Source organism: Xiphophorus maculatus, chromosome 22 (assembly GCF_002775205.1).
Source record: "Xiphophorus maculatus strain JP 163 A chromosome 22, X_maculatus-5.0-male, whole genome shotgun sequence".
NCBI lineage: Eukaryota > Metazoa > Chordata > Actinopteri > Cyprinodontiformes > Poeciliidae > Xiphophorus > Xiphophorus maculatus.
The window spans coordinates 18202150-18325412 of record NC_036464.1 but is presented as its reverse complement, the minus strand read 5'-3'; the positions used below and the strand labels follow the sequence as shown (position 1 = coordinate 18325412).

Below are 123263 nucleotides of genomic sequence, written 5' to 3'. Positions count from 1 at the left end.
TATTTTGATGCCATTATTATATATGTGTGTGTGTGTATGTAAATATATATATATATATATATATATATATATATATATATATATATATATATATAGTCCTTCCAACAACTTATTTTTTGTAGCTTTTTTGCTTGTTTGTTTTCTTCCATGGTAAACGTTCCAAAGACAAAAGTTGTATTTTTTTCTTCTCTCTCTTCAACTGAGTGAAACCGATGGTAATAAAGTCAAATGACACTTTTACAGATGTGTTGTCCCGGCTGAAATCATTGCGATACGATCGCTTTCCCCGTACCTCTCAACTTAACCTGCTACCATGTGGAAATATCGCGGACGCGAGCCACGCACGGTGGGTGCTTTCTCCATGAGGTTCGGATTAAAGCTGGGGCGTGCTGTGCAGCCAGAAAGCGAGGTGCCCGAGGGGTATTAAAACGGGTCTTGTCGAGGCTTGAATAAAACAAACCACACGCACAACCTCTTAAAACACGAAGTTTTTATTTGAGTGTGGAAGCACTGATCCGGATGGGGGCTATAGTTATATATCAGAACAAATAAAGATAAAGGATACATATATGGGGGAGAGGCTGAGCCCCCTCATCCAGGGCCTGTAAGTAACCTGCTGTACCCTTGCTGATGAACAAACAATAGTTCTTTGATATCCCAGCAAGAGACAATGGACAAGAAAATAAATCTGACCAGCACCACTTGGGGACCTGACTGGGGGGAATCCCACTGCATTGAACTGGACGCTCAAACGCGCTCTCGGCACCATATGTTCCTGGTTTAAGTCCTAAATGTGACCCGGGGTCTCTGTTGTAATCTACCTCAGATGTCTGCGAGGAGGGAGGAAGATGGAGAGGGAGAGAGGGGGGCGGGGGGGGGGGGGGGGAGAAGTGAAACGCGGAACAATCCAAACAAAAGAATCTCTGGAGGGACCCAATCAAAACCACTTCCGTCCTCCTACATCTTCTCTCCATCTCCTCCTCCGCTCTTCTTCTTCTTCTTATTTGATTTCATTTTTCTCCCCTGCTTTGCCTTGTCTTTCTATGCACCGGGCCCCTCCCCACACCCCTCCTCTCTCCATGCCCCTCCCCAGTACTTTCCCGGTGGAAAGTATTGCCTGAAAAGTCCAGCGGCGCAACTCCGTATAGGTCAGAGAGGAAGCTGTTCTCATAACCTGCTCAAATCCTCATCCTCATCTTCATTCATAACAAACAAAACAAAAGAAGAACTCGCAGGTATTTGTATGAGGCTTTGATGTTTAAAAAAAGAAAAAGAAAAAGAAGAAGCAGAAAGACTGTCTCATACACGCGCACGCACACGCGCTTCGGTGGTGACGAGTGAGTGAGTGGGAGCTACCGGTTCATGTTTTTGGATCAGCTAAATTAATGTCGCACATCTGGAAGAAGGCTTCTGCCTGCTCCACCCTCTGCTGTGCTGCGTTGGTGTGATTCCCAGTGCCTGCCCCCCCTCCTCCCCATCCCCTTCTTCTTTTTTTTTTTTTTTTTTTTTTTTTTGTGAGTGTGTTTGTGAGTGTGCATGCTGGTATAAAGTTTCCAGCGCACCTCTCTTGAAGCAGACCACCCACTCGGAGGACCAACAGAGTGACCGCGGGGAGGGAGCGGATAGACACCGGCGCGCACTCACATCATGCGCGGCTCCGTCCAAGATCAACTCTTCCCAATTTTCTCGGAATAGAACATGTTGTTGTCAGGAGATGGGAGAGATACCGCAGCAGCTGACATGCTAGCTCACAGCGAAAGATAACATCAAAGATGAAGGGTTCACTGCAAGACATTTTTATTAAAAAAATAATAATAATAAAAAATAAAATAAAATGGTGTCTAAGGTGACACTGATGGTTTCTTGAAAACGTTTGAGTATCAAGCATCATCAAAGCTGGAGTCTTTAGTTATTCTAATATTAAATATGAATGCTTGACAATCATCCTACACATTGGGCTTCACTGCTACTGTTGAATGAATTTGTTACTTTTAATTTATGGCGTTTTTACCATTTGGCTTCTTCAAAATGTCTTCGTAATGCTGCTACTTTAGATTACCTTAGGTGGTTCTTTATTTGCTTATTTATTTACGTCCATTCCAGGACCAGATCATTTTTTAAAGTAACATTTTTTTGTTGGTAAATTGACTGAACTTGTACAGCGTGTTTTCAATAATTTTTTTTTTACCACTCAAAGCGCTTTACACTAGAGTCACATTCACCCATTCGCACTCACAAACACACCGATGGGTAAAATTAAGTGCCTTGCCCAGGGGAACATCGACATGTGGCCGGAGGAAGCTGGAATCGAACCTACAACCTTCTGACAGCAAATCGACTACTTGACCCACAGAGTCTATGGCTTTCTGTAGCTGAAGCCACGAAAAATGTGCTATTAATTACTGACGGAGCATTATTACAGTGATTCTCAAAGAGCTGTTGGCTGAAAGTTTGGCACACACCTGCCAATTAGTTAAATTATGATGTGATTCTTAAGATCCTTGATAACTCTGTTTAGGCCTCACCCATTCAAATTATTTCTATACCTACGTAGGCACACATTGCACAACATGCTATTCTGGTCAGATTCCAGACAAAATGAGTGAAATGGTGGTCAAAGTCCAAAAGAAAAAGCTTTAATAACTTAAGAAAGACAGTAGAAGTCGAGTTTGAGACTTCCCAAACAGGTAAGGCGCATCGGAGGCAAAGTAGAAACAAACCAGGAGGGGTTTAAAACTTTTGCACAGTGCTGCATGTTTATTAGACTTTACATATTTTTCACAGTTTTTTTTTGTTGTTGTTGTTGTTTGAAGTCTACACAGAAGCATACTATCAGTTGCTAGGGAGGTACGGTCACACACTCAGTGACTAATGTTGAAATGATGAGTACAAAGCACCATAAAGCAGCATGTGAATCAGCAAATTTCCTGGTAAAGGACCGTTAAAAGTGAACATTCTGGTAATAATTCATTTATTTAGACACAAATCCCAAGTCCTAACAGTAAGTCACCGTAGGTCATAGATACTCCCCACCACATGTAAAATAGATCCAAAGAAGAACCACTGGACTTTCTTTGACATCAGTCAGACATCTTCAAACCTGTGTGACCTTTGATGCCTGTTACACAGGTACGAAAGCTAAAAACCTTTAGCTTTTGTACTCTTCCTTGCAGGTTCTGATCTTGATTCATTGGAAAGGAAAAAAACAAAAAACCAAATGAAACATATCTCCAGTTTCTACAGCCTCTCTAATCACAGCAGTTTGTTCACTGTAACCAGCTGGACTGTAGTGAACAACTCCCTGACCAAACACTGAAGGTCTGCGTCTTGTTTTCTCACATTCTTCATGGTTTCAGAGGACAGAGGTGATGGAGCATGTAGTCATTGTTTAGTTAGTCATACTTTTACATAACTGGAAGCTTGCTTGTTCCATAGCTGTAGTCAGCTACAGCTATGGAATGTCATAAATGCATTGTTTGCAGTCAGAGGCGGCCCAAAGCGTGTTTGGGGTCCTGAAGAGAATGTGATTTTGGAGCTATAAGACCACAACCTGTGGCCACCAATGGGAGGCCTAATGCAACTTTTAAGTTGTAAAAGCTCAACTGAACAATTACTTTAACTACACCTTGGAATGGGATTTTTCTTTACTGCACAATCCAATGCAATTTGATGCTTTCAAGGAATCAAAAACATTTTTGAAAGTCTAAAAGAAATGTCAATTCTTTGGAAAGTTTGGAAGTTGGAGATTTTTTAATTGGAACAATAAATGTACTTGTAAATTTGAAGCTGGGAGGTTCAAATTTCAAGTCTTCAAAAAGGCTTTTTAGAGCCTTTCGAAGGCTCTATAAAGCTGCTTAGATTGCACATCCCCTGGGCCGGCTTGCCTTACATTACAATTTTGTTGGAATTTACTGAAGTTCATAAAACATGCTTTCCCGTTTTTCTTTCCACTGGATCTCGCTGGAGAAAAGTATGCTTCAGAAATGTATGATTCAGCATTACTAAGTGTCTATTACGTGCAGGAGGTTTAAAAAAAAAAAAAATCACCAGAGTCATGAGCTTTATGTAGATTTATTGCTAGTTTACCAATCATGTCTCTGTTTGAAAGGGCAACTGTAAGCCTGGTTACCGCCCTTTCAGTTCTGTTTATTTTTCAGTTTTTGTACCTTTAAAATAAATGTAAACATATTCTTGTAGTTATTTCACCTTTACAGTTGATGTGCACTGTTTTTCCTATCCTAATCTTCACTGGTGCATCCGACGACGCATTATTAAGGAGTTATGAAACAAGTCATGATTGCAGATTTTCTGCGTCCCTCCTAATGTGACCCCCCCCCCAATGCTTTTTCACAGTCTATCGTAGAAAAAGCCAGACGGGCAGCTGCTTCAGACACGGCTCAGTGGTTATCAATGGAAATTTAATTTCTGTGACAGACAGCTCAGACGTTCTGAAGGACGCTGCTGAAGATCAGCCTCCGTGTGAACGGAGTGCAAGGGGGGAAAAAGTAAAATTCCTCACTAGTTGTTCAGCATGAAAACAGAAAATTGGGCATGTAAAATGAATTAAGATTAAGATAATAATAAAATAAATTAATAAAATAATAAAAATAATCACTTTAGTTAGCCTCTCAACAGTCATGAGGTTATTTCCTCTCTTTTTTTTTTTACTGTTTTCTTCTATTTTCCTAACTTCCTTTATTTTTGTCTTTTGTTTGTAGATCTCTGTATTCACAAAATAATAGTGCAACGAAGCTTAGCTCAACCGTAGCTAAGGCTAAGATATTCCTTTTTGTTATCAAATTGTTAGAAAAATGCAACCTGAAATGAAAATGACAAAATTATTTAGTCAATGAAACCTTGAAAAATATAGAAGAAAAGTAGAGCCTTACAAACAACACCGAAGAGAAACTCTAGAGCCATAGATCAGACTTTACAGCTCCCGGTTAGTGTGTAAGATGTTAAAGTTTATCACAGGACTTTTGGAAAATAACTGAACAGTCATGTCTCATTTGGAGAGGTTCCAAAGTGGAAAAGAACAACCAGCAGCAAGCAGATAGCTTCAGGCCTGAAGCAGTACAGTAGAAACATTTCACAAAACACGAATGGAAGCCAAAGAAGAGATGCTAGGTCATAAAGCATGGCAACACGTTTAGAGAAGACCCAGCGCAGCATGTAAGCTCATTATGCCGAGCATTAATACATGGTGGTGATGAAATGACATAGAGACATTGCAGTAACTGAGTTCCGAGTATTCTGCACCACAATTTCATCCACATAAGGAAGAATATCAGCTCCAAAGTTTGCGTCTACTTCGAGTCAAATAGCATCTAGCAACTCAAATCAACCTCATTTTTCAATTTTGCACTTAAATCAGTTTAAGCGTTCCCTTACGTAAGGAAAATTTGTCATTTTTACGACTAACCCGGGTGTTGCATCTAAGTTTACACAAATAGCACAATTAAGAAAATTTTGAACACACATGTTTTCTGCTGGATCTACAGCAGCATTTCCCAGGCCTGGTCGTCAAGGCCTGCATGACCTGACCTGCATGTTTCAGATGTTTCCCTGCCTCAACACACCCCATTCAGATGATCGCAATTCAGCAAAAGCCTGCTAATCAGCCATCAATTGAAATCATGTGTGCTGAAGCAGGGGGGAACTGCCTAAAACATGCATGGCAGCGTGCCTTGAGGAACCAGAGTTGAAAAACACTCATCTACAGTGTATGGATTTGTGCTGGTGGTGCGTATGATTCTAGAAATACTCCAGTGATGTTCAGAGACTAGAATTGGGTGTACGAGCTTGAGTTTCTTGTGGACTTTCTCCCCTTTGTACAAGGTCAATTTTATATGTTCTGGCCCAAATATACACATACCCCTGCACTTTTGGTTCATTGTCCCTTAGTAAGATGGTGCAGCAGCAAAACCATGTGCCGTTGAAAACTCTGGTATATTTCGAACTGGATATCGGACCACCCATCTTAGAAAGAAAGGTATAGCTCAATCAAAGTGCCTGAACCCCAGTAAAGACCCCGTTTTTAAGGAAAAGCTTAAGGGTTTTGAGGTGAGGGCCATTCCAGAAGCTCAGTGTTTGCCTAACAAATCTAATAGAAGTTTTAGGTTGTGAGTTTGGACAACCTATAGCCGTGCCTGAGTTTCAATCAGCTAGCGGCTGATTTTAGGTGAACTTTTCTTCATCATTTTATCTTGTTTGCACAATACAGCAGTACAACTGACAGTTGTACAGACCCTGAGCATGATACTACCACCACCATGCTGTGGAGTAAGTTCCGTATTCTTAGACTTGAAAGTGCCACCCGTGTTCCTCCAGACTGTGATCCAGTCATTGTCTCTAAATCACTCTGTCTTTGTTTCGTTTGACTTTTACCCAAAAAGAATTTAGTTTGCCCCAAAAGGGGAGCGACACATTTCAGTCATCCCTGATGGTGTTGATATAACAGCAGGAACTTTTTACTTGGTTGGCACCGTGTGTCTAACATCTAAATCAAATTACACAAGAAGCTTGTTGAAAGATGCAAAAATAGTTTAGTTTGGGTGTAATTTGTGAGAGGACATTCATCTAAATAAATTATTATTTATTCATGGCTGGTGATGAGTGTGAGTACTTTAGTTTCATTTTAATAGTATGTAGACTTGTGCACACTTTCCTGTGTCTTGCATTTTCATTGTTCTAGGTGTGTAAACCTGACACCTACAGTACATACTACTCTCTGGATCTTTTCCTTGCATATGAATTTAACACAAGTTTCCGTTTATCTGTACGCTTTACATCCTCATACCAATCTGTCTAAACACCTGAGGGGAAAAAATGTCCTTCCATATAGATCGTCTTATTTTCAGGGTAATTAAACAAAGACTTCAGATCTGGTTTCTGACTTGGTTTTCCTTCTTTTCTATTTAATTAGAAAAAAGAAAATGTAAAATAGAATGTGAATATTTTTATATCTTACATACCACTTGTAGTTTTATTTTTGATGCAGTTGAACAGCCCAGAAAAGAGATCAATTGTCGAATGAAAGTGCTTACAGTTTTGCCACTGTGAATGTGAGCACAATGGCAAAGACAAAAATAACAAAACCAAAACAAAACAAAAAACGTTTCACTCCAATAAGTTAGATTAGATTAGATCAGGAGCAGAAGAAACACATTAACCGAGGCTGAAAAGCAACTTGCTGTCAAACAGGTTGGGTTTCCAGGTATGCACTGTCTCAGGAAAGGGCTGCAAGACCAGTACGTTTTCTACCTCCACGTAGTTAGTTCCTCTAGAAGGGTTGGAGCCTGTTAAGTATTTGATGAACTAATTATTTGCTAAGTGATAAATGTGATCCTTGATTCAAAATGATGTTGATGAGTGCAGATGGTAGATGAGCTACAGTCAAGACAGCCGCAGTGTTTGCATCGAAGGAGTGAGGAGTTCTTCTACCGCAAAATTATCGTTTATTTTAATTGAAATTAAGTTTGTATGAGGTCAACCCGGAGAACATTTCTGTGCGTCGGCGTTCATTCATTTGGAGGAGATTGTGATGCAGGAGTAGCCATGAGAGGCGTAGAAACTTCACCCAAGACTCAGGGGAAGTTAAACAAGGATCTTTGTGTTGACTGTAGGAAAGACGCTTCTGTTTATCTGTTCACTTTACATCCTCATACCAGTCTATTTAAACTCACAAAGGGACAAATATGACCCTACTGACAGCTCAAATTATCTTCACTGATGACAATTATGATAACATAAACCAATCTGTAAATTCAAAAGTCTAGGTTGCCTTTTTGTTTTCCTTTTTATTCAGTAAAAAATTTATTAAAGTGGCATGTGAGTATTTTTAGATTTTACATACCCCTTGTCATTTTGTTTTTGATGCAGTTCAGAAAAGAGCGAATTCTAGAATGAAAGTACTTTCAGTTTTGCCCTGTGAATGTGAACACAAGAGCAGATGGTGAAAAACCCCAAAACAAAACAAAACTTCACTTAAAAAAACGAATTCAAAATATTAGATGAAGGAGAAAAGAAACACATTAAGCAAAGCTGGAAACTATCTGCTGTCGACCGAGTCGAGTTTCCAGGTATCCATCATTACCAGATTGGATTGAAAGACAAGTAACTTTTCCACCCTCTGAAGTTCCACGAGGAAGTAAAGTCAGCCAAGATCTTCGTACTGACAGTGAGAAAGTCATTGTATTTATCTATAAATCAACCTTCTCCATTTCATTTCCAATGAAATAAAGCTTGTGTAAAAATGGCCCACTTATTGTTGTGGAAAAGTGTTTAAAACATGCAGTGTTGCATTTGAGACCACGGTGTTGAAACTCCCACCTGTCTCAAAAATACACCAGCTGCTTGTACACACTCGTGTGTATTAATACACAAAAATGGATTTTATTTCATAGGACTTCCTGGTAAAACAGAGGCTGAATAAATAATAGGTAATAGGAGGGATTTCAGTCTGTTCTGTTTTCTAAAATTTCACAAAGAAACAGCAAAAGGTATGACGTTTTAGAATTGCTACGTGAGGAATTTTTCAGTTTTGTCACTAAAGTCACTTTCTAACTTTGACTAGTCCATGACTTGTTTGGTTAATAACTTTAGCTTTTGTATCGTTTTAGCTAAGAACCAGCTAAAGCTAACCTCCTACCTGCCATTTGGATTTCTTACCAAGTTGATTTCTCCATGATGATCTCCATGATCTATCAATGTTTTTGTTCTCAAGTAGCTCATTCAGCATTTCTCACTGATTTCATACCAGAAAATGAAATCAACCACAGGTTGTGTTTAAACAACTGATACTTATCTGAACAAATGTGGCCTTTGTGAAAACTTTGGGCACATTGTGCAATACATCAGTCAGGGTAACCTGCTCGTCAAGTCAGACAAAAGTCTTGTATTTGGACCTCTGTGCTGCTGCATTACATAGATTTACAGAGTAATAAATCCACTGTATTAAAATGTTTTTTTTTACTCATAAATTTCCAGTCCAAAAACGTACTATTTTAAAAGTCTTGCATTCAGCAGACCAGCTACTTGTCTGAGACTACAAAATGTCCAGGAGGACAATGTACTCTCACTAAAAGTTACAAATATTTAGCTCAGTGTCTTTTTGAAGACACTTTAACATGCAAAAATCAAACTGATTGACGTGGGAAGTAGGGCACCATGCTCGCACAGCTAAATTAAAAGACGGTAATTCTTTTTGGCTGTTGCCTAATTAAAAGCTTGTCCTGACCTGTCTGACCAGATACTACCCACTTTAACTAATCACAATAAGTTTGTTTAACAACTAAACATGTCTAGCAGGTTGTGGAGTTCTCAGAGACGGACAGCCAGTGTTTCTCATTAACTCTCTTCCCCTCCTTCCTTCAGATTATCCTATTATATGATGAGAGCCTCTCTGATGCCTGAATCCCCCTGATGCTGCCAAAATATCCCCTAACACCTACACAAAGTCGCTGAATGCAACTGCTCAAGCACACAAACGCACAGAAAAGCGGAGGATCACACATTTGATGAGCTTCTTTCTTCCCCTCACTCTTTTCCTCTCGTTTTTTTTTTTTTTTTTTTGCAGCTGTGCATCATTTGAAGTAAATTGTATGAAACCTGGTATTCATAACTGCTGGCCATGATTCCACCCTGGAGTCCTACTAACATCATAATGGTTTAATCTGTGCGGTCCTGACCCGGGTCTGTTGTTCACATCTGACCTGAGTGGGAGAGAAGACGATCATTCAGCACACACAGCATCTGTGAGCTATTGTTTCTTTCCTCCTATCTATCTATCTATTTATCTATCTATCTATCTATCTATCTATCTATCTATCTATCTATCTATCTATCTATCTATCTATCTATCTATCTATCTATCTATCTATCTATCTATCTATCTATCTATCTATCTATCTATCTATCTATCTATCTATCTATCTATCTATCTATCTATCTATCTATCTATCTATCTATCTATCTATCTATCTATCTATCTATCTATCTATCTATCTATCTATCTATCTATCTATCTATCTATCTATCTATCTATCTATCTATCTATCTATCTATCTATCTATCTATCTATCTATCTATCTATCTATCTATCTATCTATCTATCTGTCTGTCTGTCTGTCTGTCTGTCTGTCTGTCTGTCTGTCTGTCTGTCTGTCTGTCTGTCTGTCTGTCTGTCTGTCTGTCTGTCTGTCTGTCTGTCTGTCTATCTAGCAATCTAGCAATCTAGCAATATAGCTAGCTAACTAGCTGACTAATGACAAATTACTTTCAACAGGACAACTATTGTTTGGCAAAACACAAATCTGTTATTTCGGGAACATGTGGCAAGAGGAAAGTCAGTATTGGACATTTCAGTAGAACATGGCGGTGGTGGTAGCATAATGTTCGGCTGCTTTTCTTAATCAGGGAAGATGTTCGGAGTAGGTGAGAGGACGGATAGAGCTAAATTCAGGTCAGTCATAAAACCTGTACGAATCTACAACAACAACAACAACAACAATAATAATAATAATAATAATAATAATAATAATAATAATAATAATAATAATAGGGCCTAGGATGAAAGTTCACCTTCTGGCAGGATGACGGCCCTGAATTTTAAGCCAGACCTCACACATGTTGTAGTGGCCCAGCAAACCTCAGACCTAAATCTAATTGGGAATTTGTGGCTAAAACCCAAAAATTGTTGTTCACAGACGCTCTCCATCCAGTCTGACCGAGCTTAAGATGCGTTTGTGTTGGGAACAAGAATGGACAAAAATCTACACGTGCAATAACCGGTTGAGAATAACTCCCAAAAGCCTCTATCTCTTTTAGACGTGCGAGTCACGGCGTAGCATCTAGGAAAGATGTCAGCTCAGTGTCAGATCCCCTCTCCAACACTCACTCATGCCACGGGACTGGAAAAAGACTGCATGACGCCCGCTGAGAGTTTCTCCACACCTTTGTGCAAAGAACAACTTGTAAGAAGGACCTAATTAGTCGGTGTCAAAAGTCCACCCTTATCTGGACACCTCTCTCCTGGCCAAGCGAAACCATATTTCACGTCAAAATGAGTGGCTGACATTTTCCGAACAATTCTCCCCCAGGTTCAGGCAGAGCCTTGTCGCTGCGGGGATGTGAAAGAATAAAAAAGAAAACACGACAACTTTGGTTAATCATTCCACATCGTCTAGGATCCAGCCCTTTCTTTGACAGATAAATATATAACCAACGGAACAAACAAAAAAAAGAGTCACAGTGATGGAAAGTGGGTTTTTTTTCTCATGTTTTTCTCGTGTTGCTTTGCCTCCCTCTTAAAACCGGATTCTTCAGAGCCGAGTCTCTTCACAGGCAATAACAAGACGCAAACCTCCAGATATATCAAAGCTACAAGCCTCCATATCAAAAGAAAACTATAAATATAATCATTAGACTGATGATTATATGTTAACACGTACGGTGAAGGTGTATGTTTGTGCACACACGCGCGTGAGTGAGTGTGAAGGTTAAGTGCTTGATTAAAAGAGTGTGTCAAACGTTGCACATAAGAAGGGTGGAGACTCCAGACATTGTGGAGACAGAGGTTATAAACTTGGCAACGCATTCTCTCACGAAACTCCATTGTTAGGCCACTTTTATATTTCAGATGACTAATGTTTCATGATCTGTCAGGACTCACAGTAGGCGTTAGATTTATTGCGCGTCCCGGTGGCTTGAGCTGAATTTGTTGAATTGGTACGTTTGGGTCGCCAAACAGGGAGTTTGCTGTTTGGAGCTGATTGGGATTTTTTTTTATGCATTTAGATAAGGGTGAAAAAGCATTTCTAGGATCTTCCCGATGTCCAAATTTACTCAAACACTTGGTATTTTTTCAAGTTTTTTTTCTTATTAAAATCACAAACTTCCATGTATTTTATTGAGATTTTACACGGTAGACGGCCAAAGAGTAGTGAATCGTGATCTGGAAAAGGCAAATTGCAAATACAGATTTTAAGAGTATGGGAAGATGTTTATACAGGGACCCTATAGGTTAACCTTTAGGACAAATCTTTTACATCTTCAAGGATTTTGGGAATGCCAAAAAGCTCAAACTCATTTGGCATTGGATGGTGAAAACCTACAAACATAGATGTTCAAGTCTTTCCCCTGGCTTTTAAATAGCCTGGGATGTAAACTTTAACAGCTCCATTCTCACATATGAATGAATTGGGTTTTTTTCTCCTCCATAAACTGGATTTGAGTGACCGTAGCACTTTCTTCCAGATATTTGTTATGCTTTCTGATCGCAATTAGGTGAACCAGTGTTTTACTTAGGGATGTCAAAGTGAAAGGAGAGCCTGATATTTGGCACGGCACCTTTTCGGATGTTGAGTTACAAAAACTGATTTAAAAACCAATCTGTCATTTCTCTGTGATCCATCCGCAGTTGAAACCAGAAGTTTAGATACACCCAAGAAAAAGACACATGAACATTGTTTTCTCACCAGCTTAAGTTAAATCAGGGTAAACTTCTCTCGTTTTAGATCACATAGAATGACCTAAATTACTTCTATTTGCCAAATTCACAAAAGATTAAGTAAGATTAGAATATGTCACAGATTTAGTTATTTATTCAGATGTTTGCATACTTAACAACATGGGAAATCCCAGATGATCATGTCACATCTTTGGAAATGTCTCATAGTAATAATGATTCAACACTTTTGTTGGCATCCACCAATTTAACATGAAAACTGTGTGATATCCAATTAAATTCTTGTTCTTGAAAACAACAACAACAATATTAACAATAATAACATTTATTTTAAAAAGTAAAAAAATAAAGAATAAAAAGTTTTCTCCTGTCTTTACACCAAAATGACAAATAATTGGCTACTGTCACAACTTAACTCATGTCAATTTTGCATTCCTGAAAAGCTTAAATTGAATTGAATGTTCGGGTTTCAATCCTGAAAAAAAGAAAAAAAAAGAAAGGCTGACAGACTGAACTAAATAGTCTGTTCTTAGGATATTCCAAGAACAAGAACATAAAATCTGAGAAGGAGTGAAGAAAAACAAGTGGTTTAAAAACTCCTAAAGTGAACAGGTTACTGGAAACAAAGAACAGGTGAGAGGTGTGGCCAGCTCAGAAAACAGACTGGAGTAGCTGAAAATAACAGGTTACCGAAAAGATTTAAAAATAATAATAATAACAATAATCCTGCTATTCTGATGAGATTGCAGAGAGCACCAATGAAACCTCTCTTTTTTAAAATCATTCCTCATCACAACGGTTCAAGCGTTCAGTGTCTGAGGGTTTTCCTATAAAACAGTCTCTTCACTTCGTTACGTTTAACGACGCAGAAAATAAATGTTTGACCCTCGTTTAATGTCTTCTGATACCACTCAGGGCTCTTTGATTGTGTCATAGTGAAAACTTTTATGAAGTTAAAGAAAGACAGCAGAGAGAGTTAATCACAAATGGGATTTGGTTGCAAAAAAATATTGACATCTGCTTTTTTAAGATGATGAGTCATCAGGGTTCAGACAACACATTGGTTAAAAGTCGAACGCTTTTAAAAAGGACTCGTGATTCATGCTGCTGAAAGCTCTGCTTTTGGGCTCTGAGACAAGTGATCGGGTTGCAGAAGTTTGGACTTTTAAAATGCTAGACTGAATATTTTTATTTATGTGTTAAGTCATTAGAAAACATGTTCATCTTTCTTGGCTTTTATGTGGATTAATTCATTTTTACACAACCTTGTTTTCTAGAAGAACATACTGTGAGCTGGGGTTATGAACTATGTCATATTTTTTAATGCTTTGTTCAGTGCAAAACTGCAGTGCATTAGCACATAGAGATGCTCTCCTTGGTTTTGATTGTCTTTTCTTGTCTTTCTGAACTAAGAATCCTTTAAATAAAACAGGAATTTTCTGAACTTTAACTCATTTTACATCCTTTTCTGCCCTCTTGTCTTCATTTTGGTGAACATGATGTTCAACCCTCGCTTTTCTGAATCAGGATTTCTTTTTTTTTCCTCATATTTGGGATGCTGAGATTAAGAAAAAATACACCAATTTTAAAGGAATTAGCTTTTGACAGTTTTACAAATTAAGTGTACATGTGGTAGATGTTCTTAAAGCAGGATTTTTAATGTTTGCGTCTATTTGTAGAAAGTCAAAGTTTCAGTATCTTAACATGTTTGCTTCTTACTTCTGTACAGACTTGGTTTCTGACAGCGACCCGGTCTCTCAGTCTCCCGTTTGCCTGTTTTACTGTGAAAACCAACAGCAACCAAAGCGTCCCCAAAGCAGGACGAGGCGATTGAAGCCAGAGCTGCAGATCAATAAGGCTTGTTGTTACAGGTCTGTATGCTGCTGCAGTCGCTTCACCTGGAGGTGACCTCCTCTGATCCGACTTCTCCTGTTTGTCGGTTCTTCTCAGGAGCTGTTTGTGGTTGTTTGAGCCCCAGAGACGAGCTGCCAGTCGGCTCCTCTGATCTTTTCATTGTGTAACTTCACCACAGGCCGCCCGGTTCTGTACAAATCATTGTGATTCTTGCTTTCAGGCATGGGAGAGTCTGCTTCAGTCCTCACCACCTCTCTCTTTCTCTCTCTCTCTCACACACACTTTCTCTACCACTCTCTGTTGGGGGCATGGAATAATGTTTTCTTTGAAAGCTTCTTCAGCTTTGAAGATGGAAAAACAAGACATTATTATTATTATTTTTAATTTTTTTGCCAAACTGCCTTTCTTTTCTGGAGGTTAAGTTATCTCCAGTTTCTAGGAGCTTTGCTGGACAGTCTGTTATTGAGCATGTCATCAATAAGGCAGGAATATAATCCAGTTACAGTCTCACTGTAATGCTCAGGCCAGTTATAATCAGTTTAACCTCAGTCGGGATCAATAGACTGACTGGGAGAAAAGAAGAGGAAATTAGGATTTGCTGCCCTCTGCCGGTCTACTTTCACATTACATACAACGATTTGCTTCAGCTCTACTGTACAGCGTTGTGAGCAAACCAGTTGCTTCCAAAGCTGCAATTTAACCCTGGAAACCTTTAAATAAATAGATCAAAATGACCTGGTTAGGTTGTTTTCATGCAATATCTTAAAGACAAAGTTGCTATTATTTCGTATTTCAGCTGTTTATCTGAAAATGTGTTGTTGGCATTGCATCATTTCAATATTTTAGCTAACCTCTCATGGATTTTTCAAAAGTTAGTATTTGGTGTTTTTACTCCAAGCTTCCATAAGTAGGTCAAATGTGACCCACGTTCACTTCCAGTGGAAATTCACTGGAATATTTAGAATATAGAATATTTGTGACTACAAATAAAATTACACTGTATGACTACTTATAGCATACTGACAATATTCTGGGTTTATGATGCTTGTCTCTTCTATGCCACAGGTGAGAAAACTTCCTCTAGATTTAATGGCAGCCTCACCGACTAGTTCTTCATTAATATTAAGCCTATTTTTTAAACTTAGCTGCCTTTTAGTATATATAAAACATTTTAAAAGATCATCACAATGAACATATTATCAGACTATTCATATTTAGACAAACACCGTGAGGATAAGATACAGTGGCATAGGTTTCATCATCTAAAAGTCTGTTGATTTAGAAAGGCATTCTTTGTCTTTGTTGTCCTCAAAATACCAAATGTTTTCTCGGTTTGTAAAAAGCTTCAGTTTTTAGTCATTTCCATTGCCTTCTATTTACCTAAGAGACAAGGTCAACAGAAGAGGAGGTGCTGCTGAAATATCCAACAAATGGCTGTTAAATAGAATGAGCAGCATACGAAGACTGAAAGGGATTTTCTACAATACTGTATATAACACAGTGCACTCTTTATGTAGTAAACATAAAGAGTGCATGTTTTTTATGTACACTGGCTGTAATACAAAGAAGCCCCATTATGAAGCAAAACGTAAAAAGCCGCATCTCTTCTGGAACATGGTGAATAGGAAGGCCACTTGATGCTGCTCCGCTCTCTTTTTGCAGCTGGGGGTGATAACAATATTTTATTTAAAAGAAAAAAACTTCAAAAACTGCCCTTTTTCCACCCTTTGAATATGTTGCCAAGCAACCATGGTTTACAAAGCCTCCTGTTAATAATATATGCTTTGAGAGGAGTAATAAAAGCAGGATAAGAAAAATAACAAAAATCCCAAGCTAAGTTCAGTAACATCCACATTGACTGCAGATTAGGCACACTGCTTGGACTGAAGGGGGGAAAAAAACACTTTATGTCATCTTAAAGGCTTTCTGGCATTCACTCCAGTCTGTTGGTAAAAATAAACAAAGCATCCATGATTTTTATTTTGCATGTTGAAAAGGTATAGTATAATAATCAGTCGGTTCACATTGTGATTTTGTCTTGAAGTGTTTTTCTGTATTTGTATTTGGGAGCCCAGTACATGGACGGCAAAGAAACGGACAGTTCAAAAGTGAAAAATGCTTTGGTGTTTAGTTGCTTAGGCTAGCCCTTTTTCCCCCCTTTTTACTGTTTTAACAAACTGTGCGGTTTCGGGCAGTGTTTTCCGAAGACAGGATGTGTAGCTGGTTAAGCCCTAATTAGGGGTTTTAAGGTATCCATGTGTCAAATTTGAAAAGATTTGTAATAGAAAAGATTTTTGGGAAGAGGTGAAAATGTTGAGGACAGCAGCCATATATACAGGGCCTTGAAAAAGTTTCCCCTAAACTTAGTCTTTTTTTATTACAACCACAAACTTCAATACGTATTGTGAGATGAAACCAATATGAATTACTTCATAATTGTAAGTTTTTTTTTGTTTTTTTTTTACATATTAAACAGAACATTGGTGAACAAACAGCCTCAGGAAGAGCAAGGAACACAGCAGACATGCCAGGGATAAAGGTGTGGAGACGTTTAATGCAGGGTTAGTTTATAAAACATCATCTGGACATGGGAGAGGATTGCACAATTGGTGCTAAAAAAACCCCAACAACAAACAAACAAAAAACTTGACTATCCACCTAAATCCAGTACTTCAGTGTCCAGTACTTCAGTGCTCTGTCCAGCATCCTGGCTTAGATGCTTCTCTGGTTAAACTTACCTGAATCAAATGACCTCTGGAGAACTTTATGACATGCTGAGACGGTATTTCAGACATTTGCTTTGTTGGAACACGGACACATCTAGTTTTACCTTCCAACAGACCAGTGTGTCAGAAGTGTCCACTCAAAGTCTAGAACTAAATCTGATAAAGAATCTGCATAATATAAGTCTTCACAGAGGCTTCTCCATCCAATATGACAGTGGCAGCATCTTTTTTTTTTTTTCAGAGGTGTTGACTCAATGGGGCCGAATTAAAATGCAAGCCACACTTTCCAGACATTTTTGAAAACCATTTATAGTCTTCCTTCCGTTTCCCAGTTATGCACCACTCTGAGTTGGTCCGTCACATGATACCGTTGTAAAACACACTAAGGTTTGTGGCTGCAATGTGTCAAGTTGTGCAAATACTTTGGCAAACTTTTCTTTGATCCTTTCAATCGAATGACTGAGGGGGTACCGAACATTTTAGCTTCATGTCATAATCCCTTTTTTTTTTGCAATTGAGTGAAAACATTTGCCTATGACGTAATTATCAAACATTGTATTAAAATCATGAGGTGACATGAGAGATGCGCTCCCTTGGATGAACAGTGTTAGTTGGTGGCAGTCCGAAACATTCATTTACAAGGTTCAGCGGTTCACGCGCACAAGATTAACACCAGCTATGATCTGGATTAGTGAAAGGATAAAAAGGAATCACAATCTTCAGTCTGAGAGACGGAATGATTATTAACATGAGACCAAAAGGACGTCCCTTCTGTTGTAGATCTACTTTCATTTTCACCCTATAATCATTTATGTATTTTCACATATATATTATTCATTTTTCTACCTAAATTTAGAGATCTCACCCACATCACCAATGCATATTTGGCTTTTTTTTTTTTTTTTGCCCAAAATTAAAAACATCTTACGAGCCTCAGAGCTTTCAAAGTGCAAGACTCTGATGGGGGAGATGAAGTGGGTGGGTGAATGAGTGAATCACTCAACGAATGCCGTCGTATCACTGTAACATCATGTATTCACACACCGAACCATGCTGACACAACACTTTTCACACATATAAAGCTCTTCATAATGTTTTCCCAGCATAACAACAGGAACGAAGCCCCACCACGTCCAGCCAAGCTAAGTGAGTCATTCTTCAGACGGCAATATGGTGCAGTTTGAGCTCAGACGAGGAAAAGGTGGCTTCTCTACAAAGACTAATGCCACGGGATGCTCACACTGAGAAATATTACTTAAAAAAAATCCTCTTCTATCTCATGAAATCCCTTTGTAACATAAGCTGCCGTCTTACTTGTATAATTTTGTTGCGTCACATCAAAGTCAAACCACGGACGATCATCATCTTAACCTGATTGCCTCTAGACCTGTTTTTGCCCCCTGTTTCCACAGTAAATCTGGCCAAACGTTACTATCTGAACAGAGCCCTGAACAGCGGCCAAGTCTGTACTCACTGCCTGCCAACGCTGGAGCGCTCGGACGTTTTCTGCCCTCTAAAACTCAGTTATACTTCACTGTGAAGCAGGAGGAGGGAAAGGACTCCTGCCAAAAACAATGGGAATGCTTAGTTGGACGTAAACAGTGTAATGAAGTTATGAGTTAAAGTAAAGTAATTAAGAAGAAATTAATGTATATATATATATATATATAATCTAACAGATTGATCATTTTAATTAATCAGTTAATCTCCTAAAACAAACCACACAGAGACTTCCAAAAGTATTCACACCACTTGAACTGTTTCACATTATGTCACATTACAATCCCAAAACTATAAACTGGGATTAAACAAACCAACACAAAGTAGTGTGTAAGGAAAGGAAGGAAAGTGATGCATAGTTTTCAGTTTTTTTTGTAAAGAACAAAACCTAAATAGTATTGTTTTGAATGAAGCCAGACTTTTGCAATCTTTGCAGTGACAGACAATCTTAGCCACTTCCTCTCTGCCAAACAGCTCGAGCTCGGTCGGGTTGGACGGAGAGGATATAGGTACGGATGTTGACAGGAAGATGTTCTGAGCTAAAATCGTTCCATCGCGTCTCCGGTTTGCCGGAAGGTCGACCCCTGCCACAGTCTTAAGGCTTTTGCAGCCTCTTAACAGGTTTCCTTCCAGGTCTGCTCCGTATTTATCTCCATCCACCTGGAAAACTTTCTTTGTCTCTACTGAAGAAATGCACCCACGTAGCATGTCGCTGTCTAAGAAAAAGTTCAAGCAGTATGAATACTTTTGCAAAACCATGTATGGATGTAATTTATGGTTTTTTTTTTGCTATTACAGTTAGAGAATAAAAAAAAAAAATTAAGATACAGTTCCAGAGGGAACTTTATGGCTTTCTTGTCAGGATTTTTCTGATGCAGGCAGTTGTGATGGGCAGATGAACACGGCGCCGTATGAGGCGTCCCTTTTTACTGACGATGCACAAATAGCGAACATGGTGTGCAACGGAACGACACATTTGGGTCACAGGTGTCACACGCTTCAATCCTCAGGCTTGACATCAGACACACAAATGGCAGTTCTACTTACTGAACACATACACACACACACACACACACACACACAGTTATTTCACAGCTCGCCTGGAGCTAAAATCTTTTCCACACTTAACAACACAAACGTCACAATCTACATTCTCAATGCATGCAGTGTCGTGTTTACTCGGACTTTGTTACAAGGTGCCAGGTGTGTTTTTAGTTGTTTATTATTATTATTATTATTATTTTATTTTTTTAAAGATATTTTCAGTTTAATTCAGGCTTACTAAATTGTTAAATAGTTGAACTCTTTGATAAGACTAAAAACTTTAAGGTGACATCATTTCTGAGTGAAATCCGACTCATTTTGTTGTTTCTTGTTTCATCTCTGCTTCTGCTGACTGATATCTGCTGACGCCAGAAGTGTGTGGCTAACAGTAGCAGCTGAAGCAGCTACCCCAGGTGGATCTTAATAATGTATACAGTGCAGTGGTGTGTTAGTGAATATTTACAGGGGCAGAAATGAACAACCACAGGAAGAGAGAGACGGGAGCTTGGCACACTGACACAGACCCAGGAGGTCTGTACAACCAAGTGGAAATTAACATGTGGGAGATTGTATTTCTGTCTTCATCCTCCGCCTCCTCCTCCTCTTTCTTTTCTCACTGTGTGGGGGAGCAGTCATCCAGATCCAGCAGCTCCCTGACCAGTCTCTCTCCGAACTGCGCTCGGCTGTAGCGCTTGACGGCGTAGGCGTCGGACATCTTGTAAAGGATGTACGCGTTATTGATGGCGATGCTGATGCTCAACCAGAATACCTGCTGCCAAGTCTTGTTGGGCTTATGGAAGATAAAATATCTATAAGGCAGAGAGAAAGAAACAACAACAACAAAAAAATGACATGTGAGACCTGTGGTGCTCATGCAGCAGCACTTGTTGACCCCCTTTCAGGCCGGCTTATAGGGAAATAAAATGTGCTAAAGTGTTTATTGTTTGTAAGGCGATGTTGGAGTGTTATTTTCCTATTACATTATGTCTTCTACACCACTAAAATGAAGGACAGATACAAAATAATGTGTTAGGGGTAGAACAGATGAATAAACCATTTATATATATTAAAACAACCTGCTTATTATTGTAAAAAACTAAAAACAGTGCACCAACTTTTTTTATTGAACTCGCTCTATTTTTCACTGTGTTCTTACTGGTCACCATAACCTGGGATTTTATGTTTAAATTTAGATCGTAAAATGATTTTCTGTTCAATAAGAAGTTTGTTTATGATAGAAATGAGACGGGTCTCTCAAAGTAAAACATATTGTAAATTGAGAATAATTTCTGAAAATTTAATTAACATCTTTGTCAATAATCAATGGTAAACATTTTTATTAAAGCAAAAAAATATATATATAATTAACCCTTATATAATAGCTGGCCAGCTTTGAGCATGCTTCTACTGATATTCTGACTATTCAACCTTAGCAATGAGCTCAAAGTCTTTGCTCAAAGCAATCTTCTGCTCCCTCCTCTGATTCTCAATGACTTTCAAGTAAGGATTATTTCAGAAAATTCCAGTCAGTAGAAAGATTCTGGTAAAGTTACAATATTACTTTAAATTTCGACCTGCCAAGTGTAGGAATAGCTTGCTAGCTAGTTTCATCTAACCAGTCCTGAGTACCTGGAGAGAACCTGCACATACTCAGGGAGAACAAGCGAGCCCCATGCAGAGGAACCGTTAGGTTTGCACATACTTGCTGTACTTGTCGTCGTATTTGCAGATGTAGCTGAGATGTGCCGCAAAGGCTTCGACGGCAAGGGGGCACGGGATTTCTCCACTTTTCCTCTTAATAATCACTCCTGCCAACAAAAAAAGCCCACACAACAAATAGCTGAGAGTTAGCATAGAGAACAGGAGGAAGAAAGAAATCCATGTAAACATACCTGTCACCATTTTTGCATTGTTTTGTTACACATTTTCATTTTACTCAGTCACGGAAATGAAAACGTGATACTATTACCACGGATATCAATCGACTGTGGTGATGATGCTTCAAAAGAAATGGAAGGATTAAAGGCTATTTTGCTATTAATGCCAAATTACAAAACATTCCCACACAGACTCCCACACACAAACATACAGGCCAAAGAAAATCAATACTAGATAGTAACCGTTTAACTGATCTGCTTCCTCACTTCCTCAAGCACAGAGCATGAACACAGCTGGATTTAAAACTATTAGACAGTATGAGGGTGTTTATGCAATATGATCCTCTCGGCTCCTAAAAAAGGATTATTGTGGATTAAAAGCTCTAATTGTTTCTCAACGTCGGGAATGCTTTATAGTGGGGAGAAAAAAAATCTAATGATGACAAACTCACATCACAGAATAATGTTGATTTTTATTTCACTTAATCAGAAGACAGTTTTCCTTTCATGCAAATTGCGTGTTAGAAACATATATTTCAACCTAAAGCTGTTTAATAGGACACATTGAAGAGGATCTTATTTACTTATTCACCTTCTTTTGTTGGCGAGTAGGCATTGGTAATGAACCTGAAGTGTCCCTTATTGTACCAGCTGATCAGAGACATGCTGCCCTTCATCATCACGCGTGACTGGCCGCGCTGCGCCGGCGTGGAGCTGCAGACCAGCATGCTTTGGGGCAAACCTGTGCAGTCGCTCTTCCTGGTGCTCAGCAAGCCACAGCAGTAGATATCTGAGCAGAGAAGAGAGAAACATATATAAGTAGGGTTGTTTTTTTTTTTTTTTTTTACGTTTATGTTTCAAAAGAGAACATTAAATGACTCATGGAGGACGGCACCCTCTCTGGATTTTATATTTAAAAACCAAGTGCCACTTCCCCTTCGGTTTACAACAATGTGCTACTTGTGATGGTTTATAATATTCAGTCTTAAGAAAATGCACAGATTGTTTTGGTAGCAGAGTGACAGAGAGTAGGCGTGTTCAAGAGTGTGTGTGAGCACTTTTTCAAGGCTGGCTTCTCAGTTTGGATTTGGCAGAAATATAAATTTGATGAACGGCTAAATTACTAATTTACGAACCACGAAGAAAGCTTTTGTTCTGTCTTCCTGTTTAGTTTGGGAACCAGAAACCGGCAGGACCGTTTCAGCTGTTCGATCTCTTTCATCAGTGCGTACAATTGACTCTCTTTCTCATCTGAGGAAGGGGCAAAAGAAGCGTGTGAGCGGCCACCGCTGATGTGTTAACGATTCACAAAACGGCTTCCGTCTCCACGCACGACTGCTGCAGAATAACGCGGAGCAATTAAGTCTGCTAATTAAACACGCGAGATAAAACCGAGAGACAAAATTGTTGGACAATGTGTTCAGCCAGCTATTTATCGTGGGGGGATGTTTACAGCTGTTACTAATTGTGATAACACAATGTCAATCATATCTGCGGTCTTTTAGTCGTCCTGGTGGAGGGACACTCATGCTGAGTTTTGCCTAGCACAAAGAGTGAATGTACTGTCACTTCACTTTCTCTGGTTTTTGTTTAGAATAAAGAAGTGCCGCCAGGCTCCTTATTCTAACGTTTTGGTTCAGTCCCATTTTTAGAAATTCTAATTAACCTCGGCCAAGCAGTACGTCTTTTGCTTTGTGCTAAAAAGATGCCACTGGTAAGAAAGCAAGAACTTAAAGAACTAACTAGGAGCAGAGCTATTTTATTTATTAGTAAAACTGAAATCTATACACTGATTGGTTTCTCTGGGATTAAGTGGAAAGTCCTAATTAAACCCATTTTCATTAGCGGGACAACATCTGACTGTAGAGAGGTGCCAGTTACTCTTGCTCAATTAATTAGGCCCTGATTAATCAGACCAATTTTCCCTTGATCGGCTCCTATCTGTGCTGAAGCACACACTCTCGGCGCATTTATTTTACGGAGCAACGATTTGTTCTGTGACGTAAATCTTCAGAGATGGAAGTGAAGGTGAGCAGTCTTTAGTTTTAATGTATAAATAGAGAAAATCCTGGACTTCCTTAATTTTCGGTTGAACTCCAAACCGCCTAGACCAAGAAAACCACAGAACATTGTGTTCACTTTCATGTTTTAAAGTCCTCCAATAAAAAGAGGACTTTTTATTGGAGATCCGGTCAACAAGGCATCCCTGTTTACGAGTGGATCAGTGAGAGAGTTAGTCGTGATGAGACGCTTGCTTTGAACTGCTGTTTCTCTCTCAGTAAGAACATTTTGCGGTCTTCAAAGTGAAGATCTGGAATCAGGGCAGGGGTGAGGGAAGAAACTACAGGTTTAGTTTGCTAAAATCAAAACAAACAGGAAAACACAATTTTGGGTTTAAAAGGTCACTGCAGTCAAAAAAATGTTCATGTTCAATGGGTAAAGGCTGAAATATAATGAGAATCCAAGCTATGATCTTTTATGTTGAGTGGTTTTATTCTACACTAGTCTTGCCTATACTGTTTAGCCTGAAGGCTACGGCATCAACCCCGCTTTAAAACGAAATAAACAAAACAAATTTGTACAGAGGCAAAAGTGGATAAGACAATGAGTGAGGTTACAATCTGTCCTCCAAAGCCAAAGAAGAGGAAGCTGTTTGCTTGGTTACCCTGCTTGCTGAATTCAGAGAAGAGGCCAAGGCTCGTGATGGACGGCCCCGTGAAGATGATGGCGTTCTTGCCGGAGATGTTCTGGCAGAGCTGCTTGGCCACGAGGCTGTGGAGCTGGGGCTTGTTCTTCAAGGTGGCCAGTCCATCTGTGCCCTGTCCCTCCTTCAGATGGACGGAGATCTGCACAGTGGGCGGAAACCAGACGGAACGTCAGGTACAGAACGGCCAAATGCTGAGCTGATTTTAGCGAAATTCCCATATTGTTGCTTGTTTGTAGCAAGCCTTTTGCAAACAGGGCATTAAATCTGCACATCTTAAAAGTAATATAAACTCAGAATTGTAATCACTTATTTAAAACAAGAAACAGTTTAGTTTTTCCATTCTGCACTCAGTCAAATGGCTTTAGTCTGATTATCCCAGATCTACATTAGCTATGGAGCCATTAAGCTGAGTGGAGAGAGTCCCTAATTCTGTGAGGTACTTGGATGTTATTTTGTTGTGCCATAGACTAATGATCCACATTTTTGTTCTCCTGTCCCTGATTTAGATGAAGAATACATCAGTGGAGAATCAAGTTGGTGTGCAGCAAACTGGTAAAGAAGGAGGTGCTGCTAAATGGCTGCAGTCGGTGTGAACGCTAATGTTTCTTCTCTGAAATGGACGAGTTAATGGAACTTTTATTTAGTTTGGTAATAATTCTTCCCAGTAGTAATGCATGTCTACATGTTGCCCTAAGAAAGCCAAAACCTCACTTTCATTTCCTCACACAGTCACTGTTTGAAGTTTAACGTTTTGGTTCACCCGAGAGCGCTGTAGTTGGTAATTAATAAAAATAGTCCTTAAAAAAAAAAGAAGAGATATTTCTAAAAAAAAAAAAAAAAAAAAATTGTGCACACAGCACAGCTTTTGAGAGGGTTGGACAGATCCGACAGTTCTGGTCCTCGGATGATCCGCGGTGTTACATAACAGACGAGCGTAGGAGCGGAGGGTTGCGTCGAGGGCAACGTTGTCAGTCAGCACAACAGCTCTATCTGTGATTGTAATCTGAAGCCAGAAAATACTCCACTCCGTGGCATCGAAAAGGAAACTAACAACCAGCGTTTCAGCCCTGGAGCCATCTCTCACGCTCACATCCAATACTCAAAGTGAATTTTGCAGCTTGTGAACATCATTCCCACAAAGCTGTTTTCCTCTGTCCAGCACACACAAGTAACAAGTTGAGACAGAGATCTGATACCGGATCAAAGCCGCTCGTGTCTTCATAAAAAGCCTTTCAGATTTTGGCCTGAGTGGAAACTTCACTCCCTTATTTATGAAGTCATTTTTGCCATCATGCCTCAAAGCAGAAAATTAAAACAGACCCACATCCTTCCTTTGCTTCCTTCGAAATGCCCTGCAGGTTTTATTTATTTTACTCTCAGACGGCGCCTCTACCTGACAGATGAATCCGGTGGAGGTGCACTGCCGGACCCAGAGACTGAACTTCCTCTTCTTCCTCTTCCTCAGATCTCTTTCTGTGCAGGTGGTGATGAACACAGGGTCCTCGTCTATCAGTGGCTCATGAAGAACCTGGAAGTGCACAGAGGATTCAGTAAATGTTAGCTTGTGTCAAAACCTTTCCATGAAACTAAAACCAATGTCATTACAGACTTGAAGTTTGATATTGATATTCTAGTTTCTAGCATATATTTACTCACAATAAGTAATATTTTCTTAATCTTAAGCTTTATGTCTTACTGAGATAATTAAGTACAAAAACATTTAAAATAAGAAAAATATTCTAGCATAAACCCCTCTTGGTCAGAAAAATCATCTTGTCGGAAAGAAAACAAGCACAAATCTCCTTAATTTAAGATATTCAATCTTACTAAGATTTCAGTTTTTGCAGTGCAGGCTTGAAGCAATCTGGAGAAAGAAAAATAATGATTTATTTTTAACTTACTCTTAACTCTTTGGTGTTATAATATACAATATATACCTGATAACCAAGATGCAAAAAAAAACAAAAAAAACCCTGCAAAAACCTTCAGGATAATAATATTTTACAAATCAGGAGTCAAACTGAGTACTGCGTTGTTATATATTAATGTTATGAAACACTGCGTCAAATCTAGAAAGTCTTAAAAAGTATGAAATTTTTATCATCAAGACGTGTTAAAGACGCCGTAGCGCAGAAGGTGCTACTGGAGTAACAGGCTGGCTGTCAGTGTGGAAAACTAGACAGAAAGCACAGCCTTTTGAAGAGTAGTTTGTGTTTGAGTGGGATAATGATAAAAAAAATGTTTTCAGCAGAAAATAAATCACCTTCTGGTACGTAACTTTTGCTTTTTAATCACCATAGAGACTTTTCCCCCTGCTGTTTATATGTATTAGATAATGTAGAAACTGGCAACATTGCTAAACCTCATGACACTGAATATAGCAGCTAATAAGCATTGACTTTATTGTTGGTCGAATAGCTAAAGTTAAACTTTGCATCTGATTTTTCACGATACATTTTATAAAAACAAAGCTGGTTTGCTGTCGAATGACAACAATCTTTCCTGATTAACTTAAATAATTTCATATAGAACTAATTCACAGCAATGCAATCTCATGTAATCGCTTCACAAGACAAACATATCCCATGTTCACCTATACGCAATAATGTAATGTTAATTCAATCATTTATATTGTGATGGATTCAATTAGATCTAATCTAATTCTGTCGCCATGTTTTTGTTTTGGTAAGAGGAAGCCGGAGTACCCTGACAGAAACCATGTACACACAAAGAGAATATGCTAAACAGCAAAAGTTTAGGTTTAATGTTAGTTAAAAAAGGTGCCTTTTTATAAGGTGTGTGTAAATTAATGTTTCCTGCTGTTTCTCTGTTGTCTTTTCTGCATGCTGAATCTAACTAAAGCTGAAGGGAGGTGTGATTGGAAGCTCCGTTCTGCTCTGCCATCAGTGCAAACAGGACATTTCCCAGTCAAATATGAGTTTATCTTTTCATGAAAAAATAATGAAGCTTTCTAGCCTCTCGCTGAATGACTTCATCCAAACCACAGATCTCCCCATGGGCTTAGAGAGTCCAACCCGTAATGACCTAAGGCTTTGTTTCAAACAAACAAGTCCTTAGTTAAATCTTTACTGCTTAGCCTCTGAAGAAACTACAAAAAAAATAAAAAATTATTTACTGTCGGTGAGAATAAATATAAGGAAACAATGTTGTGTTTCTCTTTTTCTAAAACCCCCCAAAACACTTACCTATCAGACAATGGGTCCACGAGGAGACTATGAGAGAGGTTAAAACTAACGACAAAATGAAAACTGGACAATACAGTTAAGAAAAGTCTGTTTCTTCATTAAATGAGTAAACTATTGTTTGACAAAGCAACAGTTTCATTCTGTGCTTCTCTCTGTGTTTGCACCCAGTCTGTTCCTGGCACTGTCAACTATCAGATAAAATAAACTGTCCTGGACACACACACAAATGCACACACTCCGTGGCAGCCATCCTGCCCTCATTATTTTGATTTTGTACATTTTAGATGCAAGCAGATTGAGATGATTCCGCGTAAAAAGATGACAACTCAGATCTATTTGACAATCCAATAACTCCGCAATATTTAAACTGTTTCCTTTAAATTTTCAGAGCTGAATTAGATTTGGGTGTAACACGACAGAGGTTACGATTTTCCCAAATGTATTTTGGGCGTAGTAGGGATCATCTTTCATCAGTTACGCTGATCCGAGAGGCACTTAAGCTGCTCAAACTAAAAGCAAATGAATCAGCTAGTTTCCACTACTTCCATTACTTTTTTTGATGCAGGCATGAAAATTGATGCTCTTGAAATATGATTATTTATCCCAAGAGGCCCTTCATGAGCAAATACTGAATATGAAGTACAGTGTGTTGGTTATTAGCATTGGAGAAAGTGGAGCTAAATGAATGCTTTTATAAAAGCATTTATAAAAGAAACTGCTTGTGATCATCCCTCCATGCAACCACTTGGAACGTACATAAGATATTTTTCTTCTTTAATTTCTTTACATCAACTGCACTTATATGCTGAATTGCAGTCAGTTGTCTTTTCAATGTTCGATGTATAAGCACATTATGTATTTCTATATATTTACAAATGTATATATACAAAGTGCAGTATTTGCTAACTAATACACTTCTGGAAGCTGTTGTTGGTTGTACTCAATTTTACTTTATTAATTATATTTTATTTCTCGAGATTTGAGATATTTGTGCCACACCTTCTGCTTCATTTGTTAAAAGATCGAAAAAATCATGTACAAGTCTCCTTTCAGTTTACTCTGCTAATAGCAACAGAAACAAGGCTTAGCAATATTACTATTCATGCATTTGTACTCAGACTTGTTAAACTATCCACTAAGTCTATGAGGTTCATATAGTAGTATGTGCTTTTTTCTTAAGACGGTCCTGCCATACACTCATGTTTTCAAACTTAAACTATAAAACAAGACTTTATAGTAAAGAACTGTTTAACCTTATCTGGATTTTGAAAAATGAAAACACTGATCCAGAGCCTTTTATTCGATGATTTGTCTCAGATGTCATCAGTGCTGCAAACTGTGCACAGGGTGTGATAGGACGACCTCAGTCTGAGGTTTCATGACCACATCTGCAACTGGTGCAAAATAAATCTCCACTGCAGCAAAAAGGCAGCACACAGCTGAAGCTAGTAAGGTCTTTTTTTTTTTTTTTATAAAGTTGATCTATTTGTTTTTGGGTCAGAGTTCTGCATTTATCAGGTAAAAATCTGAAACGCTTATTCTTTATTGTGATGCTGCATGAAAAATAAGAGGACTTCTTCGACACAGTTCTCATTGCGACAGTAGCCGACTGAATAAAAAGAAAACCGTTTCTGTACATGTATGAAATGACAATTCATATTCATATTCAAATTCAAAAATACTATATTGATCCCAAAGGGAAATTCAATGCTGATGTAATTTATATTAATGTGAAATTCCAATAAATAAAACTACATGTGCGGATGTTAGCTGAAATCCATGAGTTGCTTTTGAAGGCCATTCTCTGTGCCAGAAAGTGCAACCTCTGCTGTTCCATACCAAAAAAAAAAAAGACTGTCAAATATTACCAGGAAAATATCGACAGCATCAAAAAGGTTTGACATTTCCTCTTGAAGCAAAAGGGGTGTTTTCATGTCACACATCACAAAAACAGGCCACATTTGCAAAAACCTGATCTGAATTTGATGGTGGATTTCTGATCTTTGGTTCTCTGAAGATTTGACCGGCCAACAGCTTTAAGAATTGTACCTAACAGCAATTATTGATTATTTACATTAGAAGTAGACTGTGTGAGTGTGAGGGAGTGATCACTGTAAAGCAGGGTTTTACTATTATCTACTATATAAGACAAACGAGACAACGCTGACATTTTAAATTGTCTTTAGTGTCTTATATAAGCGACTAGCATGATGAGCGTTAAGTGACTGTAAACATCCATCCGTTCTTTAAAGAATGTAGATCCAGACAGTTTCATGGTAGAAAGAGGTTGAAAGCTTCGATGAATACACCAACTTTATTTTTATAGAGCCAGATTTTTTTGTTATGCAAAAAAAAAAACAACAACAACAAAAAAGAAGAAATAAATCATATAAATAAAAAAGCATAAATAAAACATAGACTGACTGCTACTTCTTCTACAACAGTGCTGCTCATCAGTAGCTGAAAGTTTTGGACATATTTCCGGGTGACCCAAAATAGAAAGTAAAAATAGTTCTCTTCTGACCCAGTTGGAAAAGTGAGTCCAAATTGAAGCCAAAAAAAAAAGAAATTTTGGAGGAAAAGCCAGATAAAAAGAAGAAGCTAGATTTCCTGCATAATTAATATGTGGATGGTTTTCAGATTGAGGTTCACATTGCTTCAAGCAAAGCCCTTCCCTTGTCTCATTTTAAATGGAAGTGGGGCATTCCTTGCCTTAATGTAAAAGTTCACATATTTGCTCATAAAAGGTTAAATAGTACCTAAACTGCTGAGTCGGTAACAATCTGATTTAAACGCTTCTACAACTACTGTTTTATATGTAAATCTAACCTTATCTCCAATTTGACTTTGACTGCAGTTCAGAAAATTGGAACGTGTGTATAAACACAACTTGCAACTTGGAGAACTAATTAGCATTATGCTCAACGTTAAGTTTTTCACTGACTCACAAAAGCAAAATGATTCTGTTAAACGACACTTCATTTAGCAGAATCATTTCTAAACATTTGCACACATTATAGCAGAATGGAGAGCGTGTCTGAATAGAAACATCAGCAGATGATCTGACGACTTGCACGTACCTGTGTCTGTGACGGCCTGAAGGTGCAGCTGAACGACTGCTGCAGCGAGTCCAGGAACGGCTGGATCTTGTAAAGGCCCTGATTGCTCCCCTGGGACGGGCGGAAAGCCACGATGTGAAAGTACTTGAGGATCTTCTCGAAGCGCGACTGGCTCATCTTCAAGGCGATGCTCCGGTTGCTGAAGAAGCCCGAGCTCCAGATGCTGAGCACCGACTCGCAGCGGTGCACGCTGGTGGAGATGACGAAGCCCAGAAAGGCCTTCATCTCCTGAGCCGTGACGGGACACCAGCCTTCTTCGGAGCCGAAGCGCTCCTGAAACTTCTTGGCGTACATGTTTGTCTGGGTGACCATGTTTTGGATGCAGTTATCTGGGACGAAGAGCTGGAAAAAGTCCAAGGCAGTGGCAGTGGCCGGCATCTTCTGAGCGGGTCCTGGAAGGAGACCGAGAGGAAATGAGCAAAACGTTGCAGCAAACTAAACAGAACGACAGGAAGTCTGACATAAGCTTACTATCGGGCACAGCTGTCAATCCCAACTCTTGAAGTTCAGTAACAGTCTTTACAGTTCTTCTGCTCTTTGAAACGTTTCTCTTTTTGACACTTTGACAGGATAAAGTGAGCTGTCATTCTTTAAGCACAGGAGAACAAAAGCAAAGTGCTTCTTGCTGACATAAAGCACAATGTCGCCTCAAAAGTAGAGAAAAAAACTGCATCAAAACAGTTTTTTTTTTCATGAATGAACCGTGTCAGCTTTTGGTATGGATGTCAGAGGCCATGGGCCGTGGCTGGACAGTTAAGAAGACTTGACAGCCACCGCACTGTGGCGAGCGTCAGAGTTTGTCGTTTCTCTGCTCGCGGAGGGACTCAGTGTCTAGTTGCTTTATTGTTATGGCAGGAAATGAGTCAGAACTGCGTCCCCAAGTAGCTGAATCAGGCTTCTGACATCTGCCAATAAAGCTTGGGCTGATAAAAGATAGTGGTGGAACAGGCGTATTTATAATTTAGTCAAGCAAACACACACAGCAAACAAACATGTCCACTGATTAGGTGATTTATAAAGAGAAGTGTACTTGGAAGGCTACAGCTGCGGTTAAATATAACCCTTATCTCAGAGAAAACGCAGATAAAATGTCCATTTAGACATAATGAGTAAAATAGCTTAGTTTAAATAACATAAATGGTGGCTAATTGTAGATTGGAAGATAAATGAATATAGTTCACAGTTCAAAAACTTACTTAGAATAGTTTTTACACTATTTGCCACAGTTCAAAGCAAAAACAGTAGAGACATTATGTAAGATATATTAAAATAAGTAAATGATTTCAGATTTGAATTGATAAATAATTGCAGCCTTACTCAGCTCACATTTGCTCTGGTTGTTGTATATTTTATTTCAGCTTAAGGCTTTTAACACTATAAACCACAGTCCCTCAGGGCTCAGTGTTGGGGACCAAATTGTTAGTTTTATATATTAAAGTATGCAAAGTATCCAAGATTCTTAAACCAGTTATATTTGCACACAGAAGAGCCATCCATCGTCTATTCATTCCACAAACAAAAACCTATCATAGACCACAACATCCACAACAAAAATCCAATACGGATTGTGATTTACCATGTTGGTTCCAGAAATAACGCAAATTCACTGATTTTAGAATCAAAAATGATGAGGATTTTATAGAATTCCCCCCAAAAATTATTATATTTAAAGCCGAACACAATCTACTACCAGAAAACATCTAAAAGAAATGGGGAATTTCAACTGCAAAGTATTTTGTTTACGTACTAACAATATAAAAACAGTGTTACATCATTTTTTATAGTATGATGTGCTATGTAAGGGTGAAGCTTCAATGTTAGGAGAGATAAATGTATCAGCTGATACACTAACATCCCATTCCACTCTGTCTGGTTTTTATCGTCTCTTCTCAGTAAAAGATTTTCTCTGACCTTGTTGACTGCTTTGGGAAAAAATAAAAATAAAAAATTGGAAATTGAGTGGAACAACGTCAAGCTCAATTGAACACCAATGTCTCATTATCTCTAAACAGCAGACAGCAACATTTCTCCTTGGATCGCTTGTCTGGCTTTCTGAATGGTTTGCATCAGCTGTGTTAGCCTCTTAAGGTACAATTAAAGATAACACCATCGGTACAAGCCGTTAGATCGCTGCAGGCCTGGAGGAGGACAGGATGTGGACAAGAGAGAATCGGGAACAATCATGAGAAGATGTCTGCCGCTTGCAGAGGAAATCGCTAAAATAGGGACAGGCTGGCTCAAAACCAAACTCATTTACATCCTACTAAACTTTAAAGCTTAATGTAAATCTAAGCGGGATGTAGAGGCACGTTTTCTGTAAGGAACAAAACAAAAACATAGAGAAATGGCCTTGATAATATTCAACCCCTTGTACTCTTTTCACATTTTTACATGCTACAGCCGCAAACCTGTGCAATTTACTTGGACTTTAATTCGCAGACCAGCATAAAGTAGGGAAAATATCAGAAAGCAGATGTTTACACCTTTTCTTCAGAGATCTGGTCTCCTATGAAGCACTGCCAGCTTGTTTTTAGTCTAACCGGCAAATATGCTGTTTGTTACCATTGTCTGATATTCGTCAACCGGGGATTGAAAATATACATTTTCTAAATTATTTATCAATCAAATCAATCAATCAAATTTTATTTGTATAGCACATTTCAGCAGCAAGGCATTTCAAAGTGCTTTACATCATAACAAACACAGAATCACAATGCAATATAGAATCAATCATTAAGTCAAGTTACATCAATAAATTTGTAATTGATTACATTTCAAATACAATTCTAAACAGGTGGGTTTTCAGTTGAGATTTAAAAGAAGTCAGTGTTTCAGCTGTTTTACAGTTTTCTGGAAGTTTGTTCCAAATTCGTGGTGCATAGATGCTGAAAGCTGCTTCTCCTCGTTTGGTTCTGGTTCTGGGAATGCAGAGCAGACCAGAACTGGAAGACCTGAGAGGTCTGGAAGGTTGATACAATAAAAGCAGATCTTTAATGTATTGTGGTGCTAAACCGTTCAGTGATTTATAAACTAACAACAGTATTTTAAAGTCTATTCTTTGAGCTACAGGGAGCCAGTGGAGGGACTTTAAAACTGGTGTTATGTGCTCTATCTTCCTGGTTTTAGTGAGAACACGAGCAGCAGCATTCTGGATCAGCTGCAGCTGTTTGATTAATTTGTTGGACAGACCTGTGAAGACGCTGTTGCAATAATCAATACGACTGAAGATGAACGCATGGACGAGTTTCTCTAGATCTGGCTGAGACATTAGTCCTTTAATCCTGGAAATGTTCTTCAGGTGATAGAAGGCCGACTTTGTAACTGTCTTTATGTGGCTCTGGAGGTTCAGGTCAGAGTCCATCACTACTCCCAGGTTTCGGGCCTGATCGCTAGTTTTCAGTTGTAATAACTGAAGCTGTGCATTGACTCTAGATCGTTCCTCTTTAGGTCCAAAAATAATAACTTCAGTTTTGTTTCTGTTCAGCTGGAGAAAGTTTTGGCACATCCACACATTTATCTGTTCTAAGCATCTGTTCAGTGATTGGATGGGCTCTGTCTTTAATAATTACTACCAAATCCACTCAAATCCCAGAACGGAGAAAATCCTACCTGCTGATCAGCTGATATTTTTATTCCAGTAGCTGGAGGACAAACATCTGCCTGCTAGAGAGCTTTTATATCCAGGGATTACACAGTCGGAGATTACACTATATTTACGGCGCATAAACCCTTCACCAAACTGAACATGGTTCAGGCTCAGCTGAGGAGCAAAGGCAAGAACTGAAAATTTTTTTTTGCCCGGTTTTCTAAAATAAACTAAGATGGTCTGACTTTAATATTCAGAAAGCTATAAACAGAAAACGAGACAAATATTTAATTTGTGTTAATGTGGTAAAATAAGCAAAGACAGAGAAAAATCTGAAAGGGGTTAAATACTTTTTACCTTTTTTTTTTTACAGAATATCTTACTCTTATTATAAAAATGCTTTATTTCAATGTAATACATAATATTTAGAAAACTTCTGTTAAAAAGGAGTGCAACATCCAATATAAACATCTAATATACTAAAAAAAGTGGAAGACTCCAAAGTCTACTTAAGAATGCATCTCTGATTTGTTCAGATTTCTTCAGACCTAACTATAGATTTTCTCTTCATAATAGCCCATTGAAGTTGAAAAACCTTGAAAGACATATTATGTATGTCTCTGCATCAACATGTAGACAGAATGACATTTAGAAAAAACAGGTCAAAACATTTAACTTGGCATATGGTGAGGAGCAGCAGTCTAACAGAATGCCAGCAAAGTGAGTGAACTCCTAATTCCTCACCATAAGTTGTTTGTATAATCTAAAGATTTAGATATGGGTTTCATAATGCCTTTCTGTGCAAAGAAAACAAATCCTCACCCGAGTATGAACCGTGAAAATCAACTAAAACCTGACCTGAGTGCTCCCCTAGTTCTGCACCTGTCTTCTGCTGCAAACCAGAACAAGCCATTAAGGGTTTGCATGAGGTTTTGCAAGCGAATGCATTCTGACAGGAGCCGATAATTTATGAACCCATGACACGGCGTCCAAAGAGTGGAGCTGTCACATCCGCAGTGTGTTTGTGTGACGGGCAGCACACCTTGACAGAGAAATGGGCAGGCAAGTGACAAATATGCAGCCAGACAGGCGCACAGACAGGCAAAGCAGTCCAGACGTATAAGTATCTCCCTTTACTGCAGCGTTGGCCGACTTAAGAAGCTTCTGATGCCGTCAGTGTCAGTAGAGATGCATATTCGTGCACCGATGTTCAGACTGTGGAGCTCAAGATTATTAAGTCTGAAATCAGTTTGACACTTTATGTGTTTTTATCTACACAGAGCAGCGGCCGAAACCCATGTTTGCCGTGTTTGTGCAAACAGACACAGAATGTTTTTCTTTTACAAATCCACCTCAGACTAAAACAGACAGACACACCTGGCGCTACCTTACAATAACTAAAGAGCAACACCACACCCACTTCAGGATGTGGGAAGCACAAAGCATCCTGTAGCTTTTCTTATCTCCAGGAGGACTCTGGTTATTGGCTCAAAAACACCACATGCACTCTTACATTTCTAATCATAAAAAAGGTGGATTTATTTTTTTTTGTTTTGTTTTTTGCAAGCAAGTTATTTCTGATTCTGCAGTGCTTTCCTTGCACTTTACCCAGCGCCGGGTTCTTATTTGTAAAAAGTCAAAAAACAGGCTATGAGCACAGCCGGGCTTGCTTCATATCTTCCAGAGCCACATGCCGCAGCTGCATCCAAAGCTGAAGCGATGCTCTATCACTGTGGATGCAGACTTGCATTCCCTGCTGCCCTGGATAAACAGACAGAAACTGAAAGGGATGGACAGAGCAGTTGGACGGGTTCTCAGTCACACACGTTGAAGTCTCCTTTTCTCTTCGCAGGAGATTGCAAAGAAAAATGAGCCAGGCTTGTAGCAAGTGCTAAAAAGCACCTATATGTACATACATATAGGTGCATACTATATATATATATATATATATATATATATATATATATATATATATATATATATATATATATATATATATATATATAAAAAAAAAATTCCCTTCTCACCCACCGCGGGTGGTTCTTATCCTCTGAGCTCGGGTCCTCTACCAGAGGCCTGGGAGCTTGAGGGTTCTGCGCAGTATCTTGGCTGTGCCAAGGACTGCACATTTCTGGACTGAGATGTCTGGTGTTGTTCCTGGGATCTGTTGTAGCCATTGGTCCAGTTTGGGGGTGACTGCCCCGAGGGCCCCGATGACCACAGGCACCACTGTGGTCTTCACCTTCCAGGCCCTCTCCAGTTCCTCCCTGAGGCCCTGGTATTTCTCTAGTTTCTCGTGCTCCTTTTTCCTGATGTTGCAGTCGCTTGGTATTGCTACATCTATCACAACGGCTTTCCTCTGTTGTTTATCCACTACGACAATGTCTGGTTGGTTCGCCATTACCATTTTGTCTGTCTGGATCTGGAAGTCCCACAGGATCTTAGCTCTGGCGTTCTCCGCCACCTTTGGGGGTGTTTCCCACTTTGATCCCGGGGTTTCCAGTCCATATTCTGCACAGATGTTTCTGTACACTATGCCTGCAACTTGGTTATGTCGTTCCATGTACGCTTTCCCTGCCAGTATCTTGCACCCTGCTGTTATGTGCTGGACTGTCTCAGGGGCCTCCTTGCACAACCTACACCTTGGGTCTTGTCTGGTGTGGTATATCTGGGCCTCTATTGCTCTGGTGTTTAGGGCCTGTTCCTGGGCGGCCAGGATGAGGGCCTCTGTGCTGTCCTTGAGTCCAGCTTTTTCCAGCCATTGGTAGGATTTACTGATATCAGCCACTTGGGTTATTTGCTGGTGGTACATCCCATGTAGGGGCTTGTCCTGCCATGATGGTATCTCTGGCACCTCAACCTCCGTTCCCTGTTGTCTGAGATATTCACTGAGCACATTGTCTGTTGAGGCTTTGTCCCTGATGTATTTATGGATCTTAGTTGTTTCGTCCTGGACTGTGGTTCTCACACTCACTAGTCCTCTGCCTCCTTCCTTGCGGCTCGTGTACAATCTCAGGGTGCTGGATTTGGGATGGAATCCTCCATGCATTGTTAGTAGTTTTCTAGTCTTAATATCAGTGGCTTTTATCTCCTCCTTTGGCCAGCTAATTATTCCAGCAGGGTATCTGATTACTGGCAGGGCATAGCTGTTTATTGCGCGGATTTTGTTCTTGCCATTGAGCTGGCTTCTCAGGACTTGCCTTATTCGTTGGAGGTATTTAGCTGTGGCTCCTTTCCTTGTGACCTCATCGAGGTTGCCATTTGCTTGTGGTATACCTAGGTACTTGTAACTGTCCTCTATGTCTGCTATTGTTCCTTCTGGGAGTGAGACCCCTTCTGTGCGGATGACCTTCCCCCTCTTTGTGATCAGCCGACCACACTTCTCTAGTCCGAATGACATCCCAATGTCCGTGCTGTAGATCCTGGTGGTGTGGATCAGTGAGTCGATGTCTCGCTCACTCTTGGCATACAGCTTGATGTCATCCATATAGAGAAGGTGGCTGATGTTGGCCCCATTTTTGAGTCGGTATCCGTAGCCAGTCTTGTTGATAATTTGGCTGAGGGGGTTCAGGCCTATGCAGAACAGTAGCGGGGACAGAGCATCTCCTTGGTATATGCCACATTTGATGGACACTTGTGCAAGTGGTTTGCAGTTGGCTTCAAGGGTGGTTTTCCACAGCTTCATCGAGTTTGCAATGAAGGCTCTCAGAGTCCTGTTGATGTTATACATCTCTAAGCATTCAATGATCCAAGTATGCGGCATTGAGTCATAGGCTTTCTTGTAATCAATCCAAGCCATGCACAGGTTGGTGTGTCGGGTTTTGCAGTCTTGGGCAACTGTGCGGTCTACGAGGAGTTGGTGTTTGGCTCCTCTGCTATTTACACCGATACCTTTCTGTGCCGTGCTCATGTGTTTATCCATGTGTTTGCTTATCTTGGCCGCTATGATGCCTGACATGAGCTTCCATGTTGTGGAGAGGCAGGTTATTGGTCGGTAGTTGGGTGGGACTGGACCCTTTGATGGATCCTTCTGGATTAGGATTGTCCGCCCTTCAGTTAACCATTCAGGGTGAGTCCCACTTTGTAGCAGCTGGTTCATTTGGTCTGCCAGTCGCTCATGGAGGGCAGTGAGTTTCTTTAGCCAGTAGGCATGGATCATGTCAGGCCCTGGTGCTGTCCAGTTTTTCATACCTGAGACTCTTTCTTGGACATCTGTCACAGTGATGGTTACCAAGGCTTGCTCAGGGAGGTTATTATGGTCCTCTCGTAGAGAGATCAACCACTGTGCATTGCTGTTGTGGGACGCCTCCCTTTCCCATATGCCTTTCCAGTATTGTTCAGTGGTGGGTCTACTCTGTTGTTATTACCCTGCCATTGAGAGTACACCTTAGCTGGTTGAGTGGAGAAGAGCCGGTTAATCCTTCTGGATTCATTCTCCCTTGTGTATCTCTTTAGGCGGCTGGCCAAGGCTTGGAGCCTCTGTTTGGCAGTTTCGAGTGCTTCAGGTATGGGCATCTGCCTGTACTTTCTGGGTACTGGTCTTTTCATTGTACCCTTGTGGAGCTCTGACAGTTGGCTCACTTCCCTCCTTGATACCTTGATTGAACGTAGCATTTGTGTTGTATTTCGTCAATCTCAAGTTGTGATAGCAGTTGCCGTTTGCGGATGTTGGAACACTGAGCTACTAGTTGTTTAGCGCTTAGTGTTGACTGGGGATGTCGAAGTAACCATTCCTTCACCAGTCTTTGCATGTAACCTCTCTGATTAGGGTTACTTGAGTAGTAGCATTCCAACAGATCCACATTTTCATCTCTCGCCCATTTCCGTCTTGTTCCAGTAGCCCATTTGTCATCAAGGTGCTCTGGTTCCCCAACACCTGACGCAGACCTTGTTTGGCCGGGCGACGTCTGAGCCGGCATGTTATGCATTTTTGTGTCTCTCAGGCAGTAGCTTGAAGGGTCTTGCCTAAGGACCCAGACTGGATTCGAACCCTGCCCTCTCGGGTGATATACCGATGCCTTATCTATTGAGCTATCCAGCCAGCTATAATTATATATATATATATATATATATATATATATATATATATATATATATAATTTTTCAATTATAAAAAATTGTTCAAAACAATTATTCAGAAATTAGGAACACGTTAAAATAAAAATAATTTCATAACTTGTCTAATTTGTAATAAATTAACATTATAATTGCATCGTTATATGAATAGAATTTTAAAAATAGTGTATTTAAATAATTATTTCATGGTTTATATCTTGTCACTGCAGCTCCATTAGGCCCTGACACCTCATTGGTCAACATGCACAGCTTGTAAACTTCACACCGATTGCAATAACTTCTATAGCACTAGCCCTGCCCACTGACTGACTGAATGGTAAGGCAAGGCGTGTGTGTGTATGTAGGACTACTTACTGACTTGTGGGGTTATGTAATAGGAAATGATTTGGCATGATTATTGGCATTAAGCTTTACAGTTTATCTGACTTCCCTATAAATAAGTTAGTTTGTATGACAGCGCCCTGCTGCTTCTCTAAATTACACAGCATGTCCCTCCGCACTGCAATCAAACATGAACGTGTGAATCACAGCACTAAGGGGTGAAGTATCAAAGACTAAGCGTGTGTCATTAACCCTACAGTGCGGTGTCACTCTCAGCTCCATCGCACATGGATGGAAAGGAGGCGTGCATTCGGTTGCGTTATCACTGCCCTACATTTTCGTAAGAGTCAGAGAAATGGCCTGTCTGACCTGAAACCTACACTATTTTTCCATTCACCTTAAAGCCAGGGGGCATTTCTTCTCTACTGCACAAATGACCTTATTCGTTCATCGTGAATCATGTCTCTCTCACCGTATGTCTCTTTGTACGGCGGGACCGTGACATCCTGCAGCGTCTCCGTCCAGCCTTCCTCCTCCGCCTGACTCCGGGTGAGGGAGCCCGGGGGCCCGCTGCTCCCGCCGGCAGACCCGCCACCAGACCCCCCGCTGTGGCCACAATCCTTGTCCCCGCGTTTTGGATGGTGGTGGTGCTGATGGTGCTGCTGCTCCTGCTCGCCCGCCTCGGCTATGTAGTTGTCGGAGTCGGAGTCCCCCGAGGTGCTGTAGAAGGGATTGTCGCTACTGTCATCCCCGGACTCGCCGAACACGTCGTCGGATATCTGCAGGCTCTCATACCGGGAGCGGGCCGCTTCCAGGAGAGACAGCGCCTTCCGCCCGCACTCGGCCATCTCCCTCAGCAGTGATGCTCCTTTCCCCCCACCCCGCTTCCCTTCTTCCTCTTTCTCAGTCTGTCACTACGTCTTTCCTGGCGTGCAGGTAGTCACGATCTGCCAAGATCTTGCAGGAACACGGATGCGTGTGCCTTCACCGTGACAGCAGCGCCTTACCGTGCACTTGGTAAGCTGCACATTTAAATCCACCTTCCTCTCCCGGCTCGGATGTAGAGCCTGGCGGCCAGACGAGTGAGCAGCCGGGGAAGGCTGCGCTTCAAAGGTCCGGAAATATTTCCGCCCCTTGCTGTGCCGACAGGGCTGCGCACTGGGCAGTGCTCAGCATCCGGGTTGATAGAGCGGCGATCTTCGCTCTCCACCGAGGAGCAGGAGTAGTAGCCGTCTGCCTCCACATCACCTGACACCGAATCCCCCCAGCGTCGACCAATAAGATCACATTTCCTGATCCAAACCGAGAGGACTTGCACTCATAACCCATGGCAATAAATAATAATAATAATAATAATAATAATAATAATAATAATATGTAATGAAAGTGGCCCAGTTTTTCCAGCGTTTGACTACACAAATAAAAAGATTGCATTAATGCCTGCTCGTTGTATAGGCTATATTAGGGAATATTGTGTATCATTTAAATTCCTAGAAATACACCAAGTACATATAGATGTATCTATGCAGCCATTTACTAAATACCCGTATAAATAATTAAATGATGAAATAATAAATTTAGGATGATACATATGGCACAGATTTTCCATACAGCAAAAACATTGCCAAAAGTGCCACCATCCATTAAAGATTTGTTGAATACTATTAGTAATTACACCCCCTTTACAATTCAAGTAAATAATAATTCAAATTAAAAGCTGTTGATTATTTCTGATATAAATGTTTAAACATCAAAACAATTAAAATGCATACAATAAACGTGACTAAGATTTTTCTGCCTTAGATCAATTACATAAGTAAATACAAAACAATAAAAATACTACTTGATTACTTTCAATAGTAAAACAGTGTTTTAATCCAATAACTTAATGTTTTCAAAATGAACTACCTCTATATATTGCCCTCAATACCTACTGAGGTCAAAAAGTGTCACAATCCAAAAAACAAACAAACATTTTGTTAAAGAAATACTTGTATATGTGATATTTTAAATTATGAAGAAAGAATATAGAATTACTTAAATGTTCAATAACTTTTTAAATACACAAATACGATCATATTCAATACATTTGAATATGTGTTTAGATGTGGCTTGACAGTCAAATTAAAAGGTACCTTTTGACTATTACAACCTTCAAGCAAGTTTTAATGATTTTCAATAACCCCACATCTCTGTATTAAAAACGTGTTTATTGACCGGATGTCATTTTCTAATCTTAAATGTCTTGTCGTCATTGGCTGTAAAAAGACTTCTTTTTGTAACAGAACTAACGGCATGAAAACATTCGCCAGTATGTAATTAATCTATGTAATGCGATTCACTTAGTGAATTAAGTTTCTGAAATAATCTGTATTTACTTAATTGAAAGAGATTTCCAGAAGCCTCACATTTTCACAAAAATTGCACAATACATATTTATTTTTTACCAAAAAGAGGTTTTATATATGATCATGCAACTGACGGGAAAGAAATCTACAAAAACATTTACTCGCAGCTTAAAAATGATAGTTCATGGATTACATTGACTCAGAACATATATTACTATATATCAAGTCTCACAAAACCCTAAATTATGAACTGTCCAAAGAGTCATTCCCAGTCAACAGGCTTTAAGTTTACAATCGTCCCTTTTTATCCAGAATTTCTGCTGGCTGAAATGAGTGATCATCTTTCTGAGGAGGAGTGGTGAACACATTCAAATAAACCTTGTGGAGTGGAACAGCAGGGATAGCACAGCTGGGGCTTCAAGAAGTCTGCAACTTTTGTCCAGTGGTGCGATCCCCCTGACTGCTTGAAGCTTGATGCGTCAATCTGCCAGTGAACCAAAATAAAGAAAACAAAAACGTTATTGTGAACGTAAAATAAAGAATTTTACATGAAGCAGGTACCGAACAAAATTAAAACTCAAACTTTACAATGACAATGAGCTTGTGGCTTATCCATGATGCACTTTGTTTTTATTCAGGCAGAGAGGTTTTCATAAAGCTCAACTTTCTGTTGCTTACTGCATGCGCCATCCTTATCTCTAGTGATACTGACAAATACAAAAAAAAAGAAATTTGTGATTAAGATATGCTTTGAGAAATAAAGTAAAGAGCAGAGTTGACGTGCTCTCACCAGACACTGGTTAACAAACAGAGTCACTTCCTCTCCTATATTTGTTACTGCAAGAACTATGCAGGTTTAATGAACTTGCAAAAACTGAAAGAACTCCTCACAGGTACTTTTAATAAAACTGACAAATACATTAAAAGTACTCTTACTTTTGACAAAGAGTACGCTTTGACAAAAGTACTTTAAGTACTTTTAAGAGTACTTGAATGTACTCTTACTTTTAATGTAACGGTACATTAAATAGCAAGGGGTAGTTAATACAACACCCCTTGTTGTTTGCACTGGGTTTAAAGGGAAAGCGAGGTTTTACCCCAGAAAACTCCCAAAGCCCGGTGGTTTGGTGCAGCCATTCATCCAGCGGCCCGTCGTGTTTTTGAGTTAAAAATGTTTAAAGTTGACAGGAAATTTGAAAATATCACTTGATAATTATGTGTTATTGAAAGATTGGAAGATTAATACCTGAACGCCAACTATAAAGTCTTAAAAAAACGCAAACATTTTAAGAAGACCTAAATAAATAAGCAATGCTTAGCCTGGTGGGGGCAAGAGTAAAGCCTAGGTTGCCCGTCAGGCTCATAATACACGGGGGGAACCCTGGAAAGTCTTCAACATCACAGAGACAGGATGTGATCCCAGTTTTGTTCAGTGTTTTCATAATTCAAGGAATCATTTTTAAAGAGATGACCTTGTGGAGCTAACCCTCTCATTCCTTTCTTTGTAATGATGGTCAAACAATTGATAAAAGTTAATTAAGTTTTTTATGTTTTCTCCTTGGAACTGACTGTCTTTACAGCTGATCACTGGACCTACCAGATTCCTGGAGCAGTTCGATCTCTATTGCCTCTGATAGCATTCCTCTTTCTTCTAATCGTTCCAGGAGTGACTTTAAAACTTGTTTCTGTCTCCTTTCTCGATCCTTTGCATTTCTGAGCTGTCGCTCCAGCTCCTCGATCCGTGCTTGAGCGTCAGATAGCTTTTTTTTTACTTGAGCAGGATCCAGAGCATAGTGATGATCCTACAGAAGGAAAGATTTGTTGACTAAAGAAACACTTTTGCCATAAATTGCTGTGAACTGTTTATGTTTTAAGAAAGAAACTGTTTTAAAACTCTGAATCATTTTGGTTAACACTTCACATTTATGTTCTACTCTGCAAATTTTTTGCAGATATGCAAAAATGTTTGTAGATTTAAAGTAAAAAAAAAAGTCTGAAAGCTTTTGTATGACACTTTACTTACAGAGACTGCAGGCTTTGGAGGTTCTGAACATTTGGGAGCAGGGATGGGATCCTTGATTGGTTCCAACGCACGCCTTGATGTCTTCGTTGACCTGGCTTTAATGGGCCTCTTCAGAATTGAAAACAGAGATATATTGGTGAGAAATAGTATTTATTTAAAATTAGGTGGCATATTTGTAAAAAATATTTATGTACTAACCCTCTTTAGATGATTTGGAAAAGATGCAAAAACAGAAGGGATAACACCTTCCCTCAATCGTACAGTTTGACCGGTTCTGTCAAAATCAGCTTGCATAAAGTGATCACTACAGAGGACGGTTTTATTAGATGGCTTGAAGTCCAGTCTTCTGAATGCTAAGATCCAGGCTTTTCTGAGCCCAGGATCTTTGGGGAACCTTTAAAATCAACAAAGTCACGACAGACTTACTTCTAATTAGACCAATAATTCGGTGAGTGTGCATAAAGTTAACAATTTGAAAGTATGTTTTGCTTGGTAACAAAAATCAAAGCATACCGATAATGTTTTTGATAGTTTAAATTACATTTAAAGCGGCAGATAATATTGAAACACAACAAACGTCAACTCACTGGTGAAAAGTTATCCCTCGATGTTTACTTAGAATGGTTCGTCTGTTTTTACAGCCATAAGCTGAGCAGGACACCGGCATTTCTGGATGTGGTCACGTTTACAATAAAAGCTGCTCTAGTCGTCTGCTGCCAACGTTGACCTACCTAAGATGGCGGACACGAAGACGTACGTCTGAACATTAGCAAATACGGTATCTACCCGTATTTATATACGGCCAGGCAATTTTTGTAGCACAGTAGAAGTACAGTTGTATTGCTGCGATAATTAAAAAGTGAAGAAAATTTACTTATTATAAGTAAATACGGCAAACTCTCCGTAAAGCGACAGGACAACAATCCTCACCGCCTCAATGGCGTCTGAAGACCCCCCGGCCTCTAGAGGGCGCGGTGGTGTCACGGGAAGTGCCATGTTTGCGGAAGCTAAGCTGTAGCAGCTAACCTGACAGTTTGTCATCTTTATCCGTGAATGTTGTGCTGAGCTGTCGTTTAAGATCCAAAAATGAATTTGCCGAAAGGACCAGATTCTCTGTGCTTCGATAAAGATGTTTTTATGAAGGTGAGAGTTTGGTAAAACTCGCGTTATTTCAGAGCGCTATGGTTAGCACCTGCCAAGCAGTTTAACATCAAACAGGACAAATGTCGATATTTGATGTTAACTGTTGATGTTTAAAGATTTATTTTTGATACTGTGTCCAAAAATGTGTACACATGCATTCGCCTGCGGTTTTCATGTCCAGCATCTGGTTTATCACAACCAATATGTCTTAAGTAAAGGACTAAATATTTATATTCTCAGGATCTCTTCTATTTACTTTGCCTTCCAGAAGTAGCTACACCGCTTTAACTTTTAACACCTCGTCACTGAATTTTATTTGATAGTTTTAAACACAGTTGTGGAACATTGTTTACAACTATGCACTATGCTCATTATGAATTTATAAAAGCTAAGCTGAATCTAATGGAGAATCCGAGGCATAATCTGAAAATGTATGTATTTTCCATGCAATTTAGCGAAGACGCTACAGACACACCCCAAAAGACTTGCAGTTGTTATTACAGTAAAGTTTGGCTCCACAATTGACTGAAGGGGACTGAAGACAAATGGATGTCACACAATTTGTAAAAGAAAAGCTTGTATCCATTTCTTTCTGACTCACAAGTATGTTCTACCTACTTATAGTGTATTATATAAAATCCCACTGAAAATTTTAGATTTTTGTATGAACAAAAGAAAACTTAGTTATTTTTATGATTATCTCTGTGTGTTAGAACTGCCACTCACATTTTCTGCTGTTGCCTCCAGGACGATTTTGACGTCGACCAATTTGTGGCCGAGTGTCGAAAGCAGGTCCAGCTGGAGGAGATGAGAGAAGACCTGGAGATGTACTACAAACTGCTGAAAACAGCCATGGTGGAGCTCATCAACAAAGATTATGCAGATTTTGTCAACCTCTCTACTAACCTGGTGAGTTGTTTTCACTACATGTCCAGCGTTCGACTGGCAGATGGAAAGAGATCGGTAGGTCAGGGCAGTTTATATGAATACATGCGTGGCAACCACTGCTAATGATAACACAAAAAGTTACATTTAGGTGACACAGCAACAGATCAAGGATCTTTTCAGTGCATTGATTCGCATTTGTGTTCGCATTTTGTTTCTTGTTGTTTATTTTTCTTGTTATCGTGCTTTTAATCAAATTTTCTTCCTTCAGAAAATTTTACTTGTCTTCTGTATGGCTGCAATGAAACATTTAAATCTAATGTGAGAACACAAACTTGGCTACCATAGAAAATTTCCACATAGATTCTACCTTATATATATGGTGGAATCAATGTGTTTTTTTTAATCCACAAGTTTAAAAAAACTCACTGAATTTAATTTAATATTGCAGTAAAGACTTTAAGTTGATTGATTTTTGTTTTCTTTGCAAAAATACACACAAAAAAATAGAGTTAGAGTAAAAAGCATGACCTCATGTGGAATATATTGCTCATTTTGAACCAATAAAACAATCACAGTAAATAATACAGATTGTTTTCATGCCTAAACGTGGCCATTAGGAAACGTTTAAACTCATTTGCATTTATTTTCAAAGAAGGGGATGAAACTTTATTTGGACCTCTCTTATCAATGTACAAAGGGAATTTAACTTTCACAACCTGCTATATTTCTCAAAGATTTAAACAAAACCTTCTACTAGAGTTTTTTTTACTTCCTATTTTCCTCAGCTCTGCATTTGACAGACCGTATTTGTCATAACTCATAGTTTGTTTACATCAAAAATAATTGTAATACATAATATGTCATTCAGCTATCACTTAATAGCAAGCGCTTATGTAAAGTGAATCCATTCATCTGTCATTGGGTGTCCACATGCCAGAATGATTGAATCAAGATCAATTGTCTTGGATGTCTGCAATGATTTCGGGGATCCAGCAGATGTCGCTATTGAGCAATAAACGGTCAGTTTCCGTGTCGATATCAGAATGTAAGAAACGCTCAGTGAAACATCATCTGCCCATCACTCACATTGTCCAAGCGTGTCCGAATGAACACAGGCCTCATCTGTACCCCTCAACTGTGATAAAAAAATCTATATTTACCAGTAAAATGTTAAATTCACTGTGTTCTCAAAAACTTCCTACAGCATTGAGGCATTATGAATCTTTATCAGACTAACTTATGCTCGTCAGAAGCAATTAAGTTTGGATACGAATTCTACACCTTGAAATTAATGGGTATTTCTGTGTACAAGGCAATAAACTCACCTCACATAGATTTTAGGTAGTATTATATGTGTTTCAAAGTAGATATTTATTATTGTGAGTATTATTTCTCATCTCAGGTGGGAATGGACAAAGCCCTCAATCAGCTTTCGGTGCCACTGGGACAGTTACGAGAGGAGGTTATGGTATAAAACCCTAAAAAATAAAAATCATGATAAGCTTTGATCTTTTCTTTGCTCTGTGTGCTTTAGCCAATTCAAAATATGTTTGTTTTTTTTTTTTTCTGGCAGAGTCTGCGTTCCTGTGTGAGTGAAGTGATACAGGCCATTGATAACCAGCTGTCCAAACAAGAAGACCTGCAGAAAAAAAAGGTTTGGATCTTTTTCCTAATATCTGATCTTTATCTGTAATGTAATACAGTCATCTGCTCTCTGCGGCAAACTGGGCGAATTCACTTAGAAAAAAAATGTAAAGACACTGATATTCTCTGTGGATTCTACTTCTCTACTGTTAGATAATAAAGTGGAATGTCTCCACTTTGTGAAATGATGCGTCTTTGTTATTGCCCCTCAGGTGTGCGTACTGAGGCTGATTCAGGTGGTTCGCTCGGTGGAGAAGATTGAGAAGATTCTCCACTCGCAGAGCTCGAAGGACTCCAGTTCTCTGGAAATCAGCAGGTGAGAAACAGAACAGACTCTCCATTTGAGCTTTTGTAGATTGATGAACAAAGGATGGTTCACACTTTACAAACAGCAGACGCCCTATAAAATTATAAAAAGCTTCTATTACAGTAATTATATTGATTCAGTATTAATTTCCTACTGACTTTGCGGAAGGCAAACAAGTGTTGGAGGTTAATATTTGCTCAGCTTGGTTATATGTTTATGTCCCCATGAGTGATCGCGTGTCTGTGTGTGTGAACAGCCCTTTGTTGGCGGGCCAGATCCTGGAGCGGATTGCAACAGAATTCAACCAGCTTCAGTTTCACGCTGTGCAAAGCAAAGGCATGCCCCTGCTCGACAAAGTCAGACCTGTAAGTGTCGAACGGTTAACCACAGAGACAATTGATAAATCAATAGCTTCTCTCCTACTTGATCAAATGACTTGATTCTCTTTTTGTCTGTCCCGATTACCTGGAAAAGCCTTCATGTGTCTGTGTTGTGCTTTTCACTGAAGTTATATAATAAGAAGAAGCAGTGGCAGCATCTGTTTTTGATGCAGTTTGTTGTGTTCTGGCAGCGCATTGCGGGGATCACCTCCATGCTGCAGCAGTCCCTGGAGGGTCTGTTGATCGAGGGTCTGCAGACATCCAATGTGGACATGGTACGCCACTGCCTGAGGACGTACGCCACCATAGACAAAACCCGAGACGCAGAAGCTTTGGTGGGACAAGTGCTGGTCAAACCATACATGGACCAGGTACAAATCTTTGACAGTTTTTTGCTAGTTTTTTTTGTTTGTTTGTTTTGTTTTGGGGGGGCGGGAGAAGACTTCAGATGTGGTTTAGTAAAATTTTAGCTCCCTCCTTCTTAACTTGGCCGTACGATTAATACATGTGATTTTAGTTGAATGTATCACATAGACAGAACTTTTTAGAAATTCCTGCTGCTCCTTAATGTTGCTGTAGGCCCCTAAGCAGCCTCCCTGACCTGTTTCATTCACATCCCTTATCAGTTTTGCAGAAACACTCATCTTTCTGGTGATACAGCGGTTTCACCATGTTTTATGTATTTGGTGATGACGACGTACTAGAACAACTGAACTTTATACGGGGTTGTGCACACTGATGAAACATATTTGTTCAGACATTCATCTCTGTTTTTTCAGTTGTTTTGTACAGGTTTTACGTCTTGTTAAAGTTGGAAACAGTTCTGAATTTACTTTTCTTTGTTTAATATTTGGGGGAAGCTTAACAGGTGTTAAACTTGCTGTGTTGATTTTTAATCCACTACTAGACTAAACCTGACCTTAGCTCAATCTTACATTGTACATGGGAGCAGGCTGCATGATGCAAATGAAAAAGAAAGGTTTTAGCAAAATCCTGATTATTTTGCCTGTAAGTGCTAAAGATCGTGTGTCTTCTTCTCTTACCAGGTTATAGTAGAAGAAGTTGTGAAGTCCAGTCCAAGCGGTCTTCAGCTGATGTTCTCCAGACTGTTGGACTTTGTTCCTCACCACTGCAGACTGCTTCGAGAGGTGACTGGAGGAGCTATATCCAGGTATTATTAAAATTAGAGAAAATTAGACATGAAGCCATTCTTTTTGTATTTTTTAAATACAAAATTAGGTTAGTTAGTTGGCACTACTTGCTGTGCATCTTCTATTTAATTTTTTTTTTTTAAATGTTAAAAACCCCACATCCTCTTAATAATAACAACAACTTGGTAAACCAGTGAAAACAGCTTTCGTTTGGCCTTTTTCCTCCTCAGTGACAAGGCTGATACGGTGCCAGGTTATGATTTTCTGGTGAACTCTGTGTGGCCGGAGATGATCAGAGGAGTAGAGGAAAGGTTGGCTTACATCTTCAACCCTGGAAACCCTGAGATATTCTACGAGGTACGCAAATATTTCTGGCATGTTGATCAAAACGCTTTATAGCAGATGTTTGCCGTATTCTATGAACTTCAAGATTTGATCTGTACTTCTTCTCCCGTGTTTTAGCGCTACAGCGTTAGCATGGACTTCGTCCGGCGTTTCGAGCAGCAGTGCAGTTCTCAGGCCAGTGTGAAGAGACTGAGAGTTCATCCGTCGTATACCAGTTTCAACAACAAATGGAACCTGCCTGTCTACTTCCAGCTTCGGTAAATATGCCCCTACTTTGTTTAACGCTTTATTAACCCTGGAGATCTGTTACTGAACACACACCACACTCGCACACCTAGAGTTGGGCTGTAAATCCAGGCTTTGTACGGCGCAGAGTGACAATAAACTCACTCACTTTCAAACAAAGCTTTAAAAAAATGTGCGTTTTGCCTAAAATGAGTTATTAACATCCTGAAAGTGAATGTCAGACGGTAAGGAAGCAAACATTTTAGGCTCTCTGTGCAAATGCTGTGCTATAAAAGGAGAAATGTTTTGCTGTAGCACTTTTTCATCTCCTTAAAACACAAATAAATCGTCACCTGAAATGTAATATCTTGAAGATGTGTATAGAAGTAACTTGGTCTTGTATTATTTAACCCATTGAGTGAATCAGATCAGTGAATAAGCTTCAGTCCACCTCCTCCAGTTACATTGAGAACAAACATCTCCAAATTACTTTTCAGGCTCCCAAGTCCTTGATCACAAGAACAATGGAAATTCCTGGTTTCCCCTGATTTTGACAAGAAATTCAGTGAGAGTGTCTATGAGGTTTTAGTTTTCTCCAAATGTGCTGTCATGTAAAAATAGATAAACATTTGCACTCTAATCTCAACGGCATTTCATAATATAGGGATTTCATGTCAGTTGATATCAATATTTTTTGGATTAGCTTTTGTTTTAAATACACCACACTTTTCTAAAAGTTGTAAAACCACGTGTCATTTTCATTTCCCTTCAGAAGTATTGACTATTTTATGTTGATGTGTCACATAAATCCTAATAAAACCACAAAATTTGTCGTTGTAACATGATCAAATGAGGAAAAGTGACATGATGGAATATTTAAACCTCAAAAGTTTGTTCTTTTTACTTTGTTGTATTGATCCCAAAAGCTAGGAATACTTATTAGATTAATTTTTAAAAAAAAGTGAAATTATGGATTTCAGGGATTTCTATTCAATTCTTACTAAACCGATAATAATTTTTGAGGGGATTACATTTTGCAGAGAGGAGTGCATCTGAAAGTCAGAGTTTGGGTTGAAGTAAAAATTCTGCTAAGTGTGTAATTTGTTAAATTGACGTTTCTTTGCCTTTCAGGGCTCAGAGAAACAGATTGCGATTAAAATAACAGCCTGTCAGCGTTCTCTGTCGATAAAGACAACTTGGCAGGCGCTCACGACACGAACAAAACCCGCTTTTACCGGAATCTGGGAAATGACTTACGGCTGATAGTTTCGCAGAGACGAGTGACTCAAAACAAAATGTCAATTGAGAATGTGTGTCAGCACATTACTGAACGTTGCTCACTGCTATGACGGTAGACCTTGGAAGAATGGCTGCTGGTGAGGTTGGGGAAAAAGTACAGAAGTCCTCCAGTCCCCCTCCCACCCACAGAAACACACTATAAAACTCACAACATGCAGGTTCATCTCTGCACGTCAGAGCAAAGATCAGGCCGCCTGTCCACATTTCACAACCCAAACCCTCCACGGCTAAGCTTTTCCGGGAAGGCAAAAGTTTCCACGGACGTGTTGTTGAGTGTTTTTGAATCCGTGCTGGCGCAAACGTTGAGCTCATACCATTTTGTCCTTCCGTACTTTGAATATTTTCCTCCATTTTTCAGGTACAAAGAGATTGCCGGGCGCCTGGAGAACACCATAGGAGACGGATTAGAAGCAGCACCAGGTGGGGAGTTTATGCCTAAACATTAAACGTCGGTGTTTGCCGCACACGTTTCCCACAATGCCCCTGTGTTTCTGCTCCTTTCCAGCTGGCGGTTTGTTCCACCTGCAAGTGTCTGAGGTGTTATGGTCCTGCTTGGTTAGGTGCTGGTCGGACAAGGTCTACCTGTCACCTCTTGCTCATCGTTTCTGGAAGCTGACTCTGCAGCTGTACTCGCGATATGCCAAGTTTCTGGATGAGGTAAAGCCAAATGTGGAAATGAAGGAGGAGCAAGAAGAGCAACCCTGTCCAGGCTTTACCTAACTGAGTCAATCCACACAGGCGTTGACTAAAAACCCGGCCTTCGAGGCTCCGAAGGAGCCGACCAGACCCCTGCCGAGCTCGGCCTCTTCCACGTCCAGCCGAACGTCCCTGGACGAAGGCGGCAGCGAGGGCGGCGGCCCGGCAGCTCTGTCCACCAAACAGCTGGTTTTCATTGCAGCTGACATTCAGAAGCTACAGGAGAAGGTGTGTGCGCACACGGTCTGAAGACGGAACAATACAGAAGGGTCACAGAGATGTTTCCGTCATTACACAATGTGGTGCATCTCTGGTTGTGGTGTTTGCTTTTCCTTTGTTGGTATTCCAATCTATTTTGTTAACATTACAACCCCAAACGTCAGTGTAGTTTTTTATTTTCTATATCTTCTTTCTTTTAGATCCCAGAGTTGTCAGAGATGGTCAGACAGCGATTGGATGCTATCGGGATCAAAAACTTTGCAGTTGTAGAAGGTAAGCTGGCCTTACAAGGCACACTGGGAGCAGTTTTTTATTTTCTTGTTAAAATATGACAGAAAGTTAAAAAACAATCAGAATTCTTTGACATTTTTTTTTCACTGTTCTTTTTATATTTCTTTAACATTGAGCAGTTATGAAAAACTTAGGATGTTTACACTCCTTGAATGTAATTAAACATCCACTTAAATAATATTCAGCTAAACTCAAAAATACTTCATTAATCCCAAGTGAAAAAATAAAATGACTACTTATTGTTTTCTTCAGTTCTGGGTCAGTTTGCCCAGCTTTTACCTTTTTATCCCAAGCCACATCCTTTTCATGTGTAGAAGTAAACAAATTCATACCCATGTAATTAACTATTATGTTTTTATGCACATGAATTATGGAGATGATCAGAAAAATCCTCAAATTTCACATGTTTTGCTTCTCATTTTTGTGAACATTTTAAGTTGCGCTGTTTCCAGTTTATTCTTTTATAAAAAGAGAGATCAAATACATTTTTAATTGACCTCCTGGTAGATACTATTTATTAGATACATGAGCAAAAACTAACAAAGGTTACTTATCAAAGCTTATACGAAATGACTTGCAGAATGTGGGAAAAAAAATTTAATCACATAAGTATGCATGGGTCACATCTTAAATAGCACACAGTCATAGAAAAACATTACATTTCTCAAGAAATGTTAAAAATGCTCCCTTTCAAAACTGAAAAATTAGAAAAAACAAAAACGCGGAAAATACAACTAAATAAAACAGGCAAGGAGCTGATGATGACGTTCTATAAATTTTATGTCGCCGCTTCCTGGATTTTTACAAGCGTTCTGTCTGACAGATGCCCTCGCAGACTCCAGGGTTCGCCTGTCCAGCAGCATTCCGTCTCTGAACACCAGGATGACGCAGCATCTGACCGAACGCTCCTGCCGCTTCCTGAAGAGCGCCTCTGAGGTCCCACGACTCTACCGCAGGACCAATAAAGTAGGTGGATCTTTCCCTCCCCCGCATATTGTCAGCTCACACTTGTAATCTCTTAGAATATTTTGCCTGTTTGTTCCTGATGACTGTTTCCGTGTGAAGGACCTACCAGTACGAGCATCGGCATACATGGACAACGCTTTACAGCCATTACACCAGCTGCTAGCAGACTCCACTGGGCTGGTCAACCCCCTAACGGCACAGGAATGGCTCCGAGTTACACTGTCTGACTGCACACAGAAGTAAGTCTCAAATATACATTCATGAAACTAAAATAACCCAAAGAGGTTGTGATGCTACTAGAAAGAATGTCCTGTGCACTGAATTTAGTCCTTTGGTTAAAACGCTTCTCTTTTTCAGGTACTACGAGACCATCTCAGAAGTGCTGAGCTCAGTGAAAAAGATGGAAGACAGTCTGAAGCGTTTAAAGCAAGCCAGAAAAGGTGCAAGCGCTGCTGTAACAACAGGAACCAACGGTGGGCCGACGGACGACAGCAAGATCCGTCTTCAGCTGGCCTTGGATGTGGAGTATCTGGGCGAACAAGTACGTGTCGCTTTAATACACAAATGGACACAATCAAAGCTCAAAGCGCCTAGTAAAGAAGCAGGTGTTGTAGCTTATGTGTCATTTCTCTATTTGCTTTTGTCTCAGATTCAGAAAATGGGCCTCCGGCCCAGTGACATCTCCATGTTCTCCACCCTAATGGAGCTTGTGAAAGAAGCCCGGGACCTCGCCGAACAGAACCAGTAGAACATCCGCTCTGAAGGCAACGGGGATTTCTCTGCACACCTTCAGATTTTTCGAAGAAATGAAAGTTTTGTCCGCGACGACATGAGGAAGAACAAGAACTGACTTTATGAAATCATCGTCCAAATCACTGAGCCCTCACAGTGCAACAAACGACTGGGCTACATGTGTACCAGGGTTGGTATGTTACTCTGGGATCATTTGCTACTGTGTAGTGTATCCTCGCTGTAAAAACTGCTACATTGATCACCTCTTGGGTTTGAATGTTTCTAAAAGATCCGAATTTTATTTTTAAAGGGTAAACTCAGTAACAGCATGTTTATTTAATTTTTTAAACGCCTTACAGATAAAAATAGTGTTAATGTGGAATATGTACAGATTCAAACTAAGGGTGCAGAATCCAAATTAATAATTTGGGAATAAAGAAAAAGGCTTTATATCATCTGTGTTTTTATGCACAGATGATTCGGTAGCTACATATGATCCTGTTGTTTAATTTTATTGTGTTTTTTTTTTCTAGCAATCTATTAAAAAGGGCGACTCTGGGAACAATTGTTTTGTCTCATTTAACGAAGCGATAAGATTAGGTTAATTTTCAGGACCATGCAAACTTTTTTTCAGCCCTTTTACCGAAATGGTCAAGAAAATATTTTGATTTTTTGTTTTTTTTTAAGATTCAGTAAGAGTTTTTCTGGTAATTTGGTCATGCTTTGGATCATAATTCCAGATCCAGTTGTTTTCAGTTTTCTGGCAGAAACCGCAAAATATTTGTTAAAAAAAAAAATCTACATTTTAAGGTGTTCATGAGGCGATGCACCCAATCAAATCCTCCATTGCAACTGAAAGAGAATCAAGCCCACAGCATCATACATCCTCTACAGTGCTTAACAGTGGGAATGGAGCATTTTTACACCAGAGTATTTTACAGAAAAGCTCAATTTTGTCTCAGCTGATCAAATCATTTCCATTTAAATGGTAGGAGTAGAAAATGCCTAACATCGTACCTAACTGTCCGATGTCTCATTTTGAAACTGCTTTTGTTTTTCTTACTCTTTTATCACTGCATAGTTGGGAAAATTTAACTTGGGTCCTTTGGTAGGAAGTTGAGATGAGCATCTAAACTCTTGTTGCCATTTCTTGACTTTCCTGAATGGCATTTTCTGTCATATTTCCCATTTCATAAAACAGCCACACATAACCCATTCCTCTGGAATGTTTTATTTATACAATCGTAGGCAAACAAAAGTAAACCCTTAATTACAATATTATAAGACGTTATTCATTTCAAATAGACTACTTTACCAAGCCTACTGAAAAGTTTTGTAGAGAACATCATGAAAGTAAATATTACAAAAAAAAAAAAGATGGGAAGTTTAAAACTAGTTGACTGTAAAGAAGTCTATCCATAAATACTAAAATGAGACCTCCAGTGATTCCAGTAACTTTCTGTGTGCTGACCTTGAGTAGCCATAACACTGTTTAATACTAAAAGAGATAAAACTGTAGCTTCATTTCTTGTCTATGCCGTCTGGTCATTTCTTTCAGACGCAGCAGCACTTTGATGGTCTGGTCATTTGTTCAGTATCAAGCAGCTTTAGAGGGTAGGGTTGGAGATCTTTCCCAGCAGCAGGATCGATTCGTAATGCTCCTCTATAATGGAGAAAAAGAACGGTCTGTTGATGGACAGCCTCAAAGCGACGCCTGCTTCTGTAGTCCTGGCCTGAGGTTCTGCTGCTTCCCCTGACATCTCAAACATCACGTTGTTCATGGCCTGACAGAAAAAAAAACACAAAGCTGTTAATGACACAATCTGTTGAGTGTTTTTTTTTTACATGACCACAAGAAGATCAGTTCATCTGGTTTACCTTGTCTATGGAGAAAGGGCTGGTGTTGCTGAGCCGGGTGAACTCGGCCTGGGAGCCCAAGAGCGTGAGCCCAAGAGGGCGATTCATGGTGGTCAGTAGGTCATGGATGTCAATCAGAGAAGACAGGGAGAACTTAGGGAGGGACAGCTCCAACAAACTGAGAACCAAAAAGGAGAAAAATAGAAATTTCTAAAACCAAAATGGGAATCTTCTTATTCTTTCTCTATCGTCCAGAAAACCTTTTCTGTTTGACACAATGAGGCTAGTACAACTGTATGATGGCAGTAAACATGTTATAATGAAATCCAAAGTTGGGAATACAATGAATGCCCAAGTTCAATTTCCAATATGGCTGCTACCCATACAAAAAAGTTACTTATAATGTTAGAAACTATTTATTTGTGTTTGTGATGGTTGGTTTGTCATTAAACAAAGAAACGGAATAACCTCAGTTTATATATTTAGTGTTTAAATGCATAAAGTGGGAAGAAATAATTATCTTTCTATATAGTAGCTAGCCACAACTAAAACGACCTGTACATGTATAGTGTCTATAGTGGGTTATCATTGGTTACATGACAAGTTCCTGCAACCTGAGCCACCATTCCTCCTATACTAGAAAGTCCCATTTATTTTAGACTTGGTACAAATCTTCTAACTTCTGTACTCAGAAGTTTGAAGATTTTTGTTATTCCTAATACAACAAGAAAGTCGCCTGAAATCAAAATTCCACCTGAGAACGTCAGATGTTGTCAAGCAGCATTTGATTTGATATATCATATGACTGCCATGCATAAAACTTTGCAAAACTATTTAAGAGTGCTTCTGGCAGTTTGTTTTTTTCTTAAACCAGTGGCAGACAATGTTGTACAGCCTCTGTTTTTGAACATGGTTCCTTTAGTGCTTGAATCCATGAAAGAGAAACAAATATTGCTATGTTGCATCTTGTGTGAAAATACCACAACAACTAACAAATTCACCAGATTTTCCAAAGTTTAGCTAGAGTACGCTCAGTTCATGTGAACCCGAGACAAATATCTTCACAGCCTGTGGTTGAACAGCACAGTGGTATGCTGATCTCTGGCTGAATTGGACACAAACTCTCAGTTGTGTTAATTGTGAGTGTATACCTGAAACTTTCAGTATGCTCTTCATGTTTACATGACAAACTGCACAATTACATGTCGTCATTACATTGGCGTTGTCATTGGAAATGGAAAGGACTGGTTAAAATAGAATATTTCTTTACATTTATATTCCAAATGTCACAAACTGCTGATGTGTGTGACAAAAATATTTTCAGTCTGTCCGATTGACTCTGAAGGTATTAATTAATAACTCTCTGTACAAAAACCTTCTCTCACCCTTCCTGGAGCTTCTTGTGCCAGACACCCATCAGGTTGGCGAGCAGTTTGTCCTCTATATGACCGAGGGTTGTTCCTTCGTGAGGTAGAATGAGCAACATGTGGCTCTGTTTACTGAGAGACAGCTTCACAACAGTGCACCTATTCACCTTCAATAAAACAAACATCAGAGGAGTCAAAATCTATTCTTATCTGATGTGCTATTGGGACATCAATGTAAGGACCAAAAAAAAAAAATAGAAGAAAGCTTTACCTTGTCATTCAGGTAGTGGTAGTGATAAGTGCGTGTCATTGTTGAAGTCGTTACTTTTGTTGTCTCGTCCACATGAAACTCCTCCATGGAGACCTTATCTGGTTGGAAAGCTGTCATCCAGTTGCCTAAACAGACACAAGCAGAGAGCAAAGTCAGGTTTGATTCTTCAGTTGTTCCTGTGATTGATTTGGAAAGCCAGAGCTCATGCCTTTGAAGCTGAAGGATGAGATGAAGAGAAATTTGTTGCTTGGGTTCAGGTCTTTGAAGACGTTCGTCACTTTCCCGTCCGACGTTTTCTCCACAAAGCTGTTCACCAGTGTTTCCGTCTCCTCATGCTTCGAGAAGTCCACGCCTCGGATAAACGATTTGTCTGAGAAGTCTTGTGTTCCCTGAATAAAGTCTCTAGATAGCTGAGCGTCGCTCCGTGCAAAGGCCCAGACCTGAGTGGTGATTTCATCTCTAGACCCATCGTCCACCAGAGAGTTAATGTCTTGTAGTGTACTGAGGATCTTATGTCCGTCTACTAAAGATACACAGTCCTCTCTGTCGGTACCGCTACTGAGGCCTAGAAACTCCTAGAACAAAAACAAAATATTGATTATGAGCAAAGGATGGCCAGGGCAGTAAGTTATGCTTTCCAAAAACGAAATTAAAGTAGAGCTCAAAAACTACCAAAAAAAAAAGCAAATCGAAGGCATGCACCTGAAAAGAGCGTGCCGTCTTCTTAGACGCTCCGAGGTAGAAGGCAACAAGTGAGCCAAAAGTGTTGACTGGAGAGAAGAGGGTGTTGTTCTGTTTTTTGCTGAGGGCATGGTACATCCTCAGACCCAGAGGATTCAGCAGGCCAGCCAGGACTGCAGTCCTCTCTGTCATGTTCTGCTTCTGTGGATCCAGACTTGACCGGTCCCTGCTGTCAGGGGTCAAAACTTCGACATCAAGGGCCTCCACGGCGACGGTTTCGAGAGGCTTCACGGCGGAGCCTTGCAGAGTCTCACAGCTGACATTGTCAACAGCAAAAAGGTGGAAGGGGTGAATGTAGACGCGGTTGGTTTGGCTACCGGAGATCCAGCAACACACCAGGGCCGCTAGAAGAAGTGGTTGTAGCTTCTGCATTTTATCTTTTGTTGCTAAGATGATTTTCTCTCTGTGGGTAAACAAAGATACATTATTCAGTATTACAAGTAACTTAGTGTTTTATTTCATGAGCCACTGTCTCTGCCCCTCAGAACATTGGGGTTTGAAGTTATCTCTGACAATTACAGGATCATGAAAACAGCTTTCATCACTAATCTGGTTGCATCTGGTTTTGGTTCTCTGAAAGGTCAGCTGGCAAGAGTGGCTCACTGATTGCAGGCAGAGATAATACACACACACACACACACACCCCCACACACATCCCCAGACTTTCTGTGCTTGAGCTTTCAGACTGTCTGCAGTGTTCTCAAACTCATTTATAGCTACAGTAATGAATGTGATGTACATTTTCAGACAGCTAACCTTCCCAGCGTGTTCTCCACTTCTCACCCTTTGACTATAAGAGATCTGTGGTTAAAAGACAAAAAGCTAAAATACACATCCCAACTTTGTAGGTGCGTGAAGTTGACAGTAGGGTTCAGGATGATCGTCCAAAAGCCCTAATCTCAACTTTGTTAAAATGTGTTGAATGACTTTAAAATCTGCATCCACGTCAGGCAGACAACCATTTTAAAACACCCCTACAGTTCTTACAAAAAAAAGAGTGGTAAACGATCCAGCCAGAGTAATGCCAGAATGTTGTTGATAGCTGTGAAAAGTGGGTGAATTCTCTGCAACCTGCTGAGAAAGATTAGTGGGGATGTACAATTTTGAGCCTGTATGTAAAATTTTGAGAGGATTGGGTAAAATCCACTGTAGATTCAACAAATCAATCGTGAGCTTAAAGGAGCAAAGTTAATAAGACATTCATGCTAACTTCTAATGGCAAATGTTTTTAGTAAATCAGTAAATGTTCCAGCTGTCCAGCAACAAATTTGAATGTGTGGACTGATGGACTCATGTGGGATTTAAGCAAACATATGGCCTGTTATGCAGCACAGACCCCGGCCTTGGTTTCTGATCAATACAACTGGCGACTAAATGTTTGTTTATTATTGAGAAAACTACTGAGCTGCAATGACTTCTGTCAAAATTAATGACAGATAATCTTTATCGCCTGTCTTAAAGGCGACAGAAATTCTTCTTTAATAGAAAACAGACTGCAGAACTTGAGCAATTCTTTAAAATGTGGCTCTCAGTGTTTATTTTGAACTGCACCATCAAATGAAACTCGGTTACCAAGTTGACATTTGTAAATACAAAGATTTTCCATAATTTTTCAGCTTTCTAATGTGCTTCTTTAGTTAATCTCAAAAAGACAAAACTGACTCTTACCTTGTGTGTCCGCAGTGACTGAGTGAGGTTCAGAATGAGGATCCCAGACCTCTGCTCCTTTACTTAAGTCCAGCTGGTCAGCAGCAGTGATTACTCATTAACCAAAGATAAACTGAGTCAGGGGCTTTACTGTCATGAGTCACAGTTCGCCTTGTACTGGTGAACAACTGCCATAGATTAATGGTTTGTTTTGACATAAAGGGGAAATAGAGGAAGGAGGTAAAGAAAAGCTTAACTTCCATAAAAGTACACTAGGAAGTTTAAGAACCTCTGAACTTGTGTGTATTTTTTTTCTTTCTAATATTGTCTGATTGAAAAATTGGCATATAGTGGGAATGTTCATTTCCAGAAAGATTGTGGTAATTTTCCTCAGCATAGGGGTCAAGCAAACAATGAGTCTACAAGTCACATTAACGTCAAAGTGTTGACCAAACAATGACCAAAAGTGAAAACAAACCAGATTTCCTTAAACATGACCATGTTTTTTTCCAATATGAAAAATAATGATTGAGGTTGTGATGAATCAATGTTTCTTTTCTGGTAGGTGTTATTCTCATCAGTGCTTTTTAAAATGGTTAATGTTTTGGACTGGCTGCATTATACTTCATATTCTTATGAAACATTATAGCTTCAGCCTGTGTAATATACTTGTAGTTAATACAGATACATTTAGGACAATAAAGTTTCCAAGGAAGATATTATTGCAACATACAAACATTGTAGAAGCAGATAACTGTTTTACCTTTTTGCAAAAGTCCTGGGAAGAAAGCTAATAGTAGTCATGTGTCCCTCTTTGAGCTTTGTTACACAAAGTTAAGCTAGATTGTGCTATTGGAGACATCATCACCAGTGTTGGGTGGAAAACCTGCACCTGATTCAACAAGGCCAGTTTTATTTCCTCATAAAGAAGTGAAACATCATCCTGTCTGCTGTTTTACAGCTCTTCTTTAATCTCCTGTAAATATCCTGACTGTTATAATGAGCACAGGTACCACAAAAAGAAATCGATTAAGAAAAAAATTAAGAATTGTTTGATTGTCTTTTTACTTCCTCTGAAACTGACAGCAAGGTGTCGAAGTTTTATTAATGAATTAAGTGCTTGGGTGACATATTACTGCTGAATTTTTCTAGTTTGCCTTCATTTTGATTTGCGGTTTAGCTTATTTTATCACAGCCTGGATCATCTCTAAAAAACTGATAAGATAACCTCATTGTCCTAAGTAGCTTTGTGAAATGGTTATGTTATATTTATTTACTTACACTGAAATTTGTAGAACCTTGACAAGTGTAATTAATAGATCTTAAAGAATAGAAATGAAAACAGTTGATCTTAAGGATTTAAAATAGCAACTAAACAATTAAAGTAAAGGTATTTCCCAGGCAAAAGCGTTAAAACTGTTAAAATCATGGAATAAAATAAAATTATTTTTAAAATATTGCCAACTTTTAAATTCTGATAGTAATTTGGATGGCGTGAACCTTACTGGACATATCTCTTAAATTTGCACTGCATGCACTTTCGAATCCAATTGTGTTGCATTCTGGGAGAACCCAAGATTATCCCTTTTTTATGCCCATTTTATGCCTTTATATTCAGTTTGCTCCTAGTTCTAGAGAAATACTTTTTTTGTTTCAAAATAAGTTACATTTGAACTGACATGTAAAGACTCTGAAATCTTTAAACCACAAATGAACTGTAATTAATCTTATTTTGTATTTAGTTTTACTAAACACGCCTCTGTCTGACTGCTCCCAGACCTGTAACATCAAGAAGTCACTTAAATAGAACCTCCCTGACATGATGAAGTAACAAAAGATCTGAAAAAGCGACACATCATGTTCCAGCTTAGAGACACTCAAGTGCAGATGAAAACATTGTACATCAATTAATGCATCTATTAATCTAAGATTAAAGATTAACAGATCTAGCACAGCTATTTCTAAAGAGTGTTCCAATGTTTTTCTTCACATTTCATCACATTGTAGTTCCAATGAACTACAATGAATGATTGATAACTCAAACCACACGTCACAAGAAAAAAAAAAGAAAAAAATCCTAGAGCAACATTTGCAGTTGCAACACTGCAGATTTTACTTGCCCCAGATAAGAGATTAAATATTAAGAAAGAGACTGGACAATGGGATTCATGGGAGCGGTTAAAGGCAAAAATCATTGCTGACCAAGAAAATTTCAAAAGCTCCCCCCACATTTTCCAAATTGCCAAGACTTTTGAGAAAAGCCTTATGATTTTTAGAGTGACAAATTTTGGAAGGAGCACATCTAGATAGATCTGGTAAAAATAAAAAAATATTAAGCACTTTTATTAAAAAATGCTTAATAATATATTTATTATCTTGTTATCAAACATAATAAATACGTTTGGAAACTACGAGAGAAAACAGCTAAATCAGATAAATATCTTCAAACATGTAAATGTGTTATCATCAGACTGCATCTAAATAAAGAGTCTCAGGGTCCAGATAAATCCTCTTTTGAGCTGTCTATAATTTATTTAACATATTTTCATCCTTATATACATTTATGCTTGACATGGTATATCCATTCTTATTCACTGATGCTAATTTATGACTATAATCTGCTCATTTTTAAGGCTTTACAAACCACACATCTATCATGATCATTTATTATATTTAATCAACTGTGTGCTTCTCATACGTATATGTTACTGGATGATATTTCACACAAACATTCAATGACATCAGAAGCTTTATGGGTGCAGTAACCAGTCATTTGTTGAGGATATAAGCAGCAGAGCTCAGGAGATGAAGCAGTTGGAAAGTTGGGGAAACAGATTCACCATGAGAGCTCTCGTGTTTCTTTGCAGCGTGCTCATCACACAAGGAGTGCAAGGTACCATTCTGTTTAATTAAATAACCTTTTTCAACATTTAGAACATCAGTTCCTACTTCTGAAAAGAAATTTGGATATCTATAAAAATGAGCACAACTTAATGTAAATCCAAGCAATATTTATTTCAGATTATTAACCTTACTTCAACTAACTCAAAGTGTTTTCAAATCCTCTAGGTAGCACAGCAACGGAAGGTAATTGAGCACCATTTAGTGTAAATAAAAACAACATATTTTCAGATTATTATTCTTATCTCAACTAACGCCAAGTGCTTTAAAATCCTTCAGGTTGGACGACTCCACAAACGGATTACTCAGCAGAAGGTACAATGTTGACATTACTTAGATTGAAAATATTTCCACTGTTGGTTTCATTATTTCTATTTTTACTACCTGTACAATAACAATGGCACTTTTCATATATCGACACCATCACTTATCCCGCCACATGTAAGACAACATCATCAGAGGCTATTTAACACTATTTTTTTTAAAAGATTACCATGAATAGACATGACAAAAACAAGCAAAGCATAGTTCCTTTGAAAAGTATTTATACTCCTTAAATTTTTCTTTACATTTTGTCAAATTACAACCGCGAACTTGAATGTATTTTATTTCGATTGCATAGCATAGAAAAAGACAGAGTTGAGGATAACTGTTTATTTTTCACAAAAGAAAATATAAATGTGTCCTTGCACTTTCCTGACCAACATGCAAACAATGACCTGTCACCCTCTTTTTTTAATATAGTTGCAATATTTGCAAAACTGTAAACTCACCAAGACATTCAAACCTTCACATGTACAGAGAACTGCAGATGTGACTGCACTTCTAAAAGATGTTTCCCAATCAGATTGTAATACAAATGGATTTTCCTTTCTGTTAAACAAATTGGATGTTATTATTTACCTTTCCCTAAAATTCTAATTAAAATAGTACATTTTAGTTGATTTAACATGAAAACCATGTGAAAAAAGTTGAAGACTTGAATATTTTTGTAGAGCTTCTGCATCCACTAAAGGTTGGAAGAGCCTTGCAGAAACAACATTTGTGAATTACTTGCTTACTTTCTCTTTGACTTGTTCAACAGCTCAACCTTCTTGTCGATACAACTGTGGATACAACATGGGAAGCTGCTCCTGCTCCACTTCCTGTCAGTGGAATGGAAACTGCTGCCATGACTACTACTGTGAGTTCAACCTCAACAGGTTGTTAGTTGATAGTGCTCATTAAAGCTCGTCTAAACATACCTGCAAAATGTTTGTGCATTTTTTTCTTTTTCTTGCAGCATACTGTGGATACACCGACACCACCGCTTATCCCACCACATGTAAGACAACATCATCAGAGCTTTTAGTAGAATTTAACATATTTATTAAAAATTACGATGAATAGACATGACCAACACAAGCAAAGCATAGTTCCTTTGAAAAGAATTTATACTCCTTAAACTTTTCTTTACATTTTGTCACATTAGAACCACAAACTTGAATGTATTTCATTTCGATTGCATAGCATAGAAAAAGACATTACTCTGGATCCTCCACCCCAACCACCTATCCTGATCCCACCACATGTAAGACATCATCATCAGAGCCTTTAACAGAAGAAAATAAATACATTTGTTTAAATGTTTTAAAGATTACAATAAATGAACTTGGCAATGATTAGCAAAGCAGACACTTCTACTGTTCCTTTTAAAAGTATTTATACCGATTGAACGTTTTCACTATTTGTCACATAAAAACTGAAAACGCGGATGTATTTTTTTCACATGGTTTACCAAAGATAAAGACAAAGTTGAGGATTACTCTCTACTTTTCCATTGATTATTGAAATATTTTAATCCTCCTGTGTATGGCAGCTCAACAGTCATGTGAAAACAACTGTGGCAGCTACCTGGGAAGCTGCTCCTGCCAATACTCATGTCAGTGGAATGGAAACTGCTGCCATGACTACTACTGTGAGTTCAACCTCAACAGGTTGTTAGTTGATAGTGCTCATTAAAGCTCGTCTAAACATTGCTGCAAAATGTTTGTGCATTTTTTTCTTTTTCTTGCAGCATACTGTGGATACACCGACACCACCGCTTATCCCACCACATGTAAGACAACATCATCAGAGCCTTTAATAGAATTTAACAGATTTATTAAAAATTACGATGAATAGACATGACCAACACAAGCAAAGCATAGTTCCTTTGAAAAGAATTTATTCCCCTTAAACTTTTATTTTTATTTTGTCACATTACAACCACGAACTTGAATGTATTTCATTTCGATTGCATAGCATAGAAAAAGACAGTTCAGGATATCAAATTTTTTTTCACAAAAAAAAATTAAATGTGTCCTTTAACTTTCCTGACCAACATGCAAACGAGGACCTGTTACCCTCTTTTTAATATAGTTGCAATATTTGCAAAACTGTAAACTCACCAAGACATTCAAACCTTCACATGTACAGAGAACTGCAGATGTGACTGCACTTCTAAAAGATGTTTCCCAATCAGATTGTAATACAAATGGATTTTCCTTTTTGTTAAACAAATTGAATGTTATTATTTACCTTTCCCTAAAATTCTAATTAAAATAGTACATTTTTGCTGATTTAACATGAAAATAATGTGGAAAAAGTTGAAGACTTGAAAATTTTTGTAGAGCTTCTGCATCCACTAAAGGTTGGAAGAGCCTTGCAGAAACAACATTTGTGAATTACTTGCTTACTTTCTCTCTGACCTGTTCAACAGCTCAACCTTCTTGTCGATACAACTGTGGATACAACATGGGAAGCTGCTCCTGCTCCACTTCCTGTCAGTGGAATGGAAACTGCTGCCATGACTACTACTGTGAGTTCAACCTCAACAGGTTGTTAGTTGATAGTGCTCATTAAAGCTCGTCTAAACATTGCTGCAAAATGTTTGTGCATTTTTTTCTTTTTCTTGCAGCATACTGTGGATACACCGACACCACCGCTTATCCCACCACATGTAAGACAACATCATCAGAGCCTTTAATAGAATTTAACAGATTTATTAAAAATTACGATGAATAGACATGACAAAAACAAGCAAAGCATAGTTCCTTTGAAAAGAATTTATTCCCCTTAAACTTTTCTTTACATTTTGGCACATTAGAACCACAAATTGGATGTATTTCATTTTGATTGCATAGTATAGAAAAGACAGAGTTGAGGATATCAAATTATTTTTCACAAAATAAAAAATAAATGCATCCTTTTTGCTTTCCTGTATTTCATGCAAATAAGAACCTGTTACCCTCTTTTTTTAATATAGTTACAATAGTTGCAAAACTGTAAACTCACCAAGACATTCAAACCTTCACATGTACAGAGAACTGCAGATGTGACTGCACTTCTAAAAGATGTTTCCCAATCATGTAGTAATACAAATGGATTTTCCTTTTTGTTAAACAAATTGAATGTTATTATTTACTTTTCCCTAAAATTCTAATTAAACCAATACATTTTAGTTGATTTAACATGAAAATAATGTGGAAAAAGATGAAGACGTGAAAATTTTTGTAGAGCTTCTGCATCCACTAAAGGTTGGAAGAGCCTTGCAGAAACAACATTTGTGAATTACTTGCTTACTTTCTCTTTGACTTGTTCAACAGCTCAACCTTCTTGTCGATACAACTGTGGATACAACATGGGAAGCTGCTCCTGCTCCACTTCCTGTCAGTGGAATGGAAACTGCTGCCATGACTACTACTGTGAGTTCAACCTCAACAGGTTGTTAGTTGATAGTGCTCATTAAAGCTCGTCTAAACATTCCTGCAAAATGTTTGTGCATTTTTTTCTTTTTCTTGCAGCATACTGTGGATACACCGACACCACCGCTTATCCCACCACATGTAAGACAACATCATCAGAGCTTTTAGTAGAATTTGACAGATTTATTAAAAATTACGATGAATAGACATGACCAACACAAGCAAAGCATAGTTCCTTTGATAAGAATTTTTTCCCCTCAAACTTTTCTTTACATTTTGTTACATTACAACCACGAACTTGAATGTATTTCATTTCCATTGCATAGCATAGAAAAAGACAGAGTTGCGGTTAAGTGTTTATTTTTCACAAAAAAATATTAAATGTGTGCTTTAACTTTCCTGACCAACATGCAAATAAGAACCTGTTACCCTGTTTTTAATATAGTTGCAATATTTGCAAAACTGTAAACTCACCAAGACATTCAAACCTTCACATGTACAGAGAACTGCAGATGTGACTGCACTTCTAAAAGATGTTTCCCAATCAGGTTGTAATACAAATGGATTTTCCTTTTTGTTAAACAAATTGAATGTTATTATTTACCTTTCCCTAAAATTCTAATTAAACCAAAACATTTTAGTTGATTTAACATGAAAACCATGTGAAAAAAGTTGAAGACATAAATATTTTTGTAGGGCTTCTGCATCCACTAAAGGTTGGAAGAGCCTTGCAGAAACAACATTTGTGAATTACTTGCTTACTTTCTCTTTGACTTGTTCAACAGCTCAACCTTCTTGTCGATACAACTGTGGATACAACATGGGAAGCTGCTCCTGCTCCACTTCCTGTCAGTGGAATGGAAACTGCTGCCATGACTACTACTGTGAGTTCAACCTCAACAGGTTGTTAGTTGATAGTGCTCATTAAAGCTCGTCTAAACATACCTGCAAAATGTTTGTGCATTTTTTTCTTTTTCTTGCAGCATACTGTGGATACACCGACACCACCGCTTATCCCACCACATGTAAGACAACATCATCAGAGCTTTTAGTAGAATTTGACAGATTTATTAAAAATTACGATGAATAGACATGACCAACACAAGCAAAGCATAGTTCCTTTGATAAGAATTTTTTCCCCTCAAACTTTTCTTTACATTTTGTTACATTACAACCACGAACTTGAATGTATTTCATTTCCATTGCATAGCATATGAAAAGACAGAGTTGAGGATATCAGATTATTTTTCACAAAATAAAAAATTAAATGCATCCTTTTTGCTTTCCTGTATTTCATGCAAATAAGAACCTGTTACCCTCTTTTTTTAATATAGTTACAATAGTTGCAAAACTGTAAACTCACCAAGACATTCAAACCTTCACATGTACAGAGAACTGCAGATGTGACTGCACTTCTAAAAGATGTTTCCCAATCATGTAGTAATACAAATGGATTTTCCTTTTTGTTAAACAAATTGAATGTTATTATTTACTTTTCCCTAAAATTCTAATTAAACCAATACATTTTAGTTGATTTAACATGAAAATAATGTGGAAAAAGATGAAGACGTGAAAATTTTTGTAGAGCTTCTGCATCCACTAAAGGTTGGAAGAGCCTTGCAGAAACAACATTTGTGAATTACTTGCTTACTTTCTCTTTGACTTGTTCAACAGCTCAACCTTCTTGTCGATACAACTGTGGATACAACATGGGAAGCTGCTCCTGCTCCACTTCCTGTCAGTGGAATGGAAACTGCTGCCATGACTACTACTGTGAGTTCAACCTCAACAGGTTGTTAGTTGATAGTGCTCATTAAAGCTCGTCTAAACATTCCTACAAAATGTTTGTGCATTTTTTTCTTTTTCTTGCAGCATACTGTGGATACACCGACACCACCGCTTATCCCACCACATGTAAGACAACATCATCAGAGCTTTTAGTAGAATTTAACATATTTATTAAAAATTACGATGAATAGACATGACCAACACAAGCAAAGCATAGTTCCTTTGAAAAGAATTTATACTCCTTAAACTTTTCTTTACATTTTGTCACATTAGAACCACAAACTTGAATGTATTTCATTTCGATTGCATAGCATAGAAAAAGACATTACTCTGGATCCTCCACCCCAACCACCTATCCTGATCCCACCACATGTAAGACATCATCATCAGAGCCTTTAACAGAAGAAAATAAATACATTTGTTTAAATGTTTTAAAGATTACAATAAATGAACTTGGCAATGATTAGCAAAGCAGACACTTCTACTGTTCCTTTTAAAAGTATTTATACCGATTGAACGTTTTCACTATTTGTCACATAAAAACTGAAAACGCGGATGTATTTTTTTCACATGGTTTACCAAAGATAAAGACAAAGTTGAGGATTACTCTCTACTTTTCCATTGATTATTGAAATATTTTTATCCTCCTGTGTATGGCAGCTCAACAGTCATGTGAAAACAACTGTGGCAGCTACCTGGGAAGCTGCTCCTGCCAATACTCATGTCAGTGGAATGGAAACTGCTGCCATGACTACTACTGTGAGTTCAACCTCAACAGGTTGTTAGTTGATAGTGCTCATTAAAGCTCGTCTAAACATTGCTTCAAAATGTTTGTGCATTTTTTTCTTTTTCTTGCAGCATACTGTGGATACACCGACACCACCGCTTATCCCACCACATGTAAGACAACATCATCAGAGCTTTTAGTAGAATTTTACAGATTTATTAAAAATTACGATGAATAGACATGACCAACACAAGCAAAGCATAGTTCCTTTGAAAAGAATTGAATCCTCTTAAACTTTCTTTTTCATTTTTCACATTAGAACCACGAACTTGAATGTATTTCATTTCGATTGCATAGCATAGAAAAAGACATTACTCTGGATCCTCCACCCCAACCACCTATCCTGATCCCACCACATGTAAGACATCATCATCAGAGCCTTTAACGGAAGAAAATAAATACATTTGTTTAAATGTTTCAAAGATTACAATAAATGAACTTGGCAATGATTAGCAAAGCAGACACTTCTACTGTTCCTTTTAAAAGTATTTATACCGATTGAACGTTTTCACTATTTGTCACATAAAAACTGAAAACGCGGATGTATTTTTTTCACATGGTTTACCAAAGATAAAGACAAAGTTGAGGATTACTCTCTACTTTTCCATTGATTATTGAAATATTTTAATCCTCCTGTGTATGGCAGCTCAACAGTCATGTGAAAACAACTGTGGCAGCTACCTGGGAAGCTGCTCCTGCCAATACTCATGTCAGTGGAATGGAAACTGCTGCCATGACTACTACTGTAAGCACAAATTTGCCAATATCAGCTGGATCTGCATTCATATTTAGACATGCTTTGATTACAGTAAGTCTGTTGTGAAATATATGAGAAAAAATATATATATATTCTTTTTCTGACTCATGCAGCTTACTGTGAATGGACCACTGAAGTTCCCACCACAGGTAAACTCTAGATCTAATTTAAAGGGACACGTTGAGCACAATAATAGAACTTTATCCATCCATCCATCTGGAGGGGATGGATAAAGATAATAGAAAATTTTTAAGAAATGTGATTAAATATTAATTTAATACAGTCTATTTAAATCATGCTGATTCACAGCAAATGCAAAATTATCATAATAAATAAATAATTGAAAAAGAAACATCAATGAGATCTTATTCTCCTTTATCAGGGCCATGCGGAGGCTCCCTGTTTGGCTCTGGCACCATTTCTAGCCCCAACCACCCCGACTACTACAACGACAACTCCTACTGCGTGTGGCAGCTCAGAGCTGCATACGACCAAAGGATCTTCTTGGCATTTTCTTACCTGCAGTGAGTAGAAACAGTCAAATCCAGTCACATTACGAAAATGGAAAATATTGTAGGATTTGGTTTTACATTTCTACAAATCTTTTGCAAAAAATGTTTACATTTTCTTGCCGCTTCCACAAACAGATTGGAGAACTGTTGCAGCTGCGACTACATTTCAATCTACGACGGACCGTACACTTCCTCACCATACTTGGGGAAAGTGTGTAACAACAGTCTGAGCACTTTCTACTCCACCTCCAACTACATGACAGTGATCTTCCGGTCGGACAGGTCTGTGGTCGGCCGGGGATTCAGAGCCGAGTTCATGAGCTCTCTGAAACCCAGCTCAGGTACGCCTGGGTTTTCCTGTTTATATCTTTCAGTTGTCAGTTCTACGTGAGGCAATTGTTGAACTGGTTGAGTCAAGATTTACATCTTTACTCTGTGGACCTTTCTTTTCCAACATCAGTCACACCAGAAAAAGTTGCTTCACGAGGGGTTATGAATAAATGTACTAATATCCATTGCAAACTATCTGGTTGGTGGACTCACAGTCAGCAGGCGTCTCTGAATGTTAGTTTCTGGTAATTCAATCAATTGCTACCAAACCACTGTTATCCATCCCCAGCAGGTGTTGGAGTACATTAAGATACTTTAAATTTAGCTTATTGCTAAGCAAGTTAGAGTGAATAAATTTTACACTAAAATAGTTTAAGTTTTCTGAATAAAAATTCAGTTTTTGTGTTCTATGACTAAATTCAACTTGGTAGTTTTGGCTCCTGTTGCAAATGTTTGGACACCTTTGGTCTGCCACATAAGATTCCAAAAATATACATTTAAGTTTTTGACAAACTGTGCAAAAAGAAGCATGGTTACTTTTCTATGGCATTTTAGGGCACAATTATCTATTTGTTTATTAAATATTGAACAAAATTCTCCTTCAGGTCGTGTTGACTGTTCCTCAGACAACATGAACATCGTTATCAACCTAGCCTACCTGAACTCTCTGGGCTACAACGGCCACAGTTTGTACCTGGACGATCCGTACTGCAAACCAAACATTTCCAGCTACGAGGTGGTCTTCAGTTTCCCCCTCAACTCTTGTGGAACCGTCAAACACGTAAGCAACTCACCACATTCTCAAAAAATATGAACACTATTTAAAAAATTTCCAGCATCATTCTGTGAAGGTCGCCAACTCTCGAGAACCGCATGCAGATTCTCATGTCCCAAAACCTTCCTCGATGAACAGCTCAACAGCGGCAGAGTTGTGTACACCAACAATATCCGCGGGTTTCCCTCGTCGCAAGGAGAGATTGTGCGTCAGTCGTACCTGAAGATGAACGTCAACTGCACCATGGAGCCGGATTCTGTCTCCCAGATCATGTTTGTTGTGAGTAACGGGGGTAACAGCAGCATCACTGGTTCGGGGCGATACAACACCAGCATGGCTTTCTACACGTCCAGCAGCTTCTCCTATAAGGTAATGTTTGGTCATGAAGATGGAACCGTGGAAGGTTTCTGTTGGAAATGGTACGATGCTGATATTTCGCTCTCTTCTGTTCAGGTAACTAATGTCCCGTATCAGGTTGCTCTCAACCAGGACTTGTATGTTCAAGTGGACATGAGTACGCATGACAGTGACCTTGTCCTCTTCCTGGACACCTGCGTGGCCGCCCCATCGCCCTTCGATTTCGAAACCAGACCTTATTACTTAGTGCGAAATGGGTAAAACGAGAAAATGCAGCTCACTATTGTTGCCTTTATCTGCTTGTTTTTTCTTTTTTCTTTTTGCTAAAAAGAGATTTTTTTTTTCTGCTTTTACTTCCAGATGCAGTGTTGACAGCACGTATCGCCCCATCTCTTCTGGCAGCTGGTACAGGGCCCGTTTTACATTCAAGGCCTTCATGTTCCTGCGAGGCACAGACTCTGTGTACCTCCAGTGCAAGGCCCTGATCTGTCCCGCCTCCGAGAGCAACTCCCGCTGCCGCCGCGGATGCAGCAGACGTAAGGCCAGGGAGCTAGAGCCCAAACATGAGAGCCAAACTCTGGTCATGGGTCCCATTCAGCTCAAAAGTAAGAATCTATCTCAATTTGTTCCATGCAGTGCCTTGAATACGAACAGAAGCCCAAAGAAATGTTGTGACTTCATGAGAAAAATTAAGGTTGAGCATTTTTCTGTTTGGCAGAATCTGAAGAAGAGAAGAAAGAGCCTGAAGAGCAGAACGAGGCTTAAGTTGTTTCTGCAGAAACCTCATCCAATCAACTCTGAATTCCTTTAAATGAAATGCTAGATTCTACTCAACCTTTCTTTCCTTTCTCTCTCATTATCTGATTAAATGCATTATTGAAAGACAAGCTGTGTGCCTTGCTGAGTCAAGCTCTTAACTAAAGTGAATTTTCTTCCAGTAAAAAAAAAAAGCGGCATCCATCATCTTTCCTTTATCCAAGTTTGATTTGCTGCGGTAAAAGCTACAACAGGAACGCAGATATTCCCCTTCCTGCTCATTCTGGCCAAATCCAAGATGTTTCTAGGTAAGAAAATATGGCGACTTCTTGTGAGTTGTGGGCCTGCTGGAAGGTTTCCTCTCAGTGGAAAGTTCTCAAACTCCAAAAGAAGACACTCAGGAGGGATCCTGATAAGATGCTGGAACTTTGTTGACTTTGTTTTGATGCGCAAATCTTAATTATCAGGTCATGAGCCTTTTCTCAAGCCCATAGCTGACAGCAGAAATGTATAGTATATCTAGATCTTCACTTTTTAGCTTTGGTTCTTCTTCATCATGACATAAATACTTCAGATGAACCTACAATTATTGTATTCATCTCCTATAGCTTAACATATAAGCAGAACACCACAACTCACCAACTTCCTACCTCTGACTGTTGGATCAGCAGAATCAGTGGCTTCCTTTAAAGGCCAGCTAAAAACTAAGCTTTTTTTAATTCAGTTTTTGCTCAAATTTGTATTGTGTATTTGCTATTTTGTTTCCTGAAGGACTTTGTGATTTTTATCTTGAAAAGTGCGATATGAATAAAGTGGATCTGACGCACCGCTCCTCCTGAACCCAAGATTTGACCACCGGTCAGACCTTCACTTCCAACACCCTACAGTAAACATCCCTCATTTGTCCAAACAGATTTTCAGCCCCCCCATTCTGGAAAAAGACAAAAAAAAAAAGAAGGAAAACCCCCGCCCACCAAAAAACGAGGCAAAGTTCAAGTCAGTTAGAAAACACTTTACTTATAAATTAGTAATCCATATCACAAGAAACTCTTCTGCCATTTCAGCTCAGGGAGATGGTCAGAAGTTTAACATTCATGAATCTACGACAGACAGAGAACATAAGGCAGCCTTTTACTGAATGTCTCCATTAAATTTAGGAACAATAACAAGGTGGTGCTTCTAAAAACAGCAGCTACACCCTCTACGTGTGTTGGTAAGCAACAGACAACAGTACCCAAGACAAAGGACAACCTCGCTGAAGTCTTTCAGCCAACACAGTTAAGCTTTTTTTTTTTTGACATGGAACATCTATCCAACCATTCAGAATATAATACTCAATAAATATTCAAAGTAAAAAGCACTGGGATACTTATATTTAATGAACGATTTCATTGAGAACTACCAAAGGCTAGATCGTGCTACGTGGCAATCCTGAAACAGTGTTCATATGAGACACGAGTTTGATTTTGTATTTAAATACGGAGACACTTGTTACAAAATGACTTCATACACTGTCGAAAAAGTCAGACAATGACATGATGCTGTCAAAAAAAAAATTATTAAATTCTGACAAAATGACTTAAAAGAAACAAGTTAACCACGCCATCATGATGGAGGAACCTTAAAACACTTCCTGACCAAAAGCCTTCTTATACAAGCTTTGGCCAGGTTTCACTGCTGATGCCACTTTCTTGTTCCAGACAGAGCTGGCATAAACTCTTAGGTTAGTTAGCAGCATTCATGGAGAAGAAATTTTGGCCAGTAAAATGTTGAGAAATACAATCACGGCAACCACAATCAAACCGCAACAACCGACTCTTCTGTTATCCATAAGGTTCTGGGTCTAGCTGCTATAATAAGAACAGGAAATGGTTATTTTAAAATGACAGTCGTCTCAAACTTTTGACACAAAAAAGGTGACAATGTCAGGCACTGCAAAGAAATCGTAGTAATGCACCAAGCACAGAAATAATTTCAACACGGCTTCAATAAGGCCAACTGCAAATATCTGAGAAGTAAGTAGAAGTAACTTTGGGTGAGTGGAGAATTTATTTTTGCGGTGTTGTCAAAGATGTAAAAATATAAAACCGGATCGCCTGATTTGTTCGGTGCCAAGTCAGATGTTTACAAGCACTAAACACAGGCACACACCTCAAATAAGGCAGTTAATGGTTTAGCTGAACAGTTTTTTTTCCCAAAGTGGAATGATTACAAAACGACAGTGAATTTAAAAAAAACAACGTTTCAAGTGTAGTGTTTTCTAATACAAATAATGTCAAAATTAGATGTATATGCTGCAGCAAGTTGATGCACTTTTTGCAGTCATGGACATACTTTCTTTAGGTCCAGTCCTGGCTGAAAAATGGACAGTTTTCTTTCTAAATTGCAAAAGTTCATTTATCTTTGAGCAAATTTCAAACTGGCGGAGCCATCGGTGATGCTGACTTAGCTCAGACGCTTAAAATTTTGCCAAAACTGTTTTTTGTTTTTTCAACATTATGATGATCTTAAATATTCTATTAAAAAATGGTTTCAGAATCTTTAAAACTTATTTCTTCTGGATAGATGTTCAAAACAAGACCTCAACTCTAAATTTGTGGACAATCTTTTAAAGCAGCATTTAAAACAGAAAAGCAAAAAATTAAAACAATCAATCCTGACACGAACAGTAGCAAGAATTTCAGCCAGAACTGGGCCTGGCAAGCAGTATTGGACATTAAAATACATATTATTTGGAGTGTGTTCATATATGAGACTGTATATATAATTTGACCACAGTAAACATTACAGTGTGGACCCAATTTGTGTTTCTGAAGTTGACTAAATTTTCGTGTTTTATAATAAATCCGTTGTGGAGAAGTGTTCAAATGAATCATTAAATCGTTGAAATGAAACACCCAAAATCAAAGACATTCATACAAAGCTACATGTAAACCTCTGATGGGCACTGAGTTTTTCAAAAAAGGAAAAGGTGTTGAGTGCAAATTTAAAACTATAAGCTGGAAAAATCATGTTGCTCCATTAAGCACAGGTGACTTTCAACTTGATGTAATTTTCTGTTCACAAATTAATTAAAACGTTGTATGATTAAAATTCAACATAGAAAACTGATTGAATATTTGGGAAAATGCATCCATATATGTAAATTTGAGTCAAATCCAGTGCATTCCAAATAAATAAACCATAAAGAGAAATGGATCCAGAATAAATGTGACTTCTACCACCACCGCAAATAAATTCTTGAGATGTCAAAAACACTGATTATTCCGTTGTAATACAGTAGAACGGGCCACCTTTAGCTATACCTAAAAAATAATGTTCTGAATGCCAACGCTGCCCTGTGCAAGTGTAACTTTAAAAGCCTATGCTACATACAGGTCAAGTGAAAAGACCAATAAATAAAATTCCTAGTAAGTAAAAACAAGCGGTGTGCTAAAAGAGTTCTCAAGAGTTTTTTCCCCGTTCTTTGATCACTTGTGCTGCCCCCGAGCGAAGTGGCAGGCAAAGTCATACTTGCTTTTGCACTTGTGGCCGCAGATGTTGCACTGGAATGGGTTCTCGTAGCCGTGGCACCCCATGTGGATGGTGTAGAGGATGTTGTCGGGGAAGTAGATGTCACAGTGTTGGCAGTGATGCAGCACGTGGGGGTCCTGAATGGGGGCGGACTGGCCCGGGGCCGGGGTGCTGGGCTGGCTGTTGGATATGCTCGGGGTGCTGGTGCGCCCGCTGTGCTCGCTGCACGGTCCGCCCGTGGGACTGCAGTTACTGTGTGGAGGGGCGCGGGGCTCCGGCGTGATCGGGGAAGAGGAAGCGGCGCGAGTCATGCTGGCCGTGATGACAACAGGAGCGGTGGCGGGGTGCGGCTGCTGGATGAGGAAGGGCTTTTCGTCCACTACGGACTCTGCTCCTGGAGACATCGGAGCCTGGGTCTGGGCCTGGGCTTCTGAGGGAAGGCTGGCCAGCTGGCCTGCCAGGGTAGACAACTGGTTCAGGGGGTTATCCATCACCATCTCATGGTGGTGGTGGTGGTTTGGGTCAGAGGAGAGCCCGTCCTCCGCCGCCCGGCTCTGGTTATCAAAGGTTTCTTGGCGCAAGTGGGGCAGCTCGTGGGAGAAGTCATTCGCCCCGTCAGCTTTGTGCACCACCATCGACGGGGGGCTGAAGTTGATGAGGAGACGTCGACCGTAGGCCAGAGAGCTGGCCTTCTTCTGCAGGACACTCAGCATCTTCTTATGGGACAGGGAGCGAGCACCTTTCATTGGCAGGAGTTTGTGCCGTCTGCGGCGGTGGTGCGACAGGTTGCTGCGGTCGCTGCAGCGGAACGAGCAGAGCTCACATTTGTAAGGCTTCTCGCCCGTGTGAGAGCGCATGTGAGCTTCCAGGTGGCGCTCATAGGCGGAGGCAAATGGGCACAGATGGCAGCGGTGAGGCTTCTCTCCTGTTTGTCAGAAAGAAAATTTGACCAAACGAGATCTTGTTAGTGTGAAATACAATTGTACACAGAACAGCAACAAAGGACCAACATTTGTTTGCAAATATTTTCATGTCACATAAATCACTGTGATTTGTGGAATGAACTCTAAACACATACCTGTGTGAATGCGGATGTGTTCAATGAGTCGGGCTGTTCCTCTTGTGGCATAGTTGCAGTAGCGGCACTTGAGTTTGCCATCGTAGGTCCTCTCGAAACCATCAACCAGGATCCCTGAGCTGTCCTCCAGGGATATGTCCACTGAAGGATGTTCCAGGCCATTCTGGCTACATTCTGTGTGACCAAAATGTGTTGCACAAAACCAAATGAAGCAACATACAAATCTTTTTGTTTGTTATGTATTCGTTGATACCGTTGCAGGCAGCTTTTTTTTTTTTTTTTACATTTAAAACATGGGTTTACCAATTGATTAAAATATGCAAATCCTAAAGGTAATTGGGTGCACTGTATTTTGTTTAGTGGTTTCAAAGTAATGAACAAAAGCAGACACTCACATTTTATTTAACTTAAAAAGAAAAACTCCTTAACATCACAGCAATATTTAATTTCCCTGTGGGATTTAAAAAGTATCTCTGAAATTAATTGAACTGAATTGCTCTTCACACTGTGTGAGGGTGCTTAGCATTAAATCACAGTAAAAATGCATTGAAGTTTCTGGCTGTAACATAGCGAGATTTGAAAACGTTAAATAATACTTTATTTGAGGCACTGTACTTACACGCAGAACTGCATTATAAAATCAAATTCAAAAATATTTTATTAATCCCAAGGGAAATTATATAACCACTTAAACAGAACCAAGACATACTTTCATGTTCGAAATAAATAAATAAAATAAAAATACATAATACTCAGTATGTCTTGAGAGTAAAATGTAAAAAAAAAAATACAGTTGTTTGCTAGTACACTATGTTGACTAAATTGTATGGTGGCCTAGAAGGTTTCACAAAATGTAAAAGCCACAACGGGATTTATGTTAAGTTATGCTAGCATGTTTTTCATATCTTCTGTTTTAGCATAAATTCCTTTGTAGCTTTTTGCTGTTGCCATGTTGCTTTGGCATTTGTTGAACCTTCTGAGCCACCGTAAAACGGTGATCAACATTTAGACACATTAATACTGAGACTACCAAGCATATTCCTGCTGCTTGCTGGGGACATTCATAAAGCTACAAGATGGAACAACAGTAAACACATGAGAAATACGTCACCTGCTGGCAGCTCGTCCACCTCCTTGACCCCGCTCACAGAGCCTGATATCATGTTGACATGTTGAGTCTGCTGGCTGAGATACTCCTGGAAATCCTTCACAAAGTCCAGCGTGTCCGGCTTTTCCTCCCCCATTGGAAGAAAGTGACGGAGGTTCACCTCACTGCTTAACAACATCACATATTTGGACACTTGTCAGTGAGGACAACGGGAACATTGAAGCGATTTTTTTTTTAAAAAGCATCTGGGCAGGTACATGTAAAACGCTATGTTTTGTAATCGCCACATTTGTCAGTGTATTTAATGTTATCTAGTTGAACTGTACAGTATACCAACCTCCAAAGATAAAAACAGCCGGATGATTTCTTATAAATAAAAAAAACTGGTGTTAAGTCCTGTTTACTGGCTAGCCAGACACAAAGACAGAAAAACCCTGGAGAACAATGATTGACAAGCAGGAAATCGGCGCGATCCAATGTCTGGTCGGTGTTTTCTACACGCAGCTCCTCCTCATCATCTTCAGCATCACCGCCATCGTCATGTTTGTTACCAAAACCGTGTTAGCCGGCCAGCTAACGTTAGCCCCGTTAATGAAAAGCATCTTTTTTTAAAGACTCCACCGGAAATCAGACAAAGACTGAAGAGTTTACATTAGGGAGAATGTTCCAGTACGCTAAAACCCCTTACATCGCTCACAATTACGAGAACAACAGCAAGTATTTCCCAGGGAAGCTAGCGGGCTAAATCAAAAACAATTAACCAGTTAAAGTCCATGTTGCGCCGTTAAAAACCGTCCCCTAAAACCACAACACCTAAACAAAGGTTCCCACCGGGAATGTAACGGCACCAAATTTTATTTATTTTTATTTTGTCAGCAACTGTTTTCGTCTCTTATGCTTTTCTTGCACTCAGTAAAAAGGCCCAAAGGACAGCATTAAGAAGCAAGAGGTGAAAAAGATCTTCAAACTACTGTATTAATACTATAACAACATTTTTTTAATTTGGTCAGAATTGTTTAAACTTAATTGCCAAACTAATTTACATTCTCATTTATTTATTAAGGAACTTTAAAGTCGTAGTCTTTAACACTTCATTAGTAGTTTTAAATTAATGTTAGAATTAAAATAAATATTTTAAATTTTATTTCAAATTTTTAAAAATCTGCAAATTCAATCTACTCTAGTTCTTTTCGCAGACTGCTTTCATGTTTTTCTGAAATCGATGCAAGTTATCTCACAAATGGTAGAAAATTTCGTATATAGAGAAAAAAAATCTTTTCAAATAAAGTTGAAATAAAATACCGGTGCATTTCTCCTGTGAACTTTGATTCTTCTTTTTTATTTATCATTATCTACATATATATTTACATTTTATCATGTAACAAGTAATAACTTTCTCTGGTAAGTAACCACAGATGTTTTTACATTTAAAATGTGTGGCATGCATGCACTCATGACCCTTAGTGTGAGACTCCTAAAATAAAGTCCAGCACAACCAAATCACAGCAAAAGTTCCCTAATTAGGTAATCCGAGTTCATATGTATGTAATTTGTTCCCAGTATTAAAATAAGAGAAATTACCAAAGCTTTGTAATTTGTCTTACAAAGAAAAAAATATAAATTGAACATGTCTTTGCTTCTTAGTTAGTCATGACTTCCTCCCTTAGAGTAAAAAGAGCACACTTACTTGTGTGTGATTTTAAGAGTCAATTTTTGAGTACATTTTTATTGAAGGAGACTGGACTTAATGCTTGTGCTTAAAACATTCATGGTCTGATCAAATTTTCATTGAGGAAGATTTACACTTCCATTGACTAAATTTATTAAGAAATTTGAGGAAAATATATACAGAAACCATAACTGATTTGAAAACAGGGAACGGTTAAACTTGCTCATGGGAAACGGAAACCCTGTAAAGAGTTTGTCAGAGAGGAAACTGGCGAAGGATGTGTGAGTCACCCTTTTTGATTTAGTTGCTCTAGAGATGTTGAAAAAAAATGCAACATAAAATTTACTTTGGAATGTCAGACCCTTTCCCTGATAAAATTATTCTCTACAAACCCATTGTGTCAAGAGTGATGTCACATATTTTTTTTTTTGTAGCATAGATCATTTTCGTCTTTGAAGGTAAGGTAGCATTGTTGCAGTTGCTCGGCACCAATCATTGTCTTCTGCTTGTCTAGAGGGACATACAGCCCTCTACTCAACAACCCTCTCCAGCTCACTGTGAGATCAACGTGTTCCCTGGCCAGAAGAAATAGATCATCCCAAGAAAGTTGTGGTTCTACATTCACCTAGTTGACTCTTTTTGATGGGGTAGAGGGGCTCTACTCTTAACTCTCCTTGGATCACAGTGTTCCTCTGCTCAAGTCTAAGGCCAAGTCCACTTACCCTAAGACAAATGAAAATCATTTCTGCTGCTTCCGCCAGAGGCCTTGTAAATCAAGAGTGTTTTGGCTCAGATCTTTATTCACGGCAACAAATCAAAGCAGCATCCACATTACTGAGAGTCCAACCCAGCTGTTTATTTCCTGCTCTGCCCCACCTCCACTTGTGAGCAGGACACCAAGAAACTTGAAACCTCCACTTGAGGCAGAGATTGACCTCGATTTAAGAAGCAAGGCCTTAGACTTAGAGGAGACAATTCTTATCCCTGCCTGCCAACTGCTCCAGATGCACCCTAAAGTCATGGTCAAAAGACACCAACAGAACCCATGAACCGCAAAAGGCAAAGATACAACCCCTTCATTGCTCTGAAGGAGGAGAGGAGTTGAAAATGGAACAAGCTATTTCTTCTTACCGTGGTGTCACAAAAGAGGCATGAAACAGTCTGTTAACAGTGCTGCTGGGTCAACAGATACCAGCTTAGAAAAAAATTTAAATATCAATTACAATAGTAGATAAAATGGCAGCATCTACAATTTTGGTTATTTTTAACTTGTTTAAGGCACCAGTATTACCGTCCAGTGCAGTGTTTGACATCTTTCTAGCTATCACTGCTCAGTAAAGCCTATTCTTAAATACTGTTGCTAAAACACTCCCCTTTAGTATTATTCTGCCAGTTATCATTGGGCCTGTGTCTTACTCACTATGCTGTCCCCCTTTGGCAACCTTAGGTCCATGTTTACACATCTCTTTCCCTTTTAACCTGCGATTTTGCTTTTATTGAGAGAGGAATGTGTTTGGTTATACATTCTAAATTGTTTTTACATCATCCAAACATTGGGCTGTTCAAACCGATGAGAAAATAAAGTTATAGTGTTCTATAAGGTGAAAGACAACCAAGAAAGAGTTTTGCATTCAGTGATGGTTTGCACTTGACATTCACTAATATTCTGTAAAAGGCATCAGAGAACTTCACAGAACAACCAAGATTAAATTACTCCCAGGTGAAGTAGTTACAGATTAGGGTTATGTCTAAAAGCATTTGTTTCCACTGGACAGTACTAATAGGTGTTTAATTAAATAGGGCATGGCACACTTTTCAGATTTTGACTTGGATAAAAAGAGTAAAACATTTAGCTTTTAAAATCTTTAATCTAGTTTTTTTGTGCTCTGTCACCCAAAGTCTCACCATGTCTCACTAAAACACATCAAAGATTGTAGTTGTGATAGGACAAACTGTGTAAAAGATCAACTAATATGCAAAATTATGCACGGTCCTGCTTAATTCTGTCAGTTAAGTGCCCTCTTTATATTGAAATATATACACAGGTAATTATTTCCTGATCCGTATCCTCTGTTCATTACCTTCGGTGTCATTTTTCACAGATAAGTGGAAGCACCCATCTCTTGTCACTAGCTGATGAAATGAACCGATAGCCTGTCATCCACATACTATAAGACATGACACACTTTCAGATGTGCAGTTTGTAATTATACTCAAGTGTCAAATGAGGCACGGCAATAGCAATACGTCCAGAGGCCTCTGACAGATTCATTCAAATTTGATCACAATCAATAATTAACAAGTTAAGTGCACAGTGAAGATCATGTTGCCCCATTTGTGTCAAACTTGTAGGAAAACCACCGAGGAGAAGATGATAAACGGCCAATTAGATGGAGACTACTGTATCCTTTTACTCCTTAACAACTGCTACCGACAGAGCATGCATGTCACAGCAGTAATGCAAACCTGCCGGCATCTTTTCTTTGCAATATGAGCTGTTCATTTAGAGTTCATTTTTAGGTTCACCCACCTGTCTACCACCTGATCTTTACAGTAGGTCATTCTTATGTAAAATGAGAAGGATTTTTTTTTACCATTTGAACAATTCTTTGGTAAGTTCAAGTAGTTCTCCACACTTTCTGGTACAATAAAGAACTTGGACACCAGATGGCGCACACGCACCAGTAGTGAAAATGGCTTCGCCCACTCTGCTTGAATGAACACTTTGAGAAGCCAAAACATGAGGGATGTTATGGCGCATAAGGTGAGACTACACTAATTAAGGCTTTGTCTTGAACGTCTCATCACTGCCAAGATTCTGGAAGGTTCTTGCACCTGCGGAACCAAAGGACAGTCGACCTTTTCCGTTGAGCCTCGGCCACGAGAAGAGCCAGTTACATCACCCTCTAACAGCCTGTCCTCGCTAATGTTATTTTATTGCATTTTAATTATGCTCAGGTTTCTACCGAGGCCTGAACCTCCTGAATAATTTACAGGCAGCCATGGTGATTTGTGGGCACGAGAAGACAAAAGAGCACACTTCCCACTGCAGTGGTCTAATTTGTTTCAATAGTTTTGTTTTTCAAAAAATCCTGCCGCAGAAATTATTGAGCCACTAATCTTCGGTCGCATTTAAAACTGCGAATCTCCAGAGATTTCAAATCATTGTGGCCTCTTGACTAAAGGAATGATTTATTGCGCCTAAAAATACTAAAGGGGAGCACTGGGTCAAACTTAATTTTGCATTCATGACTTGTTCAATTCCAGATACATTAAGCTGTTCCGCTAAAGGGCAGCTGCTCTGTTAATGAGACTAGTAGCAGGTTATGCTCTTATTGCATCCAGTATGTGACTCTTTGCAGTACACGTATGTTTTTTTTCACATGAAACATGCCTTTGGAGTTACTAAAAAGTTTTCAAAAGGTTTTAAATTGATAACAGTTTCATAAATCACATCTCATTACACAGTAATGTGGAATTCTTTAAAGGAATAGGCTTGATTTGGGTCCTTGGTGTCATGCCCTTACAAAGTTGAACTGTGCAAAAAGTGGAGGTTTTTGAACGCTATGGCTCCAATCCCAGGGCGTCTTACACTTGGGGGTGCTAGATGCTCTTTCACAAAAAAGAGAGGTCAGAAAATCATATCTCATTTGTGCCCTGAAATAGTTTTGTATGTTGTGTAAATACATGTAAATTCACCCCCCCACACACACCCTCTATTTGGTTAAAACATATCACAGCAACATGGGCTTGTAGATTTTGTTGGAAAACCCATAGACAGCATACAACACATATGGATATATGTGGACTCATGCCTAAGGTTAGCTTAGGCATGAGTCTAAGCTTCCTTTAGACTCATGCCTAAGGGTGACATAACTTTCACTTAACCTGAAAGTTATGTTTCTAGTTTGTAGGAGGATGGATCCCCAGGAGAACCATGGCCGGGATTCAAACCCAGGACCTTCTTGCCTGCAAGGTAATAGTGCTACAACGGCTTCACTGTACACTCCTGCTCGCAAAACATTAATTTATTTATTTAAAAAAAATCTATTTTGGGTCCCCAAAATGTGTTGTCGCAGATTACTCCACAGGGAACCCGTCCTAAAACCTGCTCCTAGCTGTAAAACTTTGGTACGCCGACATGATTTAAGCAAATAAATATATGTGTTATTATTCTAACAATATACAATGTAGAACCATCCCAGGGACAACACCTGTCTTTGAGAGGCTGGCAGTGTTATCCACTTGCTCCGATTCACATTTAAAAGTCCTTTCTGGCAAGATTCCCTTCTCCCCTTAATCACTTGATTTAAAGGCCTCTTGTTGTTTAACACTACACTGGACAATTAATTTACTCCTCCTTTCCCTGAACGAAATTAGAATTTAATTTAAAGAAGGTCTTTAGCAGTTTTGTGAGACTCCGTGCCATTTGTTATGCTTGCGTAGAAAGCTGTCTCGGAGATCACCCTTCTGGAAAAGCTTTTTAATCCCAGACAAGTGCAGCCATAGTAACAGCAGACAGGAGCCTCTTGGAAGGAGACGGGTGAAGGGGAGGCTTGGAGATTTATTCTCCTTTGACTGAGACTGTTTCTTTTCTTGAGGTCTCCTGCTCCACGTGGAGAATTTGTAAAAGAACTGAGAGGTGGGGTGGGTAGGATAAAGGAGGTATATATTAAGCTTTTCTTTCCTCTCACCACTTAATTTCCTTGCAGGCGCGCCTTGCTCCGGTGTAATGAATGTAATTGCCGCCTTTGATGAGAATGCTATTATCTGGATCACACTTTACATGGGCAAACAAGACTTGGCCCTCCCTCCTCCTCCGCCTCCCATTTAACTCAGCAGTCAGACCCCCCAATTATGCAGAGAACAAGTGGCTTTTCATAAAACCAGCGTGTCGCTCTCGATTGGTGAGGCTTGGAGGCGGCTACATGTGGACAAAGGATAGATTAGATGTGATATAGGTGCACCAAAACCCCATTTCCTTGATTAATTTCCTGCATGGCTCATATAAAGGTTCTACTATTTGCCAGCTGAACTTAATCTTTCCTGTAAAGACGAAGGTTTTATCATTTGATAGATGTGTCAACTCGGTGGATGGAAAGACATCTTATTGGCCTACGGTGGATTGTATTTATAGACTTTATATGCTTCATTTTCTCGTTTCAGTGTATTTTATTGGGATTCTATCGCCCTGCTGGGAGTCGAACTACAGTCTGAAGTCTTTTGTATCCTCGTACAGGTTTTGTCCCAGGATCAGCGTTTAGGGGTTAGTGTGGTTAAAGCCAAAAAGGCCAAAACGTTAAGTTTTGATCCACATGTCTGCATGTTCCTTTCAAGGTTTCTTAGAATCACCAAACAGGACTACCTGTGGCTTTCTTTCAACAATGGCTCTTTCCAGGTCACTCTTTCACACAGGCCAGATTTATTAAGTCTTCCACTAATAGCTGATGGAATCTCTGCAGCTCCTCCAGAGATACCATAGGCCTTTTGGCTGCTTCTCTGATCCCTATGTATTGTTAGGTTTACAGGTGTACCATACCTTTTGCAATCTGAGATGATAAATGGGATATTATTTTATGACCTAAACCTGTCTTAAACTTAACCAACTTTTACTTTACCAATTTTTAAAGTAATTTCCTATGTCATCACCATGTTAGTCTTCTGAAAGGAGTTGGTTGCACTGGATTTTATTTGGGGGTTATTTGAGTAAAGGGGATTGAATCTAAATACACACTACACTAAGTTCTGTAGGTTTAAGTTGTTTGATTGCGATCCTTCACAACATTTTTTTCTGACCTCAACCTAGTTTCCCTTGCTAATCTTGTTCTGCCCTACTGTCATTGCTTCACTCGCGCACAAAACAAATGAGGTTATTCACACATCATCTTTGTCTCTGTGTCACACATTCACAGACAGCGGTGCGCTAAATGCTCATTTAATAACAGGGGTGAACAGATATGGTGGGATTTTATGAAGCGACGCGCAGTAAAGCTGCTGTCACATTAGGAAGTCTAAGCAGGGTATCACTGCCCCACATTCATATTGAAGTACCACTCGGCTACACACACACATACACACACACACCAGGCTGGCTGCAACAAACCAGCGAGATTCTTTCCAATATTCCCAACAGGCAGAAATATCAGGAACAATCAAAGCGACTGTCACAAGTGACAAATTATACTATTACTCCTCAAAGATTGTCATTCTTGAAATCTATTCACAGCCATTTCATCTTCATCAATGAGTGATTATTCCTCTAAGCAAGCAATTCCCCCGTGATTTATTGGTAATCGATTCATTTGACTATTAAGCTCTTAGCATCGCTCCAAGCAACCAGTGGCAGCCGCATTCACTTGCATATGTATCCAAACGGTGGCTCATGGCAGTTTCATGGCGTGATGAATGCCGGCTGCTCGACCATCTGACTCTCGGAGGTTTATGCCATCAGAAACAGGTCGCTATCCAGGCCCAGTCACGGCCAAGAAAGAATTGGCCAATATTTTTGAGTGAAGTGGCATTTTAGCAGTATTTATTTGATGGCTCCCACTACCAAAACCACGGCCCACAAATAAAGAAGATGGTATAATAGCTTGTGACTGGCCGGCTGGCTCCCAACTTGAAATGAAGTGTCCGGTCGTGAGTTATCGTGGCCAAACGTCATTTGTACAGCCGGAAAAGTGGGGACATTTTTCTGCCTTGTCACTTTCTGGCCATAGCTCATTGTCCCGAATGATACCTCTGAACGCACAGTTGCCCTAATACGAGCATTACACTTGTGCTGTGAGAAGGCTGGTAATGGATCAGCCTGTCTATTGGAAGATAATATATAGCACATCCACTAGCACATCCTTAAACACCATGGAGTAATATGTGATAATGTGTGTGTCAAACTGCATTGCAGTCAGAGTAGCATTTCAAAATAGTTGAATTTAAACGTAAATAGATTTAGTTTAGGAGGTGAGCAAAAAAAAAATTGTTCTTTAAATTATTTTGAAAATTATCAAGTATTTTGTTGTCACAAAATACTTACACAACAGATATATTTTTCTGTTGTGTAATACAGTTAAATGTTTAACAACTTAGTGTGGTTCTTTTAAGAGGACAGAAAAACACTTAACACACTTTTTATGTTTATGTTACATTTTTTGGGGGAAAGCAGGGATAGAACATTGGTTTTCTTAAAATAATGTAATATATTTTCTTAAGGACTAGCACAGCGAAGGTGCTTTAACTTGACAAGGAAGATAATTTCTGGTAAAATACGTCTAACATCAGATTTATTGAGCAAGTGAATTTGAAATTTTGTGAAGCTAAATAGGTGACACAAATAGGCTTAGAAAAGGTGAGCATCCAATCGGATGTTCAATTATGAAATGATTACTTATTTTAAAGATGTACATTTACCCTTATATAAGGATTAGCCTCTAGATATTCACCTACACCATTTAATTGTAACAGCATGTTCATTTTAGATTTTCTTCCCATACAATTTTTTTATGTAGCATGTAAAATTTTTATCAATAATTGATGTGCTTTCTATCTTTATTTTGAGTCATTATTATTTTACAGTATGTTTTGGATATTACGTTGTCATTTAAAGCAATCTACAATTCTTTTGAAACAGTTACAATGTTTAACATTTTTTGGTATGATATGAAAAGTTCATGGTTGTGAGGGAAACAAGGATCCTAGAAAAAAAACTGAGGTTTGATTTGTTGTAGTGGCAGTTGGGTCTGACTGAAGAGTTAGTGGTCTGCGTTGGTAAATGTAGCTAATGTGAAGGAAGTTTTAGATTAATGGGCTCTTTGCTCTTTGAGAATATTGATCTAATGCAATCTGGCCAGGAACGATTTTCCATGTTCCTCTGCTGTAATTTTAATAATGCATCACCGTCATGAACAAAACTGTATCCAGTGGAAGACCTGCAAATAAAAAAATAAAAAAAAGTCAGGGTTCTTAGGAATGTGAGGGTTTTTTAAATGATCAGCTTTGACTCAGATGAATCTGTTTAAGTGACAAAACGAATTAGTCAGAAACCGTCAATCCCAATTGAACTTTAGTTTTTTTGAGGACAAATTTTCACTCATGCAGTTTCAAATGTCAGCAGTCCTGGCTAAGAAATAAAATAAAATCAAGTTAAATTAAATTAAATTAAGAAGTTAATTAAGAGAAATTAATTTCAAGTGAACTGGTAAAAAGCTTTGACAAATAATCCACATGAACTTCCTACAAAGACTTGTCTCTGTTTGGGAATGATTGCTGGCAATGGTGATGATTGCTGTTTTTTTTCTTTTTACAAAATAAATCACCTTAACTGAAAAAAACAAACAAACAAAAAAAAACAAGAAACTATGTAGAACAAGCCCATGGATGTTTCGTTTGTTAAAAAGAGAGACAAAAAGGTGTTATGCAGTTTAACAATGTGGCATATTTTATCATTTTCATTCAAAATTGTTTTTCAGAATAAAGATAGAAACCATCCCTTCAGAAGTTAAACATCTTCAGAGTCAATGCAGATTTTGTGCCTAAGCCTCTAAATCTGAGTCCTCTCCCTGCAGTTCCTTCTTTTTCCCGGCTCTCCTGCGGGCATCGTTAGCCAGATGATGATGGGAGCTACCTCGGCCATAATAGGAGGGTTGACTGACCCCTGACCCCGCATCGATCTGCTGGCTCTGTCCAGCTGGGCCTCCCCAAACCCAGTCAGCTGGAGAGGTGTTTAAAAGCAAAACACTCCAGCTCCCATCCTCTCCGCTATACCCTCATTAATTACATCATTTACCTGTGACAGTGACAAACCTGTGCGGCCACGCCACACTTTATTAAGGTCACTGTATAAAACCTGAGCCAAGCCTCAACCAGAAGCATGTGTGTGCGTGCTTCACATTGAATCCGTCTTGCATATTATGAGATTATGAGATTATGAGTGCAGGTGGGTCATTCCAGAATCAGAGGACAAGATAAGCATGAAATAAACCACCCGATAATTTGATTAGCTTTGCTCAACAATCAAAAATTCTGTGTGTGCTGTGCTATGTGAAATTCCTAGTACTGTGAAAACGGAAAAAAAAAAATATTCGCAAAATATTATTAATACATATTCTATCCTTAAACAGGAAAGTCGAGCTCACATTGAAAAAAATATTTAATTTCACATAAGACTTCACTTTAGGGATCTAGCTCACTCAACCACTGAATACTCGCATGCTGTTTGTTTTTATAAATGTCATTATTGATTTTCAAATATTTACTTAAATCTCGTTTGCATCAAGTCATTCAAACTATCAAAAGGTCAAATACTTAATATTTAGAAACTCATTTAAGTTTTTTTTTTTACTGATTTGGTAGCTGAGTTGAATAGGTAAATCACTTCTAATTGCAGATCATAATGTGTTGAAAACTTATGCTAATGTTATCTTTAATTAGGAATAGATGCAAAATATAATGTTTCTGATGATTTCAGTTACAGACTGATTTTACATATCAATAATTATCAAAAGTTTGAGTAAATGTGTCCTATTGTGCTGATCTGGGAAGCATGGTTGCATTTGTTTGAGTGACTCATTAGGCCAAAGAGGTTTGATTTGCAGCCTGTATGTGATGTTAGCATATGACTTAATGATATTTTCTAATGTTATGTGAATAGCTGCATTTCCTCTTCATATAATGCTAAATTAGAGGCACAAATGTTACTATTATTCAAGTATTAAAGTATATTTCTAACTAAGATAATTGTACATGAGTTCAAGAAACACGTGCCATCAAAGTCAAATCATGCAAGAAAGTTTTTTAAAATATAATACTAAATGACTTAAAAAGGGGGTTAGGAAAAAACAAATATTAACTATTATTTACTCACCATACATGTGTCAGTTTTTTGTGCTTGGATTACTTGAGATTTTCTAACTGGGACAAAAAATGTCTTTTCACATTTGCAATGTTTCAAGGAGATTTTGACTTTATTTTGATGAACATCATATCTTAAAATAATAATAATAAAAAAAAGATTTCCATCAGTTTTGAACAGACATGAATGTAAGTCCAAGTGCTTTTAACACTGAGGGGAAAACCTAGCAGCTAATTTTATCATTGTTGTCCTTGTGAAACACCGAGCATGAGAAGGGTTTTGACATGTTTTTGGATGAAATATAAAAGCTTGCAGATTTAAGACCACTTTTGGTTTATGTTCTCTCTGTTTTCACTTTCAAAGCCAACTCGCTGACTCAGTTTTTTTATTTTATTATTTTTTTCCTCTAACCCTTGTTACCGTTGCCGCTCAGGAGCAGCCGGATGTTTGTGTGCCATTCATTCTTCCACTTTTGCCGCTACATTTGCATTGCCTCGTATTTCTGCAGCTGCCTCGTCTCCCATTCCATACCCACCTGAAATCACCTTCTTTCACCCCTCTGTTGTTTCACCTCTTTCACTATTCCCCCTTTCCCTTTCTTCCTTTTTCTACAGCCCCCTCTACACACTAAAAGACTATTGGTTTCCTCTTGCCATACTTTTCCCACTACACACTAGTATTTCAATCTCGACTCAATTGAGAAGGCTGACCTGCAGACATAAAGAATTGGCTTTAAGGCTTTCAAAATGGAACTAAATCTCCTGCAGGTCACACTGGGGGAAAATAAGCAGCAAATGTAAGTAAGCATGAAATAGTTTTTCATAAATAATCCAAATGACAGGTGGCTTTCTAATGGTACCAGGGGGCTGTAAAAGAATATGTTGGCAATTTCTCCCCTATTAAAGTGAAATAGAAAGCCGAATACATAACGCCGCTGACGGAACAGTTGCATACTAGGGCCCATTGGAGTGGAGATTGAGGACACAGTTGGGCATTAGAGGCAGTTGTAGTTGGAGGTAAGATGGTGGAGTGATTGCCAGACTTACAGTCAAGGTCTTTTCCGCTGTGGGGAAAACGAATGCCCCCTCCTTCAGATCGAATCAATTGGTCAGTAACTGTCCCCTATCCATGAGAGCGCACAGGCAGCTCTATCCTGTTGCAGGGTACCAGGTATTGATGTGATTTGTGCTTGGGATTTTCAAGTAATCAATGCTACATCTGGACTAATATAAAATCCAGCGCCGAATGTACAATGTCAAACAGAAATACAAGTAAAGACCTTTTATTGCAACTGGTGTTTTACTGGCAGAAAATATATTAATCTGGATGGAAAGTGAAGGACATACATGTGTAAGAATACGTAGTTTCTAATATTTTTACATACATTAGTGAAAATAGATATGATCCTTGAAGGCCTCAGAGTTTTGTTAAAAGTAGAAGATCGAAGAAGGCTGGAAAATGAAGTTCACCTCTGAAAAAAAGACAATTTGATGAAGCTAAACTTTTGATCAGATAAAGATAATCTGAACATTCATTCTCAATTCCTTTCAGAATTTCCCTGACCTTAGATTTAATTGTTGTGTCAATTTGTCTTGTATCTTTACTTAACCAATAAATCAAGACTATGACATGGTTAGAGGAGGAGTTAATCACTGATAGTTTTTGTGATTACATACAAATGTATTCACTCAATTTACAGAAGTGTGACAATCATGAGATTTAGGATATATTTTCATAATATGTTCCTGTCATTACTTTCATAAAGTGTGTCACTTAGGCCCTCCGCTAAACAGAAATTACCCTTCAGAAACGTGATTTTTTTTTAACACAAATACAAGTAATTTATAGATAATTTTTTAATTAGAAACAAGTTTCTTGGTTGAATACAAATATTCTATGATCTAAATTTTGGACTTAAGTGTAATTAAATATGCCTTTTTTTAAAACGCAACTACTACTACTCTTGCAGTGAATTTGTTACTGATTCTCAAGTGACATTTAAGTCAGTTCATTCATAAAGATTGCAGCATCTCGGATTATATGCAACAAAACAATGTCTTTTATGTTTAACTGGAACATGACTGAGAAAGCAACCTCAGTCACAGATGGCGTCCCTTCTCTATCACACGGATTTGACTGGACTGTTTGCTGGTAAGCCGACATATGTGGCTGCTCCTTATTTTGTGTGCAAGTGTCTGAGGGAAAGAGTGATTTGAGGTCCCCTTGAGTCAGACTCTGTTATTTATTGCTATTAAATGGTTAATTTTCCTGGGTGCCCTGAGGACCTTAGGGCTGCGTTAAGATGTGAGGAAGATAGAGTTGTCGAGGGGTTACTGTGGATACTTGATGTATTAAGAGTCCAATTTTAAGAGGCCCATTAGGGATTGATGCTGGCCAGCGATCTATCACATTTTTGTTCAGTGTGAGAGAAAAAGATGGAATGTCTACAACGAGTTTTGTTTGACTTTATGATTTGGATGTATTTGATACACTGAAGCTCTGCGTACGTGAAGTATGGCATTGTATGTTCATAGACGTCTTTGCATAAGCAGATCTGTGTGGACACTTATTTGTTATTAGGTGTGTAAGAGAGTGCATCCAAATCATGACATGAGGCGATGGGCAATATTCGGTTCACAAGAATGAGACGAGACAAGATTTTAGCTCTGTGGGAAAATGAGGATTTCCTACTTTTGTGCTCAAAAACAAATGAAATCTTTCATACATTACAAATTGTGCTTTAAAAAAACCTTGATCAGTACAGAACTACATAACGCTGCTCTGACAAATCTCAGTAAATCTTTGAACATGAGATTATCAAATGCAGTGACTTGTTTAAGAAATGATAAGAAGCTCTGATGTGGCTTTAGCATTGTTAGCTGCTAACAATCAGCCAGTTGCCACAGTATTTTAGGGCTACAAATTGTCAACAGATTGTCTTCAAATCTGTCTCCTGTTATTCTCTATATAAAGAATGCAAGATGGTGCCAAATAAATGATTTAAAAGTGGTGGGAGTTTTAGTGCTTCTGTAACCCAGTGGTGTAAAACAGTTTAACAAGCCATGTGTATTAGTTAAAAAAAAATTGTTTTGTCAACATAACAGGGTAAGTCAAGAACTGCTTCCTTTGTCAAAAAACATAGACACAATAGCAGATAAATACAAAAACTCTACAGCATTTTATAAAACAGACAAAAAATCTTCTTGTGTTGTAATAAAATGTGAGATCACAAACTCCCATAACTGCTCCCGTCATTCTAGAATCAAATCGAGGACTCATGTATGTGACGTTTTGAAAACAAATTTCAAAGTCACTGTTTGCAGATGTTGCTGCAGAACAAATTTTGCGCTACACAGAATTGAGGTGATGAATCCATCCATAATCACATAAAAACCCAATGAAAAAAAAAAAAGCACTGAAGTTTGTTTTCGTGACAAACGATATAAAACTTCAGCAAGTTTAAATACTCTCCCGAGGCACTGTGTGAATATAAATCTCAGACTCACTTTCTTACTTCTGTTTGGCAGCTTTCACAACTTCTACAAGAGGGAGATGAGCTATGCTAAGCAGCTCCCAATGATGGCGCTCTTTTACCGCCCCATGGCACAAAGAGGGAGCGGAGAGACAAAATAAACACTCATTACTGTCCATCACGGCGACTGAGAGAGGAAGGGGCAATTATGTCTGAACGTACTTTGCTGTCATGTGCCCCTTTCTCTCGTCACAAAACAAACACAAGGGTCAGGAAAATTGTGTCAACAGGCAGGATATTAGTGTCAAGTAGGAAATTGCACTTGTTGGTCTTAAACCCGCGAAGAACGTAATTGTGGAGTTTGACAGCCGTGTTCCTGTTTTGTGTTTGCATGTTCTCACAGTTGATCTTTTCCGTTTTGGAGGGTCGATCCCGCTGTGTGTCAGATGGCAGACGCTTTTCTGAGTGAAAAGCAGGAAGAAAGAGGCAATCAAAGTGCTATTAGTTTTAAATGGTTAGTAATGGGCTCCCATTCACTGTCCAATTTATTGATCTATTGGTAATCAATTGTGGCTCATTTCTAACCTGTGAGCTGAATCTCAATACATTTTCTGTGTCGTGTGAGTGGGAATGAGTTACAGCAGGGGAAGAACGGGTTCTAGGGTTTTACATATCAGGATATAAAATAAGGATCAGGTCGTAACAAGTTTCTAAAAGATTCAAATTTAGCCTCAGGTCAATTTGATCAAGTCATTATTTACAAAACAAAAGGCAAAGCCAAAATGGAAACCCTGTTCAAGTGCAATGTTGATGATTATTTGATTTAAAAATGAACAGACTAATTTATTTTCAGCTTAGTGGGACTATTTCTATAAAAGTCCTTTGAACATAATGCAAGGTATGGAAGACATCAACAATGAGAGTAAATTATTGCTGCTCATCAATCTGAGACTTTGGGTCAAAAGTACATTTTCAAACCATCTGACATCTGTCATTCTGCAGAGAAAAAGATTGTTCACAAGTTGAAAACCACTGAGACATGGACATCCTGGCAAATTCAAACCAGAGTCCTGTCATCCAGTGGTGGGAGAAATTGCAAAAAGCCCAGTAGCTCAATTTCACACTCTACAAACCAGAGTTTGTGGAGTGTAAAGTTAAAGTTCATGACAGTTAAATTAGAAAAATAGTGAAGAAGTGTGGATCGTTTGGAAGAATTTCCAGTACAAACCCACATTTCTCTAGCAATATGGCAGCCAAACCTCTGGAGAAAAAAATAATTCTTTGGAAAAATAAGACAAGAGAAGGGATCTCAACTCTCTCAAGCACGGTGGTGGTGAGTGATTATGTGGGCTTGATGTGTTGTCGCAGATCCTCAGCACATCTTTCACTGATTGAATCCACCATGGACTCATATATAAACTAGTGTGCTTGAGACATGTATGAAACCATCTGTTCCACAACTCAAGATTGGCTGAAATAAAATCTTCATCAGGACAATGATCCCTAACTATACACTGAAATTCTGTGAACTGGGGAATTGTTGAAAAGCAGAGAGGACTGAAGAGATTTCAAAAATTTTGTTTGCAATACCTTCAGTTTAAATCATTTTAGTAAAGCCCAATTTCTTTTAGAACCTTGAGATGAAAACAGTTACATTATTTCCCCCCCTCAACTATTCACATCACTTACGACAAGTAGAAATGACTCTTGTTTGTGGAGCACAACTTAGTTAATTTCAGATTTATTAAACAGCAGACTCAAAGGCTTTCTGACAGATTGGAGCTCTGTCCTGTGGATGGACTTTGCCTGTTGGCTCATTTGAGTCTGATCAGTTTCTGATGGGTCTAAGGTAACACTTTCCCATCTCTCTCAGGATCTCATCCTTGAGACCAAAAGCTCCTCAATTATGCAACAACACAGAAAGATCAGCTGTCTGTATGGATGAGGACTAGATGATGCGCCGAGTGTACGTTACATAAGATTTCTGGGTCAAGGTTCTGGGTTAGTGGGGCCTTTAAAAAGACAGGACCCTCCTAAATGGTTATATTTAATTCTGATTGGGGTGAACTTTAGGCTATCTTCAGTGGAGTATTTGGGGAACATCTTGCTATATCTTAACACTACTGCTACTCTCTGGTCCCTTAATTCAGTCAAGGCACAGTGATTCTTCTTCACTGGTTTTTGCTGGGGGTATTTTTTTCCTGTTGAAAGGCAAATCTCCTTTGCTCTGCCACATCCAGTGAAGTGCACACTCACAGCGAGAGATTGGACCAAAGGACAAAAAATGTTGCAATCGGCATTTTAAATGTAATCGTACTCTGAATCTGACAGCACTAAATTGAACTGGATTATAATTTCTTTGAATAAGACTGTTCAGCTGCAGTGAATTAGATGAAATTGGACTTCAACTGGATTTCAATAGGACATTTTGTGCACTCGGAGATGATGTTTGTTGCAAATCTGTGCTTCACAAAGAAAAAGCAATGGATTTTTGATAACATCAGATTTTTTAGTTAGCTGTGATCATTACTGGGTTGAAACACAGAACCAAGTTGCAAATTCATTTCAAAGATTTGACTTCTCTTAGGTTAGTGGTCACTTTTTTTTTTTAGAATGCTTAAATTTAATAAGCTCAAATAATGATGTTGGAGATTATAAATTGAAAATCAGCCACTGTGTACATTATAAATGACTGTGGCTGATGAAACAACAAATGACCTCACATAGACCTCTGTTTTAATTGAAGGCTGCTAAAGAAACATGCGAGAATTTATCTTTAATTTTGAAGTTTTTTTTTTTTTTTTTAGCCTAGCAGTCTCACATTAAAGTGTAAATTTTTGTGGTATTTAAAATAAACATCCCGGCATCCAACCACTGTGTAGTAAGATTGAAGTCCTTGGTCATCATTCAGCTTTGTTTGTCACAGTTCACATTGTTTTATTGTTTTTGGGGACTCAAGCACATCAACAGACATCTGCCTAGCTTGAATGGAAATCTCTCTCTTCCCATTTTAAATAATGGCTAAAAGACATGTGCATATGTCACAAGTTATTTATACCCCAAGGAAAAAGGAATTATTGTTGATGTTGCTCACTCTGAGATGACGTTTGTTGCAAATCTGTGCAAAATATTGCCCAACAATATTGCCCTACTTCTTTATTAGCTTAAAGAAGTAGGTATTATAGAAGTATATTTAAAAGTATAAATTACAAAAAGTACAAATAAAAACAAAACGGCAACTTATCTGCAAACAGTAGTTTGAGTTATTACAGCGTAATATTAACTCATTTAGGGTAAACAACAAAATGTAAATCTTTTAGAGAACTTTTCATGTATGTTTATGTTTAGTTATGCTTAGTTATTACCTCTTTATAAACATTTATTTGCCTACATCCAACAAGGTTATATATATATAATTTAATATGTGTGAATTTGCATCAGTTAATTATGTGATTAATACCATATAAAACAAACAAGCACCGTTTTTTGTTGTTGTTTTTTTTCACATTCTCAGTTGAACGGATAACCTGGGTCACATTTAGATATTGTTAAGTGGCTTTGAATAGGCGCCCTGAATTCACAGCTCCAAATGACCCGCGATAATCAGGTAATTAAAATCAGCCCATTCTCCACATCTGACACACTTTACACTCACGCTTCATCTGAATACCAAATAAGTCCCGGCCTGGTTTCTCTAACAGAAAGGGTAGAAATAATAAATAAAGTAGGAGAAATTGGCTTCCTCTTCATTTCAATGTTAACGTTGTCTTCGTCTTCTAAAGAAAAGACAGAAAGTGAGTTGGAAAAAAGGGGCAAAGGTCCTGTCAAAAGTGCCAGTGCCTGTATGGAAGTACCCGGTTTTCTTAATTCATCCCTTAGGACCGGATAAGTCTATCAATCTGTTAAATTGGAAAGCCATTAGGTGCCCTGGTTTATGTGTTTCAAGCTGTTAACTAGAGGCTGATTGATTGTTGTTCCTTTGATGGGATATGCTGATCTAATCTCACTGTGTGCACGTTTGCAATAAATTACACAATTCATTTCCCCCATTTAGAGAGAGGGTGGAGGGGGGGGGGGGGGGGGGGGGGGTCACACCTCCAGGCATGCCTACGCTATGCAGGCAAAAGAGCAGGGAACCTATTTTATGGTGCCATTTAGACGGCAAGCTTTCAGCAATCCCAGCGTTCTTTCAAGCCCCCCTCTTCCTCCCCTCAGCCTCAACCCTTTCCAAAAAATCGAAGCATAATCAAGGTGTATGTTTAGAAAATTTATTGTTATAATTTTCCGCCATAATCTCTTCCATTTTCCCGCAGCCGCGCCGACATATATCATCATCTAAGAGGAGAAAATGGATAGCAGTTTAAAATTTATCGGTCTTTGATTCTCAATTATACATGTTTATGACTTCATCTGTCTTCAGTGACTTCAACCTTTTCCATTATAGCAGAATATTATTTGTACGGAATCCATTAAATTCACAAGGCAGGGCTGTAATGGTGGGGCTGCAGCGATTTGCAGGGGGAAAAGTTTTGAAAGGTTGGCTTTAGGAAAAGCGCAGCTGTTATGACACAAGAAATTGCTTTATTGATGGTGTGCTCTACTGCCTGTGCATTTGGCCATTTGTTACCGGGCCCATATCTATATCTCAGGCTGACGCTGATGAGAACCTTTCTGCTACCTTCTCCAGATTACTGACTTGTAATGACACATGCAGGCAGGCTGGGTGAAAGGCGACAATCCTGCAGAGAGCTTCGAGAGCTACAGAGGATGGACATTTGGGGCTGGTGGCTGGAGGGCTCAGATTAAACTCTGGATGAAAAGATAAAAAAAGGCTACATCAGCCCAGTGACTGTTTCCATATGCACCATCCGGAGGTCAACATCTCTGCAGGGGACTAAGAAAGAGAAAATAATAATATAGTTAAGCCGAAAATATTCACACCCCTTGAATTTTTTCTCACGTAGTCAAGTTGCAGCTGCAAATCTCTCTTCTACTATAGTTTTATCTGTTAGACCAACATAGGGCAGTGCAAAATGTGAAAAAGAAAAGCTTGTAAAGTATGCGGCGCATTTGTTTGACTATGGTTTTCTGTGCACAAATCAGGCCTTTATGGAACAATAGCACAATGAAAGCATTTGTTGAAAACGAGCCATAAAAATGTATAGTTTGCAACAACATGGCTCGACAAACGTGAGACCAAAATGGAAAACACACATACCCTGAAAACAGCACTCCCTAGCGGAAAAGTGGGGGTGTTAGCATCGTGATGTGGGATAAGATGTTGTTCAGCGTCGACAGAGAAGCTGGTCAGAGTTCATGGGAAGATAAGAGGAGCTCCATTTAGGGCAATTCTAGAGGAAAGTCTGTTAAAGTCTTTAAAATATTTGAAACTAGAATACGCGGACATTTCTACATGCAGCCAGAGCTACAATGAAGTGGTTTAGATCATTAGATAAAGTGGTCCAGTCAAAGTCCAGGTTTGAATTCAAGTGAGCATGTGTGAAAGAAATTGAAGATTTAAGTAGACAGATGCTCTCCATCCAATCAGAGCTTAAGCTATCTTGCAAGGATAAAGCTAAAAAAAAAATGTCAGTCTCAAGTGCAAAGCTGCACTGTAAAAAACAACAACCCTAAAACAAAACAAAACAATAAAAACCTCTGCAATACTGACAGCTGCAGTTGCCAGAATTTTACCATATAAATGCAGTAAAATCCATATTTATTCCGATTTTATCATATAAACAAGGTAGAATCTGTATTAATACATTAAAATTATGTGGTTCCCTGGATTTTACAGTAAATTAGAGACAATTTTTTTATTTTTTTTTATTTTACAGTGTGGTAGAGACACACCCAAAAGCTTTACAGCTGAAATTGCTTCTCTTTCTACAAAATATTGATCACAAATAACTGAGTACAAGCGCACACCAAGTCTTTCACATGCTGACTTTGGAAAAGGTTTCATTGTTTTGCTTCCACCGCATGACAAAATGTGCAAAAGATCACGGAGCAACAGCTTTTTATACAAGATCTATGAAATAAAACCAGACAACTGAAAGATCTAAATATGTATAACCATGACAATGTAAAAGAATATACTAGAATTTGCACTTTTATCCCAGTTTTTGGCTGTTTTACACACAAAGCAACAAGATTATCGTCTGTTGGGCTTGGCTGAATGACATTGAGCTTGTTTCGACTGCCTGGTGCAAAGGGGCCGAGTAAAAGTTAATCAGGCTGTAACTCAAGAGCCATATGGCCACTTACAATCAATGCCTGCACAATCCCAATTAAAGCTTGCCGGGTCAGTGGACAGCCACTAATTCCTTTAAATGCAATGCTTAAATCTAAGCAATCTCCGTGTGGCCTTCGTTGGTTCAATGGCTTGTTTCAACCTGAAATCGAGAGTTAAGAGTCCAAGAAGGACACAGAGTGGACCCAGTTTTGGTGATAAATGCCAAACGCTGCTTGGGTGGAGGGTGACTGACGCAAAGACTGGCAAGCTCTGTTTTAATTTGTTAAACTAAATGAACTCAAAAGGTTTAGAAAACCTACAGTAATCATAGCATGATGACAGTTCATCATTATGCATTGTGTATGTTTTTGTAGAAGTCAAAAAAAGAAGAATTTTGCATATTTATATTAATAATTCAATCATTTTCATTCCTACAGCGATTTTTTATTTTTTTTTGCAGCTTATTTTTATTTGTTTTAAATCCCCAAATCTTAAAGAAAAACATTGTCCATCCTCTATGTGGATACTCAAATGAATATTTTATTATTTTTTTCTCCTCTTTTGACAATTATTAGATCTAATTTAGAAATCGCATTTACATTTAATGCTGGATATTCATTCTTCTTCTTCTCTTTATAGTAATTCTAGATTGTATTATTTTTACAGCTAAACAGAATAAAAGTAAAATGAATCTATCCACTTTCTTGTTAACTAATCAGTGACTATTTAGGAATTACTTGTTAATTTCTAGCCTATTTTTTTTTATTATTGTATTATTACTATTATTATTATTGTTGCCATTATTACAACACCTAAATCATAAAACGAACCATGAAAAAGAATACTGTCCAGCAAGAGCTAAATATCGCCTAACCATGAATCACAAAAAAAGTTTGTTTTCTTGCAAAAATCAACTCTATTGCCCTCATCTGTCTGTAGTTTAATTGATGAATATCCGTTTAAAAAAAGCATTAATAGCATCTTGGGACTTTGACAAAAAAAGACATAATTCATACTTATAAAGAAATTATTTTTTTTGATTTTTTTTTATATATTCAGATTTTTTTTATCATTTTTTTTTTAATCTTGGAGACAGAAGGTTTTTATCAGTGATGTTATTTCACAAGAGAGCCGAACCCTGAGACGTTTTAAAAATAATTCTCCATTTGTAGAGCTGGATTTTTATTTTTACTGTGTATTCTCTCTATCACCACTGCTGTTTTCACTCAAGTTGAGGGTCTAAATCTTTCCTCCTGAAACTCACAACAAACTCCCAGTTTCACTGTCAACGCCTCTTAGTCGCTTGTTTACCACGGCCCTCTCTCCTCCTGCCTCCTCTTCCTCTGAGCTTTTGCCATTGTCTTTTATCACAATTCTGACCCACAGAAAGGAATTCTCACAAGATATCAAAACAAAAATCTATATTTAATATGGGAGCAATTACAAAGCAAAGTTGGCTGCACAGGGCTGTTGTCACCAGAGCGCGTGTTTTTCATCAAATAGGTCATTAGACGATGATGGATGTAAACCTATAAAGTATCTAAACTGGACCTTTTAACAAACCACGAGCAACACTATCATTTCTCTAATAGAACCTGCTGACCGTGTCATTCCCTGCTGCCATTTGTCATTTTTCCTTGTGAAATAATCAATATCTGGGCGCTTTGAAATAAATAATATAAAGGCCATAGTAACCTACCCAAGGAGCAACAAAAATAGACTTATGGAGCATTCAGAGGCCCTAAATGGTGCGTGGGCACGGGCTACTACATGTTGGTAATCAATGCATAATAAAAGCTCAAACTGATTGCGTGATACCATTTTCTTTTCAATGATGAAGTCTCGAGTATCAGTTTCTTCTAGCCACATGGAGTGCAATAAGAGCAGAAATCCTGCTGTGGTGTATGTTTCCACAGAGTTTTCATTTTTACATTCTTTGCTTTTACGCACTCTACATGTAAGAGTCTTACATGTAGAGTGCGTATTATTTTTGTAATATTTCCAATACCTCACAAAAATAAACATTGAGTGAACATTTCCTGTTGGGAGCCCAGTCCCAACAGGAAAGTTTATTCTCGCTATCCAAAAACTAACCCCTGCAACCAGCATTTAATGCTGAATTACAGTTACGGATTCGTCTGTGAAACTAAACCAAAAACACACAAATATATAATGTGAATGGTTTCAATGAATCTATGAAAATCACTTTTGGGTTTTTTTTTTCCCAAACACGACAAAGGTTTAAATATCAAGCTTTAAGATATCTGCTCAGTGTTGGATAGTCCTGTTCATTCAAAGAGTTTCAGTTAATCAAAGACAGCAAACTTGTCATCAAAAGGTGAAACACGACTTATATGAGAATTAATTTGACAGCTGCAAATCAAATACTAAAATCAGTGTCGCAACTCACCCATGGTCTATTCACAGCTATTTCTGGTTGTCGTGATATTTACACTGTGCACAAGACAGAGTTTGTTGACTGAATGTGAAAACTACAACTGACAAATGCCTTTTCACCCAGTCTCTGGCAACTTTGATGGTTGTTCACCTGTTTCTTGAGTTGAAAACCCTTTGTCTCACTCCTAAGTGTGCTGTGTTTATTTTATTTATTTATTTTAATTTGGAGAGCAGACTTTCCCTGGTAGATTTTTATACAGTTTTCTCGTTCAGCACCAATTCACAATAAATATTATTTTCAGGGACTGTAAAAAAAAAATAATAAAAAAAAATTTAATTAAATTACATTTTAACCACTGAATTTATCTAAATCAGTCCGTTAAAATTCATACATGTAGATTCAAATTCACTTACATAAATTTAGATTACATCTTAATGATGATACACTGAAGTCAAGTTCACTTTATTTTACCATCTGGAGAAGATTGACTCAAAAACCTGGTTTAGCAGAAATCCCTCGACCTAAGCAAGCAAGCATATGGTGACTTCAGACTGTTAATCATATCAAAGTAAGTACATATTAACTAGTTATTCATAAAAACTTGTATAATTTAACAAAACAAAATAACAAAAATGCTGTAGAGCGAAGCTTATTACATGTTGCTTTGATAAAGTTCTTTTTATCAAAGTACAAATGTGTTTATTTGCACCTCAGTTGCAGTGATATCTAACAACTGCTGCCATTGTAGCCTGAGGATGTCTCCATCTGAGCAGTTCATTATGAAACACCAGTTACTCTATGCTCGGATTTGACATTACATGTTTAAACTCTAATTTATCCTCTAAAAAAACAAGATCAAATACCAGAATATCCCACTGTATACCGTCAGACTGAAGGAATGAAACTACATGTGTAACTCAGTCTTTGGCAAATCTGCAATTTTTGTCCTCCCTGATGTCACCTTGCGTTTATCATCTGGAGAATTTATTATGTGCATGCCTCTTCCATTTTTTTTTTCTTAAACCCACTATTTTTCTCTCTCTAATGGAGACCTGTTTGTGTGACTTCCCACAATACCGGACAACAGAGTTGCCCTCATAAGGCGGTCGAATCAGGCACATGCTCCCTGCTCCCCACAGAGGGCGCTGTCCCTCCGCCTTTCCCCCTCCTTATCAGACCCAGCAGTTCCCCAACCAGCGCGGCTGCTGCTTTTTAACAAGTCAATTAATATCAATGAGCGAATATACATGGCGCATTTTACAAAGAGCGCAATCTGAGGGATGAATTAACAAAATCGATTAGGAATTTAAAAAAAAAAGAATAAAAAATAAATGACTGCACGACCCGCAGACATTGTGGAAGTGGCCCTCGCTGGAAATCAATGAATTAGAAATATGAATCTAATCGCCCATTGGTGACGCGCCGTGCAGCTACAGACCTTTTTTCTTCTTCTTCTTCTTCTTCTCCCCCCAGATTACAGGAACAGAAACTGACAATAAATGAACGCACAGAGGAACAGACATTGCTAAACACATACTGTGTGTTTAGGCTTGCACGAAGTAAAAGTGAACCAAGTTAGCAACTATCCACAAAGAAACAGAATGTAAATTGATTTACTCAATTGTTGTCTGTTTAATATTGCTGCACAGTCGTTATTTATTAGGTGAGATAACAGTGTGGCTAACAGGCCCGTGCTGTTGGTAGCTCTAAGATGATTGTTGACATGAGACCTCACACCCACTCACGATGGGATTTGCTTTTAGAAATAAATTTGTATCTAATAGAAAATGTTTTATTGAAGCAATTACCAAAAATTCCGGACAACTGTTGCGGAAAATGGGCCTAGATGCAGGGGATTCTTGAAATGCATTTTCAATTAAATTGACTTTTTAAAACAACAACAACCTCACGTCGCCCAATTATGATTTTTTTTAATGCTCGTTCAAAAAGCAATTTAATTACATTAAAATTTAGAAAGACGAAGAAGAAAGATTTTTTTTTTTTTGAAGATAGCTAAAGCACACACGCCTTTATACTAGATGAAATAGAGGTAGATTTCTGTGAGCGATGCAGTCTTTGTTCCTTGTGAGACGGGTCCAAATCCGTCCTTTTGGTGCTGTTCAATTGTCGCTAATTGTACTGTATGAGACCAATAACAGGGGAGCGCGCACAGCCTGCAGCCACAGGGCGCACGGAGTGGGGAGAGGAGGGGAGGATGGTCTCTTCCTCTTTTTTTCCTCCCTCCCCTCGCCGTCTCTCCCTTAATCCCATTTGCCATTGTACATGCCCAATCGCCTATACTTTCCGCATTTAACTTGGATGACATTTTTATTTCATCATTAGCATCAGACACCGACTGACTGACACGCTGGGACACGAAGAGGTTTTTTTTTTCTTTTTCTTCTTCTTCTTCCTCTTCTTCTTCTTCTTCTTCTCCCCCCCGCTTTTTAGACGGAAACACTCCGGGATGAGACATCCCCATGATTGTCTTTTTGTGACACGTATCAGCGCTTTATTTTATTATTTCACCCGCGGAGAAGGAAGTGTGTTTTTTGACGACGCTCTCCGTGTGTGAAGTCGAGTTAGAAAAACAGGAACTTCACGTACCTGGGATTTCCACAGCCTGTAAGTCAGCTTTTTTTTTTGTTTGTTTTGTTTTTGTTATTTATTTATTTTTTTTCCTTTCACCCACTCCTCTGCTTTTGATAAGATTTTTATTTTTTATTTTTAAACCCTGGACCTCTGCGTTTAGACCGCAGCTGCAGCGATGCCAGAGACGACACAAGAGACGTGCGCTCCGGCCAAGGATTCCCCTTTCTTCATCAAGAACCTGCTGAACTGTGACAGCAAGCCGTCTAAACCCAAACCGCCGCTCGTCGCCTCCGCCAAGGCGGCCTTCGAGGGAGGATTTTCCCTTTCCCAGGTCGGGGAATTCAACTTTCCACGCTTCGACGTGCCCGCGCAGCGGTTCACTCTGCCGGCGCACTACCTGGAGCGCACCTCTGCGTGGTGGTACCCCTACACCCTCGGCTCGGCGGCTCATCTGCACAGAACTGAAGGTAAGATGAGTGATTCCTATGCAGTCTGATTTTGAACAATAAACGCGACAGAATAAACCAATTCGGTTTTTGCACGTACCTAAAACGTCTCCGCAGAAGACAGATTAACCATAAAATCGCGCATTTCGTGCGTTTTCCTGAAAGGTTTTGTAGGCGTGTGGAGATTTAACACCTTGTCTCCTACGTAACCTACTTTGTTATGCCACGACACGGAATAATAGATCAATAAACCGACAAGCGGTGCATAAAATGAAGCAGACATGATGAAACCATTGGATGAGGGCGACGATGCGCAGCTTGCTTTTGATTTGTCTCCTCGCGCTTGTGGTGCTCGTTTCACCCCGAGGCTTCGTCACTGACAGCCTTTTTTACACATCCCCGGTTTTTTTTAAAAAAAATGATTTATACACGTATGATCATAACGAGCTGACCCGAGCAGGTCCGTTTTAGAATAAAGAACTAACGTAACTTTGAAAATCAAGTTTTTTATTATTATTAATCTTTCACAATGTGTTTATTTGTGGGTAGAAAAACTGTTTGACAGACAACTGTTTCCCCAAACTCTACTGAATGGATCATATCAGCAGGCGGTGATAAATGCCCCAAAACGCATAAAAAGCAAATGTTTTTTGTTTTTTTATTATAATTATTTTTCTGACATTACCCCCTTGCTCGTGTTTCCATTCCAGCAATCGAGAAACCAGGAGCCAGAGATTCCTCCCCGACCTCTGGCACGGACAGAGACTCCCCGGACCTTGTGCTCAAATCCGAGCCGGACGCGAAAGACGACGACGACGAGGACGAGGACGAGCACAGCAACAACAAAAGCAGCGACGAGATCATCCTGGAGGAGAGCGACGCGGAGGAGGCCAAGAAGGACGAGCTGGAGGAGTGGAAGAAGCGCGACGAGGACAAGAAGCCGTGCCGCAAGAAGAAGACGCGCACGGTGTTCTCCCGGAGCCAGGTGTTCCAGCTGGAGTCCACCTTCGACATGAAGCGCTACCTGAGCAGCTCGGAGCGCGCCGGTCTGGCCGCCTCGCTGCACCTGACGGAGACCCAGGTGAAGATCTGGTTTCAGAACCGGCGGAACAAGTGGAAGCGGCAGCTGGCCGCCGAGCTGGAGGCCGCCAACCTGAGCCACGCCGCGGCGCAGAGGATAGTCCGGGTGCCCATCCTCTACCACGAGAACTCTGCCTCGGAGGGCGCGGGGGGCGCGGCGGCCAGCGTGCCCGTCAGCCAGCCGCTGCTCACCTTCCCGCACCCGGGAGTCTACTATTCCCATCCCATCGTCACGTCTGTGCCGCTGCTCAGACCGGTTTGAGAATCGCCGAAAAGAGTTTTGATGTTTCATCTTATCACAAAATAATTAAAAAAGAAAGACAATATTTTTTTATACAAAGTCCGGCACTGCGAAAAAACAAAACAAAAACAAAAAAATAAACTAAGAAGAGACTGTCACTGTCAGGCAAACGTGGACTTATTTTGTCAGATAGGTGATTGTGTCATTTCCCACAAGGGTACCGATTATTATTATTATTATTATTATTATTATTATTATTATTATTATTATTATTATTATTATTATTATTATTGACATCTCAGGAGTCTGCCCACTGTATGAGTGTATCATTTTTTTTAATTTTCCTGATTGTTACTGGAAAGGCCAGATCTGTGCGATGCAAAAAAAAAAAAAAAAGAGGGGGGGGGGACTTGTTTACATAAAAGTGGCGACCTACTTCTCACCTAACACCCTCATTTGAATTTTATTTCCTTTTCAAGAGCTGGTGACAGTGCTGTCAGATGAGTGAATTCACTAAACGTGAAATACTTGTTTTCTCTTTTTTTTAAATTTTTTTAAGCGCTTGAAGGGGGACAATCAAGACACTCCAGCTGTAAAAAAATATCCACGTAGCTTTCTGTTTTTAGTGATTCTTTTAAAAGCTCCTTCCACACAGACAGTCCTGTTAAGCACAAGTCTCCAATGACAATTTGTGTTTTTGAAACGGAAGGATTATAAATAATGAGACAAAAAAAATCGCTGGTGTAAAAAAAAAATAAAATAAATGTATATATTTAATGAGACGCGGAAAAAAGAAAATTCCTTACACGCTTCTCATTTGTAAAGTAAAAAAAAAACACGTTTTGATATTGTATTGCTGGATCATGTTGTGAAATAAATCGAAAATATTCCTTACGTTTCGTTTTTTGCCTTATTACACTTTTTTTGTTATCTCGCTCCCATTTAATATATGTAAATATGTATATTTTATTAAAAGTTAAAGCAGGACTTACTCACTCTTTGAGAAACAGCAGGTGGCTCCTCTGCCGTCGCCCAAGTGTTGCGCATTTTAAAACGTTATTTTACATCAAGAGGGACTCGGTCAATTACGTGCGTAATTGGCACCGTCTTTCCAAAATTACGGGTAATGTATTCGAGGACATTATTCTCTAAGTACGAGCCGGTGTCCTTAACGTTTGTGTCCTGACAAGCTGAAAATACCGATTTATAATTGTTATTGCATTTGTTTTATTTTCAGTGTATTGTTGCACCATAAACCTTTTTTTTTTTTTTTTTTTTTTGCTGCATGGCTTTTTATAACACTTGAATTTAAATAAGATAAAGCAATTTAGCAACATTAAAAATAGCCTATAAAATTGGCTGGTAACGGCTTTTCTTTATTATTTATTTATTTTTTAAATCTGTGATTACATTTATATAATAACATAATAGTAATAGTGCACAATGAAAGCTTGCAGTATTGTATCGTAGCCCAAATTACAGCCCCATCCATATTAAAATGTGAAAAAAAGAAAGAAGATGTAAATCTTCAAATTAGAGATACATTATTTAACAGGTACTTTGTCTCAGAAGGTACTACAGGTGTCACTGCACTCATAAGGTTTAGCTCATACCAGGAACATATGAGGACATCAGATGTTATAACCAAAACGCCTAAAAAAGTTGATTAAGTTGTCAAGCGCGCCCTTTATAACCACGAACACCTTATTCAGCTCGGTTCGTAATTATTTAAGACGCATTTTTGAAGTTTGAATAAAGATGCAAAACACAACAAATGTTTTAAGGCCTTCTTCTGCATGAATCAGATCAGACGTAGAGACACGTGGTGTGTTTATATCTCTTTTTAAAATGCTCATATTATGTCCAAAGTTTATGAGGGAGAAAAACACGGAACTCAGACCAGGAAGGTGAAGAGAGGATCTCGCTTGTGCAGAAACGATAATCTGATGGTGATATTTAAATATTGTTGTGGAGAATTTTTATTAAAAATGTTTTGCTTTTTCAATTTTACAAGCAGAATTGCCCTCTAGATTTTATTTAGGAGTCCGGGGCCGGTTAGTAACTGTCGTTTAATTAAATCTGGGTGCGTGTGTACACATGTGCATATATATATATATATATATATATGGGTGTGTGTCTGTGGAATGATTTCCATTATTGGAAACTAATCAGTCAGTATGAACTCTGTTGTGATGACCTCATCAAGAGACAAAGGGTTCATTCAAATATCATCACATCATCCGGGTATATTGACGCGCACCTTACCATGAACACTCAACACGGCCCCATTACTGCAAATTAATAGATTAGTAGAGCATTATTCCTCTGGCACATATCGATCTGTGAACGTCTGCAGCACGCTGCGTCAAGTAAAGCTAGCAGCTTTCACGCGCTGCTTCGGCCAAGCTCATGACCTTGATTTGCGCGCATAAATTGAAAAAAAAAATAATAAAAAAATTCACCACTCGATAATATCCATTTGTGCGACATCTTTATGTAAAGGAGTGGAGGGGGAGGGGGGAATCAGATTAAACGCATTTGCACAAACAGGGACAAACTGACGTGACCGGGTGTATTAACATGGAGATTCATGAATGGATAATATTCAGCAGTCTCCGTCACAGGACTCAGGGGCCAGTTGGGAAACACAAAAGTAGAGTGAACTTCTTGCATAATGCCAACCTGTTCTTTTTATTATCGAATGCCATGCGCAGAGGTTAAAGCATCCATATCAAAAATTTTGTCGCAAAAACGGACTGTGTGAGGCAAAAAAAAAAAAACCAGGGGTACGTCCAGGAATTTTTCAAAGTGGCCAGATAAGTGTCACTTGTGATTGGTGTGGCACACTGAAAGCAAACACAAGAAAGAATTTCAAAAGTTTTGTTAATTCCATGTTATGTTTCTGTTGATCATTTTTTTTGGATCTTGTGAGAAGAAGGAGTGCTGCTTTGAAATAAAGGGCATCACACAAAATGTATGTATTGATATGGGTATCCCATTATGTTTTACATGAGCCTCATATGTAAATCGTCGGTGTCAAATGGACACCACATGAATTTTAAAGGCTTCATGCGGGAATCATATGAAATTTCCGGCTTTCATTTGTGCATCAGGCATAATTTTGAAGATTTACTTTTACATCACTTTAGTTTTCTTGGTTCCGCATGATCTTTACATAAAACCCATGAAGTTTATCATTCCAGATGGGCATCACATAAAGTTTAGAGTGTTCACATAGATGCCATAAGTGATTTACAAGTTTCACGGTGGCATCGCAGGTATTATGTTTATGGGTATCTGTTGGGTACTTCTTGTACATCACAAAGGTTTCACATGTCAACATACATGTCTTTCACATATACACTATCAAAATGTTCCAAATCATTTTTCCCTTGTGCAAAGCGTTTTGCATTATCCAACATACAATTTAAATGTAATGCTTCACATGGTCATCATGTTCATGTGACCTTACGTTTTCTAATGTGATTTAGGAAACTATGTCTTTCTGTCAGGGTTGAACTGTAAATGCCCAATGTAATAATGGCCATGCTTCATATGAATGGGCTTTGAAGCTTTATTGTCTCAATGTTGCTGTTTTTTCATTATATCCAAGGACAGACAAACAAAAAAACACTAGCTACTTTGTTTATCTTATAGACCATAAAATGAGTTAAGCAAAGTCATTTTTGGCTGTGTTGTCTATATCTATGTTTTTTAAGATACAGCCCCTAAAAGTGCATGCATTGAAGTGAACTTTGGTAAAGCATTGGACTAAATGTCAAAGAAATCTTAACAAACAACATGTGAGGATAAATTTTTATCATTTTATGATCAAATATACTAATGAATTATCCACAAATATGCAAACTCACATTTAAATGGAGCATGTCCCCAAGACAGTCAAGACCCAGGAGATTGGTTTGTGTTTCCAACAGACATGCTATGTAGTCAATTGATTTAGTTTATTTCAATGAAGCCGGTTCACAGCAAATGCCATCTTAATTAAAACACTTGACAAAAGTTCCATTTATTTAGTTTATAATGCCAAATGATGCAAGGTTGTCCATGTAAGGCAGGTCATTCAGTTGCTCAGGTCTCACAGCAATCCCTTCTTCTGAGAAAGCATGTGGCGACAGTGGACGTTTGATTTCAACAAATTGTAGAATATGTTGTTGACCTCCTTTGGAGTTATGATTTGACTGAATGAATAAATGTTGCTACCTCTTGAAGCTTATTCTCTCCAATCTTAAAGGAAATATTCTTATGTTTTTTAATATGAATTAGAAAGCTGATGCTGCTAATCTTCTGAGTTTCTGCGACTTTATCATTAAACATGCTTGGGGAAAACGGTCAAACTTGAATGTGAAAGAAAACAAAACCCTTCAGCCTCCACAATTAAATGTAGAGTGTCAAGCAACAGATAAATGCCAATCAATAATCAGAGACCATGCCAAAGTGATGCCCTCACCGCGCGCTCCCGCGTCACCTATCACTCGTCTGAAGAGGAAATCTTGTTTTTCTACCGACGCCATTTGCTTTCCTGATTGAACGCGGGCATCAGATTTTCATCAAAGTTCTATTAAGTGAAACATAGGTTGCAGAGCAGCGTCTGATTGGAACAGTTTAAATTTTAATTGTGTTTTTAATTTGACATATAGTTGCTGTGAAGAATGACACCAAAACGCCGAGGGGGCGGTCGATTTTCTTAATTTCTCCCCGAGGAATTGATGAGTCTATCAGGGCAGTAGATTGGAAAGCCATTAAAACTCAATGGTTGGGTTGTTAATTGGAACTTGATGGATAGGAGCCCTTGGATAGGCTGTGGCTGATCCAATCTTCCTGACTTTGTGTTTTCCAATAAATTACCCAGTTCATTTCCACACTCAGATTACATAAATTGTACACCTTCAGGGCTCGGCTGCTCTGCTTGCATTTACAACTCTCTCCTTTCTCTCTCTCTTTCATTCACACGCACGCAAGAAAGGCGCGCACAGAGGAGGGGGGGGGGGGGGTGAAGGAGCAGCCACCGCTTTCTTGAATGAAAATCGAAACATAATCAACGTTTATACTTAGAAAATTTATTGATATCATTTTCTCTGGTAATTTCCTTATTCTAGACTTGGACACGCCATACATCATAATACACACGTGTAAAGGCTCTTTGTTTAATATTTATCGGAGCTTGATTCCCAGATCAAAGCGCCTCATAACTTCATCTGTCTTTCTCAGAGCTTTCTCTCCTGCTAAAGATCTTGTTCAGTTATTGTGGTAGGCCGGCCGTACGCCACCTATCATTGTGATAGAGCGCGAACTTAAGGCGCGCTCCTCTGCTGCTGCTCGGGCCTTCAGACACACAGGGAGGGGATTATTGTTGACACAATACCAGAAAACAACCACAGCGCGCCTTTTGCCACCACTGACCTGTAAACGTCAGCTTCCCCATCAAGGTGGTATGCGTTATTTATTCTTTTTGTTTCAACACTACAGCAACGCGTCGTGTCCACTATCGCCGATATTTTGTTAAAGTCGTCTGAAAGTGACGGAGGAGGCGCGGCGACGCGCTGACACGGGTCTTTGTATGAAAAGAGCGGCATATAAAAAATAAACCCATTTAAGTGTCATTGCAGATTTCACGCCTTATGTGTTACCACCATAAATCCAGCATCCGCCTCGACTGCCCTCGTATAATTCCGCCCTCCATCCCTACCTCCCCAACCCCCTCCCTGAGTTTCAGCGGGACCGTTTAGCAGCTGCTGGCATTGCTGCCACTTCAGAATATTTACGCACGGCTCCAGATGCCTCTGACGACGGCAGGATCTGATGTCAGCATCGGCAGCGTCACCTCACCTGCATAATTAACCCAGCTTCTTTTCTCTTTTTCTGTGTTTTTGTTTGCTTTCTTTTCACAGGCTGTCCAAACAACACACCGGTTGTGTTGGTACCAAGAAGGTTATTACTGCACCAGGCAGCCACCGTAGCGCCATTAATTGTGTTCTGCTGGGTATTTAACACTTCTGGTTTCGCGGATTTTTGCCAGCAATCAAATTGACCACATCGCTTGGTTATTTTTGATACGGGCAACATGGGCCCATTGCCCAGGGCTCCAGTCTACCAGAGGGAGATCAGGACAGTATTTGTCATATTCAACCAAACCTATCTCTTACTTATTTGTGTGTCTAATCAACGAGAGCGCCCCTCTGTGCTGTGTGCAGGGTAACCCGGGCCAGAAATGTTTGATCACTACTTGGTGCCAAAATTTCTTTTTGAAGTTTTTCTTTCGTTTTTGCTCATCTGGACTGCTTTTGATAATCTCTAACGTCTGAAGTGTCGTCAGACGTCCAGTCTACAATTGATTGTATTCAACCTGAATGCCAAAGTTTTTGTTTTAAGACATACAAAGTGAAATTTCTAATATTAGCAGTAAGTTCCTTCCCAGGGTGACTTTTTTTTTTTTGCTAGGGCAGGACAAGCATCTAAGTGAGGCTGTCGTTGATATCTAATGGTCAGATTCATATTGAGTGCTAAAGTAAATGGTTATTTTACTGTTTTTTTAATGCTTTGATCAGCTTGAAATAGAAAACACCCAGTTTGATCAAACTTGAAGTGCATAATCTGTAGAGCATAGATTGCTCATAAAAACAGTTTGAGATTTCTAAAACATGTACAGTAAAACATAAAATAGTATTTCTATTGTTCTTTGTTTTTTGTTGGGCATTCTGACCAACTTAAATAGTGTCAAAACTGGAAGGACAATGAATTACTGACCACAGACAGTTTTCATATAATAGCTACTGAACAGAAATATTCTTTTTTTTTCCATGCTTTGATTATAGAACCACAGCATCACATGACTGAGATTAGGTAGGTTTTGGCCTGAAGTTTATGGTACTTATGAATTGTTAATTAATTTGATGGATTCTACTTTGTTAATGAGCTTATGAAACCATATATGTGAGTTCAAAGCATAGACGAAAAAACAAAAATATTTGCAACAGATGATGACTTTGACAAAACTATAAAAATTGAGATGATTTTTCTCTGCATGAGAACACATTTGCAAGGTTTTTAAAAACCTCAATAAATCTAGATTTTACATTGTAAATATTTGAAAAACAATTTTACACTTCAAATTTACAGCAAAATTAAAGTCAGGCTCATTCTTGATCAATCTAAGTATGAATGATAAGTCTGGAGATCTACATCCTGTATGAGAAGTAGAGCGCTCTTCTGGGCCCCCTGCTGGCCTGGGGGCCTGAAGCAGCAGCTTAGTTTGCAAATGCCTCGGTTCGGCTGCGTATCTGTTTGCATGGTGCTAATGTTAGAGTGTGTCCGCAGGCAGACAGACTCTAATAGAGACGCAAGCGTACACACCTGTGTGTACCTGTGTGTACGCGCGCGCAGCCCCCCACCTTTTCAGAAGGTGGTGATGCGCGCTCACTATGCTCCCTGCACCGCCGCGTGCGCGCCCACAGCCTCCCACCACCTCCAATCAATTAGTCAATCAATTAGCCGGCCTCCACTCCACGCGCGGTCATCACGAAGCAGATTAGCTCAGTAATGATCAAATTAATTCTTAATCGTAGATAATGGACGGGGAATGAGTTTATTATTTTCAGGGGGGAGAAATGAGTTGGGTCTTTGTCTTAGTTCCAAAGGCTTTGTGCGTGTTACTGTCACGGCAGCCAATTTGGCATGCATACAGAAAAAAAAAAAAAAAAAAGGTTTTAATTCAGATCATCCACAAATGACTGTCATCGTTTTGAAACATACACTAGGATAAAAGAAAAAATATGTAACATTTTTACTAAAAACATGTATTTTGTTAACATACAACCACTCTAAATATATGGACAATAATTTATTTACTTACATTTTACTATTTATTCTAATTAGAAAATAACTTTATATATTACGCATTGCATGCAATAAATAAATAGAAATTTGGCCACATCAATATTGCATTTTACAGTTCCACGTAAGTTCTGAAATATGCAATTTTGGGCATATGAGCGCTCTCTCCCTCTCCACTTCCCATCTCAAAACCCTGACAGGAGTTTGAAATTTCCGGGCTCATACTGGGTGCTGCGATTGGCCCAGTAGGAGCTTACCTACATGCAAATGAAGCAACGCAACTTTGTTGCCTCGGATCCAGAGCGTGAGGAGGAGGACCGGGAATACACTCATGTTCCCCGAGCTCTAGAAAAAACACCTCCACCTCCTTCAGTGTTAAAACGCTACAATTAAACCGGCTGGGGGGGTTTAAGAAGAAGAAGAAGAAGAAGAAGAAGAAGAAGAAGAAGAAGAAGAAGAAGGGGGAAAAAAAGCGGACAAAAGAAGCGTTGGTAATTTTTACGCGCCAGTCGTGTAGAAAGCAATCACGGAATCCAACGGGACTAACCGATTCAGTCAATACTTCGCTACTGTTATGAAGCGAGAATGAGTAGCGCAGACGAGAGCGGGAGCAAGTGCTCGTCGGGCCCAGTCTCCAGCTTCACCATCCAGTCCATTTTGGGCACGGCGTCCGATGAGCCGCGCTCCGGAGCCAAGGAGCTGTCCAAGGGGCCGTCGCCGCCGAGGAGGCGCTCGTTGTCGGTGTCCTCCGAGGAGGAGTGCAGCGGAGGGGAGGACTCAGCGGACTGCTTCTGCTCCGACACGGGTCAAAGCGAGCCATGCATGCAGCACCAAGCCCACAACTTCTCCTGCTTAGGTCAGAAATCTATTATTATTATTATTATTATTATTATTATTATTATTATTATTATTATTATTATTATTATTATTATTATTATTATTATTATTGTTAATAAATTATTTGGTGTTGGTTGGCTTGATTCTAGCTGCTATGTTCAAACCACACTCCATTAGTTTACATTCTAACACTGCAACACTCGCGTGCAGTGCATTCACTGCCACTCGTGTGTGTGCGCGCACGAGCTCAGAGGCAGCGGCTAGAGTGGAAGGTCGCGTGTCCTAACAGCCCCATGTCTAATCCTCTCATTTCAAATTTAATTGAGCCCCACTAATTGATGAAGCATGTTTCCAAAATGGCTGCACCAGCCCCCCCCCCCCCCCCCCCCCTCCCACACACACACACCGTCAATTGAGCGTTAAATATAGCGGAATTTAATTAATAGCTTACTGTAGCTGTACTAAGCACACTCGACATTGATGTGTTTATTCAGAAAAGTCACCATGTTTGCCACTCATTTCGTTTAAGTCAAACTCACTCAGTTTGACTGTAAAAGAAAAAGTAATTCGCATTCTCTCAGTGACTGTTAAACAGTTCAGGAACCGTTCTGATCATGCGCTTTTCTTGACGCGATCAGGTGCAGCTAAAGGTCTTCTCTCCGGGACCGACGGACTCGCACGGCGGCCGCACCTGTCCCAGCCTCTGCTGCAGGATTACAAGAAGGAGCAGGACAGACCGTGCCATCAGATGTCTCCTCTGTCGGAGGAGAGACAGGCGGACGGCGCGGACAAGCACGGCAACTCGGCCAAGAAGAAGACGCGCACCGTTTTCTCCCGGAGCCAGGTGTACCAGCTGGAGTCCACCTTCGACATGAAGCGCTACCTGAGCAGCTCGGAGCGGGCCTGCTTAGCGTCCAGCCTGCAGCTGACGGAGACTCAGGTCAAGACGTGGTTTCAGAACAGGAGGAACAAGTGGAAACGGCAGCTCTCCGCCGAGCTGGAGGCGGCTAACATGGCCCACGCCTCCGCACAGACATTAGTGGGGATGCCGCTGGTTTTCAGAGATAACAACCTCCTGCGCGTCCCCGTCCCTCGGTCCATCGCCTTCCCGACGCCCCTGTATTATCCGGGGAGCAACCTGCCAGCGTTACCTTTATACAACCTGTACAACAAAATAGAGTACTGATAGACTGTTCTCCTTGTTTACCACCGCAGTCCAGGTGAAAAAAGAGACGCATTTCAAACAATACAAACTTTATATAAGTGTCTCCGTAACTCCATGTATATTAATTGTATCACTTTATTTGTTGGGGGGAAAAAAAATCTGTACTTTACAAGAGAAAGCAACCAAGCTTCCCCCATACATAGAAAATACACCATGTGTATTGCTTATAACGATAGCAAGAAATTTGTACCGTTTTTATTTTTTATTATCTTTCACTGTTACAATATTGGATTTGGGACGTCAAACAAAAGCTTTATGAGTGGATTTGAAAGAAGCTGCTTTTACACTTTTATTTATAACTGATGATTTTATTCACCTAAGGACAAGAAAAGACACAATTCTTCCATATGAGGAAATATATCATTGGTTTTTTTTAAATTGTAATTTAGACCTCCAGTTATAAACACATTCAATAAATTTTTCTATTTCAGTGACAAGTGGGATTGCTTGGTTTTATTATGCGGAATTTTAATTTGACTCCTTTTTGAGATTTTTAGATTTAGAAGGCAACAAAATCAACTTTTCTGGTGACCACAAAGTACATCATAAAAAAAAAAAAACAAGGGAAGTTAGGGGCATTATTTGGGGGAAGAAATTTTTAATTTAGTTGTTATTTCTATATTTAATGTGGTTTATTTTCTGTCTTCTTGGAACCAAAAATAGTAAATTTTACGATTCTGTGTGAGAATCTCTGGCATGTATGTAGTTGTTGGTTTTAGAGCATCAGCAATCATTTGGTGAAATGTCATAATAAGAATTTTAAAATGAAAACATGCATATGAGGGCTGAAAACTACAGCATGTTAAGTAAATTAAGTAAAATAACATCCAAAGATAATTTTCTAGTGAAAAACATTCAGAGAGTTTCACCTTATGAGGAATAAATAATAAGCTGAGATACATTGGAGATATTTGTCTAAGGGAAATAATATTGCCTCCCACTCCAAAACCAAAATTGCGACACAAAATGACCAACTTTCACCTTTTAAGCCTTTTTTATGTTATTTGTCTCATATTACTATAGATTACAAGTGACCAGGGAACTCTGTCAAAGATTAAAATATGCATACTGGGAGATAAAGACATTTTCAGGCTAGAAACGGGATGCTCACTACCATTAGCCAATCATGCCTCTGGGCGGGATCTTCTCTCATTTGAAGTCTTACCTCCAATGGCTCTTAGAAGCACCAGCTCTTGTATAGGGAGGGAAACCTAAGAAGGAGGCACGTTGTAAAAGTTCAAGACTCTTGTCATTGAGCTGCATCTCGTATTCTCCATTTGTGTAATGGATTACAGGACAGGCCGCGCGTTGCATCCTGGACGGCGCGTCCTCGTCCTTTAGAGGCCTGTTAGAATTTTCAAGAACTTTCTCAAAAGACAAAAGAGGGGAAAGAGGGATCTCAGAATTTATTACAATTCAGTTCATGCAAATATGAAACACACACCCGGACTTTGTCACAAACACTGAGCTTCTGCCAAACCCATGTTTAGGCTCTTGGGTGTCTGGTGGTTGATGGAAGGGTGATAAAATTGTGCCACTTGCCAGCTTTTTCTTGGGTGTCACATCCTGTGGGCCACAAAGGGAAGCGACCCGTCCACCCGTCTGCTCCCTCGCTCGCTCGCTCTCCAACCTCTCTCTCTCTCTTTCTGTGTGTGTGCTAATGGCTACATTACCTGGCAGGAATCATGACTAGCCGGGCTCTGCTGCCTCGCAGATTATGCCTGACCCAATTTCTGCAACAGCCGCCCTGTGTTTCAGGGAAAATGGATAGCGTTGAACAACAGATGTGATTTATGGGTAACTGTGGCTACATGGCAAGGAGGAGGTGAGGTACAGGAGGATGAATTTGTGACAGATAGGAAAAGGGAAGGGTGTGTGTGGTGAGGGGGGGAGGATGGTAACGCTTACGAAAAGGAGCAATAGCTTTGCTTGAATGAAGCTGTTTATTAGTTTCCAAGTGGTCATTATGTCATCGCGCGTGACGGCAATGCGCCACGCTTTTGGATGGATGTTTGCACCCCACTGACTTGTGGGAAATCTGCATGACCTGTCACCCTCAGGTGTTTGATTTACAAGACAAGGGAGGGGGGGAGAGAAAGAGACGTGCAGCACGCAGAAGCCAGGGAAGAGCGCTCTGTGTAACTATGTATCATGGCAATGGCAGGTGTGAATTACAAATTTTAATAGCAAGGCAATGAAAATGATTTGAAGTGGCTTAAACTGCAAAGAGACAGAGACTGGCACAGTGATGAAGATTTGTTGAGATGATATGTTTTGCCTTAGGATTCATCAAACGGTCCTGGTAAGGTGAAAAGCAAGTGTAATTCACTCTGGGAGATAATTTATGAGAGGAGTAATGGGAGCTGTGGGCTCCATGCGGAGGGGAGGGAGAGTGCACAGAGTAAATTGATTCCCAGGCTAATTTTTTTTAAAACATATTTACAGGATCATTATGAATTATAGGAAAACTTCCAGATATCACCTCCCTTTACATCCACAGATAAGATCCAATCTAACTTAATCAGGATTATTGAGTTTAAACAGACTAGCAACAATATTATCCAACCCGCCTCAAGATCTTCTTTTATACAAATCCCATCCTTTCATCATTTGCTGGACTCAGGGCCTTTCAGCTCGCTCGCAACTTGTTTACAGACATTTGATTTATAAATGAAAGGGAACGGCGTGGCTTAATATTAGAATAAAGGGACATAACACCAGAAATAGATGCAGACACGAGTTTTAAAAGCGATCGCAATGCATTAAGCCAGGCAACTCTCAAGACCTGTTTTGCTCCCTAAATGAATTTGAGAGGAGCGTAACGAGGTTTTTGAAGGCAGGCCCTGTCATCCGCCCGGCTTTAACCAGCCACTGTATTTATGGGCTAATGGTTAAAAAGGAGAGCTCGAAGCAGGAGCGATTTTTTATGATTCTGTTTTATATCAACTGGAAATGAAGGAGCTGAAGGGAAATTGTGTTTGCCCATCAGCCCCCTCCCCGACAGAAAGCCCCTTTTCTCTTGACAGAAAGGGACTGTGCTACCTGGCAGGCAGAATGGTAAATGAAACATATAGACATATTTAGTAGAAGTCATTTAAGAACGTGAAAAATATTAATAATAATGGAAGGGAAATAGTCACAGTGCTATTGAAAAAGTATTTGCCCCTTGCATATTTTGTTAGCTTTTGTATTTTTATCATCCTGACATTATTACAAATGAACATTTTATTGTCAGAGATGACATATAGTAAATACAAAATGCAGTTTTCAGAAGATAAATTTATTAATCAAGAGTCAGCCAGACTATTGACCCCTGCAAGTCACCAATTTTCACTCTAAACATAATGAACTTTAATTGTTGTTCTATCAATTAAAGTTCGCGGTGACTGACAATGAGTCTTTTACGTCTCTGAGGAAGAATTTTGCAAAATTCAACCACATGGAGGGTTTTACCACCATGGACCCTCTGGTTGGCACAGCCACTCAATTAGATTTCTGTCCAGACTTTGACTAGGCCACTCCAACACAATTTATTAGTGAGCCAGTAACAGTTGGCTCACAAACTGTTTTGGAGCACTGTCCTCCTGCAAAACCCCACTTTGCTTTAACTTAAAAGTCCTGAACTGAGGGGTGAACAGTCTCTGTTACGATTTCCAGTTAGAGTAGAAATTTTGCTTACATCAATAGCAGGAAGCTCTCCAGGTAATTAAGCAGAGCAACCCCAGACAGTCGTAATACCAACACTTTGTTTAGCTATCAGTGTGCCTTTTTCATGAAATGCTGTTTGAACTTCACACCAGGTATACTGGAACCAAAAAAGTTCCACTTTTGTGTTTTCAGTCTGCAGAATTTTTTCCAAAGTCTCTCAGATCAAGTTATTAGTTGGCAAAACAGCAAGTGAGGCATCCAGATGTGTTCTTTAAAAAATGGCAGGTTTTACTTACCTGGGAAGATTTCCCATTGTTCCCTCCAGACAATGGATGGATGGATAAATGGTTCCTCACTTTTCAATGTTTTCTCTCTTTGCGTATAATGGGTTTTACTCTGGTTCTCTGAAGTCCCAAATCCTTATGACGATGACTTTGTTTCTCACTTGTTTTGAATTTCTTTAAGTTAATGTGCTAATTTTGGCCTACTTCACATTCACAGACAGGCTGTGCCTCACTGATGTGTTGAAGATTATTTTTTCACAATATATTTACCATACATAGCCCCCCCTGCCATATATCAGGTAATTATTTTAATGCTGCCTATTGTATTTACTCAAGTTGTCCTCATCAGACATTAAAATACGTGTAATGACTTTTAATGATAACACACAAAAAACAACAAAATAAATCTGTGAGAGGGAAAATGCTTTTTACAGTGTTGACCATATATCCATTTTCTTTTTCAATTTGGTATCTGGAGCAAAATCTAACTTGCTTATGCTCTTTTTAATGTGACTGACAACTCAGATGTAGATGCATTTGCAGCTAGCAGTCGCATAAGAACATAAAATTGGTCCTCTTTTAGACTGAATGAAAAAAAAACCCCAACAACTTCCAGTCTCCAAGTTAAAATCTTCAAGAACAATGTTTAACCAAAGACATGGATCAGACCTTCATTGGCAAACTGAATCACACTTCATTGTTAAATTACAGACCATTTCTTGAACTGTCTATTTGAAGTGCTCCTCTCCCAGCACAATATGCATCAGACTATTACATTTTCTACAGTATGTGTAGAAAATGCAGCCATTACTCTGGAGATAAGTCCATTAGCATTACCTTTGACACAATAATGGCTGTGACATACAATTTTCTGCTCTCCATTTTTGTATTTGTAGGGATAATGGGGGGGCTGGCAGATAGTGGGGGGAGGGGGGGTTATCTTGAAGGCCTCGCACTACACACTCAAGCGTGAGACCACCGAGACAGAGAGCTCTGCAACAGTTGTTTTACCAACCCCCCAGACCCCCCTCGGTCCGTCCCCTCTGCCTCTAAACCCCTCAGAGGGAATCAGGGAAGATAAAGCATGTCATTATTCTATTAAAGACCTACAATTTTTGTAATGGGACTTGCAGTGGTCGGCAGAAGTGCAGGCAGCTTCTTCAATATCCTGGACATTATTTGCTCGTTTAGTTAAATGATGTTTCTAATTCCCTCATAATTACTTGTAATGAGGCTGTCTCCCTCGTTTTGATGCGGCCACATCTTAATACGGCTTGGCATTCTTTTTTAGGGATAATTACCTCTCATGAGGCCAGGGAGCGAGCCTGCGGTTCGCTGTGCGCTGCACACGTGGCAAATTGGCTTGTTTCCTGCCATCTTGTCTTCCTGCAAATTGGTAAATTAGGTTTCTCGGCTGGAGCATTACAATTGTTAAGTTTGCTGTCTTGGCTCCTTCAAACGCTCTGCTTCCCTGATAACAAGAAAAGCTGTTGTGTATTTTGTGTTTTTTCTCTCGATGCAGATTTTATATTTGCAGAGTTCACAGAAAAGGGGGTGCTGAATGTTGGGGCCATTAAGAGCAATCTGCTAAAGGAGCAGCTTGGATATTATCTGGACATGTGTTGCACATTACTGAGCAGCAAAATAAATGTAAATGATTAAAAGTAAATCTTGTGATTCTAAAGTGACACCTAAATAGCAGTTTTGCATTTTTCAGCAACGAGCTGAAAGCATGAATCATGGTATAAAAATACGGTTCTGTTTCTGATATCAAGCTTTTAAGAAGTCACAGTTACAGATAAAGATAAAAATGTGATTTCTGTGATTTATAGTCATATTAAAGAGATGCCATAAATAAAAAAAGTGCTGGAGTTTTCTCGGCGGTGTGATGCATAGAGAAATACAGTGCTGCGCCTTCCACATCTGCTGCTGTCCATTTCTGTCTGTTTCTTCTGATTAAATAAAGGAAAAATAAAACTTTTTGTGGAAATATTGAGGGTCCTAGAAGGAAGAGTATTTGGATGTCTTAGCAACAATGAGAATGGATAAGTGTTGCTGTTCTGTTGTAAATAAAATCTTATTACTGTGATAAGTTGTTTTTTTTAAACATACCATAATATCTTGGAACAGTAAAATTTTTCCTCAATGTACTTTTGTCTTCATAGATTCATGATGTGTATTGCTGCTCTAATCAGTCCCAATATTAAAAACATAAACATGCCAATTATGTCTAAATCAACTTTGTTACAGTTAGTTATATAAGAACGTTGATAATATCGATAAGGAATGTTCATAATGGCTAATAAGCAATAAATATTGCTAATAAAAAATTGATATTCCAACTGTCATATTTGAGTCCAAAGCCTTAGAGCAGAATATTTTCTTTCCTGTCTCTCCTCAGTCAGCGGACCCGTCCGTGTTGTCCCCCTGAAATGATCCAGCTGCCGTACTCAAACCACAGCCGTTTGCAGGGTTGGCAAAGGGGGTTTTATTTCTAAGTGCTGATGTGTCGCAGACAGTTTGGCTCTACAAGGGCCTGTTACACGCCGATTAAAGAGAGGGAAGGAGTGCTCCCGCAGGGCGGGCTTGTACATTTACCCTGACCACAAAAAGCTCTAACGTTTACACCCCGGTGCTGACATGACCTTCAAACAAGGTCCCTGCCTGCTGCCCGGGTCTATACTGGAAGTGTCTGAGAGCAGACCTCCAGTGGACCTAACAGAGAGACAGGAAAGAAGTCATATCTTTGTATCAGAAATGACCTGCGATATCCTGAAAAGTAAGAAGATATGGCTTTTATTGGGAAATCCAGTTATTTTCTGCACTTATGATGAAAATATCCTCGTGTGTGTTGCAATGGTTTTTTTTTGTAGAGTTTACTCCCTGTAAACTCACCGTTGCAGTACAAATTGTCAGAATTTTTGATTTAAAAGAAATTGAACTATTTTGTGGAAGTTTTACACAAAGTAATACCTTTATTTATTTTTTTACACATTTCTTGACATTATCTTAATCTTTTGTGTCTGTAT

General features: G+C 39.1%; 8 protein-coding genes across 14 annotated transcripts; 4 read left to right on the top strand and 4 right to left on the bottom strand.

Moving 5' to 3' along the window:
- Positions 1–16854: 16854 nt before the first annotated feature.
- Positions 16855–40732, bottom strand: pgbd5 (piggyBac transposable element derived 5). Its single transcript, XM_023327782.1, has 7 exons — positions 39955–40732; positions 30461–30891; positions 25568–25702; positions 24133–24313; positions 22060–22257; positions 21293–21398; positions 16855–20399 (listed from the first exon to the last, which is right to left on the bottom strand). Exons 1-7 carry the CDS (start codon positions 40328–40330, stop codon positions 20204–20206), a joined length of 1623 nt encoding a protein of 540 aa, XP_023183550.1. The 5' UTR covers positions 40331–40732; the 3' UTR covers positions 16855–20203.
- Positions 40733–41648: 916 nt separating this feature from the next.
- On the bottom strand, positions 41649–45777 carry LOC102228855 (THAP domain-containing protein 6-like). 4 transcript variants are annotated; one of them, XM_023327740.1, is made up of 6 exons: positions 45723–45777; positions 44441–44584; positions 44052–44247; positions 43854–43961; positions 43428–43632; positions 41649–42314 (listed from the first exon to the last, which is right to left on the bottom strand). In XM_023327740.1, the coding sequence occupies exons 2-6, from the start codon at positions 44518–44520 to the stop codon at positions 42310–42312; spliced, it is 594 nt and encodes a 197-aa protein (XP_023183508.1). In that variant the 5' UTR covers positions 44521–44584; positions 45723–45777; the 3' UTR covers positions 41649–42309. The 4 variants fall into 4 exon arrangements, with proteins under 4 accessions (XP_023183508.1, XP_005812225.1, XP_023183507.1 ...); XM_005812168.3 differs by lacking the exon at positions 45723–45777 and adding an exon at positions 44728–44828; XM_023327739.1 differs by lacking the exon at positions 45723–45777 and adding an exon at positions 44784–44811.
- Positions 44842–55402, top strand: cog2 (component of oligomeric golgi complex 2). The gene is made up of 18 exons (XM_005812169.3): positions 44842–44996; positions 45744–45905; positions 47287–47352; positions 47458–47538; positions 47741–47844; positions 48092–48200; positions 48407–48586; positions 49262–49386; positions 49597–49723; positions 49829–49968; positions 51594–51655; positions 51741–51892; positions 51974–52159; positions 52351–52423; positions 53265–53407; positions 53507–53646; positions 53765–53948; positions 54057–55402. The coding sequence occupies exons 1-18, from the start codon at positions 44940–44942 to the stop codon at positions 54153–54155; spliced, it is 2190 nt and encodes a 729-aa protein (XP_005812226.1). The 5' UTR covers positions 44842–44939; the 3' UTR covers positions 54156–55402.
- A 189-nt stretch (positions 55403–55591) lies between these two features.
- On the bottom strand, positions 55592–60133 carry agt (angiotensinogen). The gene is made up of 7 exons (XM_005812170.2): positions 60044–60133; positions 58337–58778; positions 57843–58209; positions 57635–57759; positions 57382–57530; positions 56018–56174; positions 55592–55923 (listed from the first exon to the last, which is right to left on the bottom strand). The coding sequence occupies exons 2-7, from the start codon at positions 58745–58747 to the stop codon at positions 55747–55749; spliced, it is 1386 nt and encodes a 461-aa protein (XP_005812227.1). The 5' UTR covers positions 58748–58778; positions 60044–60133; the 3' UTR covers positions 55592–55746.
- Positions 60134–62823: 2690 nt separating this feature from the next.
- On the top strand, positions 62824–72841 carry LOC102217746 (CUB and zona pellucida-like domain-containing protein 1). 2 transcript variants are annotated; one of them, XM_023327866.1, is made up of 26 exons: positions 62824–62915; positions 63092–63109; positions 63203–63238; positions 64008–64106; positions 64206–64247; positions 64782–64880; positions 64980–65021; positions 65664–65762; positions 65862–65903; positions 66550–66648; positions 66748–66789; positions 67434–67532; positions 67632–67673; positions 68323–68421; positions 68521–68562; positions 69097–69195; positions 69295–69336; positions 69870–69968; positions 70094–70129; positions 70363–70504; positions 70628–70833; positions 71428–71603; positions 71736–71966; positions 72051–72211; positions 72315–72559; positions 72673–72841. In XM_023327866.1, the coding sequence occupies exons 1-26, from the start codon at positions 62828–62830 to the stop codon at positions 72717–72719; spliced, it is 2472 nt and encodes an 823-aa protein (XP_023183634.1). In that variant the 5' UTR covers positions 62824–62827; the 3' UTR covers positions 72720–72841. The 2 variants fall into 2 exon arrangements, with proteins under 2 accessions (XP_023183634.1, XP_023183635.1); XM_023327867.1 differs by lacking the exons at positions 64206–64247; positions 64782–64880.
- An 860-nt stretch (positions 72842–73701) lies between these two features.
- Positions 73702–79627, bottom strand: LOC102229635 (zinc finger protein Pegasus-like). Of its 3 annotated transcripts, none has more exons than XM_023327869.1 (4): positions 78747–79627; positions 78413–78576; positions 77302–77475; positions 73702–77148 (listed from the first exon to the last, which is right to left on the bottom strand). In XM_023327869.1, the coding sequence occupies exons 2-4, from the start codon at positions 78543–78545 to the stop codon at positions 76181–76183; spliced, it is 1275 nt and encodes a 424-aa protein (XP_023183637.1). In that variant the 5' UTR covers positions 78546–78576; positions 78747–79627; the 3' UTR covers positions 73702–76180. The 3 variants fall into 3 exon arrangements, with proteins under 3 accessions (XP_023183637.1, XP_023183636.1, XP_014329230.1); XM_023327868.1 differs by having other exon boundaries at positions 78413–78573; XM_014473744.2 differs by lacking the exon at positions 78747–79627 and having other exon boundaries at positions 78413–78587.
- Positions 79628–104272: 24645 nt separating this feature from the next.
- LOC102229893 (homeobox protein HMX3-A) lies at positions 104273–107279 on the top strand. Its single transcript, XM_005812172.2, has 3 exons — positions 104273–104655; positions 104783–105089; positions 105779–107279. Exons 2-3 carry the CDS (start codon positions 104798–104800, stop codon positions 106408–106410), a joined length of 924 nt encoding a protein of 307 aa, XP_005812229.1. The 5' UTR covers positions 104273–104655; positions 104783–104797; the 3' UTR covers positions 106411–107279.
- A 7259-nt stretch (positions 107280–114538) lies between these two features.
- On the top strand, positions 114539–116701 carry hmx2 (H6 family homeobox 2). Its single transcript, XM_005812173.2, has 2 exons — positions 114539–115096; positions 115716–116701. The coding sequence occupies exons 1-2, from the start codon at positions 114826–114828 to the stop codon at positions 116261–116263; spliced, it is 819 nt and encodes a 272-aa protein (XP_005812230.2). The 5' UTR covers positions 114539–114825; the 3' UTR covers positions 116264–116701.
- Positions 116702–123263: the final 6562 nt, after the last annotated feature.

Bases quoted from the DNA above. Each gene is read 5' to 3' on its own strand.
- pgbd5 (XM_023327782.1), bottom strand. From the start codon at position 40,330: ATGGCCGAGTGCGGGCGGAAGGCGCTGTCTCTCCTGGAAGCGGCCCGC. The intron at 21,399-22,059 runs GTGAATAAGTAA...TTTTGTTGGCAG, and splicing joins CTACTCGCCAACAAAAGAAG to GAGTGATTATTAAGAGGAAA. The intron at 20,400-21,292 runs GTATGTGCAAAC...TCTGCCTTATAG, and splicing joins TACGACGACAAGTACAGCAA to ATATTTTATCTTCCATAAGC.
- LOC102228855 (XM_023327740.1), bottom strand. From the start codon at position 44,520: ATGCCGGTGTCCTGCTCAGCTTATGGCTGTAAAAACAGACGAACCATT. The intron at 44,248-44,440 runs GTGAGTTGACGT...TTGATTTTAAAG, and splicing joins CGAGGGATAACTTTTCACCA to GTTCCCCAAAGATCCTGGGC. The intron at 43,962-44,051 runs GTTAGTACATAA...TCAATTCTGAAG, and splicing joins TTCCAAATCATCTAAAGAGG to AGGCCCATTAAAGCCAGGTC.
- cog2 (XM_005812169.3), top strand. From the start codon at position 44,940: ATGAATTTGCCGAAAGGACCAGATTCTCTGTGCTTCGATAAAGATGTT. The intron at 47,845-48,091 runs GTGAGAAACAGA...GTGTGTGAACAG, and splicing joins AGTTCTCTGGAAATCAGCAG to CCCTTTGTTGGCGGGCCAGA. The intron at 52,424-53,264 runs GTAAGCTGGCCT...TCTGTCTGACAG, and splicing joins AAACTTTGCAGTTGTAGAAG to ATGCCCTCGCAGACTCCAGG.
- agt (XM_005812170.2), bottom strand. From the start codon at position 58,747: ATGCAGAAGCTACAACCACTTCTTCTAGCGGCCCTGGTGTGTTGCTGG. The intron at 57,531-57,634 runs GTAAAGCTTTCT...GTTTTATTGAAG, and splicing joins ACCACTACCTGAATGACAAG to GTGAATAGGTGCACTGTTGT. The intron at 56,175-57,381 runs GTGAGAGAAGGT...TTTGGTTCTCAG, and splicing joins CACAAGAAGCTCCAGGAAGG to TTTGTTGGAGCTGTCCCTCC.
- LOC102217746 (XM_023327866.1), top strand. From the start codon at position 62,828: ATGAAGCAGTTGGAAAGTTGGGGAAACAGATTCACCATGAGAGCTCTC. The intron at 68,422-68,520 runs GTGAGTTCAACC...TTTTTCTTGCAG, and splicing joins CTGCTGCCATGACTACTACT to CATACTGTGGATACACCGAC. The intron at 69,337-69,869 runs GTAAGACAACAT...TGTGTATGGCAG, and splicing joins CACCGCTTATCCCACCACAT to CTCAACAGTCATGTGAAAAC.
- LOC102229635 (XM_014473744.2), bottom strand. From the start codon at position 78,587: ATGTTGTTAAGCAGTGAGGTGAACCTCCGTCACTTTCTTCCAATGGGG. The intron at 77,476-78,412 runs GTGACGTATTTC...TTGGTCACACAG, and splicing joins GGTGGACGAGCTGCCAGCAG to AATGTAGCCAGAATGGCCTG. The intron at 77,149-77,301 runs GTATGTGTTTAG...TCTGACAAACAG, and splicing joins ACACATCCGCATTCACACAG to GAGAGAAGCCTCACCGCTGC.
- LOC102229893 (XM_005812172.2), top strand. From the start codon at position 104,798: ATGCCAGAGACGACACAAGAGACGTGCGCTCCGGCCAAGGATTCCCCT. The intron at 105,090-105,778 runs GTAAGATGAGTG...TTTCCATTCCAG, and splicing joins TCATCTGCACAGAACTGAAG to CAATCGAGAAACCAGGAGCC.
- hmx2 (XM_005812173.2), top strand. From the start codon at position 114,826: ATGAGTAGCGCAGACGAGAGCGGGAGCAAGTGCTCGTCGGGCCCAGTC. The intron at 115,097-115,715 runs GTCAGAAATCTA...TGACGCGATCAG, and splicing joins CCACAACTTCTCCTGCTTAG to GTGCAGCTAAAGGTCTTCTC.